Source organism: Natator depressus, chromosome 2, assembly GCF_965152275.1.
Source record: "Natator depressus isolate rNatDep1 chromosome 2, rNatDep2.hap1, whole genome shotgun sequence".
Taxonomy (NCBI): Eukaryota; Metazoa; Chordata; order Testudines; family Cheloniidae; genus Natator; species Natator depressus.
In genome coordinates this window covers 188335218-188479396 of record NC_134235.1, presented here as the reverse complement: position 1 = coordinate 188479396, position 144179 = coordinate 188335218, and the positions used below count along the sequence as shown (strand labels likewise).

The 144179-nt window shown below is 43.8% G+C and overlaps 1 protein-coding gene and 1 pseudogene across 7 annotated transcripts; one reads left to right on the top strand and one right to left on the bottom strand.

Annotated features, from left to right (window-relative positions):
• Positions 1–78161: 78161 nt before the first annotated feature.
• On the top strand, positions 78162–121663 carry POMGNT2 (protein O-linked mannose N-acetylglucosaminyltransferase 2 (beta 1,4-)). Of its 7 annotated transcripts, none has more exons than XM_074943290.1 (3): positions 78162–78355; positions 90113–90196; positions 119356–121663. In XM_074943290.1, the coding sequence occupies exon 3, from the start codon at positions 119448–119450 to the stop codon at positions 121182–121184; it is 1737 nt and encodes a 578-aa protein (XP_074799391.1). In that variant the 5' UTR covers positions 78162–78355; positions 90113–90196; positions 119356–119447; the 3' UTR covers positions 121185–121663. The 7 variants fall into 7 exon arrangements, with proteins under 7 accessions (XP_074799391.1, XP_074799397.1, XP_074799395.1 ...); XM_074943294.1 differs by lacking the exon at positions 90113–90196 and adding an exon at positions 115407–115678 and having other exon boundaries at positions 78333–78355; XM_074943293.1 differs by lacking the exons at positions 78162–78355; positions 90113–90196 and adding exons at positions 110530–110548; positions 115407–115678.
• LOC141983527 (U1 spliceosomal RNA) lies at positions 83701–83873 on the bottom strand (annotated as a pseudogene).
• Positions 121664–144179: the final 22516 nt, after the last annotated feature.

Here is a 144179-nt window from a genome sequence, read left to right as displayed (position 1 = left end):
ATGTAGGGTGAAATTCACCCTGTGCAGTGGGCCAGCACAAGGCCTAAAGTGTCATTTTTTAAAACAATGTGAATAGTTTGCAATTTTACAAAAAAACAAACAAACAAAAAACCCCAAAACCCCCCACACCATAAGCAAAAAAATCACTGCCCTAATTATGATACTCTGGCAATTATAGTGCTTTGCAGTCCTCAGGAATTATTTTGGGGAAAGTCTCTGGCCTGTGTTACACAGGAGGTCAGACTAGATGATCACATAGGTCCTTTCTGGTCTTGGAATCTATGAATTGCACTTCCAGTGGTGAGCCTATTATTAAATAGATAAAGGCACACAAAATGTCAGAGGTTGGGGTTTGTTGCTTGGATTTACTGAGCAGATTTTGGCCTGGTGCTGCCCCCCTGTGTGTGTGTGGGCATAAGTGGAGTTCTTTGCTTCTTGAATGCATGAAAAGGCCTATTCTTTAAACAATCAGGGATTTTAGCACACTTATAGAGGGGAAAGGGCAAGATGGTGTCTTGTGAAACGCTTTGTATGTGTTAGCGCTTGAGACACATGGGCTACATTCTCAGCTCGTGTAAATCAGCAAAGCCCCATTACAGTCAATGGGCATAACCAGGCTGGTCTTAATTTCATTGCCTCAGCTGGCCACTGACTTCATGAGGTTGCAAAAACTGGGACAAAATACTGAGTTTTGTAAAACCATCAAGCACCCTAGCATAGACTTTCCTGGAATTCAAGGGCATGGGGTCTCCTTAAGCACATGGTAAGTCAGCCTCCCCCTGTATATAAAAACTGTCAGTATTGCCCATCTATATGAAATAGGGTTTAATACACAGCTTCCCCATCACATGATACATGTAAAAGTATAAGCAAGTCTCAGTGCTGTGGGGGAAGGAGAAGAAGCTAGTTTATGAGGGAACCTCTAAAAGTTCAGAAAAGCATCTAGAAGTCTGGCTATTTATCAGAAGAATTGTTCAAATCTATGAATTGTCCAAACTCCCTGGCCTTCTATCATCTGTGATGGGGTGTACACACCCCACGCTGAGCAACAAGGGGTTAAGGGATTATTTTGGGCTCAGCCAGTCCTGCTCCGCCACACCTGCAGCAAATGCACCATCTGCTGGAGGAATTAAAAGACAGGGAATTAGCTCATTTGGGTAGGAGATCTGGAGGTGAGCAGACCTGCACAGCGTCTTCACTAGACACACTCCAGTAGCACAGCGGCATCAGTGCCGCTGCACCGCCGCAGCACTGTGTGTGTAGACAAGCCCTTAGTTTAGGAGGCTTGCTCCGCCTTTGGAAATCCAAGGCTACGTCTACACTAACACTTTTGTCGGTAAAACTTTTGTCTGTAAGGGGTGTGGAAAAAAAAACACCCCCCGACCGACATAAATTTAACTGACTGAAGCGCTGGTGTGGACAGTGCTATATTGCCACCCCGTGGACGCTCTCCCGCTGACTTAGCTACTGTCACTCGTTGGGGACGGTTTAATTATGTGGATGGGCGAGCTCTCTCCCGTCGGCATAGAGCAGCTACGTGGGAGACCTTACAGCAGCACAGTTGCAGTGGCACAGCCGTGCTGCTGTAAGATCTGTTGTGTAGGCATAGCCTTAGTTAAGCTGGTTTAGGCAGGGGCCTGTTTCAGTCTGTCAAGACTAAATTTACCCTGGAAGCCTAGCAGAACTTGCGCCTGCATGAAAAGATTTTCTTTAGCCTAGACAAAGGCTTTTTCTAGCCTCTAAGTTTTTTTAAATTTTATCTGACAACTGTAATGAAAAAAGAACAGGAGGACTTGTGGCACCTTAGAGGCTAACAAATTTATTTGAGCATAAGCTTTTGTGGGCTACAGCCCACTTCATTGAATGCATAGAATGGAACACATAGTAAAAAGATATATTATATTATATTATATTATATTATATTATATTATATGTACACACACACATACAAAGAACATGAAAAGGTGGAGTAAGAGGCTAATTAATTAAGATGAGCTATTATCAGCAGGAGAAAAAAAACTTTTGTAGTGATAATCAAGATGGCCCATTTAGACAGTTGACAAGAAGGTGTGAGGATACTTAACATGGGGAAATAGATTCAATATGTGTAATGACCCAGCCACTCCCGTCTCTATTCAAACCCAAGTTAATGGTATCTAGTTTGCATATTAATTCAAGCTCAGCAGTTTCTCTTTGGAGTGTGTTTTTGAAGCTTTTCTGTTGCAAAATTGCCACCTTTAAGTCTGTTCCTGAGTGGCCAGAGAGGTTGAAGTGTTCTCCTACCAGTTTTTGAATGTTATGATTCCTGATGTCAGATTTGTGTCCATTTATTCTTCTGCATAGAGACTGTCCGGTTTGGCCAATGTACTTGACAGAGGGGCATTGCTGGCACATGATGGCATATATCACATTGGTAGATGTGCAGGTGAACGAGCCCCTGATGGCGTGGCTAACGTGATTAGGTCCTGTGATGCTGACACTTGAATAAATATGTGGACAGAGTTGGCATCGGGCTTTGTTGCAAGGATAGGTTCCTGGGTTACTGTTTTTGTTGTGTGGTGTGTGGTTGCTGGAGAGTATTTGCTTCAGGTTGGGGGGCTGTCTGTAAGTGAGGACTGGTCTGTCTCCCAAGATCTGTGAGAGTGAGGGATCATTTTTCAGGATAGGTTGTAGATCTTTGATGATGTGCTGGAGAGGTTTCAGTTGGGGGCTGAAGGTGACAGCTACTGGTGTTCTGTTATTTTCTTTGTTGGGCCTATCCTGTAGTAGGTAACTTCTGGGTATTCTTCTGGCTCTGTCAATCTGTTTTTTCACTTCAGCAGGTGGGTATTGTAGTTGTAAGAATGCTTGATAGAGATCTTATAGGTGTTTGTCTCTGTCTGAGGGATTGGAGCAAATGCAGTTGTATCGTAGAGCTTGGCTGTAGACAATGGATCATGTGGTGTGTCCTGGATGGAAGCTGGAGGCATGTAGGTAAGTATAGCGGTCAGTAGGTTTCTGGTATAGGGTGCTGTTTATGTGACCATCACTTATTAGCACAGTAGTGTCCAGGAAATGGACCGCTTGTGTGGATTGGTCTAGGCTGATGTTGATGGTGGGATGGAAATTGTTGAAATCATGGTGGAATTCCTCAAGGGCTTCTTTTCTGTGGGTCCAGATGATAAAGATGTCATCAATGTAGCGCAAGTAGAGTAGAGGCATTAGGGACGAGAGCTAAGGAAGCATTGTTCTAAGTCAGCCATAAAAATGTTGGCATACTGTGGGGCCATGCGGGTACCCATAGCAGTGCCATTGACTTGAAGGTATATATAGTCCCCAAATGTGAAATAGTTGTGGGTGAGGACAAAGTCAGAAAGGTCAGCCACAAGGTTTGCCGTGACATTATCGGGGATACTGTTCCTGATAGCTTGTAGTCCATCTTTGTGTGGAATATTGGTGTAGAGGGCTTCTACATCCTTAGTGGCCAGGATGGTGTTTTCTGGAAGATCACTGATGGACTGTAGTTTCCTCAGGAAGTCAGTGGTGTCTCGAAGATAGCTGGGAGTGCTGGTAGCATAGGGTCTGAGGAAAGAGTCCACATAGCCAGACAATCCTGCTGTTAGGGTGCCAATGCCTGAGATGATGGGGAGTCCAGGATTTCCAGGTTTATGGATCTTGGGTAGCAAATAGAATACCCCTGGTCGGGGTTCTAGGCATGTGTCTGCACAGATCTGTTCCTGTGCTTTTTCAGGGAGTTTCTTGAACAGATGGTGTAGTTTCTTTTGGTAACCCGCAGTGGGATCAGAGGATAATGGCCTGTAGAATGTGGAGTTAAAGAGCTGCCTAGCAGCCTCTTGTTCATATTCCAACTTATTCATGATGACGACAGCCCCTCCTTTGTCAGCCTTTTTGATTATGATATCAGAGTTGTTCCTGAGGCCGTGGACGGCATTGTGTTCAGCACGGCTGAGGTTATGGGGCAAATGATGCTGCTTTTTCACAATTTCAGCCTATGTATGTCGACGGAAGCAATCTATGTAGAAGTCCAGTCTGTTGTTTCAACATTCAGGAGGAGTCCACGCAGAATCCTTCTTTTTGTAGTGTTGGTAGGAAGGATTCTGTGGGTTAGTATGTTGTTCAGAGGTGTGTTGGAAATATTCTTTGAGTTGGAGATGTTGAAAGTAGGATTCTAGGTCACTGCAGAATTGTATCTTGTTTGTGGGTTCTGAACTCTGTTCTGTGGCTTGTCTGTGGGTTCTGTACCCACTCTGAACTCTAGGGTACAGATGTGGGGACCCGCATGAAAGCCCCCTAAGCTTATTTCTACCAGCTTAGATTAAAAACTTCCCCAAGACAGAAATCCTTTGTCCTTGGATGGTACGCTGCCACCACCAAGTGATTTAGACAAAGAATCAGGGAAATCACTTGGAATTCCTATTCCCCCAAAATATCCCCCCAAACCCTACACCCCCTTCCTGGGAAGGCTTGAGAATAATATACCAACCAAATAGGTAAACCAGATTCTTAAAAAACAGAACTTTATTATAAAGAAAAAAAAGTAAAAGAAGCACCTCCGTAAAATCAGGATGGAAGGTAACTTTACAGGGTAATCAGATTCAAAAACATTCAAAAACTGGTAGGAGAACACTTCAACCTCTCTGGCCACTCAGTAACAGACTTGAAGGTGGCAATTTTGCAACAGAAAAGCTTCAAAAACATACTCCAAAGAGAAACTGTTGAGCTTGAATTAATATGCAAACTACCATTAACTTGGGTTTAAATAGAGACTGGGAGTGGCTAGGTCATTACACATATTGAATCTATTTTCCCATGTTAAATATCCTCACACCTTCTTGTCAACTGTCTAAATGGGCCATCTTGATTATCACTACAAAAGTTTTTTTTCTCCTGCTGATAATAGCTCATCTTAATTAATTAGCCTCTTACTGCACCTTTTCATGTTCTATCTAATCTATCTATCTAACTCTTCTTACTATATGTTCCATTCTATGCATCTGATGAAGTGGGCTGTAGCTCACGAAAGCTTATGCTCAAATAAATTTGTTAGTCTCTAAGGTACCACAAGTCCTCCTGTTCTTTTTGTGGATACAGACTAACACAGCTGCTACTCTGAAACTGTAATGAAGGTACTTTTGGGAATTTTCATAACTTATTTAATCTCTCACATGGCTTATACTTTTAAAAAATTATTTTTTCTCTCTATATTAGCTGCTCCTGAGTGGTTTTCTGTCTTTTCTCTTCATGGTAACTGTCATAAATATAAAGGGAAGGGTAAACCCTTTTAAAATCCCTCCTGGCCAGAGGAAATCTCCTCTCACCTGTAAACGGTTAAGAAGCTAAAGGTAACCTCGCTGGCACCTGACCAAAATGACCAATGAGGAGACAAGATACTTTCAAAAGCTGGGAGGAGGGAGAGAAACAAAGGGTCTGTGTGTCTGTCTATATTCTGTCTTTGCCGGGGATAGATCAGGAATGGAGTCTTAGAACTTTTAGTAAGTAATCTAGCTAGGTACGTGTTAGATTATGATTTCTTGAAATGGCTGAGAAAAGAATTGTGCTGAATAGAATAACTATTTCTGTCTGTGTATCTTTTTTGTAACTTAAGGTTTTGCCTAGAGGGGTTCTCTATGTTTTGAATCTAATTACCCTGTAAGGTATCTACCATCCTGATTTTACAGGGGGGATTTCTTATTTCTAATTACTTCTATTTTTATTAAAAGTCTTCTTGTAAGAAAACTGAATGCTTTTTCATTGTTCTCAGATCCAAGGGTTTGGGTCTGTGGTCACCTATGCAAATTGGTGAGGCTTTTTATCCAACATTTCCCAGGAAAGGGGGGGTGCAAGTGTTGGGAGGATTGTTCATTGTTCTTAGGATCCAAGGGTCTGGGTCTGTAGTCACCTAGGCAAATTGGTGAGGCTTTTTACCAAACCTTGTCCAGAAAGTGGGGTGCAAGGTTTTGGGAAGTATTTTGGGGGGAAAGATGCGTGAAAACAGCTCTTCCCCAGTAACCAGTATTTGTTTGGTGGTGGTAGCGGCCAATCCAAGGACAAAGGGTGGAATATTTTGTACCTTGGGGAAGTTTTGACCTAAGCTGGTAAAGATAAGCTTAGGAGGTTTTTCATGCAGGTCCCCACATCTGTACCCTAGAGTTCAGAGTGGGGGAGGAACCTTGACAGTAACTGAGTCTATGACCCGCTGGAGCACATGTGTCAGACTACAGGGTGATAGATTTCAGCCAGATGATGAAATCCAACATAACCCATCTCAAAAAGTGAAAATGTCCTGTAAAAGCTTCATTGACATTTTGCCAGCATTCAGCTAAAGACAATGTTTTATTGCCAATCTTTGAAGAAAATTTTACTGATACAAAAACTTCTGTGGGAAATGTTATCAGCAGTTTGTGGAATCTCTGCAAACTTAAAGGGCAAATTTTGAGGGCTTTTAATCTTGCAGTGTTTTTTTTGTTTTGTTTTTAAACACAGCTCGATGATTAAGTGCTTGTTATAATAAAAGACAATAAAATGATACACCAGAGTTTAACATAAAACCAGCACATAGAGCCTGAACCTGCATTTCTTGCACAGCTAAAATACCCATTGACTTCACTGGAAGTTTTGAGTCCTCAAAGAGTGTGAGGTGTTGTACATAACTAATAACACATTTTCTTCTAGTAATCTCCTTGTCCAGAGATCTTTCTTTGCTATGTCTGGAATACATATGTAATATGTTTTCTAATAACAATCCACAATATTTCTATTACTGGATGGGTCTCACACAGAACTTTTTTTATCCATTTTTTTCAGTAATGATTGTCAGTTTCATAACACGTCTAGGTTCTAATTCAAAAACCCAGTGAAGTCAATGGCAAGACTCCTGTTGACTTTAAAAAGCATTGGATCAGGCCCCTACTGTGGAAGAAATAAGACTCTGAATATAGAATTCCAAGGATTTGACTGGAGGGAGTGACAGATGTGTAGCTTGACTCTGAGATCTGTTGGGGTAGCATTTTCCAAAAGTAAAAACGAAAGTCAGCTGTGTCAAATTTATCAGCCACTTAGATATTTTTCAATATACACAGCAAGAAATAGCTTAGCAGCAGATCAGTTTCAAATTAATCATATAATTAATAATTGTGTGTTAAGATTTTAACTCCGAGGTTGCTACCTTTGCAGTGATACTGATCCATCAGTAAGTTATACCTATTGTGCAAAGCACTGTAGTAGTTTCAGAGTGGAGTAGAGAATCAATAACAAAGGGTTAATATTTCTGTTTTCAGTGGCTGCTCAAAGCACTGTCTCATGCCCCTACATCAAAATTCTGTTCATATAGCCGTATGGCAAATCTTGCCTCGGATAATATGTTCTCCCTAAGGAACTGATCCAAAGCCCACTGAAATCAACAGAAAGTCTCCCATTGACTTCAGTGGCTTTGGATCTGGGCTTAAATGCATTGATTCATTCTATTGACATCAGGCAGTCTATTAGAGGCAAGATGTGCCATGTGCTTCCGAAAGCAGCATTTTGCCCTGGGGAGTCGGGAGACTCATGTTTCAATACTAATATTACTAATATTTTGAGGACAAGGTTATATTGTTTTTTTCTTGCATTTCTCATTACCCATTGGTTTAGGATGTTAGCTAGACTCCTCTGAAGCACTTTCAACTTTAACTCTTGGTTAACATCACATTTTGTTTGTGACTACATATATGGGTAAGGAAATGGGTGTTAAAGGGAAGTTTTGATTTAAAAAAAAAATCAGAGGTCTCCCTTTCTGCAGCTCAAGCGCTACACAGTACATGCTATGAGTCGAGAAGCATGATGCTATGGTTTAATGATTATCAGTAGAAGTTGGAATAGAGGGGAATTGTTCATTTTTCGTATAAATGTTTTAATATAATGAACTGGGGAGGAAGTCAGCCTGGCAGATTGGTTTAAGGACAGGATTAGAAACTCATTCATTCAAATCCAAGCTCTGCAGTGACTTGCAGCAAGGTCTTGGGTAAGTCATGTGGCTTTCCTTGGTCTCAGTTTTCTCATCTGTCAAAAGGGGATAATAAAACTGGTACTCACACCTAATGGATGCTGCAAGGTTTAATTTATTAGTTAGTGGGCTAGATTCTGCTCTTGGTTGCCTCTATTCAACCCCATTGATTTCAATATAGTTGCCTGGTTATTAATTAGAGGAGTCTTTGGGCCAGTGAATGTAAACAGTTTTGGAGATATAAAGTGCTGTGTAAATGCCAGTATTAACTGATTAAATTATGGTGCCTGACACACCTTTGCAAAACCAGTGCTGAGTGCTTTTTGACAAACCGTGTGAAGCGAATGCCTCCCTAAAGATACTGAGTCAAATGCTCTCCCCTGAACCAGCTCTATTCGGCTACTCTAGAAGCACAAAGGAGCTGGAATCTGGCCATAGCTGGCCAGCTGAGAATTACTCTGACAGCAGGGAGCTCTCAGCTAACAGCATTCTGGCAATTCACAGCTGGAGGATGGTCCTGCAGGGACTGTTGCCAGATGGCTTAGATTAGAGCAGTGGTTTTCAACCTTTTTTTCATTTGCAGGCCCCTAAAAAACTTTGAAGGGAGGTATGGACCCCTTTGGAAATCTTAGACCTAGTCATAGAAATATAGACATAGAAAACCACTGTTCTATGGTAACTACAAACTTTCGCAGACCTCTTAGGCATAGTCTGTGGACCCCGGGGTCCACAGACCACAGTCTGAAAACCACTGAATTAGAGGTTTCAGAGTAGCAGCCATGTTAGTCTGTATTCACAAAAAGAAAAGGAGTACTTGTGGCACCTTAGAGACTAACAAATTTATTTGAGCATAAGCTTAAGTGAGCTGTAGCTCACGAAAGCTTATGCTCAAATAAATTTGTTAGTCTCTAAGGTGCCACAAGTACTCCTTTTCTTTTCACTGAATTAGAGCATGCCCCAGGCTCTTCTAATTTATGCCAGAGCTGGAGTTGAAGCTGAAGCCCTGCAGGGCAAAGATAGTTCTCCATCTCTACTTAGCTGAACAGATGTCAGGGCAAAAGAGAATCTGGTCCATTATACTTACTATTCACATGGCTACAGGTTATGCTTATATAAAGACCCTGTTGGTAGGCCACTTAACATAGATAGGGAACAGTTCAACTTTTTCTGCAATACAATGAAGTGAATTGTAAATTTGTACTATTATTTGTGAAAATATTAGTTTTGGCATAGATAAAGTAATCAGTTCTGTAGCCTTCTACTGATTAAATAATCCGTTACAATAATTGTAGTTACATTTACCAATCCCCAACATAAACTTAGCAGTAAGAAGCTGAAAAGGTACACTGGAATATCTTCTCACCGATATGCACTATGCTGCTATTCACAGTTTTAACAATATTCATTAGGAAAAGTTGAAAACACATGCTGGCATTGCGCTTTGTCTGTAGAGAATATTTGATGTATCCAATGCTTGATTTGTGCCAGGGCTTGCTAGGACTGAGCCCCGATTCCTCGACGCTTGGCAGTTCATAGACCCGGCACCTCTGGTTGCTGCATCAGTTATGAATGTAAAAATATTACTTGAGCCCTGGCACCTCTTTAATTACAAATTAAACACTAGATGTATCTCTCCTCTGAAGTGAAGCAAAAAGGGTGTTAGTGAGACAAGATTGTTTAGCATAAGTAGTTACACATATTGTAAGGGATTATTTTGGATGAACTCACACAGGAAAATAAGATGAAAACACCCTGTCACCTGTGAGTGAACACTTTTTACAAAGCGATCACTCTATATCTGACCTTTTGGTACTCCTCCTCAAAGGAAACCTGCACAACACTTTCAAAAGACAAGCCTGGGAGCTTAAATTAATCTGCTGGACACCAAAAATCATTCACTGAAGAGAGACACTGAATTTATGGCTTATTACAACAATCTGTAACCCACAGGCCCTTGAATGGTCCCTTACAATATGTGCTAACTACTTGTGCTAAACAGTTTGTTCCACCATGCATGTAGCTGTGACGCTGGGAGTACCTTTCCCAGACCTGAAGAAGAGCTCTGTTGGCTTGAAAGCTTGTCTCTCTCTCACCAACAGAAGTTGGTTCAGTAAAAGATATTACCTCTCCCACCTTGTCTCTCTAATATCCTGGGACTGACACGGCTACAACTACGCTGCATAATTCAAAAAGGGTAACATTTTTCTCCCGTGCAAAAAGTCAGCACAAGTGCCTTAGTGGCACTTCAGTGTTGTGTACACCGTGTGATGTCCCTCTGCCGAGATGTGAATTTGTCCCTGAAGGCAAAATTCCACTCTCATATTTGCATGATGAATCTCAACTCTTGCGTTCTGATCTCCCTGTCTGCATAGATCTCCCATTGAGAATGAAGAATATCTGAGCTGAAATCCACTGTTCAAATGCGAAACCAGAATTTGCTCCATTTACTATTTTTATTTGTTACTGACATTGCGCACGGTGACATACAAAACATATGGCAAAAATGGTTCCCATCACAAGATGCTTACAGTCTAACTAAACAAACAATACAGTTCTGACACATCACACTTGGTGGCCAGAAGAGGAAGGCTGGTCTTGTGATTAAGGCACTGGAAGGAAAATCAGGAAACTGGGGTCTCTTTCACAGACTTCCTGTTTGACCTTTAGAATTCTGCTTAATCTCTTGGGGCCTCAGTTCTCCATCTGTAAAATGGGGTGTTGTAAGAATATATTCATTAATAATTGTCAGAAGCTCAGCTGCTTGGGACTATTTAAGCTCCTAGATAGAGGCATTTATCACAAAGCAGTGTGAGGTTTTTTAACTGCTTGTTGTAAATATTAATACTCTCTTTGGTGAATTAATGTTGCTTCACTGGGGAAGTGTGTTTAAGAAGAGATTTGGAAGAGGAGGTTATGGATACCTAGCACACCAAGGAAGGAAAAAGATTCCAGGCAGTATGAAGAAGGCACAAAAAGAAAAGTGTGAGGAATCAAATGAGATGGTTAGGAAAGAGGCCTAGGTGTGCAGGATTGGGAGGGAGACTTGGAAGGTTTCTGTAATGTTGCTACAATCTAATAAACAGTGGGTATGTTTAAACCCAGAGGTGGCTGCATTTCAATGGTGGGGTGTGATGCTGTGTGTAGTTTGTACATCAGTTTATGAAGTGCTTTCAGATACTCAGGAAAAATAAGTGCTGTACAAATGTAATATCATCACACAAGCAGCATGTCACCTGCTTACATTTCTTTGAAGACTGGAGACACCAAGTGCTGTTCATTTTTAATTATAGCTCACTGAAAATACAGAACTTCACAATGTGTCATCTCCACTGTTCAAACATAGACATATACATCTTAGGGGAAAAAATTAATGCCACAGAGTACTGTACTTATATAGTGCCTGAAAAAAATGTGTGCACATATCCCTGCATCCAGTAAAAAAGTAAACCAAGGAGAAATAACAGAGAAATTTATTCTACAAATATATATTAGCTAACATGAAGCCAATGGGAATTCTCTTTGTATATCACTCATGCATCCATATATGAATTGACACTCTCAGCATGGTGTTCATGAATAAGAGAAAGTATAGTATTTACCAGTTTACTTTCCCTTCCTCCCCAAATCAATATTTGGAAAAGCAGTTTATAGATAAACAGGGAGCCAGAAAAATGAAATAGTCACGAGTTCTCTCCATCAAGAGATTCACATCACCATGCTGCTTGCTGCGAGAACTGCAGAAATTGTAAAGCTGCCATCCTAAGACTTGCAGGTTGCATTCTTCTGCTTGCCTGTGGGAAATAATCCTCTTGATTTAATTATTTGTTTTCAGTCATTTAATGTGGTACTCTGGGCTACTGGCAAAGCTTTTGGTTGGCTTTCAAATTACTGCCATCTCTGATAGTACAATATTGGAATCTGGCTTCCAGAGACAAAGGGACTCATTGTCACTTACCCCTGGTCTACACTACAAGTTTAGTCGAATTTAGCAGCGTTAGGTCGATTTAACCCTGCACCCGTTCACACGACCAAGCCTGTTTTGTTGACTTAAGGGGCTCTTAAAATCGATTTCTATACTCCTCCCCGGCGAGGGGAGTAGCACTCAAGTCGACCTCGCTGGGTCGAATTTGGGGTAGTGTGGATGCAATTCGACGGTATTGGCCTCTGGGAGCTATCCCAGAGTGCTCCATTGTGACCACTCTGGACAGCACTCTCAACTCAGATGCACTGGCCAGGTAGACAGGAAAAGCCCCAGGAACTTTTGAATTTCATTTCCTGTTTGGCCAGTGTGGTGAGCTGATCAGCAGAGGTGACCTTGCAGAGCTCATCAGCACAGGTGACCATGCAGTCCCAGAATCGCAAAAGAACTCCTGCATGGACTGAATGGGAGACACTGGATCTGATCGCTGTATGGGGAGAAGAATCCATGCAGGCAGAACTCCGTTCCAAAAGACGAAATGCCAATATATTTGCCAAAATCTCCAAGGGCATGATGGACAGAGGCTACAACAGGGACACACAACAGTGCCATGTGAAAGTTAAGGAGCTGAGGCAAGCCTACCAAAAAACAAAGTATGCAAACGGTAGCTCCCGGTCAGAGTCCGATACATGCCACTTCTATGATGAGCTGCAGGCAATTCTGGGGGGAGGAGGGGGGCCTACCATGACCCCACCCCTGTCTGTGGACACCTTTAAGGAGGGAGTCTCATGCAACAGGGATGAGGATTTTGTGGATGAGGAAGATGATGATGAGGAGGAGGATAGCGCACAGCAGGCAAGCAGAGAATCCCTTCTCCCTGGCAGCCAGGAACTGTTCATCACCCTGGAGCCAATACCCTCCCAAGGCAGGCTCCCGGATCATGAAGCCAGAGAAGGCACCTCAAGTCAGTGTACCTTTGTAAATATAATACAGGGTTTAAAAGCAAGCGTATTTAATGAGTAATTTGCCCTGATGACTTGGGATGCATTCGCGGCCAGTATAGCTACTGGAAAAGTCTGTTAATGTGTCTGGGGATGGAGCGGAAATCCTCCAGGGACATCTCCATGAAGCTCTCTTGGAGGTACTCTAAAAGCCTTTGCAGGAGGTTTCTGGGAAGGGCAGCCTTATTCCGTCCTCCATGGTAGGACACTTTTACAATGCCAAGCCAGTAGCAAGTAGTCTGGAATCATTGCAGAACAAAGCATTGTAGTGAATTGGCCCGGGCTTTGGTGGCATTCAGGCAACATTCGGTCTTTAACTCTCTGTGTTAGCCTCAAGAGAGTGATATCATTCATGGTCACCCGGTTCAAATACGGGAAATTTGTGTAAGGGGACATTCAGAGGTGCCCGTTCCAGCTAGGCTGTTTGCCTTTGGCTGAAAAGAAATCATCCCTGCTGTTAGCCATGCAGTTGGGGGAGGCCCGTTCATGCTGAGCTGTTTGCATTTGGCTGACAGAGATCTTCCCTGATACTAGCCACGCGGTGGCGGGGGTGGTGGTGAAGTGATCATCCCAGAGAATGGGCAGGGGTGGTTGGGTTGTGCTGCACATTCACCCTAAAACCGCATCCCCTCCTTTTAAATGGCCAACCCAATGGGCTTTGCTTGGTATGGGAAAGGAGGGCGCTGCTGTTTGAAACCGTTCCCACATGTTATCAAGGTTGAAGAAGCCGAAACCCTTTACCTTACCATGGCTGCCTTCAAGCCGAATTCTGTTGCCCAGCCGAGCATGTGTGATATCTCACACCAAACCAGCAGGCACTCAATATAAGAGGCAAAATGCGACCTTGTACCAAAAGCACATGTGCTATGTAATGTGACTCGCTTGATTCAGTGTGAAATAGTCTTCCCTTTGTTCTCTAAAATGTATCTTTTTAAATACTACTCTCCCTTTTTTTCCTCCCACAGCTGCAAATGCTTCTACGCTCCACTATCATCTCCATCCCAGAGGCTAGCGCAGATTAGAAGGCAAAAAAAAAAAAAGTACTTGCAATGAAATGTTCTCAGAGCTCATGCAGTCCTCCCGCTCCGATAAAGCTCAGCAGAATTCTTGGAGGCAAACAATGGCAGAGACCAGGAAAGCATTAAATGAACATGATGAGAGGAGGGAGGATGCAATGCTGAGTCTAATGGGGAAGCAAACTGACATGCTCAGGCATCCGGTGGAGATGCAGGAAAGGCAGCAGGAGCACTGACCGCTGCTGCAGCCCCTGTATAATTGCCTGTCCTCCTCCCCAAGTTCCATATCCTCCTCACCCAGAGGCCCAAGTATGCGGGGGTGGGTGGGGAGGCTATGGGCACCCAGCCACTCCACCCCAGAGGATTGCCCAAGTAACAGAAGGCTGGCATTCAATACGTTTTGAACTCTAGTGTGGCCTTGACTTTCCCTCCTCCCCTCATCCACCACCACACCCGGTACTTCCCTCCTCACCCACCCCTCCTGGGCTACCTTGTGAGTTTTCCCCCTATTTGTGTGATGAATTAATATAGAATGCATGATTTTGAAACAATAATTACTTTATTGCCTCTGAAAGTGGTGATCGAAGGGGGGAGGTCGGTTGGCTTACAGGGAAATAGAGTCAACCAAGGGGGTGGGTTTTCATCAAGGAGAAACAAACAGAACTGTCACACCCTAGCCTGGCCAGTTATGAAACTGGTTTTTAAAGCTTCTCTGATGCGCAGGGCGCCCATCTGTGCTCTTCTAATTGCCCTGGTGTCTGGCTGCGTGTAATCAGCCACGAGGCAATTTGCCTCAACCTCCCACCCCACCATAAACGTCTCCCCCTTACTCTCACAGATATTGTGGAGCACACAGCAAGCAGAAATAACAATGGGAATATTGGTTTTGCTGAGGTCTAACTGAGTCAGTAAACTGCGCCAGCGCGCTTTTAAATGTCCAAATGCACATTCTACCACCATTCTGCACTTGCTCAGACTATAGTTGAACTGCTCCTTACTACTGTCCAGGCTGCCTGTGTATGGCTTCATAAGCCATGGTATTAAGGGGTAGGCTGGGTCCCCAAGGACAACTATAGGCATTTCAACATCCCCAATGGTAATTTTCTGGTCTGGGAAATAAGTTCCTTCCTGCAGCTGTTCAAACAGACCAGAGTTCCTGAAGATGCGAGTGTCATGCACCTTTCCCGGCCATCCCAAGTTGATGTCGGTGAAACATCCCTTGTGATCCACCAGTGCTTGCAGCACCATTGAAAAGTACCCCTTGAGGTTTACATACTGGCTGCCAAGGTGGTCCGGTCCCAAGATAGGGATATGCGTTCCGTCTATCGCCCGACCACAGTTAGGGAACCCCATTGCAGCAAAGCCGTCCACTATGACCTGCACATTTCCCAGAGTCACTAGCCTTGATAGCAGCAGCTTAGTGATTGCATTGGCTACTTGCATCACAGCAGCCCCCACGGTATATTTACCCACCCCAAATTGATTCCTGACTGACCGGTAGCTGTCTGGAGTTGCAGGCTTCCAGAGGGCTATCGCCACTCTCTTGTGAACTGTGAGGGCTGCTCTCATCTTGATATTCTTGTGCTTCAGGGCAGGGGAAAGCAAGTCACGAAGTTCCATGAAAGTGCCCTTACGCATGCGAAAGTTTTGCAGCCACTGGGAATCATCCCAGTCTGTGCTTGTTTCCCGGGCCCAGAATCAGCATTCCACGACATGAACCTGCCCCATTACCACCATGATATCGAAAATGCCAGGGCCTGTGCTTTGAGAGAAGTCTGTGTCCATGTCCTCATCACTATCATGATCGTGCTGTCGTCACCTCCTCGCCTGCATACTGCAAGATAATGTGTGAGGTGTTTGCAATGCTCACAACAGCAGAGGTGAGCTGAGTGGGCTCCATGCTTGCCGTGGTATGGCGTCTGCGGGAGAGCAGAGTTGCAGCGGAAGCGGTGGAGGACGACGGTTAGCACCGCGCACATTTTCTGAGGAATAACACAAGTACCCGGGAGCACATGACAGACAACATGGAGAAATTCGCTATTGAGACAAGAGCAGCAGAGCAGAGTTGCAGTGGAAGCAGTGGATGACGACGACAGTTAGCAGTCCTACTGCACCATCTGCTGACAGCAGTATGGTGTCTGCACGGAAAATGATTGTCTGCCGTTGCTTTCATGGAGGGAGGGACGACTGATGACATGTACCCAAAACCACCCGCGACAATGTTTTTGCCCCATCAGGTATTGGGAGCTCAACCCAGAATTCCAGCGGAGACTGCGGGAACTGTGGGATAGCTACCCACAGTTCAATGCTCCGAAAGTCAACGCTAGCCACGGTACTGTGGACGCACTCTGCCGACTTAATGAGCGTAGTGTGGACATACGCAATTGACTGTATAAAATCAATTTCTAAAAATCGACTTCTATAAGATTGACCTAATTTCGTAGTGTAGACATACCCTTAGTCTGTATTTTCATTATGACAGATACTGAAGCTCCTTTCTGTGAGATATCCTTTAGGTGATCTCCTTTTTCCCACCATTTACTCTGCCAGCCCACACACATCCCATAACATAACAACCCTCTCTTTAGGGGCTTGATCCTATTCCCATTGAAGTCAATGGCTCCAGATGAGGAGAGCTGAATTATCTGGAGTCTGTCAGTGCTCTTCTTTTTGTCATCCAAAGGGGCTCACTACAGAGCAATGCCTGGAGAACACAGCTTGTGCAAAGCTTTAACCCTTTTTCAGCATGGGGATGAGATGAGGAAGCAAAGCCAGGCTCAACATGGCAGCACATCACCAGACCAATCTTTGAAGTGATTGCTTCTAGAATTACTGGGGCCTTCCACTAAAAGTTAGGTGGTTAGGGACTATTTAGAAAAGCTGGACGTGCACAAGTCCATGGGGCCGGACGAGTTACATCCGAGAGTGCTGAAGGAATTGGCGGCTGTGATTGCAGAGCCCTTGGCCATTATCTTTGAAAACTCGTGGCGAACGGGGGAAGTCCCGGATGACTGGAAAAAGGCTAATGTAGTGCCAATCTTTAAAAAAGGGAAGAAGGAGGATCCTGGGAACTACAGGCCAGTCAGCCTCACCTCAGTCCCTGGAAAAATCATGGAGCAGGTCCTCAAAGAATCAATCCTGAAGCACTTACATGAGAGGAAAGTGATCAGGAACAGTCAGCATGGATTCACCAAGGGAAGGTCATGCCTGACTAATCTAATCGCCTTTTATGATGAGATTACTGGTTCTGTGGATGAAGGGAAAGCAGTGGATGTATTGTTTCTTGACTTTAGCAAAGCTTTTGACACGGTCTCCCACAGTATTCGTGTCAGCAAGTTAAGGAAGTATGGGCTAGATGAATGCACTATAAGGTGGGTAGAAAGCTGGCTAGATTGTCGGGCTCAACGGGTAGTGATCAATGGCTCCATGTCTAGTTGGCAGCCGGTGTCAAGTGGAGTGCCCCAGGGGTCGGTCCTGGGGCCGGTTTTGTTCAATATCTTCATAAATGATCTGGAGGATGGTGTGGATTGCACTCTCAGCAAATTTGCAGATGATACTAAACTGGGAGGAGTGGTAGATACGCTGGAGGGGAGGGATAGGATACAGAAGGACCTAGACAAATTGGAGGATTGGGCCAAAAGAAATCTGATGAGGTTCAATAAGGATAAGTGCAGGGTCCTGCACTTAGGATGGAAGAATCCAATGCACCGCTACAGACTAGGGACCGAATGGCTAGGCAGCAGTTCTGCGGAAAAGGACCTAGGGGTGACAGTGGACGAGAAGCTGGATATGAGTCAACAGTGTGCCCTTGTTGCCAAGAAGGCCAATGGCATTTTGGGATGTATAAGTAGGGGCATAGCGAGCAGATCGAGGGATGTGATCGTTCCCCTCTATTCGACACTGGTGAGGCCTCATCTGGAGTACTGTGTCCAGTTTTGGGCCCCACACTACAAGAAGGATGTGGATAAATTGGAGAGAGTCCAGCGAAGGACAACAAAAATGATTAGGGGTCTAGAGCACATGACTTATGAAGAGAGGCTGAGGGAGCTGGGATTGTTTAGTCTGCAGAAGAGAAGAATGAGGGGGGATTTGATAGCTGCTTTCAACTACCTGAAAGGGGGTTCCAAAGAGGATGGCTCTAGACTGTTCTCAATGGTAGCAGATGACAGAACGAGGAGTAATGGTCTCAAGTTGCAATGGGGGAGGTTTAGATTGGATATTAGGAAAAACTTTTTCACTAAGAGGGTGGTGAAACACTGGAATGCGTTACCTAGGGAGGTGGTAGAATCTCCTTCCTTAGAGGTTTTTAAGGTCAGGCTTGACAAAGCCCTGGCTGGGATGATTTAACTGGGAATTGGTCCTGCTTCGAGCAGGGGGTTGGACTAGATGACCTTCTGGGGTCCCTTCCAACTCTGATATTCTATGATTCTATGATTCTATGGTCTCCCACTATGAGATGTATTATGGCTAAATCCTGATCAATTTTGGCTCTGCTTTAATGGGCAGTAACATAATTTCAACAGTGCTGTAAGATCCTTGTGATAAAAACATGTTCCTACCGTACATATGAATTAAGATATATGAGTCTGATTCTGCTCTCATTTTCATGGCTGTTTTTTTTTGACTGGCGTAGCTCCGTTGACTTCAGTGGAGCTGCTCCTGATTTACACTGGTGTAAGCGAAAGCAGAATCCAGCCCTGATAGATATCTTCTTCCCAACTTAGAATTAAAATTATTTTTGGTTTTAATTAAAAAAAAAAAAAATCCGTCCTACTTTAATTTGCAGTGTGTCACTCAGGTATTTGTCATTGTATAATGAACAGCAAAAATTAAACTGCTGCTACAGTATAATGGTACTGTCTATGATTTTACTACTCGGTGGAGAACAAAACAAAACAAAACAAAACAAGAGTGTAAAAGGGGTAGAAATTTCTTGATAGTCTGAGGACATAAACACATGCATTAAGCAGCGACTAGACGACTCGCAAACCAGGTAGTTCCTACACTTACTCAGCTCCCCACTGCAACACATCCTGGTCCTCTCAGGTAACTGTGGAGACCAGGAACTCTATAACCACTCCACATCTCCCTTTCTTTATAATAAAAGATGAAAACTTAAATTATAAACCAATGTATATGCACACAACAGTTCAAAATAAAACTTCAAATTCCTTAGAACTATTTATACTACTATGTCCCCTCACCAATTGCATTTAAATAATCCTGAGCCGTAGGGTAAAGATCAAGTCTTGGAGAGGGTCTGATCAGTCTTCCAGACCGTGTTCTCTTCCATTGAGTATGTGTGAGGAGTTCTCTGTGAAGAGGGCTCGCTTCCTGACAGAGTACCTACAGGTTCCAGGTTCTCTCTTTGTAGAGATATGGAAGATGAACCTGGTTCCTCTAGAGAAATCCTTCTGGAGTCTTCAGTAGGTAGGATCTGGGAACTTCTGCCAAGTTCCTAACAGTTACAAATCTCTGTGAGCTTTTCAGCCAAACCTTGTTCCCAGGTCTCAGTTTGCATAGTGCTTTTGTTCTGTGATGAGCAGTGAAGTTTTGTTGCTGCTGAATTTTTATTTCAACATCCTGTTTCTAAAATTGCTTCAGGGTTGGCCACTTAGGATTAATCTGTATCAGGGCCACCGATAAATGCGTCCATAGTTGTCTTTCCATCAGAAGTTCGCTGGAGATAGTCCAGGTGCAAGCAGTGTTGACCAATATGCCAGGAGTGCTTTATATGGGTCCACTGATATTTACAGAAGTCTTTTAAAAGTCTGCTCTGCTCACTCCACCTCCCTATTGCTCTGGGATAACGTGGACTGCTAATACGATGTTCAAAACCAAAGTCCTGTGCAAATGCTAGGAATGTTTCAGAGGTAAATTGATGCCCATTATCAGATATGAGGACTTCAGGAACTGCATGTCTTTCAGATATTGATTTTAGTTTCTGGATGATCTGTTCAAATGAAGTCAGTGTAAGTGTAGCTGGTGGGATGGGGTGGAGGTAGTGCAGGAGTGGAGAGAGAACGAGCAGGTTGATTTCATACAAGGAAACCTACATGGTTAAATTTGCAGACTGAGTATTCCATTTGTGTGCATGCATAATGATTTGTGCATACAAACCATGTAATTTACACACACAAAACCCATTGTCTGTGTGCACAAGAGATAGCATGAAAAAATTGCACCAGGAAGTAATTTATGCTTTCCAAGGAGTTTCCCACCTGTAAATGGGGATAATAACAATTCTCTAATTGCAGCAGGGTTGTAAGGATAAATACTTTAAAGAATGTGAAGCTCTCAGATACTGTATTGAAGGGGACCATATCAGTACCATAGACAGGTAGAGTTAGATTAAAAGTACTTTTAAGAGGCTATTTTCTTTCAGCTACAGATGGCTTAATTAAACAATAAAACTTAACAGATGTGATTTTTGGTCCAATAATTTATTCCATCTGTGTCAACACAACTAGGCATAAATTAGTGTACCAAAATATATGCATTATTTCAGTTATTATGTATACATATATATACACCTCAGTTTAGTGATGAGGTTAATAAATTTTAAGGAGATTATGTTCTTTATTCAGTTTAAAGAGCTTGTTTTTTAAAACAGAAAAAAGAGAAAAGAATATAAAACAATATGAGGATACTTTATATGAAGAGACAAAGAGGAACTGGTACTTTGAGTGTATTGCATAAGTATACATGTGCCCCTACTGTACAGCATCTGTAGCTTTGCTGTATTTAAAATATCAAATATTCTGTGACCTCTTGAGTAAAGACTTTTCCCTGTTATATTTCTATTTTGAAGCATAAATCCTTTCAAATCTGTATGCCAGAGGAAAGAATAATTTACTTGTATCCGAGGGGAGCCTTTCCACTTTTGTAAAATAGTTGTAATAGCAGTTGGTATCAATGTATCCATATTAATTATTGTTACGTATTATTTTAAAGCACTCATAACTGTGTTAGGTGCTTCACAGAAGATATACAGAAGCCAGGTCTCTACTTTGAAGAGTTTACAATTTAAGGCCCGATCCTACAGACACTCATGTGAGTAATTTTGCACACCTAGGTAGTCCCATTGAATTCAGTGGGACTGGGCACGTGCGTGTTTGCAGGATCGCGTTCTTCATTTTCTAATCTCAGCCTATTTTTAAGGTCACTGCTGTGAGTTCTTATGAACCAATTGGGTTGCTTGACTTTACCTAATTTAATTTTGAATAATTTAATTCTAAGCAGTCTCTCTTCTCAGCAGCCTATTAACCTTACAGTGAACTCTTCCTGTAAAGGGAGATTGGGAAAGGAAACTGTCTAAATCTGTTAAAATATTAGCCTGCTTTTGTACAGTGTTATATGGCAGAAGAATAGTTGGCAAGCACAGCACTTGTTCAGGGGCACCTGACCACCTACACCCAGTGGACACTGTACTGGGATAAGGTGTGATCTACTCCCATTGAAGTCAGTAGCAAAACTTACATTGGCTTTGATTAGGACCATTGATCCCAATTCATCCCTGTGCCAGTGCAGAAATTAAAGGGAGGTGACTTGTGCCTCCCCAGTCTTCAGGCTGCCAGGGGCTGATTTGACTCCCAGTGATTCTGTGCCCCTTTTGCAATGAACCCTCTGGGACACTCCAGGGATTAAAGTCAATGGGGCACAGGAAATCTGCTTTCCCCCTTTTCTGGCCTGTCCCTGTGTAACCCACACCTCCTGGGTGTGGTGCTCTGTCCCATCTAGTGGCACTGAGACCACTTAGAGAGATTGAGTCTACTATAGCCTTCGCTAAGAGCCACATGGCTTTTCACTCATGCAATAGACGCTCATGCATTTAGCTCCAGAGGTTCCCAAGTTCGATCCCACCTGCCGACGACCGGGGTCTGTTGGTGTTACAGCTGCTCCAGAATGGCCCCTGTGCAGGGTGCCTGCAGAGATGGCACAGCTGTCGGAGTCAGTTCTGTTCCTGGTGGGGGCCGCTGCTAGGACAGGGAAATTCATCTGGGGGCCATGTGGCTGTGGCATGAGGCTAAATTTCCCTCTCATCTTTTTATCAGAATCCTCCCCTCCCAAAAAACAAAACAAAACAAAACATTGGTCATTTGGAATAAATCTGGTTATGACCCTCCCTAGGATTGGGTTTACTTCCGTTTGGGCAAATGAAAATGCTGCCTTGAGCTCTTCTCTAGTAGATTCAACCAATCAAAAGTGGGACTCTAGTAGCTGTATTATTATACCAGGTTTAGAATTGCTTCGAAGTGTTTCCCTTGTTCTGTCATTCACCTTAATCATATCACTGCTGTCAACTGATTTCTGGGACCAAGGTACAGAATGGGCAAAAGTCACAACATGCCCGCTTGTAAGCTAAACTTCCTTGTAAATCAGGCACGTATGCTTCATAACATTTCCTCAGAGGATGACAATCCTACAGTATTGAGATTAACAAGGTATTAGCAAGACTCTCCTTTGACAACTTTTAATATTCTTTCAGTAAAACAAGACTGTAAAGGCAATTTGACTGAGAAAGGTCTGGGGAAAATCTGTCTATAGACTGTTGATGATCAATGGATATGAGACACGCACTACTAATCTTCAGCAGTCTGCACTATTTTTTCATTCCTGAAGCTGAACATAATGAGTCAAGTGCTGCAGTCTTTACTCACTTCTTACTCAGGGAAAATTCCCAGTGACTGCAACTGAGTTTTGCCGGGGTGAGGACTGCAGGATTTGTGGCCTAAGCTACTAAACAGTCTTTTTTTCCTTCTTTCAAAAATAGACACCCTTTAAAGCATGTATTGCCCATCAACTATAAATTATATCTCAGTAAAGCAGTGGTTCTCAGACTATGGTCTGTGGCACCAGACCCTGCCAGAACAACAGATGCAAAATTTACCGACATAACTCCACTGCTATGATGATCAACACCTCCCACAACACACCTTTCAAGATCCAGGGAACCTACAAATGCCTGTCACAACATGTGGTGTACTTCATCCAGTGCAATAAATGCCCCAATGACAACTATGTGTGTGAAATGAGACAATCACTACACTCTTGCATGAACTCACAGAAAAATGGTAAAAGACAAAATCACCCAATCACCTGTGAGTGAACATTTTTTATAAAATGATCACTCCATATCTGACCTCTCAGTCCTCATCCTCAAAGGAAGCCTGCTCAACACCTTCAGAAGATGAGCCTGGGAGCTTAAATTCATAACTTTTTAGTCCATACTAAAAATCATGGATTGAACAGAGACACTGGATTTATGGCTTATTACAACAATCTGAACCCACTTAACTCCCCACCCAGCTTTTTTTTCCCCTTTCTCCACTATGATTGGAGCGGTGTTAATGGACGACTTCACCTGGAATGGTCCCTTGAAATGTGTTAACTACTTATGCTAAACGATCTGTTCCACCTTACATTTAGCTGTAGCACTCAGAGTACATTTCCCAGATCTGAAGAAGAGCTCGGCGTAAGCTTGAAAGCTTGTTTCTCAAATCAGCACAAGTTGGTTAAAAAAAAAAATTACCTCACCCACCTTATCCTGGGATCAACACAGCTACAGCACATATCACCCCTGTGAGATGAGAAAGTGTTATCCTCATTTTACAGATACAGAGCTGAGACATAGAAAGATTAAAGTCCAGTAATCAGTAACAATGTCCAGTAATTTTGGGTGCTGAATTTGAAATATTTAGGACCTGATTTTTCAAAGTATGTAGCATTATGCAGCACTTTATATGTTCAACACAGAGCTCCCATTGACTTCAGTTGCAGCTATCAGCACTGAGGCCTTCTGCAAATCAGACCTCAGGATCTTAAGTCAGGCCTCCTGAAAATGAGGAACACACAATTAGTGACCACCTGTGAAAAGTTTAGTTTAACTTGCCTGGCATCATATGGGGACTCTGTGCAGAAGCAGGGATAGAATTCAATTCCACAGGCAGCATTCAACTGTCTTAATCATGAGACCATCCTTACTCTTTCTACTGTCCCTGCCTCATTCACTACAAACCTTCCAACTCTGCAGCAAATGAAGCAGGAGTCTATAGTCAACAGTCACCTTCTCTACACAACTGTGATACATCCCCAGATCATGTCCATCCTGGGTACTGAATGAGGCAGGTGTCCAATGTTTAAAAAACAAACAAACAATCAAATAAACAAACTGAAAAAACAGAAATTCTGTCATGTGGTATCATATTGACAGTCGCATGATTCATCAGCAGCATTTAAACCTTTAGGTCCACCACACAGACCTTTACCACTGGAGCTAATGGAGTAACTGCTAGCAGTAAGCAGAGGTGACATGTAGAGGGGGCATGAGGGGTCAAGTGTCCTCCCAGATTGGCTTGCTTAGGTCGGGGAGGAAGAAAGGCTCTGACCTTCTCTCCCGGTGCCTCCCCTGGCTCTGCGGGGAGCAGCAGTACAGAGTCACTTCTGCCTGAGAGAGCCCAGCTGGGAGACAGAGGCAGCCCACTCCTTGCCTGGGCTCGGCTGCCAGGGACAGGGGCCAAGCATGCTGAGGGTGGGGGGCGCTCTGGCTCGTTTGGCTCCTGTCTCTGCAACAGAGCCCAGGTGGGGGGCAGCCCGCTGCCACCCCAGATGCTGGGGACAGAGGCCAAGTGAGCCGGAGCCTCCTCTCCCCCTGGCATGTTTCTGGCTCACTCAGTCCCTGTCCCCAGGAGCTGGGGCAGTAGAGGGCCAGAAATCAGGGGCTGATAGTGGGATCTGTGGTGCAGCCTTAATAACAGGCATTGTTACCAGACCTTCCTATAATAATAATAAATAGCAATAATAACAGCAATACTGATTCTAAAAAGACACTTTCTGCTCCTCCTGTAAGCAAGCCAATTAAAGGGTGTTCCTGTAGAATTTGTAATATTGGTCAGGGACTCACTCATCCTAATATTACCTTGGGGATATATTCTGTCCATGTATTGTGGGCTCAGAGGCTTCCTTGGAGATGGATGGGGCTTGGCAAATAATCCATTGCTATGTGGATCCTCCTGCTCACCATTCTCCATGTGGAAGGAGCACATAACAGCCAGAAGGGTTATGGTTGCCTCAGGGTTGTAGTAATTGCTGTGGAGTAGCTTTACAAATGGGTTGAGAGAAGATTGCGCGAACCTGTCACCTGCACAGTGGAGCTACCATTATTTTCAGGCTCTGTGCTGTGGGCTGGATTTGTGCTTAATAGAATACTTTCCTGAATCTCTAGGACCTGAGGTTTTAGCTGAAGTGTTAGTCATAATAAACATCATTTTAAGGAGTAATGGATGATATTTGAGCATCATCATTTGTTTGGAGCTAGCATTAAAAATAGGGCATGATTACTCTCTTTCACCTTAATGACCTACTGCATTTTTATGAGGTATATAACATTCAAAAAGACATAAAGATGGCACATGAGTATGCAGCTATAAAACTATAATTATTTATTTTACAATATGTGAAGGTAGCATATTTTGTTCCTGAACAAGTGTTCTTTACCCACCCCAACTTCTTGAGTTCAGTGGGCGACTTGGGTGTGCAAAGACTATAGGAGCATGCTCTTTGAACCCAGGCAAGCCAGAGTCTGAATAGACTAGCAGAGAACATGAGCACCAGAAAGTCTGCAGGGGGGGAAATACTGAATTGGAAAATGATTGCAATCTTCCTTCTATAGGGTGGTGGGAGATGGGGGTAATCATCCCTGCACAAAATGTGAGTGGCACTGGGTGGGGAGGCAACATAGCCCAATTTTTAAATTATCCTATAGAGTACAGGAATTGGGTAATATCCTTTTAAATAGTTTGTGAGCCTTCTAGTGGCCCTCACTGTTTTCAGAAGCCACCCGAACCTTGGCAGAGCTCCAGTGCATATATAGATAGGTGAGCCTTGCATGTTGTATGTTAAACATGCTTAGTAAAGGTTATTTGGATTCCACTGTTTCCGTGAGGTTCCTTCATATTATGTATATTATGTAAAGAGCAAAAGACACAATAGCTTCCAAAACTGTTTCCTAGCACAGTGCTTTCTGTAGTGTAGACAAAGTCACAGAGATTCTCCTCAGTTTCTGTCCCCACTAATTCAAAAAAACAAATGTCGAATCTGTTACTGTTCATGTGATCACATGACTGGCCCCAGTCTAAAAGAGAACTGAGTAGTATCTCTCTCTGTTTATTACTTTGAATCTTAACCTTATTCTCCAATTCCATACACAAATAGATAATACCAGAGTGGTGTCTGTTTATTAATAGAACTGTGCAGAAACTGGAATTCCCATTTAGTGGAAAATTTCGGGATTTCTAAATTTGCTTTGTTCCGAATGGTAAATTAACCCCATCCACTGCAGACGTGAACAGAGGATTCAGTATCAGAGGCATTGCATTTGATTAGTGGAACTCTAACCACCTGTTTCTCTAGACAGTTTTGCATTCAGCTTTCCTGTAAAGTTATGCCTCTTTATTTTGAGAAAACTGAAATTAATATTGCAGAACATAATACTCCAGTGTCTTTTAGGGACTTGTCCGGAGAGATGCTGAGCACCCACAATTTCCAATGATCTTAACAGGAGTAGTTGTTGCTCAACACCTTTCAGAATCACATGCCTTGAATGTAGTGTATTTTACATTTTATTTAGGGCTTTTGTGCTCCTATTGCTGCTACAGCTTCTATAGCAGAGCAAAATATTCTATTTTAATACTTACTTTTTAGGGGCATTTGTAGCACATCTTTCTTGTCTGGGTGTGTATTTTGCAGCAGAATGCAAAGTCTACTGTCCTTATAATGACTATTATGACCTCCAGATAAGAAAAAAAGCAATGTATGTTGTGAAAGCTTTCTGATTCCTTTTTCTTAAGAGATGCACTGATTTTATTGATGGTTTATCAAATTATCCCTTAGTCTGATATTCTGAACAATTTATCTCCTTGACAATATCTAATATGGAATTTCCCATTGTAACCACATGCAGGAGTCCCTCCTACTAAGTAACTGGCAGTCAGTAGAGATTAGCCCGGATCAGGAGATCAGAAGGCTATTAGGACAACATCTGGCAAACCAGGGAAGCAACCAGTCACAACATCTCCACACACACTATCCGAATAAGTCTGAAAATCCACGAACCAGAACACAATTAAGTTTCCTGCTTTTCATCAATGTAAAATTCATCGCAATGGAATAAGTAATGCAGAAGATTAAAGAAAAAGATTATACATTAACAAAGGAAGATAAGCAATTAATTTCTAACATTATTACATTTCAGACCTGAATATTAGTTCCAAAGGTGACTGAAAACATGTTTGCTTTTCAAGATATATAAGCGATTACAATCTCTCCCTCTGCTTTAATAATAATATACTTAATTGCTTCACTGCCACACCTCATGCTGGTCAAATTTGCTTCACGGGGAGAAAATTATTTTCTGTTGTCCTTTAGCAAATAAATTGTCTGCCATCCCTAATCTGGGTAATAAAACAGGCTGCATCAGCCGGCTACTTCTGCAGGTCTGCATATTACATTGGCTCCAGTACAAAGTATTCATGACAGCTATTTTCTTTGTGCCATCAGGAGCAAATTGGGTGTATAATGTGAAATGTAAAGCCAATAGATTTGTTGGGGTTGTTTTCATTGTCTTCCATTATTGCTGTTGTGACACTAACTAAATTATCTGCCTATGACATTCACATAGCACACTAAGTCTGGGATGCTATTTTATAATTTTGCCATGCAATATAGGAGATAATAAATACATAGCAATCCTCCCCCTATACCCATCCACACACACACACACACTGAAAAAAATGTAGAACAATTTCCTACATGATATTTTTCTTCAGAGCAGAGCACTGGGCGGGAAGATTTATAGGGCCCAATAAAGCCCTGCACTCTGGCCTCTATACACTGACAATGTTGCTGTAAAGGGGCTATAGTCCTGTGGATCCAGTCATCAGGGAATCTTCCTGATCAGGAGGCTTCCTGGCTGCATCATTGGCTCTAAGATACCCTATGCAGATGAGCCTGTCACAGGGAGCATGCAGGGGCACTATTAGGGGCATGGAGTGACCTTGAGGACTCTAACCTGCATTGGCAGCTGAAGGTGTCCCCTAGCCAGCCCTGGATAGGGAAGGGGTAAAGGTGGTGTAAAACACAGCTCCAGTGCAGGGATTAATCTGGTTCGTGGGTTCTGTTCTTGGTTTTTGTCTACAGCTTGCTGTGTAATCTGGAGGAAGTCATTTGCAGCTATGCAAGAACTATAACACCTACACCAAAGGCTATAGTGAGAGTTAATTTCTTAGGGTCTGAGGCCTTTACAGTCCTTTCTTGGGCAATAATCCCATTGACTTCAGTGGGAGTTTTACCTGAGTGAGGTCTGTGAAGGACCAGAGGATCTGACCTTTTTATATATATAAATTCACTGGCATTTAAGCACATGCTTAAAGTTAAGCACATGCTGAAGGGCTACCCTGAATAGGGATGTTTTCCTGAATCATGGCTCTGCTCCTTTCATGTGAGGATCTCAATAAACTTTTCAGGAAAACATCCCTATTCAGGGTAGCCCTTCAGCATGTGCTTAACTTTAAGCATGTGCTTAAATGCCACTGAAGCCACTAATGTACATGGAACTTAAGCAGAAGTTTAATGTTAAGGACATGCTCAACTACTTTCCTGACTCAGTATTCAGGACTGAGTGTTCAATATTATTGTAACTGAAAATTGCCGACACAAAATTTAGATCAACATGCATTTATATTGTTTTAAAGACCTGGAAGAGGAAGACCTTGTCAATTATGTGAGAAGAACTTTTTGTGTTTTGTTTTTCTACTACAATAGCGCAAGGCAGTGAGCCGCCTTTAGGCTGGAATGTAATCAGGCCAACTGGTAGCACAGAACCAGAATGGGCTAACGCAGTCATATTCAGACTCTGGCTTACGAGCCACAACTGGCTCTTCATGTGTTTCCTGCTGCTCTTTTCAGCACATGATATTTAAACATTGTGTGATTTAATTATTAACCAATCTAAGTTATTAACCAATCAGGATGCTTTTACTATGTTATTAACCAATTAAGTTATCAACTTTCACTAAGTTAACTTATTTGCTGTGAGCATTATATATATAAAAACTAAATATTGCCCCTGTCAGTCATACTACTGGGGCTCTTTTGGGTAATGTGGATTGCTAATTTGGTCACTGAGCCACTGAGATCTGAGTACAACTGGGCTAAAGTCACACAAAGAAGGGGAAGATTTAGTAGTATTGCACACAAAATGCATATTCGGATTATTTAAAATAATCAAAAGAGGGGGACATTGTTGAAAATGCCTTAATGTGTTCCTTGATTACGTGCTTCACATTTGCTATGGAATCTATTTTGTTATTCATGAACCTAATGGAGTCAATGTAGAAATATAATGCACCTAAAGCTTTCAGGCTGTTTTGGGGGGTTTTTTCCGGGGTGAGGGGTGAGGGAGGAAGTGACATTTTTCTAGAAACATCAGAAACATTTTACATTTGACTTATCAGGAAATAAGGATAATTCCAGAGAATGTGTGTGCAAATTTTGCTGTAGTCCCTGCTCTGACAGACTGATAGTATCCTATAATATCCTGAACAAACCTTGCGAAATTCAGATAAACTTTATTGATTTAAGTTAAAGCCTATTGAATTAGGATTAATATCTTTGGGGTACATTGCATTAAAAATGCAACTGTATATGTGGCATTGTATGTGCCATCTCCAGTAGGAAGGGATGCTAATGTAAGCCTTTGAAACCATCCCCTTGGGATAAATGCATACACTAGTTCAGCCTGGATTCTCCAGAGACAAAGAAAATGCTTTTGCATAAGAGCCTGCAGTTTAACCTGACTCGGGGCTTTCTTCCTGATCCAGCAAACGGACAGGACCTCTGGTCCACGGAGGGCCCCAATGCTTTGGGAAGGGTTGAAAGGGTATGGGTCTACTGAGGCCCCATAAGACTGGGTGCTTGCTCTGAGCTGGAGCTCTAATGAACTTATAACCAGAAAGAAACCCCAAGGGTGAGGTAATACTTGGTAAGCTTGTTAGCATGGGTGTAGGTTCTTTTATTGTTTTTAATATGTTTTCTCTGTAGTGCTTGTGATGAGGTCCCTGTGGTACAATCTGGAACTGTGGGACTGCTGTGCCCCCTTAACTCTCCAGCCTGGGCCATCTCCCACAAAGCTATTCCTGTGACAAACAGCAAACCCCTGCAGGCCCTGTTATCACTCAGCCATCAGCATGTGGAGCCCTGCATCCAGCTAAATTGCAGGAAGGCTCTCTAAGCCACCTGTGAATTATACAGAGAGGGGCACCAGCCAGTCACCCTAGCCCTGAGTCTTGCAGCCCATATGACTCAGTGTATTCTCAGCTCAGGCATGGATGCTGCTCACCTGGTTTTCTTCAGCCATTCAATCCACAGCTTGTGTAGTTATATCCCATGATGAGCATACTTCTCTATCAACAGTTCTTGGCACGCTTATGGAGCTGGATCCTATCCTCATAACGCTTGTTTTGTGTGTGGGGATAATACTTTCCATTAAGTGCACCCAAAGAAAATTTGGTGTGCAGGACCTACAAACGAGCAGGTGTTACTGCTGCTCCTTTGTGCAGTGGTATGTGATCACCCTCTAGAAAAAGAAAATGGTCCTTGTTGCTCTCGGATGGAGATCACAAAAGGCTTTTTCGTCTCCTATTTAATACACATTTTGATTCCTATTTAATACACAAGGGAAAGTTAGTCACAGTGTTTTATGAAATTGTAAGATAAGTGATATGGAACAAGGGAGGAAAAAGCATTTTTGGCTCTTCCCTTCTGCCCCCTCAGGCCAAATCCTCAGCTGCTGTAGATAGGTGCAAATATGTCAGCTTGAATGGAATCACGCTGACTTACTGCAACTGAGGATCTGGCCCTTATTTGATCATTCTTGCACTTCATAGAGGGACCATCATGATCATCTAGTCTGACTTCCTGCATATCACAGGCCACAGAACCTCACCCACCCATTCCTGTAATAGGCTCATAACCTCTGGCTGAGTTACTGAAGTCCTTGATTTAAAGCCTGTAAATTACAGAGAATCCACCCTTTAATTCAAACTCATTAGGTGGTATTGACTTTTAGGTTATAAATACATATGACACTGTCTTCTTTCTCCCTTTTCACAGCAAGCCTGCTCCCTGACATAAACAGCAGTGATACCGTGTCCTCCTTGCAGCCCACATGCCTCAGCACTATGCATAGACAACAGGCTAGTTTGCTGCTCTGTCCTTCCTTGTTCTGAGCTCTCCAGCTCTCAATGTAGCTACAGCACTATGCATAGACAACAGGCTAGTTTGCTGCTCTGTCCTTCCTTGTTCTGAGCTCTCCAGCTCTCAATGTAGCTATGGGGACTCTGGTAACCACCCTTTTGTCCTCCAAGTATCCCATATGCCAGCTCCTGAGTGGAGACAGAGCCAATAGGGAGGGATTTTAACTTGTTTGTCTCAGTGTCCCAGCTATTAAGGTGGGACAATGTGGTTGCCCATTTTGTCATGCTGGCGGGGATATCAATAAGGGCTCTCTGTCCCCTGCCTGCAAGAAGTGAGGCAGGGCTGAGGAAGCAGTAAATTCAGTCTCAGAATAAACTGTATTTTAAGGCAAAAATTAAAACAAATAAATCAATTGGTTTTATTCCTGACCTTAAAAGGTTTGGTTGAAGGGAGCGCCATGATAGCAGTACTTCTGAAACTGGCAATGGGCTGCGCTGACTCCTCAAAGTTTTGTCCCATTGTACATGTGGAAGCCCTAGTCTGCGTTCGGTGGAGTTTTTCAAACTGCCGCCTCAGCTTTAGGTAGGAGGAATGGCTAGGTGGCACCAACCCAAGTAAAAAATGGCCCTGCTGAGGCAGAAAACTGCAGTGTCTGCAAATATGCAGGAGATTTGCTCATTATTATTTTTTTTTTGGAGGCCTTATCTAGAATATTGTTTAATTCAGTCTTTTGGCATTGACCTCAGCAAGTGCCTTATCCTGCCTCAATTAAGTCAGTGGCAGATTTACCATTGACATTGGTAGGTGAGGGATCCCCATAGGCCCGGAGCACATCAAGAAGTTTCATAAGAGATTCATTCTTAGTACCAGGGTAAAACTAGGAACTTAAATGTCAAGAAGGAACTTGAAGTAAATAATACAAGTTTCATTGATGCACAAGTAGATTTATTATCACACACTAGCCCAACAATAACTAAGAGTGTTTTGTGTTTACAAAAACGCCCCTCCCTCTTTACAGTACCAATTTGCAAGGACAAGAAGACAGTCAATGAAACTGAAAGGCAGCAAATTTAAAACTGATAAAAGAAAAAGGTGCTAAGCACATTTCACAATTAACCAGTTGAACTCATTGCCTCAAGATATCAATGGAACCAAAAGCTTATAATTGTCCAGTCCCTTTTGTGAGTTCTTCTATGGATGAGAACATCCAGTCACGGTGGTAAGGATTTCTTAAAAATCCAAAAGTTTTGGCAAGGCTGTAACTCTTCATGCTTCAGAACATAAGCCATGCTTAGACTAATGATGGTTAGTAGGAAACTATCCCTGGGGATGATTGATCTCATAACTGCCTTGTGAAGCGTTTCTTGCACCTTCCTGGCCTCTGTCAGGCAGGATACTAGCTTAGGTGGACCTTGAGTCTGATCTACTCTCGCAATTCCTATGGAGCAGATATGAAGCATGAAATTAGGTGGTAGTATTATAATGCTGCTTAATGTACTGTAGCTGTGGCAATTAATGGTATTACTTACGAGAGTTTCATGTCATGACTAATTTTCATACTGGGTATACATATGCATAAAGCTACAGCAGTCACACTTGCTGTGTTACTCTTAGGCCACTCATGCTGCCCACAGGACAAAAAAAGAGTAATTTGGAGATCGTGTCATGAGACGACACTACCTCTAAAACAGAGGTTCCCAAACTTTAACAGCCTGTGAACCCCTTTCAATAAAATGTCAAGTCTCATGAACCCCCTCCTAAAAATGAATATTTCCAGGGATTTTTCTCCCTTACCTCAGCATAAATTATAAAAGCAGTGATCTTGGACATATAAAATTTGTTTTTATGACATGCTTATTACACACTATTTATTAATTTTTATTTATCATTACAGCATTTTTATTACATTATGAAAACAGCAACACACTTCCAAGATCTCACTTTTGTACCTTGTATTACTTTTGATTAAGCCTGTTATAAGACAAAGCTCCTATCAGAAGCGCCAATAGAAAAAAGGGGTGTGGGGTCAAAGCCCCCATGCACCCCAGGGCCAGGGGGGGCACTGCTGGAAAAGTGGGGGGCCGCACAGGGGCCGCCGGAAAAAAGGGGAGGGACCCGTGGTGGGGGGCACCGACGCAGGGCCAGCATGTGACCCTCATCGCTGGCCCCCCAGCCCCCATACTCGCACCTCTGGCTCCTATGTTTCATCAAGGAGTATCAGATATGAAACAGCATGAAGGTATTTAAGAAGCCAACTCAAAGATTTCCTCCTACACAAACATTCAGGTCTTGAGCAGTCCAGGCAAACAATGCACGTTACAACAAAGCTTAAACTTGTTCTTCATAATAATTTAAAAACAACACTAGCAGCCTATTTAATTTTAAAAACAGCAAAAAAAATCCACCTCCCTTTCTATTTCACATAAGGAGTCTTGAAGTTTAAATCTCAGTGTGATAGATATGCTTGCTTTGATCTGCTTAGCTCTTGGAAGTCCCCAAGGCTCTGGGCTGCCCGGGGTCCCTATGGACAGCTCTGTCCGCCATTAGGGAATTTTTCCCCAAGAACCCCCTGTAACATTTTGTGAACCTCCAGGGGTTTATGAACCTCAGTTTGGGAACCACTGCTCTAAAACAATACTGCTGGCTACCAGCTACTGTACTTACAACTTTATTTATAATTTCCCTTCTTATAGTACCACCACTTACTTTTGCTTGCCCAGTGCAGATTGGTATCATAACGAGGGAGGAACATTTATGTAAATAGAACTAGCTGGAATGTGTGATGTTTTTAATTGTTTGTTTTGATTATAAAATCTGCCTATCCCTTGGTCTAGGCCTATGTACAAACTTGTATGAACAGTTCCAAATTAGACCAGTACAAAAGGTAAAATATGCCCTAAGTGTTATCCACCCAGCCCAGAGGAACTAATAATGCTTCTATTTCTTCAGATCAGTCCCCAAAACATGCCCTGCCATGTTAACCTGGACAAACAGGACATAACCTGAAAGTCAACCACCTTGGGCTGAGGAGGGATTTTGCCAAAGTCTCACAGGAGTCTAGTAAGGAAACGAAGGTCCTGACTCTCATAGGAAGTGAGAAGTCTTGACTGCTATCACGTCATGTCTAATCATGAAAGACAAAGTATCATCATGTCATGTGATGTAATCCAAAGTGCTCTGGATGAGAAACTAAGACAGAAAATGAAGAGTAGGAATCTTTTTCATCATGATAAAAGACTAACCATGGGAATGACCCAAGAACCAGTGGTCGGGCAGGTGGTGGTCAATGTGTCTATTATTAGCAATCTGGAAAAGGAGGTGAGCGATGAGGTGGCGAACTTGCACAGAGCCCAAAATTAGTTAGGTTATTCAAGACTGTGAATAGTGTATCTGACTGGGGACCCTGTTCCCTGATTTAAAGTAACTGGTTCCAAAATCCAGAACTTGAGGATTGCAGTACTGAACTTAGAGAAGATCAAAGTGTATCTGTTGTTGTGTGAATACGAATTGTGCCATTTATATAGTGTCAAAGGTGTGGTAGGGCAGTTCAGCCGTGCGGCACTGCCTTTCTTTTCATTTAGCCCGAGAATATAGTTTACAAGCAAAACTTTCAAAAATGCCTAAAAGTAGGTCTACACTGCATGCCCTCCCCCCCCCCCCCAAAACCAAAACAAAACAACAAAAAACCTTACAGTAGCAAGTCTCTGAGCCTGGGCCAACTGACTTGGGCTCACACTATGAGGCTAAAAATAGCAATGTAGATGTCTGGGTTTGGGCTGAAGCCTGGAATTTGAAATCTGGCCAGAGGGTTGGCTCTCAGAGCCCAGGCTCCAGCCTGAGCCCAAACATCTACACTGCTATTTTTAGCCTCATAGCGTGAGCCCTTCAAACCCAAGTCAGTTTACCCAGACTCTGAGACTCGCTGCTGCAGGTGTTTTTTTGGACTGCAGATCTATCGTAAGTCCCACTTTCAAAAGAGACTGGGGAGCTTAACTCTCCTCTTGTCACTTAGGTGCTCTTGAAATGTTACCCTGAAGCCTGTTCTATATCTATATGTTTACACCTTTGAGTTAATGAAGAAAGCAATATAGAATCAGTTTTAGATTTAAATTTCCACAGGGGAATTGACTTTGGCTTCAATCCTGCAAACACTTATGTGTTTGCTACCTTTCGTCAGGACTGGGGCCTCTGTTTGCAACTAGCAATGGACTCAAATTGATACTCTTGAATCTAAATATCTTCTGAAAATTTGGTGGAGGAGTTTTGGATTCTGCATCTTGATCTAGATCTGATTTTCCCAAAGCTGTCCCCTGTCCTTCTGTGAGAACAAACCAACCCCCCAGAACCAACACCTCCAGCCTTTGGAATGTTTGGAATCCAGGTCTGAAATGTGTACCTCAGGGCCAGCTTTATTTGCAACCTAAAAAAGAAGGCACAGCTAAATCCAGCATATCCACTTTGAGGTGCCCTCCCCCCCACTCTCCCCCAGTCACCGAGAATGCTTAAAAAGATAACAATCATATTAGGAAAAGCCAACACTTTAAATCAGTAAGAGGACCTTTTCTTTTTCTCCTCTACAATACGTCATAATGCCCAGTGCTGTTTCTCTGCTCTTCTTCCCCCCACCTCTTTATGGAGAAAGTGCACCAGACACTGTGTGGGATCATCCACTCAAAGAGCCACACAAGAAGGGAATTCCCCACATACCAATCTCCACGGGAAGGTTCATCTGCCTGCATGGCACTGTCCTCCACTCTCTCGTCTGGAACTAGTGAATCCCTCTCTGGGGATCTGCACAGGAAGCAGGGATTGGGGTCAGGCGGGAGAGGGAAGGATATGGTCTCCCTTCTGGAATTGAGGCTGAGAAGAAAATACAACTGAGGCCAAGGACCTGCTGAGGGCCAGTGTAGAGGTTGAACTAAAATATTTTGTGTTATCACCCTGACTGAATTTGGGGATCTCTGATCTATGCACATGAAAATAAATATGCAGTGACCCATGAATGTGGAGTGGGCGAATAAGAACAAATACAGCCTGGATGTTTCAAAACACTGGGCCCTAGTTGTGATGGCTTATTTTTTGTTCTCCAACACATACACTCTTTAATCTCTGATTAAAAATGCAGAGAGTTGCAGCATGTAGCATCCGGCCAAGGTCATGGAAGGAAAAACTTATATTTATAATACAACATAGTGTGTGCAGAAAGTATAGCTTGAGATATGCTTTGTGGGCCTAATATACATAGGAAGCTATATATAAATCCAACATATTTGTATTTTAAATACATATGTTTTTTCAAAGCAGCTTTCACTGATTTCAACGCGAATTGGAGCTGGTCCGTATCTCTGAAAATTGGGCCATACTAACCTCTGTGCTTGAGTTCCCCATGTATGAAATGAAGATGACACTTCCCTAAATGGCAGGGGTGATGTTCTTTAATGGTGATGAGGTGCTGACCCTATGGTGATGGAACTGTAAAAGCAGATGGAGGAATGTCAGTGTGCCTCCTTTCACAAACAATGTTAATTGTGGGGAAAAGAATCTGAAGTTTGCTAGGAATGCAAATAAGTAGAATGTCCTGCCTCTGTTAGGGGGCCTATTCTAGAAGCATTACTGTCTGGTACAGCCACCATCCTGAAAATCCCAGGACATAACCCTCCGGCCTAGTGCTTGGGCTGACAGCGTGTGCCACTCCAAGCTGGACCATGTAATGGTAACAAAACATACACATGCCATGCTTGAACTGTCACTTCATCTATGCTTCATCAGGAAGCATGGCTTTACTCTACCCAAGGCTTTTAAAGACCTGAGTTCCCATCATCAAATTTCAGGTGCTGATTCACCACTATTCAGAAGAGCACTCAAGCATATGTTTAATTTGAAGGCAATGGACTGAAGCATGTGCATGAAATTAAGCATGTGCTTGAATGCTTTGCTGAATCAGAGCCTCAAAATGCACCTCCTAATTCTCCAGTCAGCATAATTATGCAGCATTATCTTGTATATGGATGGGAACTGTCATAACTTCACTTATCTCAAAAGACAAATGTTTCATGGACTGAAAAACATGCCTGAGCTCAATATTTTCACATTTGTAACCATTTTGGTAGCAGCAAATGATAAAGCAGCATTTGGAGGCAGCTCAGCAGGGCTTAATAAATCTTCATAACTGACAGCCTATAATAATAATAAATACATGAAGAGTTTATTTCTCTCTGTGCAATTAGAAACTCACTACATGGGAATCCTCACTAGCTACTGGGACTCTTTTAATGGTTACCAAGTCAATTAATTCTGTGGCCTGTGCCAGGTTTGGCATCTTACTTATTAAAAGCTTCCACTTGTAGTTTATAGTAGGGAAGATCGGTGTTTCAGTACGCACAGATTATATTGCCTATATCCATATTGTTTCCGTGTATCTTTCAGCTACAGAGGAATGTATGTTCCCTTATGTTTTATAGGCATATCCATGCACAGGACTGCACAATTAGCCAGATGCAGTAAGGATTTTCCCCCCAACCTTTCTCTGAAGCATCACACACTGGCTGCTGCCAGAGGCAGTACAGGGGACTTGATGGACCCATGATCCAATTCAGTGTGGCAAATCCCATGTTTCTACACGGTGTGCACACTTCATCATGCATGGGGTACCTGCAATAAATGACAAGGTGTAACAGGGTCAGTCACCTCCTTCTGCATGAAAGTGATGTAATGCACTGGAGTGGGATCTGGGCTCTGTCTCAGTCATCATGAGACACAACCCATTCAAGTGCTCTGTGCTCTTGTCTCTGTCTGTAAAAGCGGGGAGAATAAGTTACCTTTCACACTTCACAGGTGGATTCATTCCAGTTTGCCAAATGCTTTGAGATCCTTAGCTATAAAGTGCTACAGAACTGCAAAGTAGTGTTATCAAAATTAAGCATATATTCTCTTATTACACGATCCAGCCCAGCTAATGACTGATAATGATACCAAGCTAATGCAAGGTAGATTTTTTTTCACACTGTATCCTTTGCTCTGCTGCAGAAGTTCTCACACTGTGGGTCAGGAGTGAGTTGTGACTCTGTTTTAATGAGGTCGCCAAAGCTGGCTTAGACTTGCTGGAGCCCAGGGCCGAAGCCCAAGCCCCATTGCATGGGGCCAAAGCCAAAACCCTTGGGTTTCAGCCCTGGGCGGCGGGGCTCAGGTGGGCTCAGGCTTCAGTCCCCGTCCTGAGGTCATGCAGTAATTTTTGTTGTCAGAAGGAGGTCACGATGCAATGACATTTGAGAATCCCTGCTCTACTGTATTGTCTTACATGCCTCTGCTGGGATCAGATCTGATACGGCGTCTGGCCTGTCTAGATAGTCCGCACCACACAATATATTATTGTTACTCAATAATTCCAGGACTGAACATGCCGGAGTCATCTTGAAGTAAGGTGCATTTTTTTGAATGGCACCATGGACTTGTGGTCAGTGGATGGTTAATCTATAACAACCTCTCTGAATGTGACACATGTTTCAGGCTGAACAGCCCCATTGTTTTAATGCTTTATTTGCACTGTGACACTGTCCTGTTGCTATCTGTCTTATCCACAGCTCATTTGAGTCAGTTATTAAAGATTAGTAACCTGGAATTTGATAGCTCTAACGATAGAATGTTATAGGTCAAAAGAGGATGTTGGCAACAAAGTATCAGAATATTTGCTAACTTTAAATGGATTCTTTATGTGCCAAATGTAAGATTTATGATACCGCAGCACCCAGGACTTTCCCAGAGAATAGATGGAATCACTTTCTTCTGATCTCAGTTAGTAAAGCACGTTCTGTCCTTGTGTGTCACATGACAGCATAGTGTTACCATTAAAATAGTTTCATGCCCTGTCTGATCACCACTTTGTGGGTCTGATTGCCCCTTCATGCACAGTGCACAAAGGGTGGGAGAAAGGTCGAAGTGACCTATCTGCTCCTCTTCTTGGGAAACATGAATAGACATGACTTTATGCCATATAAAATGCGTGGAATGCCGGACACCATATAAATCCCTGTAATAAATGTAAAGACCAGATTGATGGAAGTCAGTGTAGCTATGCTGATTTAACCCAGCTGAGGATCTGGTCCAAAACATGCAAGCCGTTGGCAGTTACATCAAAAGTCCTGCAATGCTATATGCCTCAATTACACACTGGATGCCAGGCACTGGAGGGGTCGCATAGACCGTCAGGGTGGGGGTGACCCACTGAAAAGGAGGCATGGCCCTGCGAGAAACCTGATGTTGTATCCTCTGCCCAGCGTGTTTACCAAATGCACAATCAGTGGGTAAAGTCGAGCAGGGTCTGGATGCTTTAGCTTATGCAGAGGCCCAGTGCACAATTATGTGGCAATGAGGTAGGCAGCAGGGCCCAGCAGAGAATGGAGTGAGTAGCAGAGCACAAGGTTGACAGATAGAACACAGTAAGTAGGAATTTGTAGTGGATGTAGAGGGATGCTAGAAGAGAGGAATGAAACAGAGGAGCTAGCAGGATAATCCATTACTAATGCCCATAACTCACTGGGCCATCCTGTGGTTTATGTACGTGCCTTTCAATGAACACTGTTCCTGTGACATTGCCTGTTCCTCACATTGCCTTCTGCCAGCCTTTTCCTGCTCTGGCTAATGTCGTTTTCTTTGCTGCTTCCTTGCCTAACTACAGATCAAACATGTTTCCCAGAATGTGTCATCAATAAGCAATGTTGTGTTGTGGCCATAGCGTCACTCTGCTGTTGTTCTCGCCTCACGTACCAGGTACCTGTGTGATCTGCAAATCTGCCACACCACCCACACGTCTCACCAAACCATTGTCATGCTACGTCTCCTGTGTGACTGCTCCAGGCCAATTTGTTGCTAGTGTGTGGTCACATTCAGGTTAAATGCTGCCTATAAGCGGGGATGGTGCTTTGCTGGACCTATCTGTCAGGCCCTGGTAACCATGGATGCCTTCTTTTGCTTTGCCTGTTTGTTCTTCCTGACCACGTTAAATGTCCGTTTTTGAAGCACATCAACAAACTACACCATGTTCTCCTATTGATAGACTGGGCACCAGTTTACCCCTCCCTTGGCAGGCTTTGTGTGGGGGGTAAATTTGGTGTGTGTGTGTGTGTGTGTGAGGGGGAAACAATCAAGTGTGTGTTGCATATTGTATTTTCCATGCAGTTCTAGTCATGTATTTCTGTCCTGCAGATGTCTGTGCATTATAAGGGTTGACCAGGGCCTGAGCTTTAATAAGTGGGGCTAAAATGTTTCATTCAGTGTCCCTTGTACTAATGAGTCTCCCTCCCTCTCCTAAATGCAATGTTCACAGAAGAAAATTTTAGGAAGCCTTCAAGGGATATCTATACCACACCTCAGCTAGAGTAGAAAAAGGAAAGGTTACTCTCCTATGTCTTTACAGTTGCTCTTAAGAGCGTGAAAGAGAAATTTATAAAACAAATTCCAAGCTGGCTTAAATAGCATGAGAAAAGTGACTAGCCAGCAAAGTCTGGAGCTATCTTAACCTGCAAGTGCTGGGACCCCTTGTCTATGTTATAGTATCATGTCCGTCCATGTACAAAGAATGGAGGGAAGGGAAACATCTTGAAGATGTGTGTCATATTCAGTTGTTGTTGGGGGAGGGGCCAACTTGTACCCTTAGGGCACGATTCACAAGTACCCTGCGGCCACTTCATACCAACCATACTGGTGTAGAGTGGCTGCAAAGCAGCGGTAAGTTTCCCCCAGGGAGTACACCCAGCTCTGAGAGCCTCCCCAAAAGGTGCAGAGCCTGATATGCTCCCCCCCTACCACAAGAGCCCCAGTCCAGGTCCCACGGCAGCGTGTGTTCTGGGAGTGGGAGGGAGGGTATCCAAGGAGTGCTCCATGCACCCCAGCTATTCCCTGGCTGTTGCAAGGTCCATCACAGCCAGAGCACAGGTGCTGCCCTAACTTCCACTGGAGAGCCAAATTGGCTTTTGGCAACCTGAGGACAGGGGAGGCACCAGCAGCACAGGGATGAATCAGGCCATTTATGTATTAAGGCTGCTTATGACAGTAGTGTGAAAGTACCAGCCAAGAGTGGGCCCCACTGTGCTAGGCACTGTGCAAACCCAGGGTAGTAGACAGTCCCTGCCCTGAAGAGCTTATAGTCTCAATAGACCAGACTGGCACAGGGTCGGGGGAAGGTATAGAAGACAGGGAGAAAAATGTGATGACAGCAAATGGCATGTTAGTTCCTTTCTTGTGGCAGGGGAAAAGAGATAGTTCTAACTTGGAGAGGATCAGGAAAGAAAAGGAAAGAGGCAAGAAGGGCAGGGGAGGAGAAGGTAATGGGCAGGTGTGGAATGAAATTGAGGTGGAGGGAAGGAGAGGAAGAGCACTGGAGCAAACAGCCAGTCAGCACAGGGCAGAAAAACTCCAGTCAAAACTGAATGCAGTTCCCGCCAATGTTAATAGAAGATGGGCGCACGGATGATGTGACCCTTCAAACTGACTTGTAAATAAAATTTCAAATACATTGGCATCCCTCATGAAGAATGAGGCATGTTGATAGGAATATCCTCACGTCTCGTTGGCTGGCTGAATGGCCTGTTGTCCTTGAGTTTTACAATATTTATGAGACATGGTGGGTATATCCATGCAGATCAGATGGTTGCAATCTTCTGAATTCATTGCTTAGGGTTAGGGTAATATTTTCAAAAGCAACTTGTGTGATTTAGGAGCATAGATCTCATTGAAAGTCAATGGGATTTAGGCATCTATGCTACTGCTGAAAATGGGACTTAGGCTCCTTTTGAAAAGTTTACTGTATGTGACTAACGGCCTTTAAAATATTATTTTTAGGCAATGTGAGGAATATAAATATTTCAGCACAGTCGGCCATTGTTTTAGACAAATAAAACAACACGCAATGACTTTTAAAGGTGCCACTGATCAGTCTAGGACTGTTATCTTCTCTGAAAACTGTGTGTGTTTGTTTCTTTAATCAGCTTGATGTTTTTGGTGGTTTTGATACCCTCTTCAGTCCCCTAAGAGAAATAAGGTGTCAGAATTTATAGACATGCTTCCGGATATTTGAATATTTCCAGCTAGCTACCTCACTTACCATGTGCTCAACACCAAGAAAAGATTAAAGAATGATCTCTTTCCTCTGTTAGTGCGTTGTCTGCTTTTTAATTCATTCTTGTGCAGGGCGCAGCATTAAGAGCATTAGAGAATGAATGCATTTAAATGAGACAATGCAATAATGAAGTAAGAAGCAATTCCTTTTGAAATTTACTGATGAAAATGCTCACTGGGAGCTGAGATCCATTGCAATTAACATACATGCATGTATGCCTTTTGGAGATTACTCAAATATACTGAAGCCCACTTCATTTGGGAGCATTTGTTTAAATTTATATTTTAAATATACTTGTTCCACTGAAAAACAGTAAGCTCTGTGTTTCTACATTGTTTTGCCAGGTCACTGCAATCCACCACTTCTGTTGCAAGTAGAGGACCCCTGTATTGAAACACCCCAAAGCTTTAGGAAAATTGAGATCCAGACACTGATCTGAATTTTGTACTTCAGGACGACCTCTAACTGCAAAGCATGCCATTCAGTTATTAAAAGAAATGATTCCCTGTGTTTCTAGAAAAGAGACCGGGGAACTTAAGGAAGATAGACTGTCTAATCTCTAATAAAGAATCCAGTCCAGTTATAATCTTCCTACAGAATTCACTGCTTTTATTAACTGTGAGCAAGCCAAGCCCCACCATTGTTATACTACCTTGTGATCTCTTTTTAAAACCTTACTTTTATGTTATTAATGTTCACTGTGCCCAAATACCTCTCAAGTCTCCTTCCCTCCCTCTCTCTGCCAGTAAACAAACAGATACACAAAGGCAGCCTGGGGAAGAGCCCCAGCACTGAGCAATGGATTTTAGTACACAAAGGGTGAGGCAGACTCCTAAAAATGGATTGAGAACATTTTTGTTTTATTACCTTTAATAAAACCCCTGAGTGAATTCAATGGTCTTGAAAGATAGCAACTCAAAGCCCTGGTGTAAATGGGGGGGCGGGGGGCTTTGCACAAGGCAAGTTTAGCCACATGAGGGCCAGTCCTGACCTGGCACAGCTCTTTTATTCTAGCCCAGGGACTATCTGGAGAAAGGCTGCTAGTCTTGCTGAACTATGCCAGCCCCCAGAACTCCAGCACAGTTCTTTTGAGAGGCTCTTGGTCCAGCAGGATGTCCCCACCCCCACTTTGGCTTTTAGTTCCCTGCTTCTCCCTCTAGGTCATTATGCTGCATCAATTTTTCCACTGCTCTGATTGTGTAATGCTGGATACAGTAACCTCTAGAGCCCATTGGTGACGTTCTTGAAATGGCCAGAGGGAGCATCACTTACAGAATGACACAGAGTGCTCTGTCTGGCCCTATAACCCCCTGCTCCCCATGGCCTCTGACAGCTGGGGAACAAAGGAGTAAGTCTGAGTGTCAAATTCAGATTCTACTTAGGTAGTCATTCAGAGTGGGTCAGGTGGTAGCATCTACCTCTAGGTGCACTTATCTCTTGGCCTGAGTGAAGGAGCTGCTGAATGTCTTCTGTGTAGAGAGGACCAGAAAATGGTATTTTCTGTAGAAAAGAAAGCAAAAAAATTAATTTAAAAAAATTCCACAGAATTTTTTTTTTAATGAAAATCTGAACTTTTCAGGTTTTGGTAAAATTTTGGTTTTTGAAAAACTTTTAGTTTTTCATTGAAAAATGTCTGATGAGGTAAACTTTTGCTGTGAAAACTTGCATTGCGGAGGGGGGAAGGTCATTTTGTTTGGAAAAAGTTTAGCTAGAGGGAGAACTGGCTGAAGATTTTCTATTAAGTACTGAGCACCCTTAACTCTGCTCAGCACCACACAGGAGGAGCTCAACAGCTCCCAGGATGGGTCCCATGTCTGTACAATGTCAATTTACATGGCTGCATGAATGGCTTATTAAAAATACTGCTTGAAATGAGATCTGAAGTGGTGAGACACTGTGCCCAGTGTAGGGGATACTGGGGGCTGAACAGTAAACATTAGTATGTGAATACCATGCACTTATTATGGTAGTGGCCAGGGCCCCATTGCGCTAGGCATTATTTATCATGTATTTTGAATACAAATGCAAATAGTGGGTAAGATACAGCAAGCGGGGGGTGAGGGGTAGAACTTGGATGTGGGTGATGAGGAATGTGAGAAGGAACTGGCTAGCAGATGGAAATGAGCTAGCTACCTACCCAGGTAGTGGGAAGGACTCAGAAGTAGGAAGAAAAAGGTCTGGAACCCATGGAACAGGGAAGAGAGCTGTCCAGGTGGAGAATAGCTGGAGGGATCTGGAAGCAGTGAGGGTTCGTGGAAGAGAGCTGTCTAGGTGATGGGTGCAGTAGACGGTCTGGATTCAGAGGAGGGGATGGGAGGAAGCTGGTCTGTGTGTGGGGTGGGGGTGGGGATGCACCGATGTTCTTGTCAGCCAGTTATCAGTTCCTTATCCAAGCCATTTTATTTTCATTGCATCTACTGTAAAAGTATTGAACTCTTTCTATTCTATCCAAAACAAGAAACAGAACAAACCGTGGAAATCTATCCATAGCTGTGCTTAGTGTGGTTATAGACTGAAGAGCAGCTTCTTAATATCAGTCGTCCTGCCAAGCAGAAGATTTATTGCACAGTGGGTGGTAGGGAAGCCATGCAGGGGAACTGACAATTGAACCCAGAAGGTTGACATGCAGTAGGATTAATTTTGCCAACATGCGCAAAGTTTCCTATAATTTCACTTTCAAGAGCCAACATTTCTGATGTCAATAATTTAAGTAATGCACAGTGAACTAACGCCAGGCTTGTGTGGGTTGGAGTAAATTTTGCATCTAAAATGAGTGATGAAATGTTTTATGCTTCATCTATTACCACGGCAGCACCATGACACAGCTCTGCCTGTGTGTGTGTGCTGAGCTGACTGTGGAAGCCACGCTGCAACTGCTGTGATGGCTGGCACATATACCCTTCTCTGCCCCGATCACACATGGCTGGCCTGGGGTACACAACCCTCACACCTGCTGTAGGCTCAGGGAGGCCACTCACTTGCATCCAACCTCCAAGCAACTCTCCAGTCTAAGGTAGGGAGCAGAGCGGATAGCTTTAAATTGACTTGGTGATCAGTTTAACGAGTTTCAAAATAAAACATCATCTCACTGGCTGTTGATGTGTGATTTACAATTGAATGGAGCTCACACGTATATAAATATGGGCCCATCCTGTAAGGTCCAGAGTGCTTTCTGGGCTGATCCAGTACTCACTGAAGTCCATGGAAAGTCTCCCATTGACTTCAGTAGGCTTCAGATCTGGTCCTCTGTGTGGTGCTCTCATACTTCCCTGGAGTCAACAGGAATTAAGAGCACTCTGCACCTCACAGCAGATGCTCAGTACCTTGCAGAATGAAACCTCATATTAGCTCTGCAAAGCTGATAGTAGTAAAACAGCAACAGAATAGCCCTTTGTTTATTCTGTTAACTAAGAAGCTGTAACCTGGAGCACAGGCTGGGCACTGATACACGCGTGAATAAAGTGCTGTTCTACCAATATCGCTTTTTTGACCTGAATTACACTTTAAAGACCTTGGATCTGATTCTGTGCCTATTGAAGACCAAGACAAAACTGTCACTAATTTTCCTGGGAACACAAAGCACATCTTCACAGCTGAGTAACTAATCTCGGTTGAACAGAATTTAGCATGGAAATACCGCTCCCCCACCCTAACTATGGTGGCAGCCTTGCTTTATGGGCACTGTTGGCAACAAATACTGATAGCAATATAAATGTTGCTTCCATCATGATTAAAATCCCTGTTTCTATTTCATCCTGAAATGCATAATCATTAAGCTCAGAAATACTTTCTGCTGTGATAAAAGACTAAATACTGCCCTCTGTCATAAAGCTAGCAGTACTGCTCTTAAGTCATTTTTTTCTAATATATAAACTATTTGTATTCTCTTTACAATAATGTATCCAATTACTGCATTATTTTTTTAACTGCTGAGCATTCCTCATCACATATATTCAAGCACATAAAAGCTATGGACAGGCTTTAAATTCGTACAGAGCATTTCCTGCAGCACCACCCTCCTCCCCTCCCCCGCCCCTGGCACCCCGCTATAAAAACTTCAGGGGAGCTGCTCCAAACAGCTCCAGCTGAATTTAAGCCCTGGCTATTGGAGTATTGTTTGGATGCTTCCAACTTTCTCATTTGCTTGTGTTGACGGTATAATGGATCTGTCTGTGGTTAATAAAGTGCTTTAGTTGCACAGCCATTTACAGTGGGCTTCTAAGTTACAGAAGGTTTATAGAGTCTAAGAAAGTATCACTACCTAGGAAAACTATGTGATGCAATTATGCTTGTATTCCTTTCAAATGAATTGGGAAAAATGAATAGCACATACATTAGCTCCTGTTCTTAATGAAATAACTGGCAATTTAATTTTCTTTATCGAAATTCGGACATTTAGGATAATTGCACTCTTATCTCACGGGGGCTACATTCCGGCTGGCCCTCCTCAGTATGTGGGAAAGAGGCAAAACCCGCATAACTATGATGTTAATGTTACATGCTGATATCTGGGCAGAGAGCTGGGGCAAGGCCTGTGCACTGCTGAAGTCCCGCTTGACTGACTCTTGCTGGTAAGTGAAGCATAGGTCTTGTGCTGTCTGACCCTCTGCACAGAGGAGAACTTAACACAACAGGAAAAGTAATTTCCTTTGGGGGAAATTAAGGATGGCTCTTCGCTCTGTATCCGTGAAGTAAAGGGCTAAACCCTGGTCTCTGCTGTGCCAGTGCAGAAGAGCAGGCTGTAATTTCTTACAGCGATCAAAAGAGACGGTTCCTGTGGGAGCAGTGGCTGGCTAATTCACCAGTCCCCAGGACACATCGCCAGAGAGGCATGCTTTGTAGCTTAGGGGTTGTCCAGGCCCTGCTCAGTTCAACTTGCATATCGCTGCCTGTGGCAAGCACTAACTGGGTGAACATTGAACTCATGCTCAGAGGAGCAGCGAAGAGCGCTCCTCTTAGCCTGCCTTGTGGAATCCTGCCCAAAGAGCAGGATTCCTGTCATGCAGCCTGGGGCGGGGGGGGGGGGGAAGGGAAGTTGCCCAATGTGTTCTGAGAAGCTTTGAAATGTATATGAATGTTTCCCTTCCACAGAATGACTGCAGGTGAAATCTGGGGAAAATCCCACTTCTTTCTTGATGACTATGCACAAGTCACTGAGGCAAGACTCTCTGAGAGAGGAAGAGATTCTCCCCCGTGCAGACAGAGGGGCTGCACAAGGCCCTTCATGATAGCTTCCTCCTTAATGCGAGGCTTAAAGTGAAGAGCTACTTTGAAAAATGACTGTGTATAATGGCACTCCCTGACTCAACAGATCTGCCCACTGGGGGCTAGCCTGAGACACTGCTTCTAGGGTAAGGGAGGGCATCACAGAAACTGACTGGGGAAGGAATCCTCACAGTTCCCTCCCTGGCTCTCATGGTGCTCCAAGAGGGAGTAATCTGCCACTGGCTTAGAGCAGTAAAAGATAACTCTCTCGGGCTCAGCTCCGCTGGTCAATTGAGACAGGAGGGGTCAAGACTTGACTCATTCCCTACCTCTCTCTATCTCTCTACCTGCTCCATGGCCAGCTCTGAGGGAAAAGGGGAAGAGCAGCTCTGCAGAGCCTGCTTTGCCCTTATGCTTAGACCAGTAATATGGGTAGCCTGCTTTATGCTCCCTAGTTTACACCCCCATATTAATCTGCCCGGTCTGGCAGAATAAGTGACAATCATGCCTTGAGTGAATTCAGAGTCATATCTGATCATTTTAATTACACAAATAAGTTTTTACTGCCTTTGATTCTGGGCTAATCCTGTGGAAACAAGACATCTGAAAGTGTAAGCTGGATTCTAGTCCTTGTGCATCATCAATAAAATTCTTTACTAAATCTGAATCAGTCACACCTGTACAAACCCATTAAAGGCTATAGGATTGCACAAGTGTTTCAGTGGGCATAACTGGAAGACAGTGGTTGATTGGAAGACCATGCTCAATGAGGGCAGAATTTGGATTGAGGATTTGGGATGGGGGGCAATGCTTGAGGAGAAAAGACTCTTGGATGAGTGTGCACGGCTGGCATTCAGATAAAAGAAAAATGTTACTTGTAAAGCAAGCATGTTTGATCTTGAGTCATTGAGGGACAAGAAATATGAAGCTTTTGTTAACATTTTTCAGAAGTGGCGTGGGGGTAGGGAGCTTGGACCTTTTGCTGGGACAAATTCCAGTGAAAGAGACTAAAAGCCTAAAGAAACAACTGATTTGACTTGGTTTCATAATGAGCCACTCAAGCTACAGAAAAGCATCTCACCGGGGAAATCAAAAACAGTAATTAAGTGAACATGGTAATTAAAACGTATCCTAAGAGATCCCATATGTGACATCCCCACCAGACAGTGAAGTGCACTTGGTGCTAGTTTTTATTTTACCCATCCCAGGTTAAATTAAGTCTCAGGCAAACTGCATCCACAAAGTTGCCATGGTTACAGATGCACAGAATGGAGAGCTGTGACCTTACTGTGTGTCTTATAAGCACAACTGTTTAGCTGACTTTGGATTAAGAAGAAAAGGAATTTTAAAATTAAAGTACAAAAATGTGTTAATATTTTAAGGGATATACACACAAAAAGGAGAACCTTATAATATATACACACATGTGTGTGATGTACATTCTAGTATGGATTTGTAAATTAAAGTGCTCATTATGTAGTCTTCATCTCTTGTCCAAAAAGTCTGCATAGATTTGCATATATCACCTTCTCCTCCACAGATCCTGTGTTTAGTGAAGAGTGAAATATTACTAATGTATGTGCATGTGTATATATAGAGGTACTGAGTATTTATATATACTAAATGCACTATATACTAATTACTAATAATTAGCAGTATTTTACTCTTCACTGAAATGCAGACATCCCTGCCATGGGTTTGAGATACAAATCTATGCAGAATTTTTGGACAGGAAATGAAGAAAACATAATGATCATTTTAATCTTTTAATCTCATCTAAAAATACAGATTCAACTACCATCTCAATAATGGCAACTCACAGACCTACCACTTTGCTCCAGACGTGTCTCTATCTTCTGCCCAAACTAAAATCTTGGACTGCATCTCTGACATCTCCTCATGGATGTCTAGCCATCAGCTCAAGCTCAACATGGCTAAAACAGAGCTTTTAATCTTCCTTCTCAAGTCCTGCCTGCTACCTTCTTCCTCGATCACTGAGGACACTACCACCCTCCTGCTTGTCATTCTGGCCCATAAGCTCGGTGTTATCTTTGACTCAGATCTTCTACTCAGACCTCTCTCTAATTCCTCACATCCAGACTATGTCTAAATCTTGCAGATTCATAATATGTAACAGCTCTAAGATATGGTTTTTCTGATCCATCCACACAACTAAAACTCTTGCCCAAGCTCTCACCTCTTGATTACTGCAACAGCCTTCTTGCTGGCCTTGACAAATGCAGGCTTGTCACATTCATATCCATTCAGATGTAGCTGCAAAAATTCACTTTCAAGGCTCTTTACAGCCTATCCCCACCCTACCTATCATCTTTCATTCACTGTTGAGCTGTTGACACTCATTTCTAATCAGCCCATAAAGGTAGCCTTAATCACCCACTTGTTAAACTTTCAAACAAGCACCTTTGTGCTGTCTCCGATGCTGTCCCTCACACCTGGGAGGTGCTCCCTGTGAACATCTGCATCTCTACCCTCGTTATCCACCATCAAATTCCTCTTAAAAAATCTCCTTTGCCCTGATGCCTACAAAAACCTTGACAATGATTAGGTCATTGGTGCGCCGAGACTACAGCCCGTCATGTTGACCAATAGTATCTCATTGTTTCCTTGTATTCTGCCATCTGTATCTATAAGTTGTCTCTTGTCTTTTACTTAGAGTGTAAGCTCTTTGGGGCAGGAGCTAACATCTTTTCCCTTTTCTGCGCTTTTCTCCAGGACCTAGCACAGTGAGGTCCTGGGCCATCGCTGGGTCTTCTAGGTGCTATGGTCATACAAATAATAAATACAGAAATAATAATTTACATATCTATGCCATTTCACTGACATAAAACTCAATGATCAAATTATAAGAAACTATTGAATCTCTTAACATCCTGATGTTTAAAGCACATGTTATGAGAGAGAGGATCAGTCATTTACAAATGCCACTTTCTAAACATCATTTCCAAGGCACTGATAAATAGGCACACCTTCAGGATGGAGTGTAATAAAATGAAACCTCTCTCTTTGTATCTCTAAGGACATCCTGATGGCTTTCCATGTGTTGACCTCATCTCAGCCTTGACGTTGAAGGGACTTTCCTTGAATTAACCCATTGATTACTACTACTGTAAACTTATAGGGTAGTGTAATGGTTTGGACCCTTACTCGAGAAGGGACAGAAGCAACACTTCTTGTATGGGGGCCCCTGGAGACATTAAGGGCTCAGTTCAGCAAGATTCTTGAGCAAGTGCCTAACTTTCAGCTTGGGAGCAGCCTCACTTCAATCTAATTCTTTAGGTGTTGCCTGTGTTCTCCCCTTCCCTTGCTACAGCCTTAGGCCACATGTCAAAGAGGGCTGGGCTGGGCTAGACTCCCACTCCACCTTGATGCTCCCACAGTTAGTGAGGCTTGGAGAGCTAGCAACTAAATGATGGATGACTCCTGTATGGGTAGGCCAGCAAGGGGAAAGCAGCCTTTCCCTCCTCTAATACATCCACACAGGGGCACGGCTCCATGGTAAATTACATACCTAACAAAACAGCTCCCTTGTATGGATGTAGCCTCTAGTCAAGATGTTGGTGCACCCTGAAGTGCATATGCACATAGATCCCACTGAAGAGATTTGGGTACCAACTTGCATTACATTACCTGGTTATCTGTACACCATGTCCTGTTGTCTTCCAGGATTATTCTCCAAGGTGAGGAGAGGTCTTCAATGGATCCATCAGAAATGGATGATAGGCTGAGGGTTTTTTAATGACCCAGGCAATCTGACTTTTCTTTGATAATTAATGGGTTTTAAAAAATTGTACAGTGTGAAAGAACAGCATAAAAGATTATATATGTACATTTATTTTTTTTCTGGGAAGCACTACAAACACCTATTGCACCCTAATAAATCATAACAAATAATACCTAGGAGCCAAAGGCCCTTCTTAGTTACTGCAGTGCAAATCTATTGAAAATCAATGGATTGCACCAGTGTATCCATGAGCAGGATTTGGCTGTAAATGATTAGTCACAGTGCTGGCAGTAGGTTTTAGATAATATACAACAAAAACTAGAGAGTATATCTGTCTGTTTACCTATACATGACTAAACTGTAGGTATGTCACATAACCTCTTGCCTCAGTTTCCCTATATATAAAGTAAGAGTACTAATATCTACCATAAAATGGTGGTGTGAGGATTAGATTCTAGTTTGGGACTTTGATGTAAGCTCTTGCTGCATGGCCCTGATCTAACTCCCAATTTAATCAGCGCAGAGGCTCCCGTTGACTTGAATGGGAGTTGAATCAGGCGCTACAAGCGCAAAGGATTATATACTCTTCAATTACTAGTCGTGCTTAACCATGCAGTCCTAGGAATCAAGATCACATAACATGGCATGTCTCAAAATCATCTTGTACCTGAGACATGATTTTTCTCTCAGTTACCACGTGATTTAATTGTGTGTCCCACTCTGCAATATTAAGCTTTCTGCAGCATTTTCCTTGTAAGTGTTTCCTTAGTGCTGATGTTGGCCTCCTTTCCTCTACAGTCTATTTGAGACAATTGTTTGAATATCAGTAGAGGGCATTATTGTCTATGGCTGCCTTGTTGAGGATAGTCTCTAAGGTGCCACAAGTACTCCTTTTCTTTTTGTCGAGGATGCTGTTTGAGCTATTTTGTTCTACTCTAAGAAAAGAAGTGTCAGTCAGATGCTTGTGTAGCATTACCCTCTGTGTGGCTTATCCCCTACCCATATGAGTAATCGCAACTGGATTCCATGGGACTGCTACAGAACTATGGGTCAAGAGACTGTGTCCATCATGTCTACTGTCTATTTGTGGGGGATGGGGAGTGATATGTATAAAGTAAATATATCATCTGTAAGATTCCAGTCATCAGAATTTATTTATGGATCAATTTTATTAGCAAATGAGTCCTGAGTGCACTGCTCATTATATGAAGTATTTATGCAACAGTCAAACAAAAATGCCCCATGGTGCAGTGCAAGGCTAGATTTGTGGCAAGACTGACGGGACTATGTCCCAACTACACTGCATATCAGGGCCTCTAAACAGATGAAAGGCATCTTGTAATATTATTTTTGTAACTTATAAATCTGGTTGTATAAGAGCTCAGCTCCCATTTAGGCCTAGATAAGGGCCAGATTTTCAAAAGTGCTCAGTACTCAGCAGTTCCCATTGGGATACTTCTGGACAGATTTTTTTTAAAATCACTTTATTTTGGTGTCTAAATAGAAGTGGAGTTCTGAAAATGTGGCCCCAGTTGCGGGTATTGAGCAATGTTGAAAATCTGGCCCATAGTGGTATTGTAATGACATCCTGCACTATGAGTGAAATTCATTCTTGTACAGAGGGCCTAGCACAAGGACTAGGCACCACATAAGCCCCCCCAAAAGGACTTCAGTGGTGAATAGGCCTGGTGAGGGCTCTTTGAACAGGGGTGAATTTCACCCCATGATTTTAACCCTTTGAGGTGACACCTGAATTCTTTGAGTTAGGCTTAATTCCCGAACTAGGATTTCTGCTGCCAAGGCAGTCAGCCATGAGGGCAAAAGCCTGATCTAATACCTTGCATCTTCTTTCTAGGGGTCTGAGACCACATAGTTTCCCCAGTATTTTCTGTTTGTTTCAGATAGACGAATGTGCTGCAGGAAAGATCAGACCAAACTCTAGTGTTTTATTATATAATAGTATATTTTTTACCACAGACTACTCACAAAGGGCTAGTCTTGTCTTTTATTAGACTCAATCTTGGGTAGGGGGCAGCACATAACTGTACTGCCCTAGGAAAAGATCCAGCAAAGGAACTGTGACTCTCAGTCACAATTTCTTCTCTGATCCTCCCTGTTCGGGGAAGAGAATAAGCCCTGGTCTACACTAGGACTTTAGGTCGAATTTAGCAGCATTAAATCGATGTAAACCTGCACCCGTCCACACAATGAAGCCCTTTATTTTGACTTAAAGGGCTCTTAAAATCGATTTCCTTACTCCACCCCTGACAAGTGGATTAGCGCTTAAATCGGCCTTGCCAGGTCGAATTTGGGGTACTGTGGACACAATTCGACGGTATTGGCCTCCGGGAGCTATCCCAGAGTGCTCCATTTTGACCGCTCTGGGCAGCACTCTCAACTCAGATGCACTGGCCAGGTAGACAGGAAAAGAACCGCGAACTTTTGAATCTCATTTCCTGTTTGGCCAGCGTGGCAAGCTGCAGGTGACCATGCAGAGCTCATCAGCAGAGGTGACCATGATGGAGTCCCAGAATCGCAAAAGAGCTCCAGCATGGACCGAACGGGAGGTACGGGATCTGATCGCTGTATGGGGAGAGGAATCCGTGCTATCAGAACTCCGTTCCAGTTTTCGAAATGCCAAAACCTTTGTCAAAATCTCCCAGGGCATGAAGGACAGAGGCCATAACAGGAACCCGAAGCAGTGCCGCGTGAAACTGAAGGAGCTGAGGCAAGCCTACCAGAAAACCAGAGAGGCGAACGGCCGCTCCGGGTCAGAGCCCCAAACATGCCGCTTCTATGATGAGCTGCATGCCATTTTAGGGGGTTCAGCCACCACTACCCCAGCCGTGTTGTTTGACTCCTTCAATGGAGATGGAGGCAATACGGAAGCAGGTTTTGGGGACGAAGAAGATGATGATGATGATGAGGTTGTAGAAAGCTCACAGCAAGCAAGCGGAGAAACCGGTTTTCCCGACAGCCAGGAACTGTTTCTCACCCTGGACCTGGAGCCAGTACCCCCCAAACCCACCCAAGGCTGCCTCCTGGACCCAGCAGGCGGAGAAGGGACCTCCGGTGAGTGTACCTTTTAAAATACTATACATGGTTTAAAAGCAAGCATGTGAAAGGATTAATTTGCCCTGGCATTCGCAGCTCTCCTGGATATACTCCCAAAGCCTTTGCAAAAGGTTTCTGGGGAGGGCAGACTTATTGCGTCCTTCATGGTAGGACACTTTACCACTCCAGGCCAGTAACACGTACTCGGGAATCATTGTACAACAAAGCATTGCAGTGTATGTTTGCTGGCGTTCAAACAACATCCGTTCTTTATCTCTCTGTGTTATCCTCAGGAGAGTGAGATATAATCCATGGTCACCTGGTTGAAATAGGGTGCTTTTCTTCAGGGGACACTCAGAGGAGCCTATTCCTGCTGGGCTGTTTGCCTGCGGCTGAACAGAAATGTTCCCCGCTGTTAGCTACAGGGAGGGGGAAGGGTTGAGGGGGTAGCCACGCGGTGGGGGGAGGCAAAATGCGACCTTGTAACAAAAGCACATGTGCTATGTATGTAATGTTAACAGCAAGGTTTACCCTGAAAGAGTGTAGCCAGTGTTTTATAAAATGTGTCTTTTTAAATACCGCTGTCCCTTTTTTTTCCTCCACCAGCTGCATGTGTTTCAATGATCACAGGATCTTCTCCTTCCCAGAGGCTAGTGAAGATTAGAAAGAAAAAAAAACGCACTCGAGATGAAATGTTCTCCGAGCTCATGCTGTCCTCCCACACTGACAGAGCACAGACGAATGCGTGGAGGCAAATAATGTCAGAGTGCAGGAAAGCACAAAATGACCGGGAGGAGAGGTGGCGGGCTGAAGAGAGTAAGTGGCGGGCTGAAGAGAGGGCTGAAGCTGAAAGGTGGCGGCAGCGTGATGAGAGGAGGCAGGATTCAATGCTGAGGCTGCTGGAGGATCAAACCGGTATGCTCCAGTGTATGGTTGAGCTGCAGCAAAGGCAGCTGGAGCACAGACTGCCACTACAGCCCCTGTGTAACCAACCGCCCTCCTCCCCAAGTTCCATAGCCTCCACACCTAGACGCCCAAGAACGCGGTGGGGGGGCCACCGGCCAACCAGCCACTCTGCCACAGAGGATTGCCCCCCAAAAAGAAGGCTGTCATTCAATAAATTTTAAAGTTGTAAACTTTTAAAGTGCTGTGTGGCATTTTCCTTCCCTCCTCCACCACCCCTCCTGGGCTACCTTGGTAGTCATTCCCCTATTTGTGTGATGAATGAATAAAGAATGCATGAATGTGAAGCAACAATGACTTTATTGCCTCTGCAAGCGGTGATCGAAGGGAGGAGGAGAGGGTGGTTAGCTTAGAGGGAAGTAGAGTGAACCAAGGGGCGGGGGGTTTCATCAAGGAGAAACAAACAGAACTTTCACACCGTAGCCTGGCTAGTCATGAAACTGGTTTTCAAAGCTTCTCTGATGCGTACCGCGCCCTCCTGTGCTCTTCTAACCGCCCTGGTGTCTGGCTGTGCGTAACCAGCAGCCAGGCGATTTGCCTCAACCTCCCACCCCGCCATAAATGTCTCCCCCTTACTCTCACAGATATTGTGGAGCACACAGCAAGCAGTAATAACAGTGGGAATATTGGTTTCGCTGAGGTCTAAGCGAGTCAGTAAACTGCGCCAGCGCGCCTTTAAATGTCCAAATGCACATTCTACCACCATTCTGCACTTGCTCAGCCTGTAGTTGAACAGCTCCTGACTACTGTCCAGGCTGCCTGTGTATGGCTTCATGAGCCATGGCATTAAGGGGTAGGCTGGGTCCCCAAGGATACATATAGGCATTTCAACATCCCCAACAGTTATTTTCTGGTCTGGGAATAAAGTCCCTTCTTGCAGCTTTTGAAACAGACCAGAGTTCCTGAAGATGTGAGCGTCATGTACCTTTCCCGGCCATCCCACGCTGATGTTGGTGAAACGTCCCTTGTGATCCACCAGAGCTTGCAGCACCATTGAAAAGTACCCCTTGCGGTTTATGTACTTGGCGGCTTGGTGCTCCGGTGCCAAGATAGGGATATGGGTTCCGTCTATGGCCCCACCACAGTTAGGGAATCCCATTGCAGCAAAGCCATCCACTATGACCTGCACATTTCCCAGGGTCACTACCCTTGATATCAGCAGATCTTTGATTGCGTGGGCTACTTGCATCACAGCAGCCCCCACAATAGATTTGCCCACTCCAAATTGATTCCCAACTGACCGGTAGCTGTCTGGCGTTGCAAGCTTCCACAGGGCTATCGCCACTCGCTTCTCAACTGTGAGGGCTGCTCTCATCTTGGTATTCATGCGCTTCAGGGCAGGGGAAAGCAAGTCACAAAATTCCATGAAAGTGCCCTTACGCATGCGAAAGTTTCGCAGCCACTGGGAATCGTCCCAGACCTGCAACACTATGCGGTCCCACCAGTCTGTGCTTGTTTCCCGAGCCCAGAATCGGCGTTCCACAGCATGAACCTGCCCCATTAGCACCATGATGCATGCATTGGCAGGGCCCATGCTTTCAGAGAAATCTGTGTCCATGTCCTGATCACTCACGTGACCGCGCTGACGTCGCCTCCTCGCCCGGTATCGCTTTGCCAGGTTCTGGTGCTGCATATACTGCTGGATAATGCGTGTGGTGTTTAATGTGCTCCTAATTGCCAAAGTGAGCTGAGCGGCCTCCATGCTTGCCTTGGTATGGCGTCCGCACAGAAAAAAGGCGCGGAATGATTGTCTGCCGTTGCTCTGATGGAGGGAGGGGCGACTGACGACACGGCTTACAGGGTTGGCTTCAGGGAGCTAAAATCAACAAAGGGGGTGGCTTTACATCAAGGAGTATTTCAGGCAGGACTTCACGGAGGGTTCCAATAAGAAATGGTGCACCTAAGTTATTATTCTTATTGGAACAAGGAGGTTAGCCTGGCCTCTGATTGATACATGGCTAGATTTACCTCGCTGCACCTTCTCTGTGAGTGACTGCAGTGTGACCTAGAGGAATGAGTCCCCTAGACGGGGGAGGAGGCAAATGAGTACAAAACAAATCTGGTCTATTTCTTGTTTTGATCCACTCCATCTATCTTTTACATCTTTGGCTGGCAGCAGACGGTGCAGAAGGACTGCATGCCATCCACATCTCATGGCTGCTCGGCAGAAGACGGTACAATAGGACTGCTAGCAATCCATATTGCCTGCCTGCTCACCATAAGACGGTTCAATAGGACTGACTGCAGGACTAAAGACAATGACCTGGTCAAGTCACTCCAAATTTAGTCCCTGCGCCCATGTCTGCCCAGGCGCTCCCAGCTGACGCGGCCAGGAGCACCTTGGACATGACGATGACGGCTACCAGTCGTATTGTACCGTCTGCTGCCACAAGGCAATGGGTTGCTGCTACTGTGTAGCAATGCAGTACCGCGTCTGCCAGCACCCAGGAGACATACGGTGATGGTTACCTGAGCGGGCTCCATGCTTGCGGTGGTATGGCGTCCGCACAGGTAACTCAGGAAAAAAGGTGCGAAACGATTGTCTGCCCTTGCTTTCACGGAGGGAGGGAGGGAAGGGGGGACTGACGATATGTACCCAGAACCACCCGCGACAATGTTTTAGCCCCATCAGGCATTGGGATCTCAACGCAGAATTCCAATGGGCAGCGGAGACTGCGGGAACTGTGGGATAGCTACCCACAGTGCAACGCTCCGGAAGTCGACTCTAGCCTCGGTACTGTGGAAGCACTCCGCCGAGTTAATGCACTTAATGCACTTCTGTGGGGACACACACACTCGAATATATAAAACCGATTTCTAAAAAACCGACTTCTATAAATTCGACCTTATTCCGTAGCGTAGACATACCCTAAGTTAATTTGCCCCCTCTTCTGTTCTACTCTCTGGAGCACAGCTACAGTTCCGCTTGTAGTGTGGGGGAGGAGTACCAGATGTACACAATATATAGTGGGATTCAGAGGGGGCAATTCTGTCCTTTAAGCTGGAAGGTAGAGTTGGAAACACTAGGCTCATATATGGTAACATAGGAATTGCCATACCGGAATAGATCAGTGGTCCATCTCATACCAGTGTCCTGTCTGTGACAGTGGCCACTTGAGGATGGTTCAAAAAATCCTGAAATGGATTATTATTAGGGCTGTTGATTAATCGCAGTTAACTCACGTGATTAAAAAATTAATTGCGATTAATCACAGTTTTAATTGCACTGTTACACAATAGAATACCAATTAAAATTTATCAAATATTTTGGATGCTTTTCTACATTTTCATATATATTGTATTCTGTGTTATAATTGAAATCAAAGTGTATATTATTCTCGATTACAAATATTACAAATATTTGCACTGTAAAAGATAAACAAAAGAAATAGTATTTTTCATTTCATCTCATACAAATACTGTAGTGCAATCCCTGTGTGGTGAAAGTGCAACTTACAAATGTAGATTTTTTTTGTTACATAACTGCATTCAGAAATAAAACAATGTAAAGCTTTAGCGCCTGCAAGTCCACTCGGTCCTACTTCTTGTTCAGCCAATCGCTAAGACAAACAAGTTTGTTTACATTTACAGGAGATAATGCTGCCCTCTTCTTATTTACAATGTCACCAGAAAGTGAGAACAGGCATTTGCATGGCACTTTTGTAGCCGGCATTGTAAGGTATTTATGTGCCAGGTATGGTAAACATTCGTATGCTTTGGCCACCATTCCAGAGGACATGCTTCCATGCTGATGATGCTCATTAAAAAAATGTGTTAATTAAATTTGTGACTGAACTCCTTGGGGGAGAATTGTATGTCCCCTGCTCTGTTTTACCCGCATTCTGCCATATATTTCATGTTATAGCAGTCTCAGATGATGACCCAGCACATCTTGTTCATTTTAAGAACACTTTCACTGGAGATCTGATAAAACGCAAAGAAGGTACCAATGTGAGATTTCAAAAGATAGCTACAGCACTTGACCCAAGGTTTAACAATCTGAAGTGCCTTCCAAAATCTGAGCGGGACGAGGTGTGGAGCATGCTTTCAAAAGTCTTAAAAGAGCAACACTCCGATGAGGAAAGTTCAGAACCCGAACCACCAGAAAAGGAAATCAACCTTCTGCTGGTGGCATCTGACTCAGATAATGAAAATGAACATGCGTCAGTCCAAAATGCTTTGGATTGTTGTCGAGCAGAACCCGTCATCAGCATGGACGCATGTCCCCTGGAACGGTAGTTGAAGCATGAAGGGACATATGAATCTTTAGCGCATCTGACATGTAAATATCTTGCGATGCCATGAGATGCTACAATGGTGCCATGAGAACGCCTGTTCTCATTTTCAGGTGACATTGTAAACAAGAAGCAGGCAGCATTATCTCCTGCAAATGTAAACAAACTTGTTTGTCTGAGCGATTGGCTGAACAAGAAGTAGAACTGAATGGACTTGCAGGCTCTAAAGCTTTACATTGTTTTATTTTTGAATTGAGTTATTTTTTGTATATAATTTTACATTTGTAAATTCAACTTTCATGATAAAGAGATTGCACTACAGTACTTGTATTAGGTGAATTGAAAAATACTATTTCTTTTGGTTTTTTACAGTTCAAGTACTTGTAATAAAAATAAATATAAAGTGAGCACTGTACACTTTGTATTCTGTGTTGTAATTGTAATCAATGTATTTGAAAATGTACAAAACATCAAAAAATATTTAAATAAATGGTATTCTATTAACAGTGTGATTAATCACACAATTAATCACGATTAATTTTTTTAATTGCACGATTAATCACGATTAATTTTTTTAATCGCTTGACAGCCCTAATTATTATAGAACAACCTGCCTATAAGGAAGTTTATAAATAACCCTTGTGTGTTAGTGGTTGGCTTATGCCCTGATGTCTGAGGGATTATACAGCTTCTCAACTTTTTTTAAAAAAAATCTTGTTTAATGTAACTGTGGATGTTCAAATTGACACTGACTTGTTTCAGCCTTGCTGAAAGGAAGGCCATTGTGGAAGTAATCAAGTAATTTTACTGAGACTCAGTAAATTCATATATTTAAAACACAATCACATCAAAGGAATTCTTGTAAAATAACTGTTCATGTAGTTATTATATTGTTTGTGCCCCAGAGTGGTAAACAGCCGTTTCTGACAGCATTGTAACTTGGGAAGTAAAATAACTGGAGTAACACTTTTAAAATAAATCCAGTGCTTAAACATTCATTACACATTTTGCAAAAACTCATCTGCAATGAAGGATTGATTTAACGCTTCAATGCCAAAGCAACTGTCAAGTGTGGCTCCCTAGTTTCAGTGTAAGGATCCTTTATGTGATGCATCGCTTTTGCATATGGAAAGATTAAAGTTGCTTCCCCACTGGGTGCTCCTGTGTATGCTAATTGCTACACTAATCTGCAGACGTTCTTCTGATATAGGCTTTTTTGCACTCTGCACAGCAGGTTGTTTAGGTTGTCTGTGAAGAAAATGGAAAAAGGCCCAGTGGGGGCCGGAAGTACTGGATGTTTATTATCACTCATCAGAAGATCGTCTGCATAGACGTGCCTGTAATTTTAATATATATATATATATATATATATATATATATATATATATATATATATATATATAATGCAGTCACAGGAGTTGCTGCTGCAGTGGGGCTGTCTGTTGAAAACAAAGGAATATCCAAGTGTCACAATGAAAGAGAACTAAATTGCTTGCAATATTTCAGGAGTGATGCAGAAGGACTGTGTTAAAATAAGTGATCCCATGGAAACCATTGTAATAATATGAATGAGATAGGATGCATAGACCCTGAGTAGGGGATGAAGGGTCACTTTTGTGTGCCCTAGCTCCTGTTTGTAGTGGGACGTACCTGGAAAGAAATGGGGGGAGGTTCAGCTGGGGATGATTTTCCTCTCGGATGGGAGCATTGATAGGCAGAGTTTGGAGGGTGTTCACCTAATAGGTAACAGATGAGAGAAGAGAAGCTGATGCTGTCTGAAGGCTGCTCTGCCTTCAGTGGGATGGCTGCAAGGAGACAAATGCTGTACCCGAAAGACAGCATCTGACAAAAATGTTACTGGTTTTGGCTACAGGAAGCCAAAGTCTTTGCCCAGAAAACAGCTGAGGCGGAAAGCTCTCATTTCAGTGTGTAAATTCTTTCATGAGTGTCCAAATGCTGAATTCAGGCTTCAGCTTCAGGGTTTTTTTTTCTGAGCAGAGGGAAGCCATGTTCCTTTTGTTTTTTCCAGTCATGGATTATCCATGATTTCATTTTTGCCTTAGAATAAATGAAGCTGATGTCAAAGTTCAAGTGATTCTTGTAAGCTCCTATGCAAGTTCACATATTTTAAACACACTCATGTAAAATCAACGCAATACTAGAATTACTTGATCTTTAACCCTGGACATCCTCACAGAAAGCCTGAGACAAGTTAATATCACTTGAATAATTAGAACACCACCGGTTCTCTGAATCATTATTATTGTTTAATGTGTTTAAAACATGAGGCAGAAGTGGAAAGCAAATATCTATTTTGGAATGTCAGGTACAGTATTTAAGGTGCAGCGACAAAAGCAAAGTCTGCAGTAATACCACCTTGTTCTGTGAGCCCATCAGATCCCCCAGGCTACGCCGGCTGTTGGATATAGAAAACCTGAAGCGCTGCAGGAGGTGGTGGTGGTGATTTGGCAGCTAGCACTCTTCTCTCTGAATAAGTACTGAGCCAAATCCCCAGCGGGAACTTGCTGCTGGAGGTGATCTCTTTTCAGTGAGACATAAACCATGGTCTTGACCACTTGAAGCAATTAAAGATACAGTGGCACTTTCCTCAAGATCAGGGATGTTTGCTCCAGGATCCTGCCCATTCCCAAACCTATAAACAGATTTGGCAGCCTGGGGTCAGATGCCTTCAATGGATGGTATTGTTATGAAAAAAAAGAGCTCATCAAGATGCCTCCCCTTTCCCACAAGCACCACCTCAACCTTGTCAAGGTTCAGTTTTAGCCACGTCCTCTTCATTTCAGGGGTTGGACTCAGAAAAGCAGCCAAAGCTTGGAGATAGCATTGTGTTCATTTGTCTTTGGCTTACAATTGACACTTCAGTCTCTGCTATCTCACTAGCTGTGCCAATGTCTTCATGGAGACATTAAAAAGGATGGGAGAAATAAAACGAGCCTTTCAGGACCCTGCATGGGAGGGATCTGGAATCAAAGGAGTAGTTTCCCATTATGTCTCTTCTAGTTCAGTCTGAGAAGAAAGACCTGCGCCATTGTAGAGTGGTTCTATCCACCCCACCACCTCTTGGGGTGGGAAGAGAAGTAGTATCAAATGCCAAAGGGAGGGCCATCAGGATTAGTATGGACACACTAATACTTCCCTCATCAACGGACAGGAGGAGGACATCCACCAGTGCAATCAGTGCAGCGTCTAGGTCCTGTGGCCAGGCCTGGAAACTGGATTGGGAGAGATCCAGGATGTTGGCAGCAGAGAGGCAGCATTGAAGAGAATGCTTCTCCATTAGCTTGCTTAGAAATGGAAGGCTGGAAACAAGGGAGTAGTTTGCAAGGCTGCTGACATCAAGTGAGGGCTTCTCTAGAACTAGAAGGTCATTGAATGAATTCCATCTTAAAAGGCAATATTGACAATATCTGTTAGCATTGGTCCTAGATCGGGGTGGGCAAACTTTTTGGCCTGAGGGCCATAACGGGGTGCAAAACTGTATGGAGGCTCAGGTAGGGAAGGCTGTGTCTCCCCAAACAGCCTGGCCCCCCACCCCCATCCGCTCCCTCCCACTTCCCACTCCCTGACTGCCCCCCTCAGAACCTCCAACCCATCCAAACCCCCCGCCCCGCTCCTTGTTCCCTGACCACCCCTCCTGGGACCCCCTGCCCCAAACTGCCCCCCGGGATCCCACCCCCATCCAACCCCCCGCTCCCTGTCCCTGGACTGCCCCGACCCCTATCCACTCCCCCGCCCCCTGACAGGCCTCCCGGGACTCCCACGACCTATCCAACCCCCACATTCCCTGTCCCCTGCCCCCCAGAACCTCCACCCCATCCAACCGCCCCCTGCTCCCTGTCCCCTAACTGCCCCCCGGAACCCCCTGCCCCTTATCCTCCAACACCCTCCCCCTCCCCCCGCTGCCCCCTTACCATGCCGCTCAGAGCAGCAGGAGCTTGCAGCCCCGCTGCCCGGACGGAGCCAGCTGCGCTGCCCACGCAGTGCTGTGGCTGTGGGGGAGGAGGGACAGCGGGAGGCGGGGGGGGCCCAGGGGCTAGCCTCCCGCCCAGGGGCTAGTAGCTCAAGGGCCAGGCAGGACGGTCCCGCGGGCCGGATGTGGCCTGCGGGCCCTAGTTTGCTCACCTCTGTCCTAGATGTTCCCCATTCTCTTTCACAAGCCAAGAAGGAAACAGGTCAGACAGGCGGTAGCTGCTTCTATCACTTTTTCTGGAGTGAGTGACTGTCATAAGCGGGAGAGGACAAGAATATGGCTGCTCTGCACACTGGCACACCACCCCCTTTATGAGCATGTCTGTGGAAGAAGCTGTAGGCTGGGTTCCCATGACAGCACTGCTGTTAGGGGAACTGGGAGTGTGCATGTCCCCTGGGGTTTGTAAAGGTGGCCTGGAGCAGGTGGAGTGCTTCCCTTATCTCCAAAGTGGCTTCCTGACGCCATGCCTCTTCATGTACATCACTCACTGACTGGAACAATTAACTGAGAGGTCTTGAAATTGAAATTTGAAGAGTTTTTAGTCCCCTCATTTTTTTCCATCTATGGGAATAATTTGGGCTAGTAGGGATGTTACATTTACATCGCTACTTTAACCCTGGGGAACCCCCAAATGCTTCATAAGTGTATACAATCTGGGGTGTGGAACAATTTGTATAGTGGGGGAGCTGACAGCCATTGAACCAAACTGTAAACCCTGTATATAATGGAAACTACTTCAAGCCAGCGGCACCTCCAGCACTCCTAGTTCTAGCACCTATGTATACAGTAGTACTGTATGTAACTGTAATTTCTACTGCCACCAAAAGATAGGGCTGTCTGGCTAGAATGAAGCAGTGGTTTAACAATGCACAACAAAACCATGCATGATTGAAGGATATCATAGTCAGCTGGAATTGCAGGGGGAATTCAGAGAGGTAGAATGTGCTGCCGGAGAAATACTTTTAATAGAATAAAAATGAAATTCTCTCTAATGTTTTGGCTCTATCATTTTCAGTGTTCACTCAGAATTACAAGTGGGTGATCTTAAAGTGATGGCTTGAAACAATGTCATCAGTATTTCTTCCATCTGTACTGAAGTGTTTAGCTAAAAGTGAAATGGTAAATGCATGTGGTAAATTTCTTCTGTGGTTACTTTACTATTAGTTTGCATTTAAAATCCAGGCAGAATATTATATTTTTTAAAGTAAAATATAGCCAAATTAAACAAAATATTTATTCTGTAACACCACTGAGATCTCTACATCTTATATGCCCCAAACTGTCTTGCTAGGACTAAATTATCTATATTTAGTAGTATAGTATACTTTAAAGAGCTTCTTGTGCCTTGATGTGCTGTAAATATTTTACCTCATGCAGCGGCAGTCAGCCCCAGACAGTTCTAAGCTAGTCTTGTTAGAATTCCCACAGAAGCTCAAAAATCAAAGTCAATATCACCTGTTAAAATTAGGTTTCCATATATACAGTTTTGCCCCCAAGCTACACAGAATTTTACTAAAGAATTCAGCTGGGTAGTTAGAAGCTACAACACAATCATGAGAATTTTGGAAGAAAAATATTTTTCTACCACAAGTCGGCCGAAAATCTGTGCTAAAATCCTGTGCTCGGGGATCTCATGAATATACTAAAGAAATTCTGACAAAGGAGACAAAAGGTGGAGTGCAGGAAAGCAGGATTGCACGAGATCTTCTTCACTTGTTATCACTATGCAGAAGATCTACCACCCCTTTTCTTCTGTTAGAAGCAGTCGCTTTTAGGAAAGATAAATTAGTTTTTTCTTCTCCGTGAAGATCTCAAACTATTTTATTTTTAAAAAAACCCAAACCCCAAACAAGCATCATTTCAGGTTTCTCGGCTGTCACCCACGGATGTTGTTAATCCTATTGCTCAAGTAGTAGCAGCCTCCGAGGCAGTGATGAATGCTCAGGGTTCAAAGGCTCCTGGTGACAAGAAGGGGATTTTGACAGTTACGAATAATAGATGTTCTTTTTACCCTCATCCTTTAAAAAAAATCTAGGAAATTATTCACAAAAATTGTTAAAAGCAGATTATTTAGGTTGCAAAGTCAAGCACTTGAAAGTGAATGCTATATTTATGGTTGCTGTGCAACCTTAATTCATCCCCTTGTACATATTCAGTATCTAATTACATGCTCATGTACTATTTTTTCCTCCCAGGACTGCTGTCTCATTCAGTGCACAAGATGGACGGCACATGCTGGTTGACTGACTTTTTTTCCTGGACATAAAGATAACTAAACAACTTGCAGTACACGATGGATAGAACGGAAGGGATGTATTATAGAAAAGGACAGTAGGCGATTCCTTGCCTGTACCTGCATCCATAAGTTGTTATTGTTAATATACTCATGAGTCATGACGCAGAGTACAGGTGGCAGTAGAGTCCTGCAATTTATCCTGGGGGCTTAAGGAGAATTTATTCATTGTTAAAGGGGAGTCAGGATCTTTTCAGTGCATCCCAGTGCAGCTGGGAGGAGTGCATCACTTCCAGGTTCAAGCAACTAGATTTTGGGCTGCAAGAGTCAAGTGAATATATACAATAATTATATATGTTAACAAGCCCCACTGCCCCCCAGCTATCCTGACTGAAAGATTGGTGCTGGATCCTGCAAAGGGCTCAGCGGTGCCAATTCAATATCATCCAGGGCCCCCTGCAGACCAGTAAGTCGGTTTCTCATATAATCATTCCCCCACTTGACACGGGGGGGAGGGGTATTATTATTAAAACAGCCTATGTGTGAGGAAAGGCTCAGAGAATAGGGGATTCAGGCACAGGCAGACTTGGATGTGGGGGAGAATAATGGTGGATAGAGGCAGACAGGCTTAGTCAGACAGAGAGAGAATAGGTCAGACAGGCTGGGACAGTAGCAGGTTTGAGAATGGGGAGAAGGAGGAAGTCTTCATGGGGCACAACAGGTGCAAATGGCTGAGGGATGGAAAGGCAGCTCCTGCCAGGGAGACCAGGAAATTGAGAGACCTTGATTCAGGAGTGGGGAGATGGGACAGGGCACAGAAGGGCTGAAGAACCCCCCAGTGAGATAGATGGTGGGAGGCAGGAACACCACGGGAGAGGACAATGGAGCTGGAACTTGGAAAGAAAGAACACCTGCACTCATGAATATCCCATTCACCCATGTCTTACTAAGGGCTGTTCACAGTGCTGGGGGACTTGTTTAACCCTAGCATGCTTTGGTATGACAAGGCAGATGGAGAATGCAGCTCATATCATTTCCAATGTGGTGTGTGAAGCGGAGCACGTGCAGAACTATGAGAACTGACCTTGGGGGTTGAGGTTGCTCAGCACAGCATAGGACAGGCTGCCCTGAGAGGCTATATTGCATGGAATCCACTGCGTCCTGGGTCAACATATCCCTATTTTTGTGGTACCACAAATTCTGTTGGACTGTTTCCCTCCTCTGCTACTAAATCTATCATTGTGTCATCCTTTTAAATGAACACAAAAAATAGCAAAGAAACGTCAACTAAGTCACCGGATGAGGTGATGTGCTAAGAGTAGACGAGAAAGGATTGATTTGTGTGATTGCCTGAGAATATTCAATGACACTAAAACATAGTTATTGTCATGATCACCAGTGTCTGCTCCTTACAGCAAGTCTATAATTGACATTAACGTCTCAGATAATTTATGTAGCAACAAGACTTTCATACTTTCCTTCTTACTAATTGCTAATATATCATAAGACAGTCACTTCATCACACAGTGAAGCTTCTTTTAATACTATCTATCACAGGGTTACTGAACATCTGTTGATGCAGACTGTCACTGAGTCCCTCAGTTTTGCTGTCTTTTTAGCTTATTGTCATTACCATCCACCTATTCATTGTTTTAGGTTGTGGAAAGTTTTACTTAGTCATGGTATTAGATCGATATAAGCCTCTTTCTGTATCCAAAAGGAGCATCTGCTTAGGGTTCATCATGTAAATCTCTGAACGGTTCTATGGCAGGGGATTCTTTTTTCTTATGTCTCTTTATTGATTGCATATACAATACAGTTTAATGCACTTACAGTAGAACCTCAGAGTTACAAACACCTCAGGAAGGAAATGTTCCTAACTCTGAACAAAACGTTATGGTGGTTCTTTCAAAAGTTTACAACTGAACATTGACTTAATATAGCTCTGAAATTTTACTATGCAGAAGAAAAATGCTGCTTTTAACCATCTTAATTTAAATGAAACAAGCACAGAAAGAGGTTTCTTACCTTGTCAGATCTTTTTTTATAAACATTCCCTTTATTTTTTTTTAGTAGTTTATGTTTAACACAGTACTGTGCTGTACTGTATTTGCTTTTTTTTTTTTTTTTGTCTCTGCTGCCTGATTGCATATTTCCCATTCCAAATGAGGTGTGTGGTTGGCCGGTCGGTTCATAACTCTGAGGTTCTACTGTATTTTGTTTTGTGCATTTTTAATGCCATTTTTAAGCACCATATGGAGATAACTGTTCTATATCTCTGCTGCATTAGAGGAATCTGAACCATAGGTTTCACTCTCTCTTGATGGCAGTTGAAGAAGTATCTTTGATGTATCTCTTACATTTATTTCCATGTGAAATTGACTTCTATAGCCTGTTGAACCAGAACAGATTGTCATACATAGGCAACATGGTTTAGTGGATTGAATGTGGGGCTAAGAGGATTTCTTCAGTCACCTTCACCTTCATATCTTGCTATGTGACCTTTTACTAATTCACTTACGCTCTCTATCTCAGTATTTCCATCTATAAAATGGGGATAAAAATATTTATTTACCCCTTCTCATAGAGGTGTTTGAAGGGTTGGCTTTCAAATACCATAGCAATGAGAGGGGTATAAACACCTAAGCAGATAGTTAACATAAGTGCTTTGGGCTCTGTATCGTGCCTTTAGAAGACCCAGCCTTGCAATGCAAGTGCAGAGGCAAAATGGACCCGTGGCAGTCTTAGGAAGTATTCTACCGGCAGAGCACGTGGGAGGCAGAGTGCTGCTGGTGGAGCTCAAAGGCAGCTCTTGCATTTCATTTTGGAAGTGTAGTGTGAACTCCCTCTCTATCAAGTGGTTTTCACCAGCCAGTAGGGAGGTGGACAGGGCTGTACTCATACTCCTTGGCAGCACTAACACTTCCTAAGTCCTTGTGCTCAGGGCGTGGAAATACTGGGATCATGGTTGCCCCCTGCATTGGTGCATATAGCACCTTCTGTACACTCCCCTTCCCGGCATGTGTACACAGGGCCAACTGTAATCTGACCCTTAGGGTAAGTCTACACTTGGAGCTGGGGGTGTGATTCCCAGCTTGAGGAGACATATTTGCACGAGCTCTCATCAGGATAACATGCTAAAAATAGTAGTGTAGCCCTGGTGGCATGGGCAGCAGCAAGCAGTGGGAGGGGCTAGCTTCCCTAAGCACAAACCTGCCTGGCCTCATGGGTACATAGTCGGGCAGTTAGCCCTAGCTGCTGACCATGCTACACTGTCTCAATGAGTGTCAGCACAGTTTGTCTTCTCAAGTTGGGAATCCCTTAAAGTATGTCTACACAGATAGCTGGATTCAGGCTAGCTCAGGTTGGCTAGCTCAGGCATAGCTCCTGCTGTGTTGACATACCCTGAGTGGTGGTGTTGCTGAGCAGCAAATGTAGATTTAATCTCACATGCATCTGGCATCACCTTCTGCAGAAATTAGAACAGGTAAGTATTCTATAATCCATAAACTCTGGTGCAGGTTTTCTGGATGACACAACTATGATTGGATGTTGCAGTGTTGGGCATGGTTGATGCTGGCCTTCTATTGCAGGGCACTGTACCCATTACCTTGGCAACCAAAAGTTTGGAGAATTCTGCTGTTTCTAAGAATGCATGTATCCAATATCTGCCCAATGGGACCAGTTCATCAGCATCTGGCAGAGTGAATCTAAATCTGTGCACAGCACATTTATAAAGACCCTCATTCTAAGGCTTTGTCTTTATTTACAAATGAGTACATTATGTATTTGTCTGAATTAGTGTTTTTGGTAGTCTTATCAAAGAATAGCAGAGTCCCGGGACTTTTGTTTATTGCCTTTCACAAGATCTGACTCTCTCTGGTGCTTGTCCAGAATGTTTACAGTTTATAAGTACTGATTGGTTGGCTTCAAACCTCTAACAGTATGGGTGTAGTGTACAGTTTATCACATACCTTGATTTTTTTCCCCATCCAACAAAATGTAGAAGACTGATAGCTTAAATTGCCTTTGGTTCAGTCTCTGAGACATATTTGTAGCTATCATCTGCTTCAAATGATAGATTTGCTCCTTGTATGCAGAGGTTAACAGAATACTTAACATAAATGCCCATAGAACGGTTAGTCATGCAACAGACACAAAAATGATGAAAACTGAGAGCCCTATGGGTCACTTACTGCATAGCTAAACCTAACTGTGATTGTATAAAATCTCATACAAGGCTGCAGTATAGGAAACGAGTTGGAATGGCTGGATAGGTATGTACAGTGAGAGAGACTTGTGAATGGATACTGATATTTTTTTTCCTACTAGAGCACTAACATCAAACTGGAATGTTTCCTGTACTTGCTGCTGTTGGGAGTGTAACCTTTCTGCCAGGTGGTCAATGGTAGGAAAAAGGGCCAGGTTCACTATAGCTAGGATCCTTCTTGAAAAATAATATAACTGGCTCAAGCCACTTCCCAGAAAACTGGGGAAATTAAACTCCCCCTCCCTGGGTGCCATTCAAAGGCAGATCCTTCCCACTCACAAGCATCCTGAGACTGTGTACAAACAAGAAAATCTTTATTAAGGGGAACTGTCATGAACTTGAGGAAACGCGGCAACTGTACTTGCAAATGAAGAGGAGAATACCGTCCCCCCCAGTAACTTTGGCAGTCATTCATCTAACTCCCTTGTCACCCACTGGGGGTAATAAATAGTCCCTTGGCTGCATCACCTCATTCCTCCAACAAAACCCACTGACTGATGGGTCAGTGGGTAGCAGTAATCTCTTTGCGGGTCTTTGTCCAGCCCCAAGGGAGTTGCTTGCCTGAGAGCACCGCCCTGTAACTCAACTTAGTGCTTCAGTCTTACTAAGGTGCTGCAGAAGCAGAGGCTCATCAGAGTCCACTCAGCTCTGCTGTTGCCCTCTGTATTTCTCTTGACACGGAATCCCCACAAAAAGGGATCCAAGAGCACTTGGACCCTTGATTAGACTCCTGGCTGTCTGGAACTCAGTCCTTTGCCACAAAATGGAGCCTCTTCCCCCTCTTTGAGCCTTTTTGGGAGCCCACTATTCCCCCAAATCCAAGTTCATGTCTAGGTATGGCGGCTTCCCAAGTGTCACTGCAGGAATTGTGGGTAGGTAGTCCAAGCAAATGAAGCTCTTTATGGCAGCATTTTTCCCTTTTCACCAACAGAGGGAGTAGAGAGCTGTTTTGCCTCTGGAGCTTCTGCTCATACATAGTTCCTTTGTTGGTGCAGATCTTCAAAATATTGTTCAGTGGTATCCTTTTGGAAGGGATCCATATCTAAATAATGCCTGGGTTTTTTTCAGAATGGTTTGACTTTAAGTATGCTGTTTTGATATATGGTTCTGCTGTTCTTCAGATGCCACACTTCCGAATTGACTAACTCATAGTTGGAGACAAATGAAAATTGTTTCCCAGTCACAAAAAGCTACTGTATTCAAGGGTACCTCCCAGGATTTTAGACTCGGGCCAAAGAGACAGCTTTAAGGAATCTTTAAGGTGGGCAGCAGTGTGGAATCAAAGCTGTGCTTTGTGCCTCACAAACAGGGTTTGCAGAGTCAACAAGAACCACTTCTGAATCATGGGGTCAATTCTGTAAGGTGCTAAGCTCTCTGGCCCCTATCCAGCAGAGCAATTAAGCATATTTTAACTATAAGCACATGAATAACCCCATTTATTTATATACTTTGCTGGATTGGGGCCACCTTGCAGGACCAAGCCCTATTTTTCTGCTCTCTTTGGGACAGGATGCATGCGCACATGTAAGGGATAGGGACATGTGAACTAGAAACGGTTTTTGTATTCATTTAAGATTGGAAACAAATCCCATGGCTTGCCAGTTCTCTTTCTGCATCAGTGCTGTGGACCCATCCAGCCAGTATCTTCAGAAGCTGGAGCTCGGACTCTGAAGCTTAGGGAAGGAGGTGGGCTTCAGACCCTGATCTTCAGCCTGAACCTAAACAGCTGTACAGCTATTTTTAGCACCAGAGTGCGAGCCCTTGGAGCCTGAGTCTGTAGAATCAGGCTCTGAGGCTTGTTGCTGTAAGAACCTACTGGTTGTGTAGACATACCCACAGTGGTCACCTACCAGGAAACTCATACCATCTCATCTAGGTAACCACTATGTTATCTAGTATTAAGGAAAACGCTTACCTGCCCCTTAATAGAAATATACCTATACTGTCAATGCCCTAAAATTTTGTTACAATCATGAAATTCCTTTTTTGGGTGATGACTGGAGATGGATGAACTGTTCTGGAGTGAAAATGTTGACAAATTTTGTCCTTTTATTTTCTATTTGCAAGTTACCCTCACAGACATTGACAGTTAATCATAATGGATCTATGAACACTTCGCACAAACACGTTTCAACCTTCATAAACTATTATTTCTGTCTTTGGCTATTCATTATTTGTGGTGTGCAACTGGCCACCTAATTCACATATATATTTTCTGCTTCTTGGTTGGATCACTGAAACTTTTATGAAAAGGAGGAATGGCTTTAAGAACATTGCTGTTGTGAATATTCAAACAAGTATTCATAAAACTTCAGTTTTCAGCAAACGTTCTTGGGGACAAAAATTTCACTTGTGAGTATTTGTGGGAAAGTGACAAAGTGCTGACAGGATCATCAAAATAAATGTGTGTTTTATTCATTAAAATGCTGATTAATATTTTATTGTGTTGTTCCAGTTACAGGGATGACAGTGTAGGGAGCAGATGTGGTCTCCCTCCAAACCAGAGGGTGAGGAGCCACTCTCTCAGCCTGTGTGGGCGGAGCCAGGCCAACCTTACTCCTCCCCCCAGAAGGGGAGGGGTGGAACAGGAAGTCCCCCTGACTGCTCCACCTTGGCCCTGCTGCTGAACCAGGGCATGCCCTGGACCAGGGCAAACCTGACCCAGAGGAGGGACTCGGGTTACCAGGACTGCTGGCCGCAGAGTGCCCCGAGGAACTGGAGGAGCCGGCCAGCAACCCGAGCCCGAATGAACCCAATGCTGAGGGCGAGCTGGAGCTACTGGCGGCTGAATACCCCAACAAGTGAGAGGAACCAGAGGGACCCACTTGAGAGACCGGGTAGGAAGTAGCCCGGGGCGGAACTGGACAGCGTGGTGAATTGGTGTTTGGTCAGCGTGTTGCAGACAGATCCCCGCTGACCCAGCGGCGGGTGGGCCTGTGTTCCCCTGCCACCCCGCCTCGGGGTGGCAGAACCCTGATAAAGCATCATAGACTCTTGCCGGCGCTCCCCTGCCTGAGGGGTGCGCCGCGGACTCTGGCCGGTACTCCCGTGTCACGCCAACTGCGACGTCACACCTCCCTCCGCTAATTCCCCGTCGACAGAGCGGTGTGACCAGGGCCGTTTGGCAAGGCAGTTGCTCCCCGCCACCCTCTAGTGGCTCGGTGGACCAACTGAGACCTTGCTACAGATAGACCTTGCACTTTTTAAAGATCTTTTTAAGACTGAACTATAACTCACAGAGATGATTAGAAATTTGGTAGATGAGACCTCTTTCAATTGGTCAATTCACAAGCCAATATTTCATTAAGTTTATAGTTATTTTAGTCATTCTTGTAGCTTTTGTGCGAATCTAGGATGAGATTTTTCAGAAGTGCTCAGCATTGGCCTAACTGTTCCCAGGGAAGTCAATGGTAAAATTCATGTGAACTTCAATGGAAGTAGATTTAGACCCACATTGAGTATTCTTGAAAAATCCCACCCTTAGTATATATCTCTTTTTACAAAAGATAGCTCTTTGGATCACTAGTTATATAATTTGGAACAAAACACAGATTGGGGGAGGGAGTGGTAAGCTATTAAATTGATAGTCATTTGGGGGAAATCAAGTTTAGCAGGGGCAAATGTTTCAACAGTTAAAGCATTACATTAATTTATGGAAAGCATGTTTAACAATTTTGTCGCTCTGGGATTATTTAATTATACATACAAACATGAGAATTACTACCGTATCATTAACTGCTGAGTACTACATGGGTGTGGAAATGGGAAGTTCCCATGACAGAGGGCCTGAATGAAGTCAATGGCAAACCATCTATTGACTTCAGTAGAAGCAGGATCAGGCACAGACTTTGTAAGATTGTTTGGCTGGTTGTAAGATTGTAAGATTGTATCACTGAGGGCTGGTTTAATCATAAAACATACAGAGGTGCCATCTCTCTCTGTTATCCTCATGATTTTAGTGTATTGTTTTAAAAGATGATGATGATCTCAGGATAAGCTTGGACTGTCTTGTGAGTTCTCTCTGTTTAAAATCACCACATGCCCCCATGGGTACCCTCACCCCAATGGCCATCACTTCCTTAGATCCTTTGGTGCTGGAAATGAGCCTGCCTCTAGAAAAGATGGCTACTATCTTCCATTGTCTCCAAAGGGACTGAAGCCAGGCTTTCTTTAATGGAAGTTACTGCCTCCATTTACCGAGTATAGTCCAGGCAGGAGACAGTGAGGGGACAGTGAAATGTGGGCAACAGGTAGGGACTGTGGGGGCAGACAGACTGAGGACCAAGGGAATGTCAGGATAGAGAGATTGGGAGGGGAGACAAGAAACTGAAGAGGAAAGGGAGGGAGAATGGGGGGAAGAGATGGAGACCATGGGAAGTTGAAGAATGTAGGTGAGCAAAAGACTGGAAGGAACAGAGAGGATGTTAGGGGCATATGAATGCCTGGGAGGGGGATGAGAATGAGATGGCAGGGAAAGGAGTTATGGGAAAAAAGCTATGAAGGGAAGTGACTATAATGATGGGGAAAAGATAGGGCAGAGCAGGGAGGTGGTAGTGGTAGAAAGGATAGAATGGCAAATCCACCCACCTACCGGTGCAGAAAGAGTAATTGGAGTGCCCCTGAAAACACTTGGGGTGAGGCCTTCATTTTTCAACCTTAAATGATCTCACCGCCCCCCCACCCCGCCACACACACAGGTTCAAAAATCAGGAGACTGGCCAAAAACTCTATTTAAAAACAAACAAACCTCATGAGAGGTGACCATAGTGCAACTCCAAAAGTTCAAAAATTGAGCCAGACTCCAAAAATCACAATTAAAGAAAAAAAATCTGAATTCCTCCTGCCCGTCCCCAGTGTGTGTGAGACAATTAGTGTTGCCTGTAATTGATTGATTGAATTATGTGCCCCCCAATTAATTACGTAACCCCCAAATTGGCCTGTTCCTCCAGCTTCACCCATGCTCCTGTGGTTCTTCACAGGCAAGTAGGGGAGACAGGTGCAGCAGGGTCACTTCTTCTGCATCCCGGGCCCGGGTGGGAGACAAGCTCCAGGAGTTCTTCACCCTTTCCCTGGGCTAGTGTTGCTGGGATCAACAGGAGAAGCCGAGAGCTGACTGACCCACTATTCACATGAGGGGATGGAGGAGTAGGGCTTTGCAGGACTCTTTCTGCTCCCCTCCTGTGAGAAAGCTGTTGGCTATTCTCTCTCCCCCTGCCCCAATGTCCCTGAGGGGAGGGGGAATCTGCCTGCTTCCTGTAGTATCATTGATTGGTGGCTTTTCTGAGGAGGCGGGAAGGTGGGGAATACAGCAAAGCAAAGGGGATTTCCCCAGGCAGGGATGAAATTCAGGAGAGATCAGGAGCCTTAGCCTCCAGTACCAACCACGCTCATGTAACTCCCCAAGAAATCCTGAGAGTTGGCAACATTGGCATGAGAAGCATCCACAGCTTCCAGTGACTTCTTTTTAAAATAGCAAGGTGTACTGGTGCCTAGGGAAACTGAAAGATGTGATAGTGCTTTTGTTTATATTTAGAATGCAGCCTCTGATCTTCTTTATGTTACACTGATGGGTTCTTGAAATTTGTGTATTTCCCGAGCCTTGTGCTTGGCTTTAGGAAATCTGCAGAAACCAGGGCCCATCTGCACAGCTCTCAACTTAATGGCTTTTGCAGGGTTAATGGAAAATGAGAGCTGGCACTTTCCACTTCTATGCCCTTTCACTCCAGATCCTCTCTTTTTACTTCCATCTACTTTAAAAATGTAATTGGCCCTTAAGCAGTGACAGTTACAACTAATAGTGGTTTCATATTTAAGGAAACAGAAGTGAATGCTAATTTTTGGTTGGTAGGAAGGCAGTGAACCCAAAGCACATTCATCCCTGCTGCATGTTGCTTCCATCTAATCTATCTGTGTAAGATTTTATAAGGTCACCCCTCACCCTGGCATCTAAGTGCTTCTATCCAATGTCCTGAAGGGTAGCCCTGCATTTTGAAGCACTTGAAGGAGAGGAAGGTGATCAGGAACAGTGAACATGGATTCACCAAGGGCAAGTCATGCCTGATCAACCTGATTGCCTTCTATGATGAGATAACTGGCTCTGTGAATATGGGGAAAGCGGTGGATGTGATATACCTTGACTTTAGCAAAGCTTTTGATACGGTCTCCCACAGTATTCTTGCCAGCAAGTTAAAGAAGTATGGATTGGATAAATGGACTATACGGTGGATGGAAAGCTGGCTAGATCGTTGGGCTTAATGGGTAGTGATCAACAGCTCGATATCTAGCTGGCAGCCAGTATCAAGCGGACTGTCCCAGGGGTCGGTCCTGGGGCCATTTTGTTCAACATCTTCATTAATAATCTGGAGGGTGGGATGCATTGCACCCTCAGCAAGTTCGTGGATGATGCTAAATTGGGGGCGAGATAGATAGGCTGGAGGGTAGGGGTAGGTCCAGAGTGACCTAAACAAATTGGAGGATTGGGCCAAAAGAATTCTGATGAGGTTCACCAAGGACAAGTGCAGAGTCCTGCACTTAGGACAGAAGAATCCCATGCACTGCTACAGGCTGGGGACTGACTGGCTAAGCTGCAGTTCTGCAGAAAAGGACCTAGGGGTTATAGTGGATGAGAAGCTGGATATGTGTCACAATGTGCCCTTGTTGCCAAGAGGGCTAACGACACACTGGGCTGCATTACTAGGAGCATTGCCAGCAAATCGATGGAAGTGATTATTCCCCTCTATTCAGCACTGGTAGGGCCACATCCGGAGTACTGCATCCAGTTTTGGGCCCCCCACTACAGAAAGGATGTGGCCAAACTGGAGAGAGTCCAGCAGAGGGGAACGAAAATGATTAAGGGGCTGAGGCACATGACTTATGAGGAGGGGCTGAGGGAACTGGGCTTATTCAGTCTGCAGAAGAGAAGAGTGTGTGTGCGTGTGTGTGTGGGGGGGATTTGATAGCAGCCTCAACTACCTGAACGGGGGTTTCAAAGGGGATGGAGCTAGGCTGTTCTCAGTGGTGGTAGAAGACAGAACAAGGTCTCAAGTTGCAGTGGGGGAGGTCTAGGCTGGCTATTAGGAAAAACTATTTCACTAGGAGGGTGGTGAAGCACTGAAATGGGTTACCTAGGGAGGTGGTGGAATCTCCATCCTTAGAGGTTTTTAAGGTCCGGCTTGGCAAAATCCTGGCTAGGATGATTTAGTTGGGGTTGGTCCTACTTTGAGCAGGGGATTGGACTAGATGACCTCCTGAGATCTCTTCCAACCCCAATCTTCTACGATTCTATGATTTTACATCCAGACAATAAGCTGGTAAGTCCAAAGTAAGTTTACAGGACCAATCTCACTTCTGTTGTTTGCATATGCACACACACTTATATCTGTTGTGTGAGTCGTAAGAAATTATGGTTCATCCATTTAGAAAGAAGAATATTCCCTAGTGGAATGACTATGTGAAAGACAATACGGCACGACTAACAAAATAATTATTAGAAAGACAAGGTGAGTAAGGTAATATCTTTTATTGGACTAACTTCTGTGTGTGAAAGAGACAAGCTTTTGAGCTCATAGAGAGCTCTTCTTCAGGGTCTGGGCCAGATCTTCTCGAGACCCTGAGGAAGAGCTCTGGATAAGCGCCAAAGCTTCTCTCTCTCACCCACAGAAGTTGGTCCAATAAAAGATATTATCTCATCCACCTTGTCCTTCTAACAACCTGGGCCCAACACTGAATAAAATAACTACACCGCATTTAATGTTTAAAATAACAAGAAACAGAGGGCAAAGAGTCCTGTGGCACCTTATAGACTAACAGGCGTATTGGAGCATAAGCTTTCTGTTAGTCTATAAGGTGCCACAGGCCTCTTTGCTGCTTTTACAGAGCCAGACTAACACGGCCACCCCTCTGATAAGAAACAGAAGATTATTCCTCCTCCTCTTCTCCCTACTCCCCTACACACAGAGACACTTCCAGGAAAACCCAAAGTAAAGTAGGACTATATTACAACACTACAATCCCCACAATGCATTTAGGCAGTTCAGGGGCTGCCAGACAGAAAGTGACCATGCAGGCACTGAGCATGAGCAAGCGCTTGTCTGAGAGCGGTGCTGGGCGCTCCGGGACTGGACATAAACAAGAGAGCAAGCGCAGGGGTGGGCGCGCTTGCCGCTGCCCTTTTAAACCCACTTTGCGAGAGCGGCTGGCCGGGCTGGAGGAGCTCGTGCTCGCTGCGGCGCGCGCCTGGGGGTGAAGTTGTGAGGTTCCACGGGTGGGCGGAGACAGAACGCGGAGACCCTGCTGAAGCGGCGGCACGAGGGGGAGGAGCCCGGGCAGGGAGCTGCGGCTGCTGCAGTGTCCTAGGACCAGCCGCGGCGTCGGCGGCAGGTGAGGAGTTGGGCGTGAGACCCGGCCAGCGCGGTGTGCGGCGGGGCATAGACCAGCGGGCGGCGCTTGTTTCAGACCTGGGCTTGTTTTCGAGGGAGCGCAGAGGCCCCGCCGTTCTCTGCTGTGTGGACACTGAGGCATGCTCTGTGTGCTAGGCTGGGACTGGGAAACCAGGATCTCAAATATCGGCCAGGTTGGGGGGGGGGAGTCGGGCTTCGGTTGCTGTTTCTTGCAACTGCAAGGAGCTTCCGAAGTATAGGCAGCGTATATAATTTGAAAAAAAGAAAAAGAGTACTTGTGGCACCTTATGCTCAAATAAATTGGTTAGTCTCTAAGGTGCCACAAGTACTCTTTTTCTTTTTTCGAATACAGACTAAGACGGCTGTTACTCTGAAACCTATATAATTTGAGAGGAAAAATGGAAAGAAATTCGAAAGGGGGGAGGGACTGGAAACTTCCTGGGATATGGAGATTAGGTATGGGTGATTTGTCCCCATCTGTACATTGGGAATAATGATACTAGTCATCTTTTAGATTTCAAAGTGCTTTACAGAGAAGCTAAGTGCTATCTAAGAGTTAGGTATTGCTGTTATTCCCTTTCTTATCACTGGTTTCAGAGTAACAGCCATGTTAGTCTGTATTCGCAAAAAGAAAAGGAGTACTAAAATTGGTTAGTCTCTAAGGTGCCACAAGTACTCCTTTTCTTTCTTATCACTGTCACATATGTCTGTCACAGCTTGGTGCTTTCCCTCTTGAAAGCACTTTAAGACTGGGACAAATTGTCAGAATTCAAGCACTGCTCCTGAACTGGTCATGAGGCGGGAGAAGTTGATTACATTATGATACCAAACCATTGCTTAGTTCCCTATTGCAATGTTTATGTCCTAAAAATTTAAGTCCCTTGCCCCGCTACGGTGCCACGCCTGTAAGCCGATCCACATGGACAGCTCTCTGTGTCTGTTCATAGGCCCGTTAACTTTGAGATTTTTTTTTAAACTTTGGGGGGTAGGGGAAGAAAGCCAGCACTGAACAGAGCAAGTCCCAGCCCTTGAACCACTAGTGCCTCCTTAAACCTTTCTCCTTTGACTCCCTGGATGAAACGTTGGTATTAAACAAAAATGACATTGAGGGTTGTTTGTAAAGCTGGTTGGGAATATTTCAGTGAAACGTTCCCCCCCACCCCCATTAAAATAGGTCACTTTCAATGAAGTGTTTGTTGGGAAAGTTTTCAGGTCTTGGATGGAATTCCTAGGGTGTGGGTAAGAGACCTGACTAGCCAACAGCATTAGGGTTACAGCACTCACAGGGGATGTGGAAGGCTCCAAGTTCAAGTCCCAAGTTCAAGTCCCACATCCTCAGCAAGTGCCCTAACCACCAGTCACTCTCTCTTTATATAAGTAACTATATAGGCACTGAGGCAGAAAGAGACTGACTCTGCAGACTGGTGATTAGGGAAGTTGCCTGGGATTTCAGAGACCCGGGTTGAAGTCTCTGCTCTATCTGAATTGGAGTTAAGTACCTAGGTGCTTTAGAAAATTCCATTAGATGCCTATCTGTGTCTTTAGGTGTCTAAATATCTTTGTATATCAGGCCCTTCATGGTTATGGAGGCTGAATTATCCCATCACTTTAGTGGGGTGGCTTTCTGTATCACAGGTGATGTATGATGACTAAACATTATGGCAAAGTTCATATTGCTGCTGCCTCTTGTGTACCTGTTTGTTTGATAACCCTGGATTTGATTCTCCAGGATTATCAATCTGTCTGGTACCTTACATGAACACTAAATTCACTACCTTCTCCCCCCACTTCAGTTAACACACACTACTCCACTCGTATTTACATTGTTCTATTAATATATAATGGCTGCCATTAAAAAGGCAGCCATTGCCAAAAGACAAAATACACATTTGTTATCTAGTTTCGTACACTGCTGCCCGTAACTGCAGTATCTGAGCATCTGATAATTGCAAGGGATAATGTTAGAATATTAAATACCACAGTGGGATTACTATCGACAACATAATGTACAGTAGTCGGCATTTATCTATTAGTAAAGTGTTGGGAGAGAACATTTAGATATGTGCTCTAATTTTAAGATTGCAGGATGCTATTTTACATTTCTACCCGATCTTGGTATGTTTGGAAATTAGGGTTTCAACCTGTGCCCATTGAAGTCTCTGGTAAAGCTCCCATTGACTTCAGTGGTGCAAAAGTGCAATACCCCCCAACCAACACACTAGCAATTGACCTGGGGGACTGCAGAGCTAAAAGCGTGAGCTGCTACAGTTGCACTGTAGAGTCAGGGCTCTCTAGCGGGGGCTGAAATAGCTCAGTTTCTCTGTGGATCAAGCATTGTGGGGACCTGTAACACGCACTCACCAGTGAGTTACACAAAATTAGCTCCAAACTGTAAACACTTATGTACATGCCTAGGCTGGTGTGAGTAGTGCCATTGATGTCAATGGGGCTACTCTTATGCTTCAAGTTAAACATATTGTTTGCAAGATTTCTTAGTATCCTCGCCATCATTTTCATTGGCATACAGTAGCAATATTTTTTGTATGTCGGAAACCAGCCTCATTATTTATTGCTGCAAAAGCAAATCTGATGGGTTTATACCTTCAGGGTGGCAGTTCTACTTGGATACCCCAGTGCTTGCTTTAATTAGCCATCACTGGGGCCAGAGTTCAACCTCCAATACTTGTAAAGTATGCCATGGACATACAATCTACTTTCCTGTTTAATGTTTCGGGACTAATTATCTACAGCCATTCGCTGTTAAATAACAGTACTAAATGAGTTGGGTAACTAAATCGAAGTGTTTTTTCCAGTTAAATTGTCTGACCTGTCAACTCACTTTTGACCTTGAGTTTCTTGTGATTCTATTGGCCCAGCTGCAAATTAGATTGTACCATGCCGCGCTCCCTCCTCCCCCCCGATTTGCAACCCCCACCAATATGAAACTATTGGGTTTTTTTTAAGCTTTCTGAAACAGTTATGCTGGTTGATGTAGCCAGGGCATACATTTGTTCTCAGTGGCAGCATATTAGACTCAGCGTTTTCACAAATATTTACAACAAAGTTATGCCCTAGCCACACCAGCCAACCTAAGTGTTTGCAGAAACTGCTTTTAAAACCCATGGGGCAGATCCTCAGCTGCTGTAAAATGTCCTAGCTCCATTGACTTCAATGGTCATATCTAAAATGGTTTCCTAACATGAGGCATGTGAGTGTTTTTGGAGCCTAAATCTATTTCAAAATCAGATGCTACAGGTGAGCTGAACTTCATAGAAAACATAAAAATTGCTCATCAGACATAGTGGATACCACTGAGAGTGGATAAACACCAGAGCCTTGAAATCAGCGTGGGTGAGCTTACACCTGGAGTTTTCAAAGCGAGTTATTAGACAGTGCACAATCCTGTGTCAGACTGGCTTCACTTTCATAATTACTCTCTGATTAGTCCTGAATAGTCACTGCCACAGACATCAGGGTCTATTCTGTGATGTTTTTGGAGGATTTCTTTAATAGTTTCTCCATCAACCCTGTTTAAATGAACCATTCTACTTTCATAGTGATACCTGCTGGTGCTTCTCTAGCTCAGAATCTTGTCCCTTTTTTTGACTACGCTAAAGATATATTGGGCAGAAATCGTGTAACAGAGAGGCCACAAAATAACTATCAGAATCTTGTCTAAGCCCCGATCCCACAAAGACACATACACATGCTTAACTTTTAGCATGAATAATTCTGTTGAGTCCAGTGGCACTACTCACATGCATTAAGCATGTGTGTGTTTTTACAGGATTAGGGCCTTAACAGGGATGTTGTGAAATGAAAAGTGGAAGGTATAACTCTGTCCTTGCATCTGCGTATTGTAGGAATCTCATTTATAGGTACTGTTACATAAGAAAAGCTTTGATATCACTTACAGACAACAGGTAGGCTAATGATACATTTTTGTCCTAGGTATTAAATTCAATAGCTTTTAACAGTTTTAGGTCAAACTCTTAATTATTTGAAGAATGTCTTGTATTTATATGTTCTTTCTACAGGGAAAAAGAGCAGTGGAAAGTTTCCCATTTCACTTCATTAATGAGACTTAGTTTTAAATTTGACCAAGGATTTAATTTTTGGGCCAAACCAAGATTTTTCTAACCTGAAAGCTCTAGATTAATGTTGCCACAATTTTTATTTTTAAAATTCCAGTGGAAACAGTTGATTTTAAACATGTTAACATTTATCTGCATTGTTTGAAACCCTATAAATGCAACATGAAGCATCCCAAAGTGAAACGGATTTCATTGATTTGTTCTACAAAAGAAATGGAAGCAATGAAGAGAGAAAAAACTAATAAGCGAATTGGATTTTAAAATTCTTTCACTTTTAATCATCAAATGTTGTTACAACAGTTCAGAATTCTATCTGTTTATAATACATGATTTTTAAATTGACAGTATTCCTTTAATATGCATCTTCCGTGATCTGGAGGGACCACTGAGTATTTTAGCCTCTAGCCAGATTCTCCTTGATCTACACTAGATGCAAGAAGAGTTTGGCAGCAAATGCATCTTTAAGCCACCTTTGATCTTTTTACTTTCTCATTTCCCAGATGTAAATTAGAGCAGTCTCAGAGCTGCTCTAAACTGTGCTTTGCTGCAGCATCCCCCGACAGTCCATTCCACATCTGAGAATAGCCAGAGATGGTTCTAGCCACACCCCACTATCTACACCAGAGAGAGTAAGGCGGGGGAGCAGAGGGAGGGCACAGGGCTATCTGAGGACTTTCTTTAAAATTAAGGCTAGTTCCCATAACCTGTTTGTGCTGCGTTTGCAACCCCTTTATGTTGCCAGAGTGGCATAAATGGGCCACATGGAAGACAGAACTTGGGCCCATTCAGTCCTCCGCCTCTGAGCCTGCTGCTAAGGGTGCCAATTGTGATAGGGCACTCTGGGGATTGGACCTTGACAGTCAGCTCATTTCACATACTAAAAGGCTCTTTCCATTACTAATCTCGGGAGTCATCCCATCCATTCTCTCTCTCCTCTTAAAGAAGCCTGTTCTCTCACATGAATGCAATGCAGTACTTCACAGGAGAGACCTTTTTATCTCCCTCTTTACTTGTGAAATGGGTGCACTTTACTTAACAGCAGTAGCAGCCTTTACAACTGAAGGAACACTTTAGAAAAAGAAGAAAATAGCTATCTATTTATAATGCATAGACATGCTCAAGCCAGATGCTGAGAATTCCATGGGAGATTTGCTGTTGACTTGCATGGTTCAGGTTCTAAGTTTTGGAGTGAAACTTGTACATTTTGTGACAGGGTCAGGCCAGATGGCTACAGGAGAGTGTTTTTTGAGCATGAATGCAGTCCCCCACTACCACAAATTATGCAGTCAAGTTTCCCGCATTTGGGGAAATCGCAGGGGTCAGCACACCTGCAGTGCAATGGTTGAGCCTCACCCTGGGAAAACCACCTTCATGATCATGGTGTCTCCCCTGCCAGGTAAGAGTGTTCTATTGGGATCCAGGAAGTGGGCGGGCAAAGCTTGCCCACTGCTAAAGGATCCCCCCCCAGCCTAAGGGGGGGATCCACAGGACCTGGAAACCAAATGATTACGTGGGACAACTAATGAAGAACAGGAACGGGAGTGCAGTCAAAGGGTCAAAAGAAGGGAACCGGACGGGGTCACCGAGCAGAGAACCCCGGACAGCGCCCACCGCTCCTCGAAGGTGTCAAGGGAGTCGGTGGACGCCGCCCAGAGGAACTCTGCCCGGAGGCGTGAACGGACGGAGGATCGGAAATAGGCCCCGCAGTCGCAGGAGACTCCATCGGCCAACCTCCTCACCCTGGTTTTATAGATGGCCACTTTAGCCAGGGCCAGGAGGAGGTTGACCAGGAGGTCCCGCGACTTAGTGGGGCCACGGACAGGGAGTGCGTAAATAAGAAGGTGAGGAGAAAAGTGCAACCAAAACTTTAATAAAATATTGGTGAGGAGCCGGAATAGGGGCTGCAACCTGGCGCACTCCAGGTAGACGTGCGCCAGGGTTTCCCTCACGCCGCAAAAGGGACAGGTGTCCGGGATTGGGGTAAACCGCGCCAAGTACACGCCCGTGCTCACGGCCCCGTGTAGGAGCCGCCAACTGATATCCCCGGCGGGCCTCGGGACTAAGGTGGAATAGAGGCTGGCACACCGGGGCTCCTCACCCTCTAGAGGTGGCAGGAGATCCCGCCACTTTGTGTCAGGGCGGGACGCGAGGGTGAGGACATGAAGGGTGTGGAGCACAAGCGTGTAGAGATGTTGTTTTGGCGCGGTCTGGAACCGGACCGGCTGCAGCTCGTGCAGCCGGCTCACGGTGAAGGGGCAGGGGGGGCCAGGTAAGAGTGTTCCTATTGGGATCCAGGAAGTGGGCGGGCAAAGCTCGCCCACTGCTAAAGGATCCCCCCCCAGCCTAAGGGGGGGATCCACAGGACCTAGAAACCAAATGATTACGTGGGACAACTAATGAAGAACAGGAACGGGAGTGCGGTCAAAGGGTCAAAAAAAGGGAACTGGACGGGGACACCGAGCAGAGGACCCCGGACAGCGCCCACCGCTCCTCAAAGGCGTCAAGGGAGTCGGTGGACGCCGCCCAGAGGAACTCTGCCCGGAGGCGTGAACGGACTGAGGATCGGAAATAGGCCCCGCAGTCGCAGGAGACTCCATCGGCCAACCTCCTCACCCTGGTTTTATAGATGGCCACTTTAGCCAGGGCCAGGAGGAGGTTGACCAGGAGGTCCCGCGACTTAGTGGGGCCACGGACAGGGAGTGCGTAAATAAGAAGGTGAGGAGAAAAGTGCAACCAAAACTTTAATAAAATATTGGTGAGAAGCCGGAATAGGGGCTGCAACCTGGCGCACTCCAGGTAGACGTGCGCCAGGGTTTCCCTCACGCCGCAAAAGGGGCAGGTGTCCGGGATTGGGGTAAACCGCGCCAAGTACACGCCCGTGCTCACGGCCCCGTGTAGGAGCCGCCAACTGATATCCCTGGCGGGCCTCGGGACTAAGGTGGAATAGAGGCTGGCCCACCGGGGCTCCTCACCCTCTAGAGGTGGCAGGAGATCCCGCCACTTTGTGTCAGGGCGGGACGCGAGGGTGAGGACATGAAGGGTGTGGAGCATGAGCGTGTAGAGATGTTGTTTTGGCGCGGTCTGGAACCGGACCGGCTGCAGCTCGTGCAGCCGGCTCACGGTGAAGGGGCGGGGGGGGCCAGGTAAGAGTGTTAGAAGGCAGATATATTAGTCCCAGATTAAGCAGGTCCATTTTCCCTGGGTAAGGCAACAGGGGCAGTTCCAGAACAAGAAGGAACTTGCTGGAACAAATGTAGGCAGGCTAATAAGGACATCTGGAGCCAATTAAGAAGCTGCTAGAATCAATTAGGGGAGGCTGGCTAATCAGGGCACCTGAGTTTAAAAAGGACCTCATTTCAGTTTGTGGCGTGCATGTGAGGAGCTGGGAGCAAGAAGCACTATGAGTTGAGAATGAGAAGGCGTACTGCTGGAGGACTGAGGTGTACAAGCATTATCAGGTACCAGGAGGAAGATCCTGTGGTGAGGATAAACAAGGTGTTGGGAGGAGGCCATGGGGAAGTAGCCTAGGGAGTTGTAGCTGTTGCACAGCTGTTCCAGGAGGCACTCCAGACAGCTGCAGTCCACGGGGCCCTGGGCTGGAACCTGGAGTAGAGGGGCGGGCCCAGGTTCCCCCCAAACCTCCCAACTCCTGGTCAGACACAGGAGGAGTTGACCTGGACTGTGGGTTCCACCAGAGGGGAAGGTCTCTGGGCTGTTCCCTGACCCACATGGTGGATCAGCAGAGGTTGCGGGGATTGTTGTTCTTCCTTTTTCCCATGCTGGCCAGTGATGAGGTTAGCTGAGTGAATGGCAGGTTTGAGCCACTAGCAAAAGTGTCCAAATTGAGGGCTGCTGTGAATCTCTGAGGCGAGCAAATCTGCCAATAAGCGCAGGACCCACCAAGGCAGAGGAGGAACTTTGTCACAATTTGTATGTAGGTAATAAACCTCCCCCGACCTCAAAACAGTGTATTTATTTCATAGTCAGTGTTGCTTTCAAAAGCCTTCTTAGAACTTTAAAGTGCAGTTCTGTTCTGAAAAGTGATTGCTAAAATGGTACCACCTTATTCATCGGTTCTGCTCGCTGTGTGTAGTCGACGGTATCTGTTTGCTTTTGTGAATAAAATACTCTTTACTCCTGTTAGCCTTGCAGAGCCAGCACAACTGAGGGTGGTAGCTGGATTCTGTTCCTCCTTTCGCACCATCAACAGAATTGTTAGCGAAGCTCCAGTCAGTTTTATCTGGGTGTAGCCATGGAAGGCAACAGGGTTACATTAATCTTGCTGTTGATGCGAGATTTTGGCACTGCTCAGGCTATGATTTTAGCGCACTTTTTTTTTAAAGTAAATTTCACAGCAGAGGTGCAGGGAAAAAAAATTCAGGAGCAGTTTTTTTTGCGGGGGGGGGGAAGGTTCACCGTGAGATCACTCCACAGCAGCAGCTCCAGTTTGTGCAGGGCTGGTCCCAGCTCCCCACTCTTGGCATTACATTTGGCACACATGGTCGCAGTGCCGCTGAGGTTTGGCGAGTCTGCCCCCCAGCTTCATCTATGAAGGGGTGGATGGGGCAGACCTAAGTGGCCCTGGAACCACATATGCCAAGTCACAGTGCCTGGAGCAGGGTGCCGGGACCAACCTCATGGGAGAAGAGCCGCTACTGCGGGTTGAGCGCAGGGTGGATTTATCATGGACTTTATTCAAATACGAGTACATGATTACCATGAACACTGTGACATCTGTGCCAAAATTGTAGCCTGAGTCATGGCCATTGTAGCATTAACCTGTTACAGAAGCCTGCATTGCTGTTGACACAGCAGTGTGTTGCAGTCCTTCTGAATTGCTGTCGGAGCCTGCTGGTGATATTCGTATGGAAAATAGTGGCAGCTTTAATACAATGCACGTGTACGAACATATCCAGAACCGCAGAGCTCCCTCTGTTGGACCTGACACCTCAGGCCTGAACACTGCAATGAGTTCTGTGTGGGTGGCCCCAGCACATGCATGGATCCCTATTGATAGGCCCTGATGGCACTCCCTGTGGGTGCAGGAGTCTGGCTGCACAGAGCTGGCTGTAGAGCTGTGGTCAGGAGCAGTAAGAAACCTGTAGCTAGGTAGGATAAAGCTAACATCCCGCTGTTGCTAGTGTCTCTTAAGTAGTGTGGCGATTTTCTTTATGTAACTTCCTTTTCTTGGGATAGCAGGAGGAAATACACCTAGTCATTAATAGGTACAGATTGTGTTGGTGGGGGAGGAGCAGAGGTTAGCATGAGTCCCTTATTCTATCATGGATCAGGTAAAGAGGAAAACAAAGTGATTCTGATTTAATTTTTTTTCCTCTGCAAAAATTTTGAAAATGGATGGACACCACCCAGTGCCCTCTGGCAGAATTTGCAGATGTCACTTTCACTCTTTGATTTATTGTCTGTCAGGCTGTATTGTATGTTCAAATAATTTTTTTCATTTGTAACTGCTTCTGACAACTCTGAACTGATCCTGATCTGACATCGGGGCAGTCAGCCTTAAAAACATACTTCTATTTACAGGATTTTATTGGTGGTGCCTGAAATTGGGTGCTCAAAGTAGCCTTTTTCTTGTTTTAAGATGGTGAGCAGGTGTGGTGTTCTTGTATGCAGCAGGTAGAATTGCTAAAATTTAAGAATAAGGATGCTCTTATGGTTAAGGAACTGGAGTGGTGCTTAGAAGACCTGGGTTCAATTCCTGGCTCTGTCACAAACTTACTTTTTTGACCTTGGGCAAGTCACTTAATATTTCTGTGCCTTAGTTCTCCATTTCAAAAATGGTTATAATAATACTCCCTTTGTCTATTTAGATTGTAAAGCTGGCAAAAAAAGAGAGGGGGAAAAAAAGACCTTGCAGAAAGGGGGCCTCAAGGTGCTACTGTAATACAGATTCTAAAGAATAGTTGTAATACTAATTCATAAAACAGGATTATATGTACCAAAGTGATTGGCCCCTTAGATATTCTTCTTGCTAGTTTAATAACCAAATAATTAAAGCAAGTTTTGTAGCTATGCAGAAATATATAGTATAAGTCTTAATGCATTCACAAAGCTAAGGCTGTGCTTTGTAAACCTGAAGAAGCTAAACACGCTGCAGACAAGTTAATTTTTTTCATTGGACATTTTCTGTGCCATAAATTGAAGTTTTATGTAGCAATTATGCCACAATAACTAGATAAATTCCAAAACCTATTAGTGTTCTTTATCTTTTATTGATGAGGTCAACAAGGAAGTAATTATGTTTAAACTTTAATGCTTTTTGCTTTATATAACTCTTGGTAGAGAGCATAATAAGCTTATGTGTTGAGGTGGCGGGCGAGGGTGGAGGCACAAATTGAGATGGGCCTGAGTTGCAAATTCAGATCCAGGCTCAAGTCCAGATTTTAAACTCTTTCATGCCTGAACCTCTTTAACATTTGGTTGTGCAGATCAAGTCTGGGCCTATCGCTTGTTCGATCTTAAACCGTTTTTATGATATTGGAGGCAGGAGGGCCAAAGTCTGACATGTAATGCAAAGCTGGGAACAACCTTAATTATGAACTCACTACTACCACTCTAGAATGTATCTTGCAAAAAAAAAATTCAAGTTATAGGTGCTCTTTATTCATATTAAAGAAGCTATTGTTTATATTCTGGTGATTTCAGATGATACAAATGTACTTTGTGAATGATTGTGAGCTGCCTCCATATTTTGGAAGCAAACTGTTCCTTTCTTAGGTGAATGAGGAGAGCTTCTCTGTGGTTCCTTGGGTATTGGCTACCATCAGAGTCAAGATATTAGACTTGATGGATCATTGTTCTAAGGAAAAATACAGAGTCACATACTTCCCTCTGCCCCTAAACTCATGTCAGCAGGGATGGCATAGCTGCAAGGTCCTTGTTGGTCCCAAAAACTGGGGAAACCCTTTTGTATGGGAAATGTTCTGTTGAGGCTCTGTGGATGCAAATGAGGGTATCCAGAGGCAGCCACTGTTTTGGGGACTGCCCCTCTAGAAATCCATAGGGATTATGGGTGTAAAATAATGGTGAGGGAGGGCTGGAGTCCATTCAGGTATAGGCCTGGGCTCCAGGACCACACTACCTTTGGGGCTGGGGAAGACAAGAACCATCATAAAGGCATAAGGTCTCTTGGTGGATGGTGTTGGCTTGTGCTGGACTGAGAGCATGGCCCCTTTTCCTGTTTTGGTTGGTTGCAAAAACTAGCACCTTCAGCAAATGATTTGAAGGAAGTTCTGTGAATGTGACCTTGCCATATTTCCTGTCTGCTACCTGTGTATTTTCCCTAGAGGAAGGTCAAGTTGGCTTTCAGTTCGTAAATAGATCAATAAATTAAATCTTGCCAGAGCTAGGAAGCTAGGGCAAGATCGCAAATTGCCTGCCCAGGCATGGGAGGCAATGCTATTTGGGAGGTATAGAATCCCACAGGAAGAAGGCCAGCAAAGGAATGAGGCGGGATAAAGATGCAGTCCACTGTAACGCCATCTGGGAAGGGCAGGTTCTGGCATGAGCTCTCCACATGCTGTGGCCTGTTAAGTGGAGTCTGCATCTGTTGCAGCTGAGATGATTTTAAACCTCTAGTGGTAGAGGGTGGTCACTACCTTGACACATTACCTTCTTTATTATAGGTAGTGGCATGTGCTGGAGGAATCTGCAGTGTGATTGACATTCTGTGGTGCTTCCTCTTGATTTTCTTCACGACAGGAGAGGAGGTGAGTGGGTGGAGGTTACTTGAGATGTCTGGTTGGAGGCAGAATATGATTTATTAGTGTTCATTTAGCTGAATGGATACACATCATATATATTTTTTAGAAATTTGCAAAATAGGGTACTGTTGTATTTTATTGGCCACTAGCAATCACCTCTGTTGGCATAAAATCTTGGCACGTTGATACCTACATGAAGTTTATAATGTGTGTCCTATTTATAGTGTATTTACTGTATAGCCAGCATGTCTAGTACAGATTTACTAAGACAATGTGTATAAATAGTATCGACATCTAACAGGCAGGTATAAAGTTAATGTAGGATTTAACTCTGGACACCATGTGTTCTGTAGACATACTGGATCAAATTTATGGAATCACATGGATTTAATCTGGTCTGTTCTTTCTATATCACATTTAATAATAACCACTCATTTCACAGAGTATCTATAGCTTGGATTTTTCTTTTGCATTAGTACAGTATTTCTAAGTTGTGTGTCTTTTTGTTATGTGCATCTTCCCATTTCTGTTCCCCAGAGTTGATGATGGTGTTCTGCAATTAGACTGTCAAAAAAAAATAAATAAAAAGGTGGATGCTGATTCCTTCAGTCATGATGCTGTGAAACCTACTTCTTGATTTCTCCACAGTGTAGCAGCAAAGGGGACTAGCATGGCAGTGCTGTACTTCATCACATTAAGGATGAAAAATTGTGTCCTAGACAGTTTATAGACATGTAAAAACACAAATTCATGTCCTGAAGAATTTACAGTCTAAAGCACTGATCCAGAAAAGCATTTAAATTTGTACTTAATTTTAAACACAAGTGTAGCCCCATTGACATTGAATGGGACAACTCAAATACGTAAAATTAAGCACACGTGTAAGTGCTTTGCTGGATCAGGGCCTGAGTGGTCAAAGGGAAGAGGAGAGGCATGCAAACCGATACTTTAGCAACAGGCTAGAATAGCATCTGCAGAGTGAGGGGGTGTTGGGAGTGAGGACCAGCAGCTAGTGTGCTTACCTGCTAGCTTAACCCGCAGGCAGTCTAACAAGCACAGCTGGGCCCCATTTGAACTACCTGATTGGCTGAGAGGAGTAGCAGACCTGCTCTTAAGATCAGCAGCAGTGTACTGGCTGCTCAAACTATTTGCCTACATCTATGATAGTTCCCGCCCCTGCTTGTTCCCAGCCCAGCCGTGCTCCTGTCTTGGTCCTGGTCCCAGTCCCACTCCAGCCTTGCCTCACTCCAGGTGACCTCCGCTCTGATTCCTGACTTTGGCTCCAGGATCTGGTGTCTGACTCTGGTTCTGACCCTGGGCTCTGACTCCAGCTGTGACTCTTGGTTCTGGCACCTGGCTACTGACTCCGGCTCTGACTGGTAGGCCTGAACACCGATGCCCCAGTCCCTAACAGTTTAAGCAGCCAAAAATCCATCAGGAGAAAAGGGGCCATGTTCTCTGCCATCCTGGGTTCCACCAAAACAAACCTCTCCCTGTTGGAGATAGTGTGTGCTATACAGAACTTGCAGGGTCACGTTGCTGCCCTGAAGCTCCAATGCCGAACCAAAGAGTCCACTGCCAGATAAGTTCAACAGTGACCATGGCAAATTTTGTGGAGTCCTGCGTCAGGGTCGGCTTCTGTTTCTCTTGCAACCACAAGCATTCCCCTCCAACCAAACCCAACTAGGAAGGACTTACCATCATCTTGCTGACTGGGAAGGCCCTGGTCAAGGCTCCCTGCTGGAGAAATCTAGCCTGCTCCTGGGCCTGTTTGAAAACTTTGTGCAACTCTGATAATCTTTGATGACCTGGACTACACATACATAACAGAGGCTGTGCTTGAAGCATCATGGCTGGGTCACTCCTATCCATTGCCAAATTCACTGCAGAGTTTCTACATCTGGTAGCGGACGCTGGGTGGAAGGAGGCTGCGCAGCATTATGACTTCTGAAGCAATCAAAGACTAGCTGGTGCAGGAGGTGTCCCAGCCTGGCCTGGATGATCTAATTGAACTGATCAATAACTGTCTGACAGAAACAATAAGAAGTCCTTGTGGCACCTTAGAGACTAATGAATTTATTTGGGCATAAGCTTTCGTGGGCTAGAACCCACTTCATCAGATGCATGGAGTGGAAAATACAGGAGTAGGTATAAATACATGAAAAGATGTGAATTGCCTTACCAAGTGTGAGGTCAGTCTAACGAGACAATTCAATTGACAACAGGATACCAAGGGAGGAAAAATAATTTTTGAAGTGGTAATGAGTGGCCCATTTCAGACAGTTGACAAAAAGGTGTGGGTAACAGTAGGGGGAAATTAGGTTTAGGTTTTATAATGACCCAACCACTCCCAGTCTTTATTCAGGCCTAATCTGTTGGTGTCCAGTTTGCAAATTAATTCCAGTTTTGCAGTTTCACGTTGGAGTCTGTTTTTGAAGATTTTTTTTGTTGTTGTTGAAGAATTGCCACTTTTAGGTCTGTTGTTGAGTGACCAGGGAGATTGAAGTGTTCCGCCAAGAGCGAAACTTAGCCTCCTGTGCCTTGCTGGTTTCCTAGATCCCAGCTCACCAACTGCTGGCTTTGCCCCCTAGACTGAGCCCATGTAAATCAGCCCTGGCTTTCTGATGCTGAGAAAAATTGATGCCGAAGGGCAGATTTATGCCTGTACTGGGGAGAACCTGGACACTTTGCATCAAGCTGTCTTGCAAAGGCTTGACCTGTGTCTTGGCTGGGAAAACATCAAGTCCCAGGCCCATTAGAGGGGACTGGGCTGGGTTGGTATTCTTCTAACAGCAGTATCCAATTTTGAGATTTGTTTGCTGGTACTCTGGCGATGGCTACCCAGAACCTAACACATCTCTGACTTTCCCTTCGATACCCCACATGTCTCAAGTCCACCTGGAAGCACTGGTGGTTTTGGGTGCCTCCACTAATTTCATGGACTTGGAGTTTGTGCAAGTGCACATGACTGCCATCCAGTGAAAAAGCTCTCTAGACTTGGTGGACTTTGTTGATGGGTCACTTCTCTTGTTGGGGCCCCACCAGACTGCCCCCGTGGAGGTCACCATCCTCCAGGGTCATCAAAATACCCTCCAGTTTGGGCTCATTTAAGCCCAATCCTCTCTGGTTATCCTCAGTGTAGCCTAGCTGGCTTGCTAGTCGCAGTTTGCATGTCCGTTGGCAGGCACACACAGTACACTTCAACTCCCTGCACTGTGGGCAATCTTGACTCCCAAAGCCCAGCCATGGGCCAAAAGTCCGCTGCAGTTTAGTCTGCCTCCTCAGAGAATGTTAGGTCGCAGGGAATCTCAGAATCCCATGTCACCTCCTACTACTTCTGTGATACCTGCTAAATATCAAGAATTTGTGGATATGCTCAATAAGAAGAATGCAGATGACCTTCAGCCGGGAGCCAAGATCCATTTTGGTGGCATCTACTCCCTCTCTGAGTATAGGCGCTCTAGAACTACCTTCAAGAGAACCTTCAGAAGCATTTCATCCATCATATCTCTGTGGCCCTGTGTGGATTACAGGGTGTTAAACAAGGTTACCATCCAGAACCAGTATTGCCTACCCCTTATCAGCAAACTGTTTGAACTACTTCACTCTGCCAACGTCTTCATGAAGTTAGACCTCCCTAAAGTTTATAATCTGGTGTAGATTAGGAAAGTGGAAGACTGCCTTCTGTACCCAATATGGACATTTCTAATATCTGTTACCTCAGTTTCCCTAGAAACCAACCCAGGGTTACACTTATATTTTTATTAAATGCCTCTGTTGGATCAAACAGAAAAGGGATGGGGCTTATTCATGCACGCACTCATTCATCGCATTCATACCCTCATGCACCCACACACTCACACAGGTGGAGAGTTACCGGAGACAGCAGAGGAAGCCAAAGCATAGTAGATCTGGTGTGTCTGCCTGCAGTCACGGATCCGGGCTGGCGAGCAGATCAAGAAGCAGGAGGCTTGTGTGCATGTCTTCTTCCTTTTTTGGAAATGGGCGGTTCCTGTCACATACACTGAGTTTCCCTTCTGTGTCTGTCACCGAGAAGCATTCCCAGGCCTCGTTCCTTTCATGCATACCAGGAGGTTCTTTTCTTTACAGCACCCCATGTTTGCCTTCTGAGGGCAGATTACATCAGACTCTCACCTGTCTCCTATCTCTATTCTCCTTGCAGTTCCTCTCCGCCCAGTCCCCCCCCCCCCACTCCCTTGTTCACACTCTCTCTGATTGCGTGATGGGGTATTGCTAAGCTTGGAGGTTTATACAAGTGGTAACTGAAAAGGTTACAAAGCTTAAAAGGAACAATAACTAAAGATACAAAGTTTGCAAAAGGTTACAGTACTTAATGATCATACTAGTAATGACTGAAAAGTTACAAATGTTACAATCACATTCCGCTGGATTGAGCGGAGGCTTTACATGACAATATCTAGTTATGTCGATTGGCCTGAGAGATGGTCTGGTGACCTTCCAGCACTTTATCAATATCTTCAGGGACATGCTAGACCATTTTGTAGTCATCTACCTTGATGGTATCCTCATCTTTTTGGAAGACCAGGATCTTCATGATCGTCCTGTACACAGCATGCTAGAGAGACTCTATCAGAACCATCTGTATAAGTTTGAGAAGAGCGAGTTTGACTGACTGAGGTACAATTGAATTCCTTGGGTATATATGTCTCCGAAAGGGCTAACCATGGATCTGTGCAACGTGGCGGTCATATTTAATGAGGCTACCCCGAAAGGAGTCCATGGGGTACAGCAAATCATGGGCTTTGCCAATTTTTATAAGCAATTTATCAAGGGTTTTTCTAGCTTAGTTGTCCCTATAACCGCTCTTCTGCATTCACCTGGTCCCCAAAAGCCCAGTCCACCTTCAAGTAACTCAGAGAGAGTCACCATGACACCCATCCAGACCTCACAAAACCATGTATGGTAGAGACTGATGCATCAAACTTTTCCTATGGGCATAGTGTTGTCCCAGTCACTAGGGCCCCATGGCTAACTGCACCCTGGTGTCTTCTACTTATGTAAGCTAGTCCAGGCAGAGAGGAACTATGATATATGAGACAAGGACCTGTTAGCCATAGAGGCAGCCTTTGAGGAATTGCACCATCTCTTAGATCAGTGGTTTTCAAACTTTTTTTCTGGCGACCCAGTTGAAGAAAATTATTGATGCCCGCAACCCAATGGAGCTGGGGATGAGAAGTTTGGGGTGTGGGAGGAGCTCAGGGCTGGAGCAGAGGGTTGGGATGCGGGCTGCAGGGTGAGGCCGGAAATGAGGGGTTCAGGGTGTGGGGGGGCTCTGGGCTGGGGTAGGGGTTTGGTATGCAGGAAGGGGCTCTGGGTTCAGGGGGGCTCAGGGTTGGGGCAGGGAACTGGGGAGCAGGCTTACCTTGGGCGGCTCCTGGTCAGTGGTGCAGTGGGGATGCTAAGGTAGGCTAGTTCCTACCTGTTCTGACACCACGCTGGGCCCTGGAAGCGGCCAGCAACAGGTCTGACTCCTAGGCAGAAGTGCACAAGCAGCTCCGCGCAGCCCTCGCCTGCAGGCACTGCCACCCCCACCCCCACCCCAGCTCCCATTGGCTGGGAACCCTGTGGCCCCTTTTCCTAGCAGTCAGACCTGCTGCTGGCCGCTTCAGGGGTGCAGCACAGTGTCAGAACAGGTAGGAACTAGCCTGCCATAGCCGGGCAGCACAGCTGATGGGACTTTTAATGGTCCAGTTGGCGGTGCTGACCAGAGCCGCCGCGACCCAGTGCCTTACTTTCCGCGACCCAGTACTGGGTCACGACCCACAGTTTGAAAACCACTGTCTTAGATGGGGCCAGACATTCCAGTCCAGGTCCTTTATATGCAGCCAGGCATATTAACCAACGTCAGATCTGCTGGTCCCTCTTCTTTGCCGAATTCAATTTTGTAGTCATCTATCGCCCAGGGATAAGAAATGGAAAGGCTGATGTCCTGTCCCATAAGGTTGAGTACCATGGCTCTGGCAGGGGAACTTCTTCCACGTTTTTTAAACTCCAAAATATTAGGAGGGTTATCTGACCTAAACACGCACAAAAATGTAAATAAAAATGTTCATGTCAAACCTGTGCTTCATACATTAAGTATTCTCATATTATGCTGAAGTCAATCTTTCCTCATTGGTTTTCTCATCCTACCTGTTGTGGTGGTTGTGTTGCAAAAAAAGGTCACTGAAAAGATAATGGGGTCAGTTAGACCCCCTCAATGTTGTTCAATGGGGAAAAATGAGAGTACTCCACTTTCAAAGTCTTTGGGGGGTCTCTTGGACCCAAACACATACAACAATTTAAATAAAACATGATAGGCAAACCACTACCGCTTCTTTCTTTAAGTATTCTCAAACGATGAAGAGGACAGCCTGCTAGCATTGGTTTTCTCTGCATACTTGTTGTGGTTTTAGGGTAGCGAAAAACGTCACTCAAAAGGTATTGAGGTCAGTTAGGTCCCAAATTAATTATGTAGGTATTTCAGTATCAGGTATGTTTTTATTTTGAGGCAGCAGTTATGGTATGATTGTATGACTCTTTCAGCATTGTTTTTATCATCATAGTTTCAGTGGCTTTTCTTTTTTAAAAGATGTGAGACCCCAGATAATGTTTGCCTCATGTATCATCACAATTGTCCAGAAAATTGAGTTTCTTTGAAGATAACACTGTCAAATGGATTTTCCTGGAAGCCTACATGTGCTAGGAAGAATTTCTGGGGAAACCACAATTGTCAGATACATTTTCTGGCAAGGCCCATGCTTGACAGATGTTGCTGCGGCAAAGACTCGCTGTTGCATTGCACATGCAGATTGCCTGTTTAATGCATATATTATTTGGATTGTGTTGAATCACACATGGCATAACAGAGTAAGGGAAAGATGTTTCTTAGGGATCTGGATACAGAAATGGTGAAACCACTTGTTCAAGAAAGGAACATTGCAGTCTTGCTTTGGCTTCTGGGGAAGCAGCGTCTTGTGTGCTTTGGTATTAACAAATGGGGAATATATTTCATCTGTACCCGAGAAGAGGACAGAAAAACACACCAAAACGGCACAAAGCATGAACACTTTGTATGTTCAGAATATATCATCTGTTTGCTCCATTTGTTCAAAGTAGTAGGCCATTATACTGCCACTTTACTGTGTTTGCCTTTTTATATTCACTGGTTACAATAAAATCTGTTTTAAATGCATCCCATGTGGGGTATCTTCTAGTTTTGAAATATGTGGGCGGTGTCTCCAAGACCCCAATACGGAAATAGTTGTGATTTATGGTCCAATATTAGGGTTAATGCAGCCAATTTTGTTAATGGGGCAATAGATGGCAACCTGATGTCTTCCATGTGTTCCTTGTTGCCTGGTGACCTGGTTGCTTCTCAGATCCTCCAGGCTTTGGATGGTGTCAGTGTCCAACCTGTCACCAAGTTCAGATAACAGGATGACGTCCTCTACCATAAAGGCCGTATTTATATCCTGGAGGGACAGATTAGGCTTCCAATCCTGAAGCTATGCTCTGATATGTACCAGTTTCTGGCAGGAGTTTCTAAGGTTTTGGACATAGAATCCCTCATCTCGTCTTCATATCATCTGCACACCAAAGGGCAAATGGAACAGGTCAACCAGATCCTTGAGCAGTTCTTCAGTTCAAAAAGCAGTGAGGACCAAGAAAACTGGGTTTCCCCGCTTCCCTGTGCGGAACTTGTGTATAATAATACCGTACACGTCTCCACCCTACAAAGCCCCTTCTTTGCCAACTACAGGTTTCATTCTCAGTTTCACTCTGACATCCCTGTGAAGTGTCTGGTACAGCTGACATCTGCTAAGGAGGCTTATGAGCACCCTGGTGACCGTTCCACCAGGCCACCCCCAACCTTGTCATAGGAAATGAGGTTTGGCTGTCCACTCAGAATCTTAGGTCAGCGTCCCCTTCAGCTAAGTTAGACCACCAATATCTCTGTCCATTTCATATTCTGGAATGGGTCAGTCCAATGGCATTCAGATTCCAGTTGCCCAATATTTGCCCCCTTTTTTTTTTTTTGTCTGGGACAGTGTATTCTTTGCTTTCTGATGCTGATACTCAGTGACTAGTTACCTTTCACTGTAATCAGGCTGGTGTGAAGTTGTACTTGTTTCTGTTTGATGTAGACTTGCATTCTAATTTAGAGAAGAATGTCAGTGTATGAAGAGAGAGACTTTCAGATTGTGGAAGGGAGATTGTGATCTCGTGGTGTAAATCAGAAGTAGTTCAATTGAAATGAATGTGGTTACATTTTTGTAAAACTGAGGTGACAGGAGAATCTTATCTGCAATGGAGCCCTTTATTTCTATATTTTTCAGCTACTGGATCAATTTGCTTCTTTTCTCTGACTTTCTGTTTTTGGATATTACATGTTCACCTTTCCTCCACACACTGGGTGTTTGGGTGTGGGTTGTACTTCTCTCTTGCTTTCTCCTCTTTTCCTGTGCTTTTCTTTCTCGACCGCTTTATTTCAGTCTCATCTCCCTTTTTTATGCCCGAAATCCCCACTGGCCCTCAGAGTAGAAAATGAAGTTTAACAATCTGTCTCAACCACAAGGTCTCTTTTTTTTTTTTTATTTTTTTTTTATTTTATTTTTTTTTATTTTTAAAGGAACAGTTTACAAGAGGAAAAGTCAAGTGTTCTGCAATTTTTACTCTTCCTTTTTAAAGATTCTTCCTGAATGCTGAAATGTTCTTGCTAACTTTATTTTTTGCCCGGTTATGGCTTTGAATACTATTTGACTCTCTCTCACACACATTCAGAACCTTATTTGCTTGTGCGGCCATGAAACTATGTATAATCTTGATTTCGTAACCAGTTGATGTTCTTGGTTCTGTCATAGAATATTTTGGCTCATCCTTTCAGAACACACGTGGAAGTGTCTTCCTCTCCCCCAGCCCTTGGCTGTGTCATGTGAAATTTAAAAAGAGATATAGATAGTCAGTGACAGTGTTGACTGTGAGGAGGAGTTCAGCTGAATGCCTCTTCTTTAGTTGTTCGATGTCTTTTAAGAGTGAAAGGGCCTGGGGGGCATTTTGATGATAAATAAGGGTTTCTTGGTTCTTTGCATGAGTTCAGCATCCATGAAGCTCAGGTTGCTGGCACCCTGCCCCACCCCACAAGAGGCTGGGATTGGAACCTCACCTGCCCCCCCCCCACAAGGGGCTGTTGCTGTTTGCTGCAACCCTGCTTGCCAGCCTCCCCCTTCCCATATGAGCCCTTCCTCTCCCCCACAAGGGGCTGGCATCTCCACTCGCCCCTTCCCACAAATTCCTCCGCACTGCACTTCTCCCCCCCCCCCCTTTTTTTTTTTTTGGACAATAGTGGACATTTGTTCTGTTTCCTCTTGCCAGCTGATCAAGTTGGCAAGAGCAAATGGGACCAGTGCCCACTTTTGCCAAAAAAGTTGGGACAGGGCTTGAAAAAGGGACTGTCCCGGCCAAAACGGGATATATGGACACCCTATTCAAAGGGGATGTTTTGAGGGTTACTCCTACTTCGCATAAGGGTTGCAGAATTGGGCACTTAGGCCCTATTTGATTTAAGCCCTTTAACCCATGCTTTATTTTAAGCTATTGATCTTTCTCTGGGTTTTGTACTGCTGCCTATCTCTTGTAACAGTGGAGCACCTTCTATGTAGAACAGCAATTGCAGAGTGTCTCGTGGACTTTTTGGAGTCTCTGTCTCTTCTCCCTTCAGGGGCTCTAGAAAGCTCTGCTTGGTTTTGGAGGAAGGGGGTTCTTTGTCTTTGCGAGGGAAAGGTTGATGCTGTGAATGACTTTTTCTGGTTATGGTGGAAAAGTTTTATCCAAAAGGAGGGCTTGCAGCATTTCCTAAAGGTCTCATCCTTGGAATTCCAATCTCAGTTCCATTTTAACTGCAAACCATTCTACAGAACAGTCACAGCTGAGGCTTTCCATGCTCAGGAAAATGTGTCGGCTGTGAATCAGTTGTCACTCCGTCTGTGTGTTTGCTGGTTGCTCCTGCCAGATCTTTGCTTTGACACTCATCCTTAAGCCCACCCCTGCAATGTCTGTGTGATACGCGCGATGTCCCAGATGATAGTAAGAAGGCTGCCTAAAGGCAGGTGGTGGAATAGCCCTCCTGCCTGATGCACCCTGTCTCTGGGTAAGTATATTGATACTTGCCATCATTGCCAATTAAAAACTGACTGCAAACTGGTTGTCAATTGTAGTGGCAACAAGTAGGAGTTCAAAGTCTGTGCAGAGTGAAAAATGAGCAGGAATGTCATGGCTTAAAAAACTGGGCACAAAACTACAAAGGCTATTTTAGATTTCTCCAGCACTTACCCAAGGGTCTCCATACCAGGCACATGACCATCAGTCCTGGGTCTCTTTCACAGAAGAGTCTGTGAAGCTGGGTCTTCCACACAACAGTCTGTGTCACTGATTGCATTCTGCAGCATTGCCAATGCAGGGAGATGTCCACTTTGAAAAATTATATTTATTTGTTTGAGATAAATCAGATTTGGCCCAGAAATCTTGCTGTTGTGACCGGCATCATTTTCTCCCACATCTTTCACAGTGGGAGGGAGGGAGAACCAAAACCTAAATAAAATAAAAGCCGCACTAAGATCAATTTTCCTCATAATTTCCTTTTGTGCTCTGCTGAGACTTTGGAAAGGAACACCTGGGGAAAAGATCTGAACCTACACCACATGCCTTCAACGCACCTCCACATAACTGCCCTTTGTTACAGAGAGATACCGGCTGTGGTTCCTGAGTGGTTAGGCAGTCCTTTATTCAGCACTAATACTATTGTGTGAAAGCCTTCGTATTGCAGAAGAGTGAGTGTGGGGTTTTTTTTTTTGTTTTTTTTCCAGTCCTGATGATGCTGGTCACTTTTCAATGGTTTGTTCTTGTCCCTACTCCTTGCATCTGACTGTTTTGTTCTTTGCTTCTTAGGCTATTACTCATGTTCATGCAGAGAGCTGAGAGTTACTAGAAAATGCAACTGTTCTCCCCGTCCTCTATCTGGTACAGCGCATATATGAGGCTACCTCACACCTTGGGCCCGGGATAGTAACAGTCCTCCATATACAAATATAGTTCTGTGCCATGATGTCCACAAGTAAATCTGGAGAGCAAGTTACAGTGAAGACTTGTGCTGCCAATAATATGGGGGGGGGGGCAGAGTGAGGGCAGCCAGCTTCAGCAGTGTTACTGAGCATGCTCAAGCCCAACAGCAAATCTGGGGGGGGGGCAGGGGGGAGAGAGTATTTGACCCCGCATGCTCCCCCACCTCCCCATGTCACCTCTGGCAAGTTGTTTATTTTATTTCTTTAGACTTTTATAAAAGGCACCAATTAATCATCTCTTGGTGCACAAAACGTAAGAGCCATCTTTTCCTTTCTTAATTACAAAGTTGAGCCCCTATTCAGGAAAGCGCTTGAACACCTACTTAACTTTGGACATGTGCCTAAGTGCCAGTGACATCAGGGGGACTTAAGCATGTGCTTAACTTTAAGTATTGAATATGTGCTTAAGTGCTTTCCTGAATCAGGGCCATAGTGATGAGGGTTTTTATTTTAGTGTATTTCTCATATGGGCACCCACATACAATGATAATGGGCATAGTATATCCTGTATTGGTAGATATTTCAGTATATCCTGTATCGCTTTGTAAAATTACATTTGCTTTGTTCTGTGCCGGATCTATAACTTGTGGGGTTTATTCTTTGTAGATATGTTCCCTGTTAATATAGGGCCAGATTGTGCACACTGAGAGAGGTGCATGGAGAAGTCCTCCACTTGTGACACCCAAATCCCCTGCGTGGAAAGAGTGTTGACTACCACCACAATCCCACCCTCCAGAACCCTTCAGAGGGCACACTGATGCTCAGGGCCTGCCAAGGAAAGGGTAAAGTTTGGGTGGGCCAGGGCAGGATGGAGCTGGCTAGGGAAGACACATATTGTTTCCCTCATTGACCCCATGGAAGTTGTCCAGCTGGTGTCTGTGCCCCAGGGGCACCCAGGGTAAGGTAAGGTCAGAGGGGTCCCTGCTAGCGTGCCTCCACTGGACAAGAGGAGTCGGGGGTGGTGGCACTGGGAGCCAGAGGTACAGGGGTGGAGGTACAGGGTCTGAGCACAGATGGGCTTGGCCTCCTGTGAATCCCTGGCATCTGCCAAGTTTGAGTATGGATTTTCCACAGGGAACAACTCCATCCCCCTCCTGCAAGGATGATTCAGGGGAATTTCCTCATGGAGTTTCCTTTTAAAAAGGTCCCCTCCCACAGCTCTTACTGCATGCTGGGACAGTCTGGGCCATACACTTATTTTTTTTTTAAATGCTGTCTTTTCTCTAAGATCACAAGCAATCTATTTCTGTCCTTAAAGAGTTTCCTTTTTTAATTTGGTGCATTTATGTAACTTTGCCCAGTCTAGAAATTGTGTGTGTGTGGGACAGGAGCCAACTCTTCTGCATCCCACTCCAGGTGGAACGCTCTGACTATTCTGCAAGATGTTAATAATAGGTCAGCCATCTGACACATGAAGCCAATGTATTAAATGAAATATACTTTAGGGCTAACTTGCGTCTGCATTTAGTAACATGGTCATTCTCGTAGGACTGTGTCCTGTGCATTGGCAAATCAACTCTGGAGGAGTTGCGAGGTACGCTATGACACCTACAATAATACTATTGATGATCTGACCTCAGTTTAATCTTGCTTAAGGTAATATTTGCCTAAGGCTTTGTGAATTTCTTTTGTGCTCTGATCCACAGCCTCTAATTACAAATTGAATAAATAAAAGAAGAAACCTTTAAAAATGGTTTCCCTTGTTGCTCTGCTTTGATGAATAAGTATAGGTCTAATCACCATTCCTTACAATTTTCTGGCTGTCAAGGGTGTGAAAGGTTTCTTGCTGGCTATTGAACTGTAATTCTTGCATATGACACCTAATGCATTCAGAATGGCGTACAAATAATTCAGTGTATTCATCACGCTTCTCACCACTGTGTGGAGCAGGTCACATTGAAGTTGAGAATTATGATTCATATTGTTTTCTTCTTTTCCCCTGTCAATGGCAGCAGGAGCCCTCAGAGCAACATTTGAAACAGAAAATGCATGGCCTGCAGCCATGTGGTGGTGTTGCTCCGCTGGGCTCTCTGATGCTTCTGTAATCAGATAAGAGCCAAGGTGGGCATTGTTCTTTTCCACATGGTACATCAGACCACAGCAGTTATGTGCTGTGCAGAGTATTTTAAGGAAATGTCTGAAACGGTTCTTATAGCCTATTTGGTCCTTTGACCCAAGCCCTGAGTTAATTCTTTTTAACTATAGATATTTTGTGGCCAAACATAAGGGCTCAAATTCTCTGCTGCTTTCCACCTTACATAATGGACCTGTGCAAAATGAGCATAATGCCACCAAACCAGAATACTAGTGTATTACACTCATGCTACACAAGTGTCAACAGCCACACAAGGGGCAAGGTTGTAAGACCCAGATTTTTTTTTAAATGTTGTACTAATACCATATGGATGGCAGTTTATGGTGACTGCATCTCTATAAGAGATTCTCTAGCAGAGAGAGCAGTTAGTAATATACAGCCAGCAGCCCCTTTCCAGTTCATAAAGGAAGTGAAACACATCTCTGATACAGTATAGTCAGTCTTTGCTTTTACATGGCCTGAAATGATGGTGTCCATTGTGATGCTGTGCTAGTCACCTGCAAGTATTTTTTTGTAGAGCGACTTAACAGATGCATACTCCTGGTTTGCCTGGAAATACTATTTTTTGATTGGGCTTTCCATACGTTGCAGCTGCCACCACTGCCTCCTCCTGAAAGCTATTTCCACACTTTTCAAAATGTTTGAAGTACTAGGACTTTGTTTCGTGGGTTTTGTTTTGTTTAGGGGGAGTGGGAAAGCATGTAGCCTCTGAACATAATGGAAAACAGAAGCTTAATGAGAAGCCAGATGCTAAAAACAATCCCATTATAATCTTGCTGGGAAACAGAGGCATGTTATAATTTGTACTAAGACTATTATGGTCCACTTATAAGCGAATGCATAAGCCAGTAGAATGCCCCCCATTCCACCTCAGATATTCACATTTATAGGAGAGTCTTCATTTTTTTTTGTGCTTGAACTGCCTCATTTTCATGATCCTATGCTAGATTTCATCTTTGCACTTTCTGCGATATTCTTTCCATATAGTGTCATTAGGGATATATATGTATTTTAATATCCTGAGAATGACTCTTGATGAGGCTTTACCTTTTCCAAAACCTCCACAGCTAGTGCAGGCTTCTTCTGAGCTACTACCTTGATGATGCTGTAGGGCTCTCATTCCACCACTCCAGTTGCAGAGTGTTTTGGGGCATGTGCTGGGGGAGAGTTTTTCTCAGCATCTTCCAGGTTGTAACAATTTATTTAATCCTCCCTGTCACTTCAGTCTTTGGCACATTTAAGATGTACTCTCTCTCTACTGGCTCCAGCATCTTGGTTGGTCCATGGGGCCAGATTCAGTCTTGGTGTATGCAGTGACTTGGTGGGAGTTACCTGGGAGAATTCCTTTGTGAGTGTCGCTTGGAGGATAAGGCACCGGACTTCAATTCAGGAGATGCGGGTTCTGGTCCTACATTGGTGTGGCCTGAGCAGGTTTATTTCACTTCTCTGTGCTTCAGTTTCCTCATCTGCAAAATGGGAACATGTTCCTCTTGTGATGTCACACAGACGAAGGCCTAATATTGGAACTGAAGTCTGAGAATTGACCAAGTGAATCTTTTTCTAACCCTGTGTGACTCAGTTATGTCTACTTCCTTTATTGCCATGCCAGTTTTTATTACGGTTAGCAGTGTATGGCCTATGCAGCTATGGAAGAGTGAGCTGGATCCTGTCCTGTCTTGTGTGCCAGCCAAATAATCTGTTAAATACTTGCCGCAGAATTGTTACTACCGGTGATGAAATGTGGACAAGAATGAACACCGCCTGACTTTCTGATCTCAGGTTCAGTTAGAAGCATGGATGCAAAAACCATCTCTCAATTTGTAAAATGAGCAAACGTGATTTGGAAGCTACTGAGAGAATAAATATGAAACCCCTCTGTATCACTCTTCTCACCATGGCCCCAATCTTGCAATATATTATAGGCAGGTGGGTTGCTGCATCTGTATGGAGCCCCACTGAAATCTGTGGGACTCTTCGTCGGTGCAGCAATCCTCCTGCATGCAGCTAATGGTAGGACCAGAGCTAGTGTCACACTTCAGTACAGTCAATGCAACTCCGAGCAGGGTGCGAAGAGATTTAAAATGTGAAAAATTCAGATAGCTAGTATACTTCTCCTCCTCAGCAGATGTTATGTAATATGGATAGATAACACAAAGCATGTGCATATTTACATTGGTGCGTGTATGTAGGCAACTACGTGTGTGTGTGTGTGTGTGTTTTTTTGTGAGAATAAACATATATCAGTCTAAAATAAATACGTATAATGTAAGTATTTATTTATATTTTAGCTGTTTTGGCCAGCGTACTCCCTTACCATGCACACATTTGAGGTCCATTTGGAGAAGGTGATCAAAGTGGAATTTTTCATTTGAAGTCTCTTGGGAGAAAATACTATTCCCCCCCCCCCAATCAAAATACTTTCCCCTTTGGAATCTTCAGTTTGTGGTTGAAAGCCTGGCCCTGTTGAAGTCAGTGGGAGTTTTGCTGTTAAATTCTATGAAACTAGGTTGTCTGGAGCCCTGGTTTCAGTACGCCAAGTACCACTGTCGCCCTGTCTGAAACTTGACATTTGTCAACAAGACAAGGAAGCGTCTAGAGAGAGATGGTGGGTGAGGTAATATTTTTTTATTGGACCAACTTCTGTTGGGGTGAGAGACCAGCTTTGGAGCTTACGCAGAGCTCTTGGTCTAATAAAAGATATTACCTCACCCGCCTTGTCTCTCTAATATCCAGGGACCGACATGGCTACAACACTGGATACAATGAAGCTTCTGGTAGTTTGACATGTTTGTTTATGTGTTCCCTTTTAAAATGGAAAAGTGCTTTTCATTTTAAAACACTGCAGGAAGAACAATTTCTTCTGGAGTGTGCTTCTAGGTCCATAAATAATAAATGTTGTAATTGGGAGTGACACAGGTTCTCCTGCAATATCTATGTACAAGGCAAAGATTCCATAAACAACACGTTTTCCTTGCTGCTTGCCCTCCCTTGGCCTAAAGAAAGCTATTCAAACCTCTCTGCCAGTCTATGTATGTGTTAGCACTTTTGGGGGGATTCCAAAAGGTTAATTGTTTTCTTTACGTGCTGCTGTGTTTAAAGGTTGAAACTTTACAATGTGAATTAAATATTTATTGATCTCTCAATGAGGTTTGACTAGCATTCTCCTGGCTCAGGGCTGGTGTGCAGTGGGCAGCTTATTTAACTGTAGACTGGGGCTGCAACCGTTTTTGTTTTATATCACACTAGTAACAGACAAATAGTTACTATTACAGGGGCTTTAAAATCAAATTACGTTTAATTCAGTTAACAAGACCCTGATCCTGGGTGGACCCCCTGTGTCCATGCAGAGCCCCATTCACTTCAGTGGGACTTTCCTGATATGTTTACATAGCTGCTGGGAGGTGTGATTCCTAGTGCACGTAGACAGACTTGCACTAGCACAACTCAAGCTAGTGCACTAAAAAGAGCAGAGTGGACACTGCAGCACAAGGAACGGCTTGGGGTAGCTGCTCGAGCCCAAGTTAGGGTTGCCAGTTCTGGTTGGACCTATTCCTGGAGGTTTCACTCTGACATAATCTTTCATTGGAAATTAATCTTTAATTCCTGGAGTCTCCAGGATTGTCCTGGAGGGTTGGCAGCCCTAGTCCAAGCCTGCCCAACCCTCTTGGTCCAAGCTCTGGTGGCTTGCTTGAGCTGCTGCCAGTGCTGTAGTATCTACACTGCTGTTTTTAGCGCACTAGCCTGAGCTGAGCTAGCATGAGTCTGTTTGCCCCTGCTGGGAATATCACCTCACTGCTGCAGTGTAGACGTGCCCTACACACAAAGATCTGTCTACACGCAGCTCATGGCATGGTGAGAATCACACTGTCAAACTGTTTCTGGCTCCAATTCAGTGAAGTCCTTTAGCTTGTGCTCCATTTTAAGCATAAGAGTTGGCTTCTGTGGGACTGTGTGCTTATAATTAAGCTTGTGCTGAAGTGCTTTAATGGATCAGGGTTCTCGTTGTAAACCTTTAACCTTGGGGTTACATCTTAAAGGGACATTGAGTTTGACAAATGCCAAAGTTCCATTAAATTATGGGGGATTGGGGAGGTTCCCTGTGTTGGGAGGACATTGAAAATCTAAGGAGTACTTGTGGCACCTTAGAGACTAACCAATTTATTTGAGCATAAGCTTTTGTGAGCTACAGCTCACTTCATCTGATGCATTCAGTGGAAAATACAGTGGGGAGATTTATATACACAGAGAACATGAAACAATGGGTGTTACCACACACACTGTAACAGGAGTGATCACTTAAGATGAGCTATTACCGGCGGGGGGTGGGGCGGAATCTTCTGTAGTGATGATCAAGGTGGTCCATTTCCAGCAGTTGACAAGAACGTCTGAGGAACAGTGGGGGGGGGGGGGGGGGGAATAAACAAGGGGAAATAGTTTTACTTTGTGTAATGACCCATCCGCTCCCAGTCTCTATTCAAGCCTAAGTTAATTGTATCCAGTTTGCAAATTTAATTCCAATTCAGCAGTCTCTCGTTGGAGTCTGTTTTTGAAGTTTTTTTGTTGAAGAGTTGCAACTTTTAGGTCTGTAATCGAGTGACCAAAGAGATTGAAGTGTTCTCCGACTGGTTTTTTAATGTTATAATTCTTGACGTCTGATTTGTGTCCATTTATGCTTTTACGTAGAGACTGTCCAGTTTGACCAATGTACATGGCAGAGGGGCATTGCTGGCACACAATGGCATATATCACATTGGTAGATGTGCAGGTGAACGAGCCTCTGATAGTGTGGCTGATGTGATTAGGCCCTATGATGGTGTCCCCTGAATAGATATGTGGACACAGTTGGCAATGGGCTTTGTTGCAAGGATAGGTTGCTGGTGAGTATTTGCTTCAGGTTGGGGGGGCTGTCTATAAGCAAGGACTGGCCTGTCTCCCAAGATCTGTGAGTGATGGGTCGTCCTTCAGGATAGGTTGTAGATCCTTGATGCGTTGGAGCGGTTTTAGTTGGAGGCTGAAGGTGATGGCTAGTGGCGTTCTGTTATTTTCTTTGCTGGGCCTGTCCTGTAGTAGGTGACTTTTTCAAAAAGGCTGACAAAGGAGGTGCTGTCTTCGGAAACCAAAGTTCCCATTAAAATAATTAAGGGGCTGATCTGAAGACCTGTAAAATCAGTGAAAAGACTCCAATTGACTTCAGAGGGCTTTAGATTGGGCCTTGAAAGTCTTGCGTGTGCAAGGTCTGTAGAATTGTGGGTCATGTTGACTCCAGTAGAGGCAGGCCTGAGATAGATATAGCTGTTTCCATGTGTAGTTAAAACTTTGAAGCTCCGTATGGGCTGACTATAAGCTCCTATCCTGACCCACAACACACTGTCCTACCTTTGGCCCCTGCATTGCCAATGTACAGTGAGGTGAGTTAAAGACAGAAGGGTGACTCTGGGCAGTCTCACTCTGTTTGCAAGATCGTTTTTGCTTGTTCTGTATGGGAATGCTAAGACAGAAAAGCAGTGCATCAGAAACCATATGTTTTAATCTGTGCCTCAGGAATGGTATTTCCATTAGATTCTGGTCATCTTGTCATCAGACTTACTTTGAAGGTCTTGCTTTAAGATCCTTTGTCAGTTTTATAGAATATTTAGGTTGGTTGGTGTGGTGTGGTTCCCCCCCCTTGCATATTTGGTTTTTATTTGTCTTTTAATATTCCAAAAAATCACACTCAACCCCCCTAGATCGGAAGCAAACTCAAGTCTTAATCCTGCAAATACTTTCACATGTAACTTTACAAATACGAGTAGTCTCTTTAAGTTCAATTGGACTGTGTAGTAATATTGTGTACGTACATAACGGTTTACAGGATCAGATCCAAATCAGTGCATGTGGTGCTCCTGGAGACAATTATGCTAGAATTGGCCAAATAGTTAATAGGTCCAATTGGTATAAATCCAAAGTCTGAAATTACAGTATGCTCCAGTGTATAGGTAGCATAAATCCATTTAGCTTTCTCCCTAATGATTTATAGTATGAGTCAAAAAAGAACCGTAGAGATGCTAGCTTGACTGCCCTGGGCTGCTCTTCCTACACATTTAAAAAAGGGCTCCAGGTAGCATACAGCTACCATTCATAGCTGAGAGTTTTTTTCTAACAGAATGCCCCTTACACAAAATGTGAATAATTAATTATGTGGATGGGGCTTTGTGCTTTCTCCTTTGAGCAGCTAGAATAATTCTTACCAGGAGCAAGAGAAACCCTGCATCTCGTCTGAGGGCAACGATTTTTATCTTGTGTGTATGTGTGCGCGCATGCATGTGTCATGGTAAGGTTGGGGCTTTGCTATTGGGAGTTGTCTCAGTCATTCCATTGGTTGCTGTGAGACTATTCCAAGCCATAAGCATTTTGTTCGGCGGTGTTTGCAGAACTGGCCTCTTGGGTCTGGACCTGAATTCAGGATCAGGGACTTGACAAATCAAAACTGGGCACAAGTCTTCTAAACTAGTCTGATGGACTGCATCAAGTGTGGAGTTGAGTTCTGCAGATGGATGCTAGGAAAATCACTCTGAGCTTGCCCCCACCCAGTGCACTGAGCAGCAATTGCTCCTATCTAACTTGAACTCAGTTCAGTGTTTTCATATTAAATACAGTTTAATTTTGCGACTTTCGTATCCACAAAAACTGTTTTCACTGTAAGAGAGTTTGTTTAAAAACATGATCCCCTATACTCTGAAGGTGTATGCTTGTCGCACATTCTATACGGAGCCATTCGCTGACCCTCCTAGCTAGGAAAGCTCTTACAAGTTGCTGAGGGAGTTGCCAGAAGGCATTTACACTAGCTTTCTCCTTTTCTGGTGATTGGCATTCTTTCTGCCCCCCCCCCCTTTTGTTTCTTTGTGTGGAGCCTTTATTTATTTATTTATTTTTATTTATTTATTTTTTACCTAAAAGCAAGCTCTGGGGGGGGAGGGGGAGGGGAAAACCACCCAGCTTTGTCTGTGTCCTAAACATACTCAGCTTTGTAAAACAGCACCGTTGTATTTGTTTCAGTGTGGCTGCCCTTTGGGGAATTTGCAGGAATACTGCAGCAAATCATCCTGCATGCAAGGCTGACCTCTGCGAGGCTAACAAATTGAGGTGAGCCAGCTGGAGGGATAGGACACTGCTGATAGACAGAGCATGCTCAGAGTCAGCTAGGGGAGAAAGGTAGCTCAGTCTGCAGTTGGTGCACTGGTTACTGCTCTGGTAGATATTTTTTTTTTGTTGGGAGGGGTGGGGGTGGACGATTGGAGAGAGGGTTTCCCTGCAAGAAACAGATTTAAGATTTTTCTTTTTCTTGTGAAAGAGAGAGGCATTGGATAATGTTTCCTTTTATATAGCAGATCAGGTATGCATGCATGTGCTGAAATCCTAATCCGTTAGGGATAGTTTTTTTCCAAGGATTAAGGAGGTTGCAGATGCTCTGAATTAATGTACTGCTTTGGTGAGTGTTAATTGTAATCATTCTCTGTTAGCTGTCGAGCTCACATACGGATCTGACTTCAATTTTGCAGGTTGCTCTGTTTGTTTGCCCACCTTTTTATAGTGCACTTCTTGGGTTTTTTAATGTGTGTATCAGATCATTGTTCGAATTAATTTGTCTGAATTTTTCCTCTGTGGTTGTGTGAGTGATCAGTATTTAATTTATAATCCCCGCCTTCATGCATTTTTTTTGTTTGAGTATTTTGGAACAAATGATTTGTGGGGAGGAAATCCTGTTTCTGATATAGACTGAATTCTAGGGCTTCTTAAGAAAAATTTCTCCACTTGACAGTTTTACTGTCTCTACAGAACATGTCGCTGTATAGCCTGTCAACCTACGAGGCTTTTTAATGTTCTTATTGGCTGTGCTGGGTTGCTAACATTTTAGGCTCCTGTTTAGAATTTCTAGCACATAGAAACTGTTCCAGACACCATGCTAAATGGGAAACCTGAACTGCTCATACTAATTGTTATAAAGACAATTTTGTAGTATCCTTTTAAATTTCTATCCAGACAGTACCCAAGCTGTTTCTTTTATGAGGAGGAGGAAGAATATAGAAACAAATGGCTATCAAAAACCCAGAGTCACTGAGATTCATATTTGAGTGCATTTTGTTATCAACACTTTCTGGATATTCATATTAGTTTTACAGGATTAGTAAATTCTTTTTTTTTCCTTGGAGTTGTTTTTTAATTTATGGATAATTGTCTATCAAATCTCTTATTAGTGGTTTTCCTGACATGCATTTTTATTGATAATGAAGACTTGTTGCTTACAAAAAAACCAGGGGAAAGATCCTGCAGCTTTTTTTCTGATTGATTAGCATCATTGGCTCGAATATAGCTTGATTCATGTGAGAGGAGCCATTGATTTCAGTAGGATTACTTATGTGAGTAAAGGTTAACAGGTGTGAACTCTTGTTTAACAGTTTCCTCCACCTATCTTCCATCAACTGGAGTTTTTTGGGTTGGCAAGTCTTCAAGTGCTACGGCTCCCAGGCATGTACCCAGAGAGGCATTGTTAGCTCTCCTGCCAGTAGTTTTACTTAAACCCCCAGCTGCTGAAGTCATGTGGTTACATGAAAATCTCAGCTTTTTGTTGTTAGTGAAAGTTTCCAGCCTTCCTGATTGTGGAGAAAAGCTTTAAAACGGGACCCCTAAAAGCTTGTAAACCAGAACACAAATAAAAAGACTCCAATTTAAAAATTTCTTAATTTTTAACTCTGTCTCCTGATACTTTGTTTTTTTTTTTTTTTTAGACCCTGACTTTCAATATTTGGGGTTGGCAATACTGCATTTGACCCTTTTAGAGGCCAGGCATTTTGATAGAAGAGAACAGTATGAATAAATATTATTTCAATAGAATACAGTAACTTGAAAGTTACTATCCAGCTCTGAATGACTATGAAAGAAATCGATTACATGAGGGAACTTTTTTTCCCAAAGGCACAACTGGTAGTTAGGTGCATGGGCCAATGGGCATTAGGCACCTAACTGCTATATGTGCCTTTGAAAAAAATCTTTCCCCCTTGTAGCGTACTTTTATCTTCCTTTTCATAGTGAAGGTATATTTGAAATGGAGAACATTTAACAAAAGGAAATGTTATATGGAGAACCTGCCTTCTTGTTTGCCATCTCCTATAGAGCAAGGTTTTTGATTTAGATGAAGCCTTAGAATTAAAATAAACCTGTTTTGTTTATGAATATCAGTGATACTGAGGTGTCTATAAAATAATATTTTAAACATTTCTGATTACTTTTCTGATATAGCCCTATTTTTAAAATCCAATTTGAGAATTGAAATTTCAGGTGTTCTGCTTTATACATTTCTCTTCTAAGGCAGACTTGATTAATGGTATTTGCTACTTCAACTACATGGCTTAGTCCCTTCTTGACTTTGTAGTTGTTCTACAAAGCTGCTTTTTTCTTTTTTAAAAAATCAGCACATCTGTAGTTTCCTGCTTTTTAGTAAGAAATTTACTTACAAAATATATCAATTTCTTAATATACAACACTTTCATTGGATAACTCAATGGTTTATGAACATTACTTATTTAAATCACATGATCAATTATGTACAGTACATAAGATGATGAAACTGAGGCACAGAGAGTTTGTGACTTGTGCATGGTCACACAGGAAGTCAGTGGCAGGGCTAGGAATAAAACCAATAACTATTGACTCTGTCCTGTTTTCTCACCAGCCCTTCCAGATATTTCCCTTGTGACCATAAAAGAAGCAGGAATTCACAACTTTGTGTGTGTGTGTGTAGAAGCTCTTCTACTGGAGAAAGGGAAGAGACAAGAAGGCTTGTGAAGTCTACTAGAGACTTTGTTATGCAGATTGAATGTACCTGGGAAGTGTTTAGGCCATGTCTACACTACGCACCTTTTAGCGACACAGCTGTGCCGCTATAGCCGTGCTGTTAAAAGATGCACAGTGTAGCTGCTGTTTGTCGGCAGGAGTTGAGTCTACTTTCTTTTTTATTGTCCAAGCTGAGTGAAATGCAAGAAATAATCCTAAAAACATGGCAGAGAGACTGCTCTTTAAAATTCTTTCAGTTGCAATAATCTATGGATGTTATGAATAAGATCTTTTTAAAAATATATTAATTTTGACAAGAGTGTGCCCCTTTAATAACTAGTTTCAGCTACCTCTTATTGAAGCAGACATCAGTGTTCCTGAACAAGGCAGCACCTACTGTAAGCAGGCTGGCTTCAAGTATGAATATATGGTGTTCTGAAATAAGCACCCATTAACGGAGAGAAACTTAGTTACTGTATCAAATCTTACATAATGGTAACGAAAATCCTGCAAGATAGTCTAATTGCAGCGTAGACATACCCAAGCATCTGCTTCTGGCCTGTGCCAACTAACCCAGGCTGGTGGAGCTTGGGCTATGGGGCTGTGGCATAGATGTTCCAGCTCAGGCTGGAAGCTGAGCTCCGGGACCCTGCGATGGGGGAGGGGCCCAGAGCCTAGGCTCCAGCTGGAGCCCGAATTCCCACACCATAATTAAACAGCCTCGTAGCCTGAGCCCTGCGTTCCCAAGTCATCTGATACTGGTCAGACACAGGTGTTTAATTGTAGTGTAGACAGAGCCTCTAAGTCTATGAAATGTGCGCTTTCTGAGCAGATGTGAGCTGCTGAAGGGTTTACTTGCTTATCAGTAATAAATATTAACTAAAAAGTGATAGTTGAACTGAGGTTTTCTGAGGATAGGGAGCCATGAACACTAGTTAGCCCACTTGCTAAAGGATGGGAAGGGGAGGCTGCTGGCAGCTCATCTTCCCTTAGGTGCCTCCTCATTGGCCATTTTAACTAAAATTAAAGCAACAAAAGACAAGTTGGCGCTTCCTCAAGTCTCTGCTCTTCTTCCAGTCTCTGTCCACTCATCTTTCCTACCAGAAACTAGAGAGGCCCCTCCAACTTTCTAATCCTCCTGGTGCTGAGTGTGCTGTGTGTCTTGGCTCCATGCCTCAGCTTTTTTTCTGCAAATCTGTCTTATCCCACTTTCTTTGCACCCAGACCTCCCCATCTCAGCCATCACGCTCCCAGACATCAGCTGCTCCCAGCCATCATCAAGCTTCCTGCCAGGGCAGTCTGCTGGTTGTGAGTCTCTCTCTTCTACTCCTCTCCAGTAACCTGTCTGTGTCAGGAATCATCAAGGGAGCCGCCTTTGGGGCATCATAGCCCTTTGAGCTTGGCAGCAAGAAGGCTCCCTGTGCTTTTACAAGTGTTCCTTCTGGAGAGGCTCCAATCTGTGTGCTGTTATTTCTTCCGGTGCTGCCGAATGAGAGTTCTTGAACATTTCAAAGCACTGTACAAACGTTGGTCAATCCTTGCAGCATCCTTGGAGACTGAGATGCATGTTTCTGTAGAGCAGAGGTTCTCAAACTGCAGGTCATGACCCCTCAGGGGGTCGTGAGGTAGTTACATAGGGGTTGTGAGCCCGGCCATGTGTGGGGACTATCAGCACCGAGCCTTTGTTAAATTAAAATTACCCTGCTCCCTGTTTCTAATTTATAAGGGGGAGTGTTCACACTTAAAGGCTTGGTGTGAAAGGGGTCGCCAATACAAAAAGTGTAAGAACCACTGCTGTAGATTGAGGGCATGGCACTGAAAGATGCCATGGTGGGTGGGTGGATTGGGAGGGCTGGGGTGGGAAAGCAGTTCTGAACCATTACACTCCCACTTTCCCTCTGAGGTTGAAGAGCTGTTTGAAGAACTGAGGATGAGTGGCATTGAACAATCCATCTGGCCTGTCTATATAGTGCTTTTCATGCTCAAAGTGCGTGCAGATATTAAACTTTCCTCCCAATACACCAATGATGGAGAGATGCAAAATAATTCTCATGTCGCAGGAAGGGACGTGGAGGTGGAGAGGTTAAGTAACTAAAGTTATTTCCATTGTGAAGGCTCTCTCTCTTACAGGGAAGTGTTAATTTCAAAATTATCTACTTCCTCATGGCAGGTATCCACATCAGAAGACCCTCCTGGCAACTGAGAGAGGCTGAGGAGCCAGTGGATTTGGAGGCTTGCTGGCTGGTCCTCTTTCCCCTGGATGTGGCTCATCCTGACTGGGTAGAGGCCCATACGTGAAACAGTATGGGACACCTTACACTACCACTATTTATGCTGTACCTTTCTGTGAATGAGCAAAAGACTTCAGCCCTTAGGGCTATCCATCCAGCATCTCCCCTAGCGCTGTGTTCACTGAACGTGTAAGAGAGAAGAAAATGAAAGGTACAGTGCTGCAGAAAATGAGCAAACATTCCAGAAAAATCTTAAAATTGCAGAATCCACAATTCAGTTGTGCCAGTGACTTTTTTCTCTTTCCTCCCTAAATCCTGCTCCTGGCCAGTTTTTCTTTGTTCACCTCCAGCAAAAGCAGCCTTCAGCCAAACAGCATGAACCAGGATTTATGCATTTCTAGGCAGCTGGGAACAAGTATGATGATGGAGTCCTTCAGCAATGCTGGCTCTTAACAGCCATCCCTGAAACTTGGATGGCTAAAGAAAACACACTTGCCTCCGCTAAGTGCAGAGAAGTGAAAGATCTGCTATAGGGAGGGGAGGAAGGAAATCCGGTAAAAAGGATGTTAAAAAGCAGAGTTATTTACTACAGTAGTTGTATAGGCACTAATGCAACAATGTGTGAAATGACAGATTTTTAACCTGTGTATTTGTAAAAGAGATCCATCCGGGCCACTTTTCAGAAATGAAGTTAGAAACCAATCTTAAACTAGTTCTTATGCTGTTCCTTGGGGGCTGATAGGATAAAGAAATATTAGAATAGACTTTTTCTCTAAGGAGGATGGCATGGCTCCCAGGGTTTTTAGTGAGAGACACAACCTTCCACCTTGGGGTTTCCAGTTGAGATCTAGATGAGTATAGGAGTGTTTGAAGATTGATACCTCAGGTGACTCTTTGACATTTTTTTTTTTCATGTTAGAGTAAAATAAGTTAAAGGCCTGATTTATTTGTCAGAGGTGCTGAGCACTAGCAGTTCCCGTTGACTTCAGGAGGAGTTTTGAACACTTAGTGCTTCTGAAAAACCGATGTTAAGGTTTGTGCTGCCCTCAGATTGACCCTTATTTTAAGCATTTTAAATTCTTCAGAGCTAAAGGCTTTCTTCCAGATCTGCCTTTTATATACTGAGTAACATGCTTTGAAGGAGGTCACTTGGACTCTATCTTCTTCTTTGCTGGATTGATATTGCTACTTAAAGCAATTTCCATTGCGTATGTATAGCTAAAAAGATGGGCTGTTTACATAGTCTAATACTATTGCTAGATTATTTACCAGAATAGCAAAGTAGGAAAAAAGAAAAGTGAAACATGCTTTGGAAACAATATACCCAGCACTGAAGTAGAACTGTAGATCAACAAAATAAATGTAGATCGACCTGCAAGTGTAAGATCCTAGCTCTTGGATTATTCCCTCCCCTCAAAACTCAGTGGCCTTTTCTACACTTACAGATCAGCACCAGTGCAGCTACACCAATTGATGGCTATTAATGGTGGAGCCTGGGCTGTTGTGAACATAAACAAGGCCTTGGTCAAAGTTTCAACGGTGCCACCATTGGTGACTCATGAAATCAAACGTATCTTTCTTTGCCTTTTGCTGTCTGGCACTTACTGAGCTAGATACTCATTCAGTCTACCTGCCAGAGGAGATGGACTTCATCTCTGTTCCCAGCAAAGGCTGATCCCAAACTGAAACTGCTGTTTTGATCTCCATGAGGCCGATTGTAGAGGTGATCTTTGAACAATGAGCTTATACTACCTATAACTTCCAAATTCCCCTTTGGGGGGTGTGTGTGTGCATGTGCGTGGGCATGCATGTGTCTGTGTACATGTGTGTGTATGTATGTGTCTATGTATATATGTGTACACATACATATATACTAAGTCTGCCTATTATATTATTCTGAGTTTGCTATCAACCTGCAGTGCAATTCTTTCCACAGTTCAACAATATAGAAATAACAAAACCAATGTACGTCTGGCTTAGAATGCAAAGGGATCAATACTAATTCATTGGACTTACCTAAGCATTTGTGAGTTTAAACTTACAGCAAAATCAGTTTAAACTACTCCCTACAAATAAAATTAGAAATGGTTTGGTCAGACATAGACCAATCAGAAATTGTCCTTCCAATAATTCCCTATGGGTCTTGGTTACAATTTATTTGCAATCTGATTAACAGTGAATATGACGCATACTGAAAATTGGAGCTCAGAAATGCTGCAAATGAATTGGTGCATAAATTGAAGTCCTAAAGAATATAATGTAATTGATGCTCAAACATAAACCAATAACAAACCTAAATGAAAGTAGGCTGGTGCCCTCTCAAATGGAAATTGCCAAGACCTCTGCCATTGGAAAAAGGGAACACTGAGTTCCTGCACCAGCAAGCACATAGAGATGAGTCTAGGGTCAGATTTTCAAAAGTGTGCCAATTTCAATGGGAACAGAGCTAGGCTAATGCTGAATGCCTTTGAAAATGTCACACTTTGGGGGGGGAGGAATGCCTGGAATGTGTTTCTTTTAGATATGTCAAAGGTTAGCTGTACTGGTGTGAGTCAGCTGCACCCTTGCTGGACAAGGGTGTGTTCATTTTAATACAGCTGTGACCCCTCAAACAAAGAGCCAAACTTTCTCCTGTGCAGATATTTAGGACTAGACAACTCAGACCCATCGATCCTAGGCTTCAGCCAAGAAACACATTGTAATTTGGAAGTGTGGAGCCCCATCCATCCTCCTGGGCTGGCTGTGCTCTGGGCCAGCGTTATGTTGCCATGAGGTAGAGCAGCCTCAAGGATGCACTAAGTTACTCTGGCTGTCAATAACTCCAAGCCCTGGGCACTCTTCCTATGCCAGAAGCTGGGAGGGGAATGGAGTAGGAGCAACTCCTCTGTGTTGCTGGAGGATCCCCTGGCAATTGGCTTGTGATCGGGTATGCTACTGTTTGACTGCTCTGTATTGGTGGCCTGGCACAATGTGGGCACAGCATAGCTGAGGATCCAGACCATTGTTTTCATTCACTCTTTCCTTTTATTTGTTTGGATGAAGTTGGCCCGCTCTGTTGTTTACCAATGGATCCAAGAGCTGTGTGACTCTCCAGAGGTTCTTTGCATCTACACATCCACCCTGCTAACCCCTCTCTTCCAATATCGGCATGATTCTTGCATCAGCTGCTGTTGTTGCGCCTTCCTTCCCACCCCGTTCATGGCCATGCAGTAGCCATCATGTAGGAGGGGTAACAGATGATGTGTGAGGCAACATTAATGTCTGGCCAGATAACCTCCTGGGATCATACTTTGGAGAGAGGGGCCAGCTTCATTTCCTCCCACCTCCCCCCGACCCCAGACCTGTGGAGTTCAAGCGATGAGAAGCACTGCTGGAGTCACTTCTCGTGGGCTTGTAGAGTCTGCTGTGAAATCAGCTCCCTCCACCTAAAAGCCTTTTTAAAAGGTCCCAAGTGACGTGCCCAAGACCACAGAGGAAGGCCATGGCAAAGCAGAGAACTGAACCCAAGTCTCTCAAGCTCCAGGCTAGTGCTCTAAACACTGGGCCATTTGTCCTCTCTACTGAACTACCCTATTATAAATAGCTTGAGAAAGTTAGGTTTGAAGCATATTCCTAATGAAAATAATTGCTTAGATTGCCTAATGCATATGCACAAAATTCATCTTACCATTTATTTTACTTAAATGGTAGAAACTAAAAGAAGAGGGGAAGCTGCTTTTCATAGCTTCTCAAAATCCCCCCCCCCCTTTGAGTTCAGTTTTGGACAGTATCTTACCTTCACCTCTCTCCCATTTCCTGGGGGGGGGAGGGGAGGGGGATGCTGAGAATTTAAAAAAAAAAAAAAAAAAAGATTCCAATGGCTTCTTTCTTTTGTTTTGTTTTCTGCAGGGCTTTGCTGTCACCATGTCAAAGAGGATTAATGATGTTGGCTCTTTCCATTGTGTTCCCCACCTGTCGTCTTGGTAGGATCTAGCTACAGAATGAACATAGCAGCGGTGTTTAATGCCCTGCTAGTGTCTGCCCTTGCAGCTGTGCTTTGGAAATACATCAAGCTGCGAGAGCACGTCTTCGTGCTCGAAGAAGAGCTGGTCCTCACTCGCCAGTCCCAGGAACTCTCTCAGGTCCAGATTGACTACCATGCGGCTCTTCAGGCCCTGGTGGAGGACGGTACCAGGATGGTGTGCACAGGCAGGATGCACACAGATCGCATCTGCCGCTTTGAGTCTCTCTGTTACTCCACTGAGGCAGAGGAGTTTGTCTTCTTTCACAGCAACGCGTCAGTTATGCTTCCTAACCTTGGCTCCAGGAGATTCCAGCCTGCCTTGCTTGATCTTTCCTCGGTGGAGGACCACAACACCCAGTACTTCAACTTTGTGGAACTGCCAGCTGCTGCGTTGAAATTCATGCCAAAGCCAGTCTTTGTGCCTGATGTGGCGCTCATCACCAACCGATTCAACCCGGACAACTTGATGCACGTCTTCCACGACGACCTCCTCCCGATCTTCTACACCATGCAGCAGTTCCCAGACTTGGATCTGGAGTCACGACTCTTCTTCATGGAGGGGTGGAGTGAAGGCCTGCACTTCGATCTCTACAAGTTACTGAGTAATAAACAGCCACTCCTCAGAGAGCAGCTTAAAACCCTGGGCAGGCTCCTTTGTTTTACCAAATCTTATGTAGGGCTGTCCAAAATCACCACATGGTACCAATATGGATTTGTTCAGCCACAAGGACCAAAGGCAAACATCTTGGTTTCTGGCAATGAGATCAGGCATTTCACCAAGTTCATGATGGAGAAGCTGAATGTCAGCTTGGAAGAAAGTGCCAGTGAGGAGTATATTGTAGTATTCAGTCGAACAATCAACAGACTTATCCTAAATGAGGCAGAACTAATTTTGGCACTTGCCCAGGAGTTTCAGATGAAAACCATTACAGTCTCAATAGAGGACCATTCATTTTCTCACATTGTACGTCTGATCAGCAATGCATCCATGCTGGTCAGCATGCACGGAGCCCAATTAGTGATGTCTCTCTTCCTGCCAAGAGGGGCCACAGTCGTGGAGCTCTTTCCTTATGCAATCAACCCCGAACACTACACCCCGTACAAAACACTGTCAACGCTCCCTGGCATGGATCTCCAGTACATTACCTGGCAGAACACTGATAGGGAAAACACTGTAACCTTTCCTGACAGGCCATGGGACCAGGGAGGAATTGCTCACTTAGACAAGGCAGAGCAGGAACGCATCATAAAAAGCAAGGAGGTTCCACGGCACCTCTGTTGTCGGAACCCGGAATGGCTTTTCCGTGTCTACCAGGATACAAAAGTTGACATCCCTTCCCTTATCCAAGTGATCAGGCAAACTGTGAAATCAAAGCCTGGACCCAAGAAGCAGAAGTGGACTAGTGGTCTGTATCCTGGCAAGGTCAGGGATGCTAAGTGTCAAGCCTCTGTCCAAGGTACTAGTGAAGCGAAGCTCTCTGTGTCTTGGCAGATCCCCTGGAACCTTAAGTATCTGAAGGTCAGAGAGGTGAAATATGAAGTGTGGATACAGGAGCAAGGTGAAAACACTTACATGCCTTATATTTTGTCACACCAGAATCACACCTTTTCAGAAAACATTAAGCCATTCACAATATATCTGGTGTGGATCCGCTGCATCTTCAACAAAAATCTCCTTGGACCTTTCGCAGATGTACTCTTGTGTAGTACGTAACCCACTCTCTCTCATGTGTCGAGTCCTGCCATGCACCCCACCAAATCAGTGGTTTTAAAAACCTGTTGTCCTGTAGTTTTTTTTTTTTTTTTAGAGGGCTGAAGAGGACCAGACCATGCCAATTCCTAAGTGCCCATTTTATGCATTTAATGTGTGTGTGCTCTAGGTGGCATTTATTTCCATTTGGTGTAAGAGCTGTCTGTTCCTGAAAGTAACCTCCAGAAATGAAATTGCAAGCTGAATACCTGTAATTGAAAAGCAGAATGGAAGTGAATCGCGTGTAATTTGGTAGTGATTTGACTCTTTCTGTTGTGCAGTGAATATTTAAGTGCAGCATTAAACTACAATTAATTATATGGCTATATGGACAATTGTCATCGTCTTTCACCATTGTAACTTCTTTTTAAAAGCTGTATGTGTAACCCAGGTACAAGATTTGGTACAAGAGTATTCATTAAATTATTGTAAGCCTCTTCAAGAGTTCTTTCCTCTTCGTATCTGTCAAAATGATTGTAAGAATTATCCAAGATCATGGTGAAATGTATGTGTGGGTAGCTCGCTCACGCTCTCTTTCTCTCTCTGTTCTTCCCCCCACTCCCACCCCCGCCATATTTTGGCTGAGCAGAATAGGACTGCAGCATCAATGCTGTTTAAAATCTGGTTTTACTCTACCCCAGTAGCAACACATAAAGCTGTTAAAAGGGAGGCGCAACAGATGGAAGATGAAAAGGAATGCGATGGGTAAAACAGCTGAGTGTGGGTGGGTAGTGCAAGCAGTAATTACTATGTTTTAAGGTCTGTTTGCGTTTTGGAAGCCGTAGGCTTGTATACGGTTCTGTAGGATGGGTGGGGAATGGAGGAGGGAGGGTGGTGGGGACAGTTTGCCTCAACTAAATACTTTACATAAACCTTTTGTTTCCTGAAATACAGTATAACCCTGTTCATAACAGCCACCAAGGGACTAATAATTCTATGGACACTTTAACAGGTAGTTGCTTAACCCTGATTAATAGGTGAGCTCCCTTATGGGATCAGAGATTTTACTGGCTGTTAGTAGACAAGACTACAGTTAGCAGGTAATCACTAGGACACGTGTCACTCTATTATACTGAAGAGAAATTGTGTGCTATGGGCCAGATTCTGATCTTGGTTACACCGAAGTCCAGAAGAACTCCACTGAACTCAGTGGCAAGGGCATCGGAACCTTTTGTAGAAGTGGGGGGGGGGGGGGGCGGGCAAGGGCAAAGTGGATTCCAGTGTCCCTTCTCCCATCCTGCGCTCCCTTCTTGCAGTGCCCCCTGCACACTGGCGCCTGGTGCAGTCTGTCTCCTACTCTCCAGCAGCTGCACTTAGCTTGCTGGGAACCAGCTGCACAGCCCATCCTCCTTCTGCCCTTCCCACCAGCCGCCGTCTGGCCCCTGCAGCACTGTGAGCAACTCCCCCGCTGCGAAGCACAGTCCCTGCCAGCGCCGCTGTGCACCTTCCCGAGGCTTGCAGTTTGGGGAGGCCAGGGCCCCTTGCCCCCCATCCCCACCCACTTCTGGTTCTGGTGGTCAGTGGAGTTATGAAAGATTTACACTGTGGCTCAATGTGACCAGGATCTGGTGCTATGGTTTTATCCTCTTAATTTGATGGATTTCTGGGGCTCTGGAAAGGGTCAGCTAAGGCTCTATCCTGCAATTATTCAAATGAGTATTTCCAGGATTGAGCCCTTAATTATGTTGCTTTTGTAAAACCATGTAGGGTCAGACCTCTGGGGGTGTAAATTAGCCTGCTGCAGAGAAATCAAGGGGATTTGGCCTATACTGTAGTTAATGTCTTATTGGGTAAGGTACTTGAAGAATTTAATTTATAACTAAGGTTAAAGAAACTGGGAAGTGCTTCTTTCCAGTTCTGCACAAGCAGCTGTGTAGTGGAATGGATCTCAATCCATTAATGGGATACCACCTGAGAGATGAGTCTTCAGGCAAGATTATGATACGGGTTTTGAAATACTAAAAATGTGTGGAATAAAAGGAGGGCTGGAAAACAAACAAAATGATGTACAAAAGTAGGTGTTGAGGCTGGCACGTATTCTGGGAATGCATTTCCATTACGTTTGGTTTTGTTTTCAAGCATGGGGGGGGTTTATGATGAAGTCACATTTGCTTCACAGTTCTATCATCCTGGATGAATGACATAGTTTAAAGGGGACTATTGATATTTCTGTCATCTTGTATGTTCCTAGGACTAGATGAACTACTTGATGAGTCAGGTACTACCCATCGTAATGGTGGCTGTTTCTGACCCCTAGATCTGCAAGGTCTCCATCTGAAATGGGCCTTCAAAGGGCTGAACTTTGAATTTGTTCTTACAAGTATTCAGAAAAAAATCTCTTTGGGTGTTAAGCTCTATGTGTTCTGATAACAAACTCTGCTGATGTGACACACATACATCTACGTGTGTGCGTGTTGCTTAGCTGCACTTTTTGTAACAGATTCATTTTTGGAATGCTATTTTGCCACCCCCTCACCCAAATGTGGACAAACCCTTTTAATTTAATTAGTTTTCTATTGTAGCTAACTTCCTAACGTTTGCAAATTGGTTACATCACATTAACTTATTGTCTTCACGTATCCACAGTGGCATCCTAATGTCTCTAAACATAATTGTCTGTAAAAAAAAAAAAAACCAAGACTGCTTACAGTAGATATGGACCTAATTTTTTGAACCATTACATTCTATTGACTTAACACTTATACAAATGTAAGGCGATAAATTGTGCAAGCACCTTTTCCCAGAAGATCAAACATGTTGGGTTTAGTTTGTGGGTCCAGGTGGCGGTGGCCTGTAATATACAGGGGGTCAGACTCGATGACGGTCCTTTCTGACCTTGAACTTGATTCTGTGCTTTGCAAAAATGTGTATGTTCAGGTGCTGATTCCCCCACCGGTGTGGTGCATATTTATATAAGATAGTAATGAACGCAAAGGGAAAACCATTTTTTTTTTCTCTCACTACTAAAGTGTAAAAGAAGGGAAGCTAAACTACAGACCTCTTGATTGTAACTGTAGAGATCTTACTAGCCCTCACCCCAATACAAGAATGTCTGCAATAGGGCTTCACTATCCCATCCTGAGCTCACCTTGTGTCTACCAGGTTGCAATGAATCCATTCAATGTCAAGGCCCAGACCCTGATCCATAGCTGTTGCAATTCAGCAAAGCTCCATTGACTGCAATGGTGCTATGCTGATTTATGCCAGCTGAAGATCTGGCATGGAGTTTTAGCCTTGCCTCTGTAGTTGGTTGATTTTTGTTGGGTTTTTTGGGTTTGCTTTTTTTTGCATTTCCACCAAAGCTCTGAGGTTCCACTCCATTTTCTCTTCTGTCGCCCAAAATCCATCTGATTTACTTCCCATTGTCCTTGATGGCTTATGACACAGCCTCCATCTTTCAGGCTGAAGAGAACTTGACGGGGCTTGATTCTGTCAATGCTGCTTCTTAATTAAGCCAAAAGGATTGATTTGCATTTAATAGCAATGCCTTGTAATGAATTTGTATGCTACATAAGCAGTAACTGTCTGGATCCCTAACATGCATAGGCGCTTTCGTTCCAAACCATAGGCGTCTACCAATTCAGCCAAAGGGAGCTCCTTTCAAAAAGTAGTAGGAGCAGTGGTAAGTCCCTAGTAGGCTGCCACTACATGGCAATGTTGCTCCCTCATGCGCACGCGCACACACACATGAACAGTATTGCCTCTGTGGCACTCTCAAGCCTTGGCTATACACCACAGTAAGTCAACCTAAGTTACATTATCCACATAGCTAAAGTAGCGTAACTGAAGTCGACGTAACTTAGGTCAACTTACCACGGTGTCTACACGAGATGCTGTCCCGCTGACTTTGCTCTTCCATCGACTGTAGTACTCCAGCTCTCCAAGAAGAGTCTCTGCCGGTAAGTGTAGACACTGCTGTCCGGGAGCATGAGAAATGGAAGGAGTTTAAATCCCCAGATGCTCTCTTGACAGTACAAAATACTAAAAGCAGATTCTCAAGCCATCTTAGAAAAGGCCTTTAGCTAGGTTGAATACATTTACAATGCCTAATTGTCTGGGACAGGTTTCTCAAACTTCATTGCACCACAACCCCCTTCTGACAACAAAAATTACTACACGACCCCAGGAGGGGGGAATCTAAAGCCTTAGCCCACCCTAGCTTCGCTGCCCTGGGCAGGGAGGGGCAAAAGCTGAAGCCCAAGAATGTCCGCCCCAGGCAGGAGGCGTGTAACCTGAGCCCCGCCACCCGGGACTGAAGCCTTTGGGCTTTGGCTTTGGCCCTGGGGGGTGGGGCTCAGGCTTCAGCCCCAGCAAGTGTAATGCCAGCCTTGATGACCCCATTAAAATGATTGCGACTCACTTTGGGGTCCTGACGCATGGTTTGAGAACCGCTGGTCTAGGATATGATAAAGAAATATTTTTATTTTTAATTGATGTAAATGCTAGGAGCACAGGGCCTCCTTGTCTTCCACTCTCCCAGGAAGAATTGGGTGGAGGAAAATGGAATGGAATATTTATCAGATTGCATGTGAAAAGGGATTGAAGTGGCAATATTGTTGTTTATGGGTGGGATTTTCAAAAACACACAAGTGACTTAGGTGAGGTCCCAGTGATGATTTTTTTTTCTTCTTTTAATGGAGCTTGTGTTCACAAGTTATTTGTATGCTTCTGAAAATTCCATCCTGTAATGAAATGTCCTGCTTTTTCTGTAATCTGACCTGAAGCGAATTTTCTGGGAAGCATGTGTTACCCAAACTAGTTACCAGAATTTATACCTGGTTGGAGATGGAGACCTGTGAATGAAGCATGTCTAGCGAGGCCTTTCCATAAAGAAGAGCAATGCAGTCATCTTTTGCTCAACATGACTGGGAAAACAGTCGCTGCAGTGGAGAGCTCTCTGAAGAACCTGAGAGGATTTGAAGCACAAGGTAAGGAATGGGGGAAAAAAAAAAAATTGGGTCAGACGAGCTCTCTCAAGGCAAGCCAGAATTGTTCATGAAGGGAGGGACCAATCCCAGGGCAACTTGACTGAATGCTTTTGGGGTGATTGGCAGCTGGAATCTGTGTTTGAGGAAATTACTAGAGTTCTTCTTGGTATGACGCTGACTAACAGCAGCTTTCCAGGGACCTGGTATATTGGAAAGTATTAACATTTAAAGTTTAATATTTCTGTGTTATTTGATTATATTTATTGAATGAAATCATTTGAACTGTTCTTAATCCTACTGCGTGGTTAGCTGTGTTCATTGAATGGCTTTTGATATCCTTGCTCTGTGTGAGAGACACATAAGCTACCATTTAGAGTTTAGGTGATTTATAGTTACGTGACTTAGATTGCTCCCACAGTGGCATACGGGATGAAGGCAGACCATCAGGCTATAAATCAAGACCTGTGATATTGGTCTTGGGTGAATGATACTTTTATATTGATGACATTCAGATTCCACTGAGAGGCCGAAACTCCTATTCTCCGCTAAAGGAAAGCCTGCTGAACCCTTTGGACAGATGCCGTGCTGGGGGAGTGAGTTGATGGCCAGCTACTATTTAGTTGTACCAGCAACTAGCTGTATTGCACTACCAATAAAACTCTATTGTAGCTTACCCCAGCACCATTAGCTGTCAAGTTGAAAATATAGAAGGGTAAACCTAATCTGATCAGGCCTGCATCTACCATCAAATACGAGTTGCTATATTTTGTAGCAGATTTATTGTGCTTTTTTTTTTTTTTTTTAATTGGGCCTACAAACCTATTCATTCTTTTGGCTTCTCTATGTAGCTACCGCACATATATTCCCCTTCCCCCCCCCCACCCCCAAAATGCTGGATAGCATCCCCTTGGTAAAACTAGACTCATGGACTAGCAATCTGTGGCAAATTTTATGTCTTCAAAATGACTAGAACTTGTCAAAACACTGGAAAAATAATTGTGATATCCAGGTTTTCATTTTGTAGGGTTAAAAATAAACCTCTATTTTTCTTTCAAAGTTGATTTTGATTTTTTTTTTTCATTTTTTTCCAGTCACTTTTGGATTTTTGAAAATGACTGGGAGCAGAGGGGAAGAATGGAAAAGAAGCAAACACTAAATATATATAATATGAAACATACCCACAAATGTTGAAAATGAACAATTTTTCATTTTGAACAAAAGCAATTTTAAATGAAAATTTTCATCCAAAAAATGTTGACCTGCTCTGCAAATGAGCTTTAATCACTTCATTCTCCACATTTCTGCAGGTAATATGCGACTAGGAAGGGGTGTGGGGGGGGGGCGGGAGGGGGGCGCGCGCGCGCACACACACACTCTCCCTTTTGAAGTATGTACATTGGGGTGACCTGTACTCCAGTAGCCGTTAGTCCCTACAAAATACCATATATCTGCATATAAACTGACACATAGGCCAGAATTTCAGGCCTACTTTTTGGAAGTTGTCTTATTCATGGATTGGAGAGGGGCCCTGAATGGGGGTATGCACTAGCAAGAGCTTTTTGAGGGTGCCTTACAATCAAACTGGAGAAATAAATGCCCCTGGCACTATGGAGCAGCTAGTCTGGTCAGAGTTGTAAAACAAAGTGTTTGTTTATAAACTCCATCCTTTCAACCCAAGCCAGACCAAAAGTAATGGCAATGTCCCCAACCAATAGTCAGGGCCATCCTAAGAGGTACCTTTCCTCACCAAGCAATTTCAAGCAAAAGCCTGACTATCCAAATGGGATTTGCAGTGTTTACAAAACTTAAACTGGGGCTTTGGCCGCACAGGTGGTAGCCAAATTGGGGGGGTGGGGGGGTTGTAATTTTATGTCAAAATTTTGACTAGCTCTATTTATTGGACCAAAGGGGAAAGCAAATTTCAGACTGGGAATCAATCCCCTGAAAGGGCCATGCTGCTTGCTCCCAGGCATTGAAAATCGGGGAGCTGTAAATGTGATGTGTGGGGAATTTGCATAAGCTGGCATGCAAATTAACAACATGGTGACCGTACTGGTATTAGAAAGCAGAGCTCCACAGTCATGGCACAAAGCTGCTGAAATAGCAAGATCCTTCTGCACCCTGGAGAACATCCATCAAACTATTCTTGTGGGAGGAAATTAATGGAGATAACCCCTACTTTTTTTAAAAAAAGTTAAAAGGTAAATTCTTATTGCAAGATTAGGTAGAAGTTGATCAGCATGACTCTAGCAGTTACTGGGTTAAAGTATCTATGATGTTAGTGAATTGTGCCAGAACATCTCACTTCAGTAGGAAAGATTCAAGTTCACATTTTTTGATACTTCCATTTGCATATTCTGACACTTTAAAATGCTCTTATTACAGTGTTACCAGACACACACGATGACTGTCAAAGAGGAACTACACAAATACTGCAAAAATTAATGAAGAGGAACTGTTTTAAGGATCTCCAAAGCAGCAACTGAATACATGAGAAGAATTGAAAGGGACCTTATGTCAGTAGCTAATTGGCATAGTTGAGGTACACACACTCTCCACAGCATGCCCGCTCCCTATACCAAGGTGGGAATGCAGCGGCTGAATACAGGAGCCAGCTCCATCACCTACAGCAGCTTTATGCTAGCAGGGAACTCACTTCCACAAGCAGAATGATGCAAAAAGGCCAGAACAGACTGGAGAATCCAGCTCTGTCACTCTCGAGGCAATGATATCTGGTTGCAACTGGGTCCTTTGAGTCGGGAGTCCAAGTTCTGCCCCTGAGTCTCACACTCACTGACTTTTGTCATCTTGAACACACCACAAAGGCATACATTTTCAAAAGTTTTCACGAATTTTATTGTTGACACCCATTTGAGCCACTTACTGCCTGATTTTTGGAGATGCTCAAAACCCCCAACCCCAGCTGATGTCAACTAGAACAGCTGGTGCTCCGCACCCTTGAAAATTGGGCTTTGGGGTCTCGAGCTGGGCAAGCAAATATAGGGGACGCTTTTAAAAGAAGAAAAAGTGTGTGTGTGTATGTATGTATGTATGTATGTATGTATGTATGTGTATATATATATATAATATGGCCCAAACCTGCTTGCTGTGTTTTATGAGTGGACCCCCTGGACCTGTGCACAGTCCTATTGAATTCAGTTGGGATCTGCAGGTTCAGGGCCTGAGAGCTTAACCTGTCTGCTTGAATTTATCCCACTTGTGAAATGGGGAGAGTGACACATTCCCAGCTTTATAAAGCCTTTTGATATCTTCAAATGAGAGACTCTATATAAACACAATTATTTAATTTATAACAAACATGAGGATTTTGAAGGTTTTTTAAATTACTGTTAACACTCAGCTGTTGAGCTATATAAATAGCAGGTTTTATTTCTAAAATATTTTTGCTTCTGGTAGGTTTGTGCATTGTGAGATTTTATAAGTTTATGGGATAAAAGAACATTTAATTTTTCCCTGGTGGATCTGGGATAGAAGCACTCTTGGAAATACTTTCAATGTAATGACTGATAATCCATCTGGGCTGTGGGTGGTATGAAAAGCATTGCCAGCTCTGTGTGTATCAGGCATCCTTATGTCAGTGAGATAAGTCACCTCCTCCAAAATGTCTTGTAATGGAGTTTGGGCTAGATTCTCAGCAGGGGCAAATTAGTGTGGCTCCATTCAAGTCAATTAATCTATGCAAATTTATACCAGCTGAGCATCTGGCCCTTTGTCTTTACCATCTCCAGTTGTCTCTACCAGAAGTGCTTACTACTAAATTAATTATTGCACATTCAAAAGCCAGATAAATTGAGTAGTCTGTTTTCTGTCATTTTTAAATTTGTTGCTTTTCAGTATAATTGAATATCCCCTTGTCCTTGCATTATCTGAATAGATAACTAGAAGTATTGGATTTCCCCTCTTTAACATTCATTATTGTATCTTCTCCTCCTCTTTTTCGCCTTTCTGAAGGACAGTCCCACTTGTTTCAGTCTCTTCATATGGCCTGTGATGGGATGTTAGATGGGGTGGGATCTGAGTTATCCAGGAAAGAATTTTCTGTAGTATCTGGCAGGTGAATCTTGCCCATATGCTCAGGGTTTAGCTGATTGCCATATTTGGGGTCGGGAGGGAATTTTCCTCCAGGGCAGATTGGAAGAGGCCCTGGAGGTTTTTTGCCTTCCTCTGTAGCATGGGGCACGGGTCACTTGCTGGAGGATTCTCTGCTCCTTGAAGTCTTTAAACCATGATTTGAGGACTTCAATAGCTCAGACATAGGTGAGAGGTTTTTCGCAGGAGTGGGTGGGTGAAATTCTGTGGCCTGCGTTGTGCAGGAGGTCAGACTAGATGATCATAATGGTCCCTTCTGACCTTAGTATCTATGAAGGCTTCCTATGCCTCTGATCATTTGTCACCTATCTCTAAACCCCAGTTTCTTCTGTATCATTTTTGAGCTAGGGTGACCAGAACAGTACTCCAGATGAGGGCATTCCATTGACTCATATAAGGGCAATGTGATATTGTCAGTGTTTTTTCCTTTCGTATCCCATATGCTCCCAAACTTTTGTTTGCTTTTTTCAATTGCTGCCTCAGATTGAGCCAGAGGCTTTCACTGAGCTTTCCACAATGGTCGTCTTCCTGAGTTTATGGCTAATTTAGCAAAGTGTCTGAGTGGTTCAGATTATTCAAATTTATTGCTTGCCATGGGTGTTGCTTTGCACATGCCATTGAATTTTGTTTGAAGTCCCTCAGAGCTTTCTATAGTATTGACTAAACTACACTGGTATAAATATATATGTCCGAGTGAGTGTGTGTGTGTGTAAATATATTGGTTTTAATATAAATATTTTAAACAAAACTGGTCCTAACAGGAAACATTGAGGCAAGCCTTATTGACCTTTAGCCATGCTGAAAATTTGACCATTTATTTTCTTTCTTTCCTTAATAGCTGCTAGTGTAGGACTTTGGCAAAGGCCTTTTGAAAAGCCAGATAAATTTATATCCAGTGTTTCTCCTTTTGTCTATTATATAGGTATCCTGTTCAAAGAATATCAGTAGATTAGAAAGGCATGATTTTCCTTGCAGAATCTGTGCTGGGTTGTCCCTATTGTACAATGGTCATCTGGAATAAACTCTTGCCTGTGCCCCAAACAACCATCTCCGACTGTAGCTTTCTCAAAATATAGCTTTTCATGGGTGGTCATGTAGTTAGGCCTAGTGTGCACTGTGGTTTTGCTTTCTTTCAGCTGCTGGTCATTAGTACACAGTATTTTTTCATCTGAGCTGTTACCACATACCCACGTAGAGTGGATATTGGATTAATAGAACGTGTGAGCATTTTCAGGCTCAGAAGGTGTTGTTAAAAGGAAGCTTTGCTGAGTGACAGCATCACTCACCTGGAAGTTTGTCAAGTGGAAAGAGTTCCCCATATTTTACACTGCCTCACAAGAGCACTGTAACAAGATAGGATAGCTCTATCACCTTAGAAAATGAATGCTTCTGTGAGAAGTCATTTGCAAAGGGTACCCAGGAGGGTTTCTCCATGTCTTGGGTTCAATAGTACATTTGCCTGTTCCCAAGCACTCTCTTTTTGGTAATATCCTGGCTCAGTCACCAGTCTGGAATAGGCAAATAAGGCAGGGGGTAGCAAGTCAGATGAAAGATGCAACAGATACTTGAAATTAGCAGAGAATATGTAAAGCGGCCAGTCTGAAGATGACTTGGATTAACTGTAGGCAGTTATGTGGCTGTTGTAACCAGCACAGGATCTGGGGCTCAGCTGCAGGAGTTGGAGCAGTGCATAGAATCCACCAGTGGAAACAGCAGGATTGGAGAAGGGGGATCTGATGGGACCTGCTCCTATCTGATTCTTCCAGCAGATCCTGGGAGGGGGTAATTGGTAGTGTGCCTCTCCCTCTATTCCTACAGATTGCACTAGAATTTGACACACGTTGCTGCAGAGAACTGAGGGCCTTGATAGGAGGAATATTCACAGCACTTCCATGATGAATTAGTTTCTACTGCTCCTTAAGTAACAATAAAACCTGTCAGTTCCTCATTTATTTTTATGAGTAGCTATTCACACAACAGCTCATGTCTAATTCAGTTGTTGATACGGACATTTTAACCCAAGGTGCTGTTAAAAATGTTGAATGAAAACCAAAGAGAATTTTTATTTCGATTTCAACATTCCCCCAACCCTGCCACTTGTGTGGTCAGATTCTGCTTCCTTTGCTCTTGCTCAGTAGTTCCTTACATCCCAATAGTCCCCTGGATTTCCATGGGACTATTCATGAAGTGAGGCGCTTCTCAATGGGGGTAAGGGTGGCAGCATCTGGCCCAGAGTGGTTTTGAGCTGGGGTTTTGGTTCAGGCCCTTCTCTAAAGGAAATCTTTCTTCACGTAAAGTGTTCTGTGTTTTGTACTAGTGCCTGGCACAATGGGCTCCTGGTCTATGACTGGGATCCCTAGACACCACCACAATACAATCAATCACTAATCAGAGTTGCCTCTTTCTGATTTTGTTACAGGTACATTTTATTACCACACTACTTTCCATGCACTGCAGTGGAACATCCTCTTCACATTTTCCTGTTGCTAATGTGCCCATCACTGCAGTAATATTAAGAACTCTGATCCCTGAAAGGGAGCATGTGCAGACCAACCCCCAAAATGATGGTGCCTTATATAAGCGCCAAGCAGTCATGCTGAGCGGGTTGGCACTGGCAATGTATCTTTGACGCCTTCATAGTCATCTTCTGGTTAGAGACATCCCTGCTCCTTGCTTGATAAAGCTTTTAATATTAGATTTTATTTTCCAAGCCAAGATTTTAGATTTATGGCTCAAAGAAAGACCTTCTGTAATTACACTGCAAGCACTTTACAAGATGTCCTAGTGCTGTGCATGTCTTGTTAGTGACAATATGTAACAGATCTGGATTAGAAAATAGTGGATGAGGCTGCTGTTCAAACTGCCTAGCAGGGTAGGGGGATTGGCAGACTTCCCGCAAAAGCTTAATGAAATGTGTTTTTTATGGGATTCTTACTGAAAAGGGGATGGGAAAGAAGGGGGGCAGATGGAACGTTGCCATCTGGGATGTGTTGTCATCGTCTTTTTTTTTTTTTTTTTTTTTGGATCACAGACCAATACAACATTGTGAACTCAATCCCACCATTTGAACGGGCACACAGGAAGCTTGCATTTTTAAGATTTGCCATTTGTAGAGGCAATCTTCCTGATCTGCCCTCTGTTCAGTATTAAAGGATGTATCCTACCTACGAACTTACCTTTTTATTGGCTCCTTTAAAGAATCCATTTGCTTTTTCGCTTTTATAGGAAGGAAATTTTGGATGGGCTCCATAGGAGAGAAATATGCCCTGAAAAACATACTCATTTCTGATTTAAATCGAGGAGCCTCTGACAGCAGTGCTTGCTAGTTCAAGTGTTGCTTTGTATGTCCTTATGCAAGAATGGTGTCGTGAGACTGAGTGCATATGCCACACTAGGGATGCAAGAGGAAATAGCCTTAATATGAGAAAGGAGACCTGCGTCTCATATGCGTCTATATTTTACAGATAACTTTTACTATCTCTTTTCTTTTGATATTGAAAAAAGTATTGATTTAATATTCCCCTCCCCGCCCCCCGAGGCCTAAATTCTTTTTTGTTTTGGTAGGAGATGGAGGGGGAAGGCGCTTTGTCTGCCAACCATGCAAGATTGGTTCATCCTAACAGAATGCTCTGCTGTGTATAATTTAAAAGCATGTTATCTCTGTGGTAGGTTAGATTCTTTAGACAAAAAGAGGAAAAGTGAAATATTTCATCTCAAAACCAAAGGAGCGATTCAGAAATGCCACTGCAGTGCTTCATGGGCGTTGCAGTTCAGGTGCCTCATGCTCCTGCTCCCTTCCTCCTCCTTGGCTAGACTACACCTTGACGAGGAGAAGCAATGCAACATGGGAGCCCCTGGCCCTGGTGCATCATGGGAGCTGTAGACTGGCTGGAGAGCCTGGCCCATAAAGCAGAAAGAGGACATTGAGACAACTAATCTACAACTCCCATGCAGCATTGCGGCAGCATATCTGAAATTAAACATTTTGGTTTTCAACCAACATATTTCAGTTCTCAAACATTAATTTCCTCCCCCCACAAGAAATTATTTTTTCTAAAAAGCAGTGACCTGTTTTGCACAACATTTCCTTTACTCGAAATCCCAATTTTTTTTGTTGAAAAGAATTTAAATGGAGTCTTTTTTTTACTAGCCTAGCTACAATTGCAGTTTAGGAAATGTAAAGTTTCTTTTCCCTACAGCCCACCCTCTAGTGTCTGGACTGGGGAAAACCTCAATCACAAAACTCCTTAATCCTCTTGTGTGGTTGTTGCTGAAAATTGCAAGGCTCTCCTTTCTCCCAAGGAGAGTACAGCACTTCCCCCAACCCACCCACCCCCACATTGGTCTGGGACAGCGGTTCTCAAAGTGTCAGTCAGGATCCCAAAGTGGGTCACAACTCCATTTTAATGGGGTCACCAGGGCTGACTTAGACTTGCTGGGGCCCAGGGCCAAAGCCCAAACCCCACTGCCTGGGGCCAAAGCAGATGCCCCAGGGCTTCAGTCCTGGGTGGTGGGGCTCAGGTTACAGGCCCCCTACCTGGGGCTGAAGCCCTTGGGATTTGGACCCCTGCCTGGGATGGAGGGGCTCAGGTTTCGGTCCCCCTCCTGGGGTTGTGAGGTAATTTTTATTGTCATAAGGGTGTCACGGTGCAATGAAGTTTTGAGAACCCTAGGTCTAGGCAGCCAGAGACGAGCACTGGGGGTTTCCCGTGTAGTACTGAAGCTTGTCACCACCAGGATGCTCCATTAGTAACCCATGCTTGTAGATTTACAGCTGGATATTTTAAGGGACATTGACCAATAGAATTTGTTTTGGTTGTTGATATCATCTTTCATTCTCTAGGTGCATTGCAGCTTTACAAAATATTGAGTTGCTGTAGATATGCTCTAGTTTAAAAAGGAATTAATATCTGGGAAGTCCTATGGCATTGTTTATTCTGGAAGTCAGGCTAGACTACTGCAATGGTCCCTTCTGGCCCTTACAATCTATGAATAATGGGGATGTGCAGAGATTCTGTAGATAAATGTGGCAGCTGGTTTGTGTTCATCAGTAGGGCTTACAAGGCCATAAACCAGGGATGGGCAACCTTTGGCCCGCGGCCCGCCCAGATAAGCCCCCTGGCAGGCTGGGCCAGTTTGTTTACCTGCCACGTCCACAGGTTCGGCCAATCGTGGCTCCCACTGGCTGCGGTTTGCCGCTCCAGGCCAATGGGGGCTGCAGGAAGCAGCGCGGGCTGAGGGATATGCTGGGTGATTATTCAGTTTTCAGCAAACGCAGTAATGGGCTTTAATTTAACATTCTTTGGGCCAGATAAGGTCCACAGGGATATCCTCAACATCATGTAGTCAACTGTTTCAGAAGCAGCTGATAGATCTAAAAGATTCAACATGGTCAACTGGGGTCTGATTTTCTGTTCTGATCTAGTAGCACTTTTACACTCACTGTGCATTGTTGTAAATGACTATATAAGGTGCAGAGTAACAGAGAATCAAGCTTTGAACTTCATCCATCATCAGAAAAACCACCAGCTGCAAGGAGTGTAATTTGTGTGCCATATCCAGGCTTAGAACTAGACTCACTGGGGTCATTGAAATAGTGCCAGAAGTTTATGGAGCTTTTCTATCTCAACAGTTTTCTTTTCTCTCCCCCGGCTCTCCCAAACCGGGTTTTTTTTGTTTTGTTTTTTTTTTTGGGGGGGGGGGGGGGGTTATAATCAGGGCCCCATGTATTCTGTGACTCCAAAACTGTAGAATTTGCCGTGGAATCCACCCTCCCCCACTTCCTACAGAAACTAGGCTTTCACTTAATTTTTTTTACCTAGAATTTGTGGTTGCAGAAAGGTCCGCAAATGCGTACCAAGTGTAAATCGATGTACCACTGTCTTCCTGCATCTGCAGAATAGATCTGAGAGGCATAAACTGCCCTGTACATCTGAATAGGTTAACACTTAAACCTAAAGATGAACAATTGAAATGGCAGCTACTATATTACTCGTCACTTTAGCAGAAGCATCCAGCTACTGTGCTTCCCCTACAATTCCAGACTGGCTCCCAAATACTAAACACTCCAAATGTCTCCTGCGGCATGTTGTCAACTCTTTTGATTTTATTGCAAGTCTTGTGATTTTTTATTTTTTAAAGCCCCTGCTGTTGGAATCAAGAGATTGCATGAGGGTCTCAGCATTTGGCTTAAAAAAAGGGGAGGGGAGCTTGGGGGAATGTCTAGTCCTCCTGGCAGAAGAGATAAGCTTGAAAATAGCCCGAAGGCTCACAGACCAGAAGGCAAAGAAAAAGGTTCAAAAATTTACTTGTTTGATTTTGTGTCTTAAAAATCATCAGATTTAAAAAAAAAAAAGAAAATTCCTCATGACTTTTTTTTCAGGTCTGACTCCTGATGGGTGGAGTTGGCAGTACTGGAATGTGGGGCTGAGAAGAATAGCGGCAAGTGGGAACTGGCAGACTTCACACCTACAGGATTCAAAAACGTACAGCATTGGAGAACTGTAACATTCTAAATACAGACTGGGGGCAAAATCCTGGCTCCAATGGACTTGATGGCAGTTTTACCGTTGACTTTAGTGAAGCCAGGATTTTGCTCTGAGCCTGTAAAAGGAGCAGAGGAAACTATGCTGATAACCCATGTTATTCTAATTCCTTTCTTATGTTGTGCACTGATTTATCTTGAGGGAGCCAAGAGCTGATCTTGTGGCTTAACCCAGAATCATTAAGACTGTCTGATAAGCCTGTATCTGTCAACCAGGGGTGTTCAGACCTGGCATATTTCAACTTATTGTATCTTACTGGTGAACTCTGGAATTGTACCTGATTAGCTTTATTTTTAAGCTCCTTCTCAATTATTAAAATTCTAGTCTGTTGTAGATTGCCTGGTGGCTTTTTATTATTCAAAGCTATGTGAGCACTACTATCAAATCTGAAACCTAGGTTTCCATATAAAATATTTTTTTCTAGTCTTGCTTCATGTATTCACCTTGAATAACAAAATAAAAGGGGAGATACTTAATATATTCTGATGGATTATCAAGAGATTGTACTAATTTTGGCATCTCGCTGTAGTCAGTCAAAGCTAGGAGACAAGCAGACTGTAGTTACTTGGAGGAATGATTTGGGATCATTAATCTTCAAATTCTACTTTACAGGGCAGTTTGAATGTTGCTAGTTTGGGCTGCCCTGTATGATGCTGGGACGAAGGACAAAAGTGGCTTTGGTGCATCCATTCTATCTAATGACATTGTTCTAGATGCAGTCTGTGTAGAGCTTGAAATCATTTGGAAGGCTGGACCTGGGAAGGGGGCAGATGAGAGATGGTTTAGAGTTTTTTTTTTTTTTTTTTTTTTTTTTTTAATCGGGTGTTCCTTATATGAGATGTTTTCCATTGTCTGTTCAAGTCCTTAGGCTCCCTAATCCCTGAAGCATGAGCTATTTTCTACATGGTTAACTCTGCAGATAAGAGCCATGTGACGGCTCCAGCTGGTCCCAAGCCATAGTAATTAATGCCATGTCTTTCCCATTTCTGTCTACGTTTCAGACTCATGTTTAGGCTTTTGCCAGCATTAATCATCTTGCTCACTGGAACTGTCAGGCTATGGGAGCAGTACCAACTAGCAAGTAGTCTTAACTTCTAAATTGGAAGGGCTGAGGGAAGGCTGAGTTAATGGAGGAATAAAGGCTAGTTGTCTTTGGCAATTTAGATGGAGAAAGGGATTTTGGAGAGTGCAGGTACAAAGTAGTATCCCTTTAAAATATTGTGAGTCCTCTAGTGGCACTCACTACATTCTGATTTAGAAGCCACCAGAAACCAGCAAGGGTCCATGTCATTTCTTCATGTTTTGGTTGCATAATGAGCCAAAGTCACATCAGAGCACAAAACGTTCTATCTGAATAGTTCAAGGATGGAGTGGACTTAATTCCAAATATGTGATAAACTGGGCAAAAGGAAGATCAGATTCATCATACATGCTGAATGACATGTACAGCATCCCTACTGCAGGGCAAAATGACACATTATCCCTACTGAACAAAATGCACATCCTTCTTGCAACTGTATTTCAGTTCCAAGTTGTTTAACAGTAATTAAACACACTGTACATTACGAACCCTATTTGATGTAAGACCAAAGCTTGACTAGAATGGCTGAGACTAGATTTGGATATGGTGACGTGCTGCAGGGAATATAGCTTATCTAGTGTGCAACGTTTACTGCAAAGACAGTAGTAGACATGAGTTTAAGAATCATAGGCTATGCCTAAACTATAAGATAGGGGTGTGATTCCCCTGCTCACATACCTGTACTCACACTGCCTCTCATCACACTAGAGTGAGTACAAACAGCAGTGTAGCCACAGTAGCAGGTAAGCTGTATATACCCACCGGTTTCAGGCAGGTTTTCACTCCACACAGCTAAGCCATGCATCCTCTGCCACTATCCCATGCTAAATTGCTATTTATACTTGCACCAGCTCAAGGAGAGCTAGTGCCAGCATGTATACATGAGGAGAGGAATCACACCTCTAGCTTGTAGTGTAGACATAGCCTGAGTGTGGTGCAGCAAACACAAATATTTGTGAGGGTGGCTTCACAGCCTTCACTAAATGGTTGGTTGGGAAAGTGAACAGCTTTAGAAAGCTGCAAGTAATAACCAGTGTGTCTGTCGAGGGTAATTCATTCTCTCTCTTAGCCCTCGCTCCCCATCAGGTTAGCCTAGCATTTGAGGACCTCCTCCCAAAAAGAGAAGCTGTAGCATTTTGCCACCACTGATGCTATTGCATAGAAACTGTGCATTTCCCTGAGAGCAGAATGCTTCATAGTTTGTCCACCACCAGTGTTTTGACAGTTCCTTTCTCTTTGCACTTGAGAGAACAGGTTCAGTGGCAGTTGTGTTAAATCTCTAGCTCAACCTTTCATCACATCAGAATGGGAAGAGAGACCACAAAATATTGTGGCTCGTGTACAGCATTCAAAATATACAAGCCACATTGCTTGGTGAATGTAAAATTTAGGGGAAATAGGGCAAGTAGCTACAATTCTGCAATTACAGTAGCATTTAGTCTGCTCCCCACTGTACCTGGCAGAGCTGATGCACCTCTCATTAAGGCCAATGTGTTTGGGAAAGAGACACCCAGAGCAAGAATCTAGAAAGCTACCCACACCCCACCCCATTTTGAAGCTTGGATGGGACATTTTTACTATAGCTGAAAAATTTGAACGTCTTTTTTCTTCTGCCAACTGACTTATAAACAGGAGCATGTTCTGACTGGTTGGATCACAGAAACCCCCTTGGGACTGCCACCTGATGTGCCAAGAGTACTTCTGATCCTGCTTTCCTGCCCCGTCAGCTTAGGACTTCAGTGCCCTGCCTGGTTTGAGCCAGACCTGCTAGCCTGCTGCAGACCCAGACCCAGGTCTGAACCACATCCCCTAACAGCTGTAGGCTTAACTGGAAGCAGCTTACAGAAGTGTTCCTGTCTTCAACGCTCAGATGCCCAGGTCCCAATGGGGTCCAAACCCTAAATAAATTCGTTTTACCCTGTATAAAGCTTATACAGGATAAACTCATAAGTTATTCGCCCTCTGTAACACTGATAGAGAGGTATGCACAGTTGTTTGCCCCCCTCCCCAGGTATTAATACATACTCTGGGTTAATTAATAAGTAAAAAGTGATTATTAAATACAGAAAGTAGGATTTAAGTGGTTCCAGGTAGTAACAGACAGAAAAAAGTGAATTACCAAGCAAAATAAAATAAAACACGCAAGTCTAAGTCTAGTACAGTAATAAAACTGAATACAGAAAATCTCACCCTTAGAGATGCATCAATAAGTTTCTTTCACAGACTGGACATCTTCCTAGTCTGGGCACAATCCTTTCCCCAGTACAGCCCTTGTTCCAGCTCAGGTGGCAGCTGGGGGATTCCTCATGATGGCTGCCCCCTTTGTTCCGTTCCACTTATATATCTTTTGCATAAGGCGGGAATCCTTTGTCCCTCTGGGTTCCCACCCCTCCTTCTCAATGGAAAAACTCCAGGTTAAAGATAGATTCCAGTTCAGGTGACATGATTACATGTCCTGTGGACCCCAAGCCTTCATTCCTCCCAGCCTGACTCACAGGAAGGCCTGCCTGTAAACAGAGCCATCCACAGTTAACTGTCCTGGTTGATGGGAGCCATCAAGATTCCAAACCATCATTAATGGCCCACACTTTGCATAATTACAGTAGGCCCTCAGTTATATTTCATATTTCTAGTTTTAGATACGAGTGATACATTTATACAAATAGGATGACCACACTCAGTAGATTATAAGCTTTGTAACGATACCTTACAAGAGACCTTTTGCATGAAGCATATTTTAATTAAATTATATTCACACTCATCAGCATACTTTCATAAAATCATATAGAGTGCAATGTCACACATGTTACACCACATCTCAGCTAAAGTCAGATGTGGGATTTTGCAGCTTCCACTTACTATTTTGGAAAATTCTGTTAAAATTTTGAGTGCAAGTAAGTAGCCATCTGCTACAAGAGCCATGGTGGATTAATTCTCCTGACTCTTGAGAAATGTTCCAATTTTACATACAATGTAAATGTGTTAGAAGAAAGACACTTGGAAACTTCTCCCATCCCCTAGTCTGAAAAGGTCTTATAGTAAGTAGCAAAGGATGTCTGCCAAAGGGTTACCATGTGTACACATTTTGTTTATATGCAATGTATAAATTACTATGGAATACAAATCCATGTCTAGCATGTAGAGGATGCTTTTCCAGACATGTGCAACAGCTGGACTTAAAAATTGTTTATTACTTTACTACCACAGATAATAAGCTCAATTTTCAATGGTAGGCTCTTTAGCGGGATATGCAGATCCAACATTTGCCACAAAATATTGGACATTTACATACTTAATTGCCAATTTGAACATCAAAATGGACATAGTCTTAAGATGCTCAAATTTAAAAATAAGGGTCAGTGTGTGAATTTAAATTACCCTTTGAGACTGTTGTAAGTTTTGTGGTGGGGAGGAGTATGTGAGTATTTTATTAGTTGCACTTTTACCTCTGAAGACCTTTTGAAAAACGCTCACTGTTCTCAGTAAAATACAAGATGTATTAGCAATGTGTTCGTTATCACTTCCCAATATAAGATTACAGTGAAGCTTTAATCACAAGCTAAGGGTCATCACTAGAGTTGAATACTGAAAAAATGTTTGCAAACGTTTAGTTCAGACAAAAAAAACCTGAATTCAGGTAGCAAAAATCTTGTATGTAAGAATGTTCCTAGAAGGTGTTTTAGATTCTTGTGCAAATGTGTATAAATACCAGATGTGTTCGCGTGGCCACCATCATCATCCATATGAATACTTCACTGGCTGAAATACATTCACATAAATTATTTGTCATAGAATCATAGAATATCAGGTTGGAAGGGACCTCAGGAGGTCATCTAGTCCAACCCCCTGCTCAAAGCAGGATCAATCCCCAATTTTTGCCCCAAATCTGTAAATGGCCCCCTCAAGGATTGAGTTCACAACCCTGGGTTTAGCAGGCCAATGCTCAAACCACTGAGCTATCCCTTCCCCCCCCCTTGTAAATAATTTTGAACAAACAAATTAGTAAAAAAATCAAGATCTTTGCATGGATAATTCACAGATAGAAATAAGTTGTTTTTGGAAACACTTCACCCTGCTCATTAGTACAAGTGACTGCTGAAAGCAGTGTATAAATTGTATCCACTATGTAAATACATAATATATTCATATATAGAGAGACCAGAAAGAGAGAGGAAGTTAGAGCTGTTTTAAAGAAGAGAGGTTCCAGAGATGCAAAGAATTAAGAACTAAGAAAAGACCCGGTAGGGATTCCTTTAAAAACCTACATTTTTCTCTCTGGTTGATTAAGTTTTAAATTTGATTTGATTTAAGGGAAAAAACATTTTCTACACAGATCCACAACCAGGCAATTAATCCCAACTAGAGGCAGAATGTGCAGCCCAGAAATATATTTTCCTACCTGTCAAACCTCCCTCTTCATGTGTAAAAGTGTTTGTTTCTGCACTTCTCACCTTGGGTAGTAAATGTAATATGTGTCTCCAGGGATCTATGCTTTTTATTTGTCAGCTATATTTAATTATTAAATTCTCATTCTTTGCTGCTGGAGAATGAAGGGAAAAACAGACATGTAAAACTTAAATGCTTTTCTTAAATACTGCCGAACGAATTCATCCCTGGTGTAACTCTGTTGGCTTGAGTGAAGTTACACCAGGGATGAATTTGGCCCATTCTATCCTCTCCTAGAATCAAAATGTGCTTTTAAACAAAGACTGGGATTATAGCTGTAACGCACAATCTCTCTCCAATTATGTTAGAGCAAATCCAGCTAGTTCAAGGAGGAGAGTCCTCATAATCTTTAAACTGAGAGCTAACTTTAGACCCCTGACTCCCCTCAAAAACAATTTGTCACCTCATAACTTTAACCAAGAAGTGGAAGCCCTGTAGTGGGCATATTGATACTTGTGCCCTCTCTAAATCTTAAATGACAAGTTTGTTGGCTGTGGAGTTGTAGCCCGTGTCGATCCCAGGATATTAGAGAGACAAGGTAGATTATGTAATATCTTTTATGGGCCCAATTTCTATTGGTTTGAGAGACAAGCTTTTGAGCCTTAAAGGGTCAAAAGCTTGTCTCTTTCACCAACAGAAGTTGGTCCAATGAAAGATATTACCTCACCCATCTTGTCTCTGTTTGTTGGCACAAAGCATACCGCTACTTCAACTAGTCTTGCACGGGTTATTATTAGACTCTGGTGGCCACAGGCTCAGTTTCGTAGCAATCATGGAGTGATTCCAGGTGATCTCTAGTTCCAGTCATATAAATTCAATGCTCATTGCACGCTCTGGATCTTATGGAGTAGAGATTGAGAGGTCATGACCGGACAACTATCTCTTGCAGTTTCAGGGCAGGGCACACTTTGTTCCCATCACAGTAATGGATCTGTTTGATCGTATATAATAAAATTCCAGAATTGGCATTTCGTGGGCCACTCTGAAACCTAGAATGTCTGTAGAGTCCGTATGAAGTGATGGAAACAGCTACAGGCATGGTCGATTGCTCTCTTTGTTCAGAATGTCACCAGGTTGAACCATCACTGGGATTCACAGTCTGTTACCATTCAATTTTTAAGTTCTCTGCCATTTTGACTCTATGAATTACACTGTGTACAGCCACAGTAGGGCATGTATCTCTGCCCTGCCATGATCATTGTAATATCAGATGTAACTCATCCAATCCTTGACCTTGCTCTACAGCTGATTTGCATGCAACAATTTCATTGGTTGTATGAGGGAGAGGCACAGATGGTGGATCACCTAACTGCCATAGTTCTTCAAAACCACCCCCACAATCAGCACACACAGTAACCCCAGACACACACACTGGATTTTTCAGCTGCCTTGTGGGAAAGAGGGATCTGATTTGGCCTGGCTTGGCTTTTTCAGTGTCTGAGGTGTATAAATGTGCAGTCTGCTCTGCATGAGTTTTGGCCAGCATTGCTCACTGAGGTGCCAGGTGTGTTTAAGGGAACTGTGGGTGGTGATCAGAGAATTGGACCTTTATCCATCCTGGTTGATAAAATCTTTCCATTTCATTAGGGAAATCTATTGAGAAGATTGTCACAAAGTTGGTCTGGAATCCTCTCATTTCCCTGATTCTTATCAGTCTGCTTTTGGTCTGGGTATAGACTGCATTAGTCTCTTTAGTAAATGTTCCTTTAACAATGGACAAAGGCTAGGAGTCTCATGACTGTGCTGTTAGATCTGTCAGCAGCCTTTGATTCATTGACTAATGTTGGTGTGTGGTCCCTGGCAGGGATAGCTGGCCTTTGTGCTTTGTTTTCCTTATTAATAGGACTTA

Bases quoted from the DNA above. Each gene is read 5' to 3' on its own strand.
- POMGNT2 (XM_074943296.1), top strand. From the start codon at position 119,448: ATGAACATAGCAGCGGTGTTTAATGCCCTGCTAGTGTCTGCCCTTGCA.